Raw genomic sequence first — 144179 nt, 5'->3', positions numbered from 1 at the left:
AATAACGTTGAGAATAGCCACGTAAGTCATTTAAAGATTCAGTCATCAAGTTCTGTCCTATGACTTGGTGCTTCAATATTCTTACCATCACAGTGAAACCAAAAACAGATTTTGATTTGTAATTTGTTACCAGATAAACAGATTAACCTTATTCCCGAGAGACAGGTCACATCTTTCCAAGAGACACAGACCTTCACATTTGAGATTTCCACCTTTCCTCAGACATGCGTATCTTGACTTCTGACAAATACTTGGTGGTAAGTCAGCCAGGCTTTTCAGGAGAACAATTGGTCTCTTTGGAAGCTGGTAGGGAAAAGGGCTTGAGTGAGTACCATTAAATCAATTTATATATCCAAAAGCAATAAAGTTTATATATTCTAAAATAAAATAAAATAAAATTTTGATTTTCATACGCATTCTGTACTGGACTACATTTGATCAGCAGGTCAACAGTGAAGGTGCATCACCAAGATGAGTTGTGTAACATTTCACTTTGTGAAAAAGAACTACATTTAGACATCATTTCATTTTTTAATAAATTATTCAGTTGTAAATTTTTAAGTCAATTTGTTAATTTAGCAAAAAATAAGAAACAGACAAAGAAAATCATTCTTCTTTATGCTCTTGGTCAGTGTTTAATACACTAGAAACTGATATTCATTGCTGACCCTTTGGAACAGAAATTTCTCCCAAGTATTACATAATTCAATTATGGGCTTTGTTTAATGATTCAGAGAACAGTTTAGATCATTTTTCCAGTGAGCTCCTTAATGAAATAATCACTGTTCTCTTGTTAACAGGATTAAAAGATATGCAGTAACTGACATGAATTACAAGAGAATTAGTTGAAGAAATCACTTGAAGAGATCTAGTATGGAATAGGTAGAAATAATTTGAATGCCAAGATCTATTTCCTTATTATTTTCAGGGAGAAGGGGCTTCTGAAACTACTGATGGTGAACTGAAGGACTGTCAAGATTACCCTGCCAAACTGTTTATAAATTAGTTCAAAGGGATGAGAGGTGGCTATCTACAGGAAATTTGCCAAATCAAGTAACCCTTCAGATATACTAATGTACCAAAAACCAGTTCCAAACAGCTTTCAAGTGTGTGAAATGTTTCGTCATTGCCTGGTCAGTAATAATGCTTATTAGAGAACCAGGGCAGCTATGGGAGGGAGTGCTTTTGCACAGATGTATTAATTATTCACTGGCAAATACATTGAGACATCAACAACTTTTTGCTGAATGCTACTAATCAAGGACTATTTCTGGAGTTAGAACAGACATTCTGGTAAGCCATTTCCACTTTGTGAACCGTAAGAAAAGCACAAAATTTCTCAAAGTAGTTAGCCTTAATTTCATTGGTCATGGCAAGAATGAATGAATTCAATAGGTAAGCAGAAACGATCAAATAACTGCTTTTCTGTGTTTGAAGGCTGGCAAAGAAAACAAAACAATGTAGAGTGCTTAGAGAAGAAAATGTTCTTGTTCATTAAAAAAACCCAAGATTTTACAAAGATATCACAAAGCTAAGTTTCATTTTGAGAGAAAATTTAATTCCAAATGTTTGTAGTATGAATCTAAGAAAGAAAAACTAGGTTTAAGGAGAATAATTAACCTTTTCTCTGATAGCTTAACAATTAAAATAATTCCCATATCTGTTAGGAATTTGGTTCCATTTATTAAGAAGTTGTAAATCTACCTCACCCTGTTTCTTTATAAATGACTGATAAGCCAAGATGTAAACACTCAATCTCTCCCAGATTTTCTTCATTTCATATTAAAACATGAAATAATAATTCACAATAATGACAGAGTGGAAATCTGTTTTCCTATTTCCTATGGTGAGTAATCTAATTATTATGCTGGGAAGTCTTTTTTTTTCTCTGGTTCAATAAATATGTAGATGACTTGCACAAAGAAATACATCTACGAAAGAGCATAGCTTTAATTAGGATACTTAAAGAAGATGACTACAACATTCTTCCAAGTGTAAATTGTCCATTCTGTACATACAACATTATTTAAATGCTTTTTGTTTGAGAAGTGTTTGGGATCCAAATCTCCCACTTTCTGAAAACGTCCTCTGACTACATATTACTATTTAAAAGACAGCTTAAACCCAATAAGAAAATAAAATGAACCTCAACCAAGCTGAATATAGAAGAAAGATTTGAAGAAATATTAACGAAGGTGAAAATAACCAAAATGAAACCAGTGAGATATAGGAAACCATTCAATTAACCACATATTCAGCAGTCAGACCAAAATAACAAATAAAAACCTTTTAAAATTAAAAACTCTATTTAAAAATTCTTTTTTTGAATAATGCTGAGACATGATGCATTTTTTTTCCTTTAGAAGTTCTTTTTCTTTCTTTTGCAAATAAAAGCACTATCAAAGAGTGTTAAAGTTTTCTTATTTATGTGCAAGCTCCCTCCCAACCTCTCTTTTATTTCCACTGATGTGAAATGGCAAAACTGGGACCATTATTGTACAGTAATTTCATCCATGATTTTACCAAAGGAACAAGCAAAAGAAATGTTTCCATCTGATCAGAACACTAGGGATTAAGAAGGTATAAAAAGAGAGGAAAAAATAATACAGCCTGAAAAATAAAACAGGCTGAATAAGTTTAATCAGAAGATCCTAAAGGATTGTGCCAGTTCTGCTCCTGTTCAAAATTGACACTGGTGTAAATCCGAAGCTGACATGTATGGAGTAATAACGACTGGGAGAAAATAGAGAGCAAATGCTCTTCTAATTTCATTCTAATTTATGTATTGTTACGTGAGTCAACTGGATTTCAAAGAAATTAGGCAGTGATAGAGATTTTAGAGAAGTAGCAACTCATCTGAATGACAACAGTTTTCCAGAACAATGAGAAAAACCAAGACTCAGCTGTTTGAAAGTGGCAGAAAATATCTGCAAGAAAAAACTGCTATGTTGAACACAGTTAGGAGACTGACGCTCTGCAACTGAAAAAGACTCTTCTTAAATGGATAAGACATATAGGAGATCTCTTTCCTTTGCTGGTAATGGGCACAGACAGCGATGCAGCGTCAGAGCTTCCCCTTCCCCATGCTAGTGACAGTAGTGACGCTACCGATGAAGATGAGATTTCTTTGGATGCACACATTATCCAAAAAACAAATAGGAAGGGACAGCAGCAATGAGTTTTTTTAATAACTGTAGGAACGCTAAGGAGGTTGTCAGGGAAAACAGAGAGCCACAGGGAGACAGGCTGCATTGTGAAGGCTGAAGTTGATGTCATGAATTCCTGGAGTCAAGGGCAAAACCTCTCCTGGCATCTGCAGAGCCAGGAGCTCACCCTCGGCGTGCAAAGCACAAAGGGGTGAGCTGTGCTCACATCGAGCTGACTGCAGAGCCCAGCCAGGCAAGTACAGCTGCTCGTAACAAAAGCTGTTCTCCTGAGATATTTTGATTTCTGAGAGGCGCAGACATTTGCCCCAGTCCTGTTTCCTTAAAAACAGTGAATGCAAAACTTTATACAGGAAGCAACTCATTTCCACATCAGAAAGAATTCCATCAAGAAATCATTACTCCGCTAAACCTTACATAATCACTTAAAAGTAAATCTTCTTATTCTCTACTAATAGCAGGGTAAACGAAACATAAAATGACCATGAAAAAGAACTTTCTGAGCTCGATATGACAGCATGCTAATTTGTGACAGCAGTTACTTCTCCCTAAGTTGAAAGATTTAAAATGAATTTCAGAGCACAGCAGAAGTATGTCAGTCCTAATATGTCAAGGGAGTTACTTTGGAAAACCTCCCTATATACCCAGAGATTGATATGAGTGAGGGTATTCCTATGTTCTATTACAAGTAATGTATCTGTAGCCGGCCTTTGTCAGAATGCACATATTAATCATCCAATTTTACTGAGTAACAGGAGTAACATTGCCACTGGAAAAAAAGACTTGCAAGATGGCTTTTAGGAACACCAGCAATCCAGAGAAGAATTAGCCAGGATGAAAATTTAAGTCCCAGTTTTCAAAAGCTTCTTCCACCTCTACTCATTTTCCTTTGTTGAAAAGTGACAGTGATTGATGTCTTCTCCCACCCAAAGTATGCCGTGGTTATTGCTCCTTATGGTTAGAATTAAGCTAACAGCCTAGCTCAAACACTCACCCATCTAGATGAAGTATTTATTAGCCATGAATCCCTCTGTTCTTACACCACCTCAAAGTTCTTGTGTACGTCACTGAGAAAAACAAAGGGAAGGACTTTGGCGTTCAGTCAGAGGACTCCAGCACCAAACCCTCTAATAAGGCAGGCAGGCATGGAACGACTCTGAGGGAACAGATGTTTAAACCATATAAAGCTGAAAAAGAAAATAAAGAGCAGCTGAATTACAAAGTAGGGAAGGACACAATGTTTGTCTATGGTTAAACTACTGTAAACTTTGAAATCTGTATTATGGAATCCATTAAAAAAACCATAAATTTGCTTTTAAAGTAATAGTCATAAGATTTTTACTTCGACATTATATATGGTATAATGAGAAGGTATGTTACTAGAATCCCACAAAGTAAATAGATGGATTTCATTAAAATTGTCCTGATAAAGAGTAAAATTGAAGAAAAAAGGAAATAACAATTTTTATTTCATGCCAATTTATTTTCATAGAGTGATTTGTACTGCAAAAAACAAGGAAGAAGAAAAGATGGGGAAAGCTTTTCCCTTTCTTCCATAGCTTAAGTAGAGTTTTTAAATGGCATTTGAAGTGCGGAAATGACCTACTTCCAATTGCTTCTATATTAAGAATCTGGCCACATATTCAATACTTGCCTGAAGAATCAAAGCAACATACAAACTCAGATCAGGATTGATTTGTCAACACATTGGTTAAATAGTAGATTTATTGCTGAGCATGTGCTGTAAAACTGAGTACTTGAAACTCTGCCCCAGTAGGGTCCTTCAGGGACATACCTCCTGGCTCACTCCCTCCTGTTCTCCCTTCCTTTCTCCATTCTGATGGCTGTAAGAGGAAAGCAAAAATCACAGGCAGATTATGGCTTTGTGCCCCTCTTTAAGGTCATCCCCATGCTAGAAAGGGGCTACTATCAAGGTCTGCTCAAAGTAGAACCAGGACTGCTGTGGGTATTGTGCTTTCACAGGATACTCATTCCCCACTGAACTACAGGAGCCCCAGAAGCTTACCCACCCACTGCCCCAGATCTGCTACTGCTAGAGCAGTTTCTCACAAGATGAAGACTGTTATGACCAGAGCAAAAAGGTTGCACTATTTTATGGATTCCATTTCAAAAGAAACATAGAACTGTAGAATGGTTTGTATTGGATGAGTCCTTACGTATAATCTCCATCCCTCCTGCCATGGGCAGGGACGCTTCTCACTGGACTGTCCAGAGCTTCATCTGGCATGGCCTTGAATACCTCCATAAATAGTGCCTCCACAGCTTCCCTGGGCGATAACAGATGAAGATTTCTCAGAAATGAGCCTTTTCCCATCACTGGGAAAACAACGCTGCACCAGTGCCAGTCCAGGGCTTGCATTAGGAAGGCTGGTCTCCTTACCCCTCTTTCCCGAAAACACTATGTGGTGTTTGTGGATGGTTTATCCATCTTATATTACAAGGCAGAAGATATGTCACCCAGGAGCAGACACTCCATGCAGAGTGCAAATGGGAAATGAACAAACCATTCAGCTTGCATATGATTTTCCCACTGTGTAGAAAACACAAGTAGGAAACAGGCCCTCATAAACTAAGACTACTAATTTTAGTCTTGTGTTGTAGTTATGGACATGATAAAGTCTGTAGCTACAGTACATATAGAGGGTTCTGCCCCCAATTCCATCTCTCCAGTTTCCATCTCAAATGGCCCACTAGATCTGAGATAACACTTATCTGCATCTTAAGCATTGTTTCTCTCCTGCTGCTGTTGAGTTCCCTAAGCACACTAGTGCTTTCCCTCTTCCAGCTTACACCCACCACAACTGAAGGTGAGAAGCCAGAGCTGGGTGCAGATTTCCAGGTGAGTGCTCAGCCAGCCTTGGGTTAGAGGTGCTAAGGCTTCACAAAAAACACCTCTTCTATTTTGTTTTAGACCATACTTTCATTTTTCAGTGGCAGATCTTAGAAATAGCTCTTTAGTCTACTTTCATAATTTGAATTATCTTCCATTTTCTTGTTGCCTAGAGATGCACTTCCGGTTTATTATTCCTACATCTGAGCCTTTGCATTTCGTTTTAATATATATGACTACATCAAAGACCTGGAGACACTTGTCCACCTTTGTAGAACAGTGTTCCAATTCTTGAGCATATTAATAATATTTTCCAAATCTGGGTCATCTGTTCATTTCTTGATAGCCTCTGATGCGTTGTTCTGAGACCCACAGCCCAATGCAAGGTGAAGTCTGCAAACAAATCAAATCTCACTAAACACCTGCAAAAAGAAATATTTTTGCAGCTTTTCATCATGAAACATTGCCCAGTGGTGCACATGCACTTTTCAGATGTGTGCTTGTGTGCACAGAATATGAACATTAAAAGTGTGTCCTTTAACACTGCCCAATCATGTTGGCAATTTCACACTCTCAACTCTTAAGCTAGTGGTCTAAGAAGCTGAATTTTCTTTGGGATGGAATGTTCTCAGACAGAATGTAAATTCAAATTACAGAGCAACTTTGATGTTCCCATTTCATGTTCTAATTCTAATGGTCTAACTGTTGATGTTGATTTACTAGGAATAGAATAATCATAGCAAGAAAAGAAGACCCATGAAGTCCTTTTCATGCCATTATTTTTAAATCGGCAGGCCTTCTGATCACCACTGCCTAACAGTGACACCTTCTGGAAAAAGCTAGGAGTGAAGAAGGTAACTGCTCAGCAGATAGTGTGCAGGACGGGGCATGAGATAGCTTTGGAGCACTTGTTTTGGTCAGGATTTGGATGTCAAAACACCTGTGCAGAGCACTATCATGGCCACCCTATGGTTTCAACTCTTCTCATGGCTCATGGCTTCACAGCTTTTGGCTTATGGCTTTAGAATTCTTTAAGAAGAAGAATCTACCAGAATAAATTCTCCTGCCTATATTCATTTTACTCCATAAGGGAATACTCAAATATAGGATGGCAGCATCACATCTAAGCAGTTGCTTAGAGTCTCACAGAGGTCAAAGTGAACAAATAAATGGAAATAGAAATACTCTATGCTGAAGTATTCTTTGCATTCAAATCCTCTTGGAATATTTCTGTAATTTGAAAGGGGACATGTTAATGCTGGAAGCTTAAGCTTAATTCTTTAAAACAGAATAGTAATTTAAGTGTATGGACTTCCAGATTGGGTAAATAGGCAAAATGGCAAAAACAATCCTCAAAGTCTCTTAGAGGAGCAAAGCAGAAGACATAAAAATACATTTTCCTTTTCTAGACTGTAGTTCAGCTGCTGACAATCCACTGCTGTGACACAGCTCCCACTCCCAGTTTCATCCGATGCTCCCTTGGTGTTAACTCAGAAGAAAGCTTCACTTTAGGCCTCCCGCAATAAACTATTGCAAGAGTGGCTGTGCTGTCTCTACCTAAACTTACAGACAAAACTTACAAGCAAGAAGGGCTTTGAGATTGGTTGCTATTCAAGCAAATAAAAGTTTTGCAAGTAAGGTCTGATATCCCAGGATAGTAACATTCTGTTTGTTAGCAGCACTGCTCTGAAGATTGCTTTGGTGAGAAAAGTGTAGAAACAAAAATTACATTACAAAAGTTACATTACAAAAAGCTGAAATCTCACTGAAAGCTGAGTCCTAGGCCTCCCCACCCTTACATCCCTCCCCCAAAGACTGAAACACAGTGATTTTTCACATTCTCAGAAGTGACATCACAAATAGGAACTCCAAAATGTCTCAACATCCTTACCAATGTTGTCACTGGTGACACCAGTGCCATGAGTTTCTGTGCATTTGCATAACAGTACTAGCTATAAATTTCCAGGTTACTCGTTATTGTACATAAGCATTAAATCAGCACAGACATACTGATTTAAAACAGATGAAGAACAGACCTTTAGTTTGGACACAAGATCATTTAGGAGAGGAAACTATTATATGGAAAATAGCCATTACAACTATCAGAACAGAACATTAGTCAAGTGAGCTCAGCTATATTCGTGGCATATGGATCTTATGCCTAAATCCAGCAAGCTGGCTGACATTCACACAGTCCAGAGCACAACATGCTGAGTGTTGAACCTCTGAGAAATGTGGCCTACATGTACATCATGGAGACATCCTCCATTTCTGAACTCCATAGTCATTCAGGCTGCACAGTTGGCCTGTCTGGTGTTACCCAACATAGAGCCAGTACATGGCTAAAACTTTCGGTTTCAAGAGACTGAAAATCAACCCAATGCTATCCGTAACAGAGACTTGAACCTTCAAGAGTCTGCCCAACTCCCATCATCCTCTGTGTACTGGTAGTTCACGTCTCTCATTCCATCTGAAAGAGGACCCTAGGGGTCCCCCAGATAAACACTGCTTACATTGCAAAACAGGACTCTGGGAAACTCTACTTTGCAGATTCACTTTCCAGAAGACAAGAAGAGAAAAATCTGCAAAGCAATAAAAAAAATCACATATAATCAGTGTTGATGACAAGGTCTAAAAATCATGAAATCTCCCGTCTTCATTTTCAAGCATAGATCTCCTTTAGCTAGGTCTTACAGTCTCATCTGAAGATGAGGTGTTCAGATGACAGATCAGAAAATGCGGGGTCCAAAATACTGGGTGGTGTAGGATTTGGAGTAAAGCAAAGAGCAGGCAATGCAGATTTTATTTCTTTGTGAATTCAACATCTGACTTCAATGCACTTAAATCTGTGCTATGTTGTAGCTGCCCACTGTGTGGGAGGTCACAGGGTTGGATTTAATACATGTTCTATGGAGAATGTGTGATGGAAGAAGCCACATTATGTACTGACGGTAATTCATGAGAGCAAAAAGGGAAAGAGGGAAAACTAACAGAAATGAACTGATACCAGGGAAGAGACAAGCACAGTGATTTAAATGAAGGGGTTTAGGGCTAGAATTCAAGCAGATGACTATCAGATTTTCTTCTTCAGGGTTATCAGATTTATCACAATGAGCTCAGACCAGTTTCGAAAGCTTGCTATAGCTGCCCTTACTGAGGCTCTGGAAATGTTACCTTAGTAGAAGTGCTGGAGAAACCGGAATAAAACATTTTTGTAAAGAACAGCTGAAAACAGTGACTATAAGATCCTTGAGATCAGCTGAATACTAAACGAAAAATAATCAAGATACATGGGTATTCTCTACTGTATATAGTTATCTCTCATATAAGACACATAGCTATATACCTCTCATATACCTCTCATAAAAGATATATAGTGTATAGTTGCCTCTCATAAAAGATTTAAATCCAAGTTTCTTTTCAGTTCAGGAAATAATCTTCAGAAAGGACTCTTTTACTGTAATGGCAATCCATATTAATTTACTACAGCAATAACAGGAGTCAGTTTGCCAGTTGGTGTTTTGCTTTTACTATAAAGCTTGAAATGGAAACTGTGGCCTGATGAAAACTGTGAAATTCCAGTAAATGGGATTAGTCATCCTTTTGTGTGCCCTAGTTCCAGATATCAAATAACAAGCAGTGACACCCTCAGCTACCAAGTGGAAGCAAACATACTTCAAAAAGGAATAAAAAGCCACAGACAGGATGAGTAACATTTGACATTTTCATCTCCGGAATTTCTGTAAATGTCTCTTTCCCAGAGGATAAATATATTCAAAGATATTTAGTCCATTGTGGTATTACTCTTTGATAAAGCACTGTGAAATCCAGAGGGGGGACATTAATGAGAGCATTTTAATATTTAACTTTTTGCAGCCTGTGATGATTTAAGCATTTGAAATCAAGATTAGTATAGCTGATGACAAAATTGCATGAGTTCCAATCTAGCAGCTTCTTTAAGGTTTTAGAGAGCTAACAATTTCTTGAGTCTTTTAATTTTACACCCAGGAGAAGAGTTCCATTGAATAAGATCCTATTGATCGTACAAATATGTATGCCTGTTTGGATAGAATATGAAATGCATCAGACTTTAGAAAAGATTATTATTTCTTCTTTAGAGCCCAGCGAAAACCTTAAATATCTGCATTCTGCACACCTTGATCACACAGTATATTAAACCAAACCAGTGCTTGGGCAGTCCAAAGCAAGGAACAGATTTAAAAAGGCTGCGTAAGTAAGTAAGCAAGAATAATGGTCAGTTGCTATCTAGAAAAGCACCCAACTTTCACCAGACTTCAGCACACTGAAGGGAGCTTGAGCAGATTACCAACACAAACGCGTTGCCAAGAACTTTCGTATAACAGGGTTTCATTATTCCAATCCACAGACAAATTACATGACAATAATGTCACATTTTAAAAATTTAATTGCAAATTTCACCGTTTCGCTAAAAAATGAAATCAACTGTAGCAATCTTTGTGAGCACTTAGTCCTTTTGTTATTCTAACTTCATGCCGTGGATCAGAAGCAAAAAATCTCGATGTAATACTCACTGGCATCAGTTAAATCCAGATGAGAAATACTGGTAACTCCACAGTGCTGGAAACACACAAAATCCTTTCCATGCTCAAAGAAAATCATGCTCCACAGCAATCCTGCACCTGATGAATGGGGATCTGCCTCTGGAAACTCAGCCCTGGGTGCCTTTCCCTGTTTTTAATTCTGCAAATGACAGGTTACAGCAGCAGAGCATTAATACTAAAACCTCAAGCATGTTCCTACTTCCAAATATGAGTATTTGGAGATAGCCATAGTAAAGACACCTCAAGTGGACACTCTGGCTCCGCATCAGCTGGACTGGGGGATCATGCCAGGTGTTTCACTCAGCCACATTTGCATATGCAGAGAGAGCAATTCCAACAGGTCTTATAGGAAACTGCCAACAACCTCTGGAGTTCAGCATCTGTCATTGTCCTCCAAAAACAAAATCCCTTAGGTTTTGTTTTCATCTCAGCAAACTAGGCTGTGAAAGAAGATGTAGAAAAAAAATATACCTGGATAGGGAATCATCTGCCTGAGCCTAAAAAATGATTAGAATTAAAATTTCCACTTTACCTGCTACTTCCTTGCTGTCTCGAGTTGTCTCTTAAAGACTATTAGCACATAATAAAACAGGCAAACCATGACTTTGCTTTTCCATTATATGCCTTAGTAAAGGGCTGCCATGGATCTGAACTCTGCACAGCTGACTTTGACCATGAACAGATGCACTGACTGTACCACGACCGATAGCAGTGTCATGAAACAAGGAGATCGCTATCCTTACTACTAATGTCTGTCCAAACAGAAGCTTTTGCCTCAAACCCAGTCCCCACTGTGCTGAGCAGAAGGCAAGTACACACGGACAAAGAAGAAACAGAGCAGAGTGGATCAGAAAAGCCAGAAGATTGGCACCACCATAGCCACCTTATTTGTCATGCTTTATGACTGAAAGTTTGGAGCTAGTCCCCAGAACAAGCTAAAGAGAAGGATATAACCAAAGAGAGATGCTTTGTCAATGATCATTCCTCTAAGCCAAATCCACCTCTCTCCTCTCAGAAAGGCACCCTGCCTTCACCACAGGCATAGCCACCAGCTGCACCACATTCTATCAGGAAGGATGAAATTTTACCTTGCTTTTTAATAAGAAGAGGAGAATCCATACCATCTAACCAAATGTTCTATAGATTTTGAGTTGAAATGCATGATATTTTAGTTTAGTTTTAACAAGTTTACAACATACCCTTGAACTCTCCAATGCAGTAATAAATGAACATGGAAAACTAAGGCACCTTTCCAGAGAGTCTTCCTTTCCAGGCTCACAGCACATGCAGTGGGAGAGCAGAGGCAGCACACACATGTGTACATAGCCCAGTGAACTCAAGTGGGGCTGCAGAAGAGCTGGCAGCAGTGCCAGCAGAAAATCCCACACCCTCTTACCACCCTTCTATGCTACAGCTGTCTGCCAACTGCTCTGCCTCTGTGGAGAAGAGCAGGAACAGGGAAATTTTATAATTGAACAGCACATAGCTTTGGTGCAAATAGAGAGAAATACAGGGAGAAAGAAAATATATTAGATATATATTGCCCTTCCTACTGTTTTTAAGGAAATAAAATAATTGCAAGAAAATGACCAAATATAAGGTCTCTGTAGCAGTTGAAAGACAGCAGAACAGTGTGGAAGATGCCATTTGCTAGCTAAAATAAGGATTGCAGTCTAACTCTTCTACAAATATCCAAAAGCCTCCCTTTGAATTCTACAAAATTTAAATGCACAAAACCCAGAAACTTTGGTATTTAAAGAAAGTAAAGACATACAAAGAAATGACTCAGAAAACCTGAATCAGGGCACAATTAGCTAACCAGGCAAGACTCATTAATACAGCTCTATGCCCACAGCATCTGCTGATGAGCTGTATCATCCCTTAAACTAAAATAAGAGGCACACCGGAAGTATGTCTCCTGGAAAAGAGTTTCTAATAAAGCCACACTGGCATGAGCAGCACAGATCACACAGTCTAACACAGAGCAGACCTACCAGAGAATAAAACCTATTATCAGAGCTTCGTGTTCCCTAGGCTGCATGCTAAAAGAAGCCAGTAGGTACAGTGTAGAAGAGAGAACCCTGAGCAGCATGTTGCCACTTTTCTAAACATACTGATATGGGAGACTGAAAATCATATGCTGATGATTTCCCCATTAGAATAGCACATAGCACTATTTGCAGACTAAGTTACTACTCAGCATGTGCGTTATGTCCCTAATTTGGCCCTTAATAGGAACATATTGATACACACTCCACCAGATGGAATACATTAGACATTAACTATAAAAGTTGTTTTTGTTTTTAGAAGTCTGTGTAACTTTGCACACACACACACACACAAATCCCACAGACTGTATATTAATCATGTTTACTGATCTCTGGAGTGTATTAGCACACTTTGAAGTTAGCCTACTGTGCCAAGCCTCTGTCAGTTGAAGGCATAAATTTCCATCTTTGCTCCTTGTGTAACTTTTTCTGTCTTCCCCCCACACCCCCAAATGGAGCAAGGTTAGATTGGAACTAGATGTGGTTTTCATATTGGCCTGCAAGAGCTTGCTAAGATGTGTGAGTGGGTGACTTCACTTTGAAGGTACGTGTTCTACTACCCAAGCCATCTTTTCCACTCAGTTAACATCTCAAACAAGCATCTTTTTTTAATCTTTCTGCAACAGAATGAAAATTTTTCAAAAGTACAACTCCACCCACCAGTACATCATTAGATAACCAAGTTTTGAACATATGGCTGCTAGTTACCTTTACAACACAGTGATTACAAATAAAGCATCTGAGATATTCCCCCACATTTTGAAGTGTAGTGAAAACACACCTTTAACTGAATGACTATTTTGTGTCTGAACACAAAGAGTAAATGTTCCATTCAGATGAAAACAACTGAGAGAACTGAGCAGAATCAGTCATATAGCATTTCCTTCCTTAAGACACAATGCCATCTAGCAGTAGAAAAGGAGCTACTGTTCAGCCCTCAGCTGGTGTAGGCATCCACAGTCATGGCACTGGCACAACAGTGGTATCAGCAAGCCATAGTTCCTTGTATCTCTCTGCAAATCCTGGTAGAGTGGGTATAAATCCTGGGAGTCTGTCTGAGAATTATTATGGCTGCCATGCATCAAAGGGCCTCCTGGAGACCAAGGCATAGACACAGATTGATAAAAGATGCTCAGGAAAGTCAGTCTAAATTACAATTTCTTCTCCTGTTAATCGTATCTTCAACAGAGCTACAAGTAAATGCAGTACTACAAAAGTATAAGCATGTTCATTCACTCTGAAAAGAGCCACAGAATGCATACAAACAAGAGACAGACATAGACCTCAACTGTAGCTAGCAAATAAGTCAAAGAAAAGGAAGCAAATTGGATTTTCCTCTCTATAAGGGCCGTGATGGGAAGCTGCTGAAACACTTCTTTCTTCAACTGTTTGTAGCCAAGGAATGCGTAACAGGCGAGAAGGACTGCACAGGAGTGGTATTACGGCAAGAATGTGACACAAAAAACTGCATCCAACCCCTGGAAAGTATAATCTACTCATCTGAACCTGAAAAGTTTTTGGCTTGGTTAATTAATCAGCAAGCAAAAAGCCTCTGACTGCACAGCCAAACAAATACAATGTTTCTGAGTGTGTGATTCCATTCTGAAACCTGTGCCAGCTCTCAAAAAGATAACAAGTTTGAAAGGCATCTCTCTTTCTCTTCTTGGAGCTCTCTGTTCTGTGATGTACTTGGAAGTTGGTGGGTGCCAAAATTTGACCCCAACTCAGGATCCTTACCATTTTCTTAATTGCTTTTCTTCTACCAGATACCTGAGTACAAGAGATTTCAGAAAATTTGTTAAAGTCTGAAGAATAATGCTGCATTAATTTTGAAATTCTGAATAAAGCTTAAATTTTCTACCCCAGTCTCTTCAAATGTCTACCTACTATAGGGAACTTGCTTTAGCAGACGGGTTGGACTCAATGATCCCTAGAGGTCCCTACAAACCCCCACGGTTCTGAGATCTCTCTAAACACAGACATTGACAGGAAAAAGCTATGTGAAGAGAAATCTTATAAATCATATTAATATGCCTGACTGGTCAGTGTTGCTTCATGAAAGATCTTCCTGTTGAAAGAAATGCACAGTATTCACAAGGAAATATTATTAGGGTGACTACAAGGCACCTGAGCTGTAAATTCCCACTTTGGAGTTTTCTATCAGAAGTATAACTTGGCAGCAGAATAATTTAGTGCATTAAATGGAAGATGCTTGAACAAATAACCACCAGCACACTTACTGCTGCACCAAAATGAGATCTCTCTCCCTATTCTCAACATGTCTGGAGTACACAAGTTCTCTCCCTCACAATGCAGTGTGAATAATGGTAAAATATCAGACTCTTTTGAAGGCTTTAGAATTTGTTTCCATTCTGAATGGATTAGATATCAAGGCTGTGACACAATTCACAGTCAGTTTTCTGATGAATATGAAATGCCTGCTCTCCTGGGCTGGGAAAGAATGTTACTTAAAGGGTCCATTAGTCACCAACACTTTTTTCCCTTTAAATTGTGCAAGTTTTTGACCGTAGGGGTCAACAATAGACTGTGCATCTGTTGCTGGTTGGTCTTCCTGAGGACTCACATCTAAACACTTGGGCTGACGTTTCCCTAATTGCATTTCCTCTTTTTAACAATTTACCATGGTCCCATTCAAGAAGGGGCTCACTCAAACTGGAAATGCTTTTTAAGGAACCCAGAGACAAATCCTGTTCCATTATTTCTGGCTGGGACAGACCTGCTAAGCAGAGCAGTCATAGTGGGACTTGCTTTAGGGTAGCTGCTTTAGCAGGGGGTTGGACTCGATGATCGATGGGTCCCTAATGGTCCTTTTCAAGCCCTAGAATTCTGTGATTCTATGATCTTCGTATCCCCATAAAACTAACCAAGGAGATCCATTCAGTGCAAAAGAAAAAATGATAATATACAACTAAATCAGAGCCATTCTATAACTGGCCTAGTGGACATTCGCTGAGCTGTGCCACCACTTCTCTGTTTCCTCTTGACTATGGGCAAGAACATACGATTGCTTATGAACAAGGGTATACAGAGAGGAACGACAAAAATTCCTACCAAAATCAACAGAACTGCAAGAAAGCAATAGAAAAAAAAAAACTTACTGAATCACTCACAGAGAATAAAACAACAACCAAAAAATCTCTCTCCTCGCTAAAGACCAATAAATACATCAGAGCAGGAAGCAAACAGTGTGATGCAGGATTATTGATGGTAAGTGTTCTTGTTTCCAGCAGCTATTTTGATCTTAAATGCATGTTTCAGATGGCTTAAATAGTAAAAAAAAAAAAAAAAAAAAAAAAGGAAAAAAGATTTTAAAAAACCTCTGCCAAATACAAACAAGCAATCGTTTTTCCTTGCTTTTTCTTCCATGTTACTTAAGTCATTCTGTTGTGTTTGTGTATTTCAAAGTAACTATCTTCAAGAATCAAATGCATTCACCCAGGCTGTGAAGTGCAAGAAAGGCAAAACACTGAATACTCTGTGTATTCCTTCTGCCTGTAAGACTTAATGTTTTGCAGTGGCTGCAGTGCACAGCTCTGCAAAGTAATAGCACCAGGCTGTAATGGAGAAACTCAGTTTCTGTTTAACCCACCAGCTGAGCATGCCATTGATAGTCAAGACAGTGCCTGAAGTTGACTATTTTAAAACCAATCCCTCTAGAAACAGAACATCCCTATAGATCACCAAGGGGATGGTGGATTCAACATATGGGTTTACATTTCAAATCAAATCCGAATTTTAAAACTTCCTTTTCCTCGATAAAAGCAAGCAAACAAACAAATCCGGCTTTCTTTGATTTCCTGTTGTCATATCCTTAAGCCCTAGGAGTGAAATTGCCATTCAGGACCAGCCTTACATACCCGCGCTGTTCCGGGACACATCAGAGAGTACTCGGCATCTTACACCAGGTGGCACTGTTAGTCCGTCCTCCATTTGCTAATGAAATCAAAGCCCATCGGCAGTGACGCCTTGTCTGTCTGAAAAGCCACGTTACGTTTCTAAGCCTTCTTTATGAGATCTTCTAGATTTTAACTTGCTGTGTGTGAGTAAAAGACACAAAACGCAGCATCTATTTTATATTTATAGTGACTTGAATTGTGATAGAACGACATTAAAGCTCTAGCAAGGCAGGGAGAAACAACTGATCTGCATTGGAAGATTGACTTCAAAGAATTATACCTTAGTCGAGTGTCCTGCGAAGAGAATATTGAGTGGGGGTGGGAAAGGGGGAGGAGGAGTAGGGAGAGAGAAGAGAGATAAAAATGAGGGGGAAAAAAAAAAAAATGAAAGAATGAAAAAGGGAAGAAAAAAAAAGATAAAAAGGAAAAAGTAAGAAAAGGAAAAAAGGAGAAAGGAAGAAAAAGAAATGAGAAGGAAAGAAGGAAAGAAGGAAAGAAAGAGGGAGAAAGGAAAAGAAAAACAAAAGAGGAAGGAAATTAGAAAAAAAAAAAAAAAAAGAAACAACATCTGAGCCAATAAAAAAATTTAAAATTTTATCCACTTTTGATTAACTTCATTTGTGCTGTGGATAATGGGCTGTAATGATGATAGATGATATTTACTTTATTTCTAGCCATTTAGTTATCGATTACTAGAACTTAAAGGAATAGATGAAGTAACAGGTTTCCTAATCTTCATCAAGAAAACAGTGTGAAAATCAAGATACCTGAAACTTAGAGCCAGCTTTCTACTGAGAACTGTAAACCAGTGCACAGGCAGGATAGCTATATCAGCCAAAGTGTTTGCCATGAAGGAGTGTAGTAAAACCTGAACGTGTGGTAAAGCATTCTGAAATCCAGCTATGGCCTCCCGTGTTGCTTGGTTTGGTACTCAACAATTTGCAAGGTTGATTTGGCAAAGGAAGGCAGAAAGAAAAAGCAGATTTTGCTAGATGACAAAGAAAAACAGCAACTCATTTTCAGACTCTGCTGCATGCCCACAATGTTTTTTGAATACTCTTGGTAAATTACTTTTCCTTGCAATCTCCACAGCTTGTCCCTGGGCCACAGGGATGTTGGGTGCAGCCAGGAGATGACATGGTCTGTCCTCAGCACCAGACTTTTATGAAGGAAAAACTGAATAGGAGCCAAAATAAGAAATAGCTGTGGTGCTTCTCACTACAAACATATCCAGTGGCTGCTCCTACCACCTGGGAGAGCTGTACATGACTCCTGAGAGTAAAGCAGGCCTGACACATGTCCCATATACAGAGAAGAGGTACACAAGCACTTAGAAATGCTTGCAAAGGCCACAATTCCTATCCAATTTGAGTGCCACACAAATAAAAGGTCCATTCACATATATATCCAAGACTTCCTAGAGGACATCCTCCATCTTTGCTTAAACCATGCACCGGGTTTCCAAGTGACCAAGAAGTTTTTGGAGGCACTTACCAGTTACTTCTGAAAATCTGGATCTCAGGTGATGAAATAGGAGTTGGGATAAATCTGTCTCTAACAAGGCGTCTGAGTTTTAAATACTAGAGATGAAAAACTCTGTTGACTCATCCCTTATTCCTTCTAGTGGTTTCAAGCATCATTTTTTATTGAGTCAGATATTAAGACTTACAGGAACGGGTGCTTTTAAAAGCATTTATGTGAGCAGCTTTTTTTTCTTCTTCCAGTTTGTCACTTGCTCGCATATCAGAAATTTAGAAAAAGACACAAAGCACCACTGTGCTCACAAGCAGCTCTCTGAATAGTCCCTCTGCAGATGTAACTCAGCAGGAAAGCTAAGCTGCTTGGATGTGTTAATTAGTTGGCAGCTTACCTCAAATTTTCAGCAGCAATGTTTAGTTCTATAGGGCTGTTTCCAGGCATACACTTTCACTTTGTTTTTTTCACCAGGCAAATCCTGTAAACAGGAGAACAAACCTTAAGTTTAATAGGAGTTAATGCATTACTTCACAAGCTCTTCATGGTTGAGTCTAAAGTCTTCCCTTCAGTGATGTAATTGAGACAGCTGCAAAAAGCCAGTAATGACCTCGGTTAAATGAATCAGTCGGTTCAGTAGAGCTCCCTGTAGATAAATAATGACAGATATATCTACCCATCAGCTATTTTACCCAACTTTGGGAAGGAAATGCTGCATATGAGCCTCATCCTCCTGTGGCTGTGCATGACCAGCTGTACTGAAGTGACCAAGAGTGAGGTTAACCCTGCAATCAAAATCCTACAGCCACAGAGCAGCTGAGTGCCACTGACATACAGCCATGAGGAAACATGGACAGCATCCGGCATGACACTCAGCTCCATAAATGTGAAAACAACTTTCTGCTATGTTTCTTTTTGTTTTAGTGGCTCATTACATTACCTCTGCCAAATGCATGCATGAATAGTGAGATGGAGACTTTTAATTTATATTTTCTGCTTGTCTTTTTATATAAATAAAACTATCCACAATAAACAGTTGTCTCAAGTGGTTCTAAGCATGGTCTCTTTCAAAGAAGGGTATTTAAGTGCTATTTTATATCTTTGCTGATTTGGTTTAAACACATTTTAGAGTACCATGCTTGATCTCCAGAGCACTGACTGTACCTCCAGCAAGTACATTATGGAGCACCTCCCCTGTTTGGTATGCTGCAGAAAGTTATCAACATTATTTAAAACATTAGACAAAACCAGAATCATCCATGAGCACAGGATGTGTCTGGTTTCCAAAAGATTGGGGTTTTCTTCTTTTCTCTTTCATCAAGCAGCAAGTAATTATCACTTGTGATATTATTTCCACCTCTACTTTCTGGACTTCAGTAAGAAAATACCCACAAACAAATTTGTTTCTTGAGTAGTTTTACCTCTGCAGTCTTTCCCAAATGCAGGGTAGTATCATAAGAGGGCTTCAGTCAGTTGTATGTAGATTACAACTCATTTAATCTGAAATGCTGTATACCACAGTCATTTATACTCATTTGTACAAATACTAAATAAATGCATAAGGTAAAAATAGAATACAACACCATTAACACATTCAGAGTTCAGCGAAGGTAAATGAGCATAGACAGTTTTGTTTGGATGTTACAGTATTGAGACATTTCTCATTCGCACTGGCTAAGTGATATCCTTAGATGAATGAATGCCTGCACTTCCTTTACACTTGAAAAAAGGGTCATTGATACAACTTCACCCTTTCTGAGCAACTCTGCATGATGATATCACAAAAACACCATTCCCTGTCCCATTCAAACTCCAGAAGAAAAACATGCGAGGTGACAGTAAATGTGCCCAATCAAGACAACATGTCAGGAAGATAAATTTGTGGGGTGTTTTCATGCACACTGTGCAAAAAATGCAAAGAGCCTGACCAATTACAGGCAATACAAAAAGTCAAGAAGCAGCACAAATGCAATTTGGAAAGTGGGGAAGGGTCTGGACACTGCCACCTGTGCTCGTGGTGAAGGTGCTCATCAAGGAGTGCCCTCCACCTGCAGGATCCCAGTCAAGGAATATTTGAAAGTATTCTCTTCATTATGATTCTATGATAAAGCCTATTTACAACAGATCTGTAGCCTCACTTACTCCCACTGGTACATACGTGCCTTTAAAATGAAGTATCTGTGGTGAGAAAGAAACTTGGCAGTTCTTGTTCCACTGCAGAAATACTTGACTAGCTGGCCACTGACATGATTCAGTTCTGATGGTGATGCTGCTGATTTTTAATGAAGTCACCTTAGATTATGTGTGATTCTGTGATTTAGAGCTGAATATGACTTCGACTGCATCAACTGTAAATCTATACCTTTGATATCAAGATATTATCACATGCTTGAAACAGTCTTTGCTGGATACGTTTCCAGCCACGATCAGGAATTAATTAGGAATTCTGAAAACAAAGTGTTACCAGAAATCATCCACATTGCTCACCACTGGACCGGCCAAGAGTTAGTCTAATGAAATTAAACATGAATCATTGGTCTTTTCCTATCTCACACTCAAAGCACTACTTCTATTGTTATTATTACCAATTTTAAGAAGCCAAAGAAAGTTTTAAACTAGATCTTTAAAGCAGTTTAAGTTTGTCTTTAAAAGATTACGTCTAAATGTTCCTGGTATTGTGGGATTTTCAAGGGAACACTGAGCTGACACTGATACTGAGCATCCAAGCACTGCACACAAAGGTCTGCCCATGACACCCTCCCGGAGTGTCGGGCTTCAGCACAGCGAGGGCACTCAGTCACGCAGTCAGCTAGCACTCACTGCAAAGGCAGACATCAATACTGGCTGCCAAATACTCAGATCTACTAATGACATCCCAATCGCAACGTATCTCGTCCACCCAGCTGCATTTCAGGGCCCGCCAGGCGGTGGCAATCTTGTCTCGCATTTGTGCCGTTTTCACCGGACTCCTGCAGCTGGCTCGCAGCCCATGAACCCGCAGGATGAATAAAGAACCACAAAAACAAGTAGATTTTAAACTGGCAGCTACAGGCTTATTAGGGGCACAGAATCAAAAGAAAAGAAAAAAAAAAAACCCTCCTCATCTCTAAAGACAAAGATATTATAAAGTTCAGCCTTTTGACTGGAAACTATTATTAAAATCATTCTTAGTAGGTAGAATTATTTTGCAACTGTTACTTCTAGTCACTTCTCAGGACTGAAAAGCTGATAGACCCATTTTCACAGGCTGGGTGTTTTAAACACGTGTAATGAAAAGTCTTTGTTTCTTTACCAAAGGTTGAATTTGCCTACCTCTACAAGTGAGTACAAAGGAGCTTTGTATGGGAATGACTACATACATTTTACTTCCTGGAAGATCCTAGGGTAGTACAAGAATAATAGGTATCCGAGCACACATGAAGTTGGTTAGATAGGTGTTTGGAAAAAGAGCACTGCACAAAGCAGAGTGGTCCCAGTTTGCAGTCTCATGATTGAAGACAAAGAGCTGTCTTGTGTGAGGTCTTATCCCACATGCACTGCCCTGAGGAACCTCAGCAAGGTAAATGGAACATTTACCATAGCAAAGCCTGTGATCCCTGCTGCACTGGCAGTAACACCTCTTGAAAACCTCTTGGAAAAAAAACTCCCTTTTGCAATCTGCATAGGAAAACAAAATCAGTCTCTGTAAATGTCTAATCGAGGAGCAATAGGTAATTCAAGATTTTACAGATTTAGACCATTTATATTAGATCATCTACAAACAGCATCAGAAGTGGGGGTTTCTCAGGGTACTCAGCAACATGCTCACAACCAGGGCTGCTCAGGGCTGTCCCTCAGATACAGCTAAGCCAGGCCTCAGTAGCTGCATTCCTGTCCTCACAGAGACAGCAAAGTGAGCTGTTTCCCCCAAGATCCAACAGTGCTTTGTGACAGAAGCTTTGTCATCATCTTATACATTTTTTCAGAGTCCCTCTTGATACTGTAAGTAGTCAAATTCTAAAAGAAATAAGAACATACTGAAGTAAGCTAAAATTATCCTTGGTTCTTTGAAGCATCAACTACTCAAGTCACACTGTGGCTGCTGAATCAAAGAAGTTTTCAGTGCCTGGTTCTGGAAATACTGTGTTAATTGTTCATGCTAGTGTCTACTAGAGTATCAGTCTCCTTGTTCTCTATGAGGGGCAGTGAGCAGTGATACAGCACAGTAACTGTAATGGATGGAAAGCAAGAATGAAGCTAAAAATGCTGTGTGCCAAAGCGCAGCCATCATTATGTTGCACACAGGCATTCAGCTAGCTTAATGAAGAGAGAGTGAAGGCCCTGAGAACAAAGGGTGTGGAAACCTTCAGTCCCCTGCAGACATGTAGCAGCAGCAATCACACATCTCCATATAAGTCCAAAATAAATCACTGAGATAAGAGAATTCTCTCCAAGAGAATGAAAAATACAAGTACATCTGGACAAAAAAAAAAAAAAAAAGAAAAAAAAGAAAAAAAAGAAAAAAAAAAGTTGAATGTGTGTTTTGGATGCTTTGTAGGAAAAATATCTGCAAGAGTCTGTCTTGTCTTTAAGCACTGAACGCTGAGACCCAGGACATTTCCTGAGCATTAATAACTACCGAGGAGAGTTAATGGCCCAGAGAAAAGCTGAGGGTCATTAAAACCAGTCAGTCATCAGCTTGTCAGGAAATGCCCTCTGCTGAGGTTTGATATGGTTGCTCCTCTCTTACAGTAAACACAATATGTTCTTTATAGCCAGAAAGCTCTGCAGACATACCTTTGCGAAGGGAAATGTTTGGGTGCACTATCGCTGTGCAAAAAACAAACAAACAAACAAAAATTCTTCCCTTGCATTTAGATTACATCACCTAGACAGTTAAAGCAAATAAGGTAACATTTTCTTTAGGACCATTCAACTGACAGGGTACCTGATGAGCTACTGAGGGTCAAGGCCAATAACAAGTGCAGTGTGTTGACATGGGTCAGAAGCTGTGCTGCTCTTGGCTGTTGGAAAAGCACCACGTCATGGGCAATAGGGGAAAGGAGCGTGAAAACTTTCTTGCAGGTTTCTGCACATCCCTGGCAACAAACACATCCTAACTGACATTACAGAGTAGTTTAAAGCCCAACCATGGAACACTTCTAAACCTGAGAATGGTTTTTCATTTTTGTACTTCTGCTCAGGGCACTTCCTGCAGCAGACCCAACCCAATCTGGCCTGTGAAAAGTAGCAAGAAGGAGGAGTAAAAGCCTGACAAAGAACATATAGTGGCAGTGTACGTTTCATGTAAAGTTTTGTGAAAATGTCACTTCTTGGTGATACTCTTGTAAGTCTAGGGCATGGAGAAGAAGAAGAGCATCACTGTGAAGTAAGCCAAATACACCAAAGTAAGCAGCCGTACAAATATTTACCAAAAGATATTTCATCTATAAAATGAGATGTGCGTGATAAGTCATACACACATATATTAAGACATTTCACATGCTTATTGTTCTGGAACATGTAGTATGTGTGTTTCTGATATGAAAAATAGTATTATTTTATCATATTCCAAAGGTTTCAGATTATGCAAGTTTTGTCTGGAAAGCCCTGGACCTCTATCCAGTAAATGCTAAGTATCCATTAGTTGAAGTATTACTTATATATAAGGTCGTTTACATAAAATATTAAGTTATTAATAAGTGCACTTGAGGTTATTAATAGCATTTTTATCAAATGAGAACAGGTTTCTGCCTGAAGAGACCTCAAAAATACCAATTACCTGAACTCCCTGGTTTTGCAATAAGCTCTAGGATAAATGCAGTGATGTAATGGATGTCTGGACATTTCATTTGCCTGACAGTTTGACTTTACAAAGGCAGGTACAAGTCAATCAGCAACCACAGTCATACCTTTCTTACCTCTCTTATACTCTGTAGTACTGCTTCCAGAGCTGGTATATAAAAGCAATGTCAAGATGGTTCTGAAAAAGCAGCTCTTCCAGGGAAACTCACATGTTGAGTTCTTCTAATTTAGGATGGCCAGCCATGAACATTTGAGAAGGCAAAGTTCCTTTTAACATGCAGAAGATTTGGTAATCATAGAATCGTTAACGTTGGAGAAGACCAGTAAGATCAAGTAGTTGTCACCACCATGCCCACTAACCTATGTCCCAAAGTTCCACATCTAGCTTTGGCAGGGGACCTTTAACAAAGATTGCTTGAACAGGAACTATCAGCTGTAGCCATCAGAAGACCTTAAACATGGATTGTATCTCTTAGGCATGCAGGAAGATCCATCCAGGAGGGCACTGACAGTCAAGGCAAGGCAACAGCCCCAGCACCACAGACATGGGTCTCCAGGCTGCCATCAGGCTAAGCAGTGGGCAACAGCTGCCCAGGACTGCCCCAGCCACTCAATTCAACAGAGACCTGGGATAACTTTGCTGCTCCAAGCAGCTCTGCTGCATTGACTTCCAATGCACTGGGGTGGGCAGCAGAATTGCATGTGAGTGATTTAAGAAACACAAGGCAGGAGTTGTTCATCTCAGCAGGAAAAAAAAAATCATATAGACACCACAGTGTCTGTGTATTAGGAACATTCTGTAACAGAGAGGCAATTCTTTCACAAGTCTCATTTCATTGATTTATTTGGGTAAATTATTCAGAACTGAAAGAATAAATGTCTATTTTCTTCTGTACAGAATCTTGCTGCACTTTCAGCCGTGAAACTTCCTTGCTTCTCTTGACTGAAGGAGTTTGGCTTCTCTCAAGAGAAACATTATACTGAATTTCTCTTCCTCTGCTTCTCGCACAGGAAGGGGATGCCCTGCTCCTCATGACAAACTGTGTTTGGAGTTACCCATCATCAATTTTCAAGATGCGATGGGGGTGAAATACTAAGGACAGCAACTTCTTTTATTGAAGGGAAGAGAAAAGGCATATTATTAAGTGGTTCTACTTTTCAATCAAATGTCTTCATCTTCGGGCTATTTTTTTCTCTTATTTTGTTTTTATACTTAGTAAAATCGAAGTTCATTGGAGGCATGATCTCTCTCAACAGTGCTAATTAAGCAAATAAATTTCCCCAGTGTTTAGCTTCCTTCCAATCTGTTTTAGCGTGACAATATCAGTATCCTTTACAAGACAAAACTGAAGAGTAATGCAGCTGCTTTCACAGATGAATCCTCCCATGTTAGAGTTCTACCAACATTGACTTCTTGTCACCAATACGCCGGCAAGTGCAATAACTATTTATTGCAGCAGTCTGGCGATACCTTTTAGAAGGGACGGGGTTTGATGAAAGGACTGAAATGAACACAAAGGTGAGGCAAGGAAGAAGGAAGGCTGCCAGCAGTTCCAATATTTGCTCCAATTTTCATGCAAACATTACATCTTCTGAGTTAGCTGGGAATCTTTCAAGACAGAGCCCTATCATGAAAATGTTTTTGACTAGAATAGTGGAAATTAGAACAAAATATAAATAAATATAGGCAAACAAATAAATTATAAACCTAATAGTTCTACTGTGACAAACCTGCAAGACTAGGAAATAGGACGAGGAGTATATGGCGATGTGAAATCAGAACTGAGAAGGTTCTGACTTCACTATCATGATGTTGTCAAATATCAAATACTTCACTATGCATGAAGCAGATGTCAGCACAAGAGCCTTGTCAGGTGGCAGAGGGATGTGTTGCACTGAGGTGCAAGAAAGCAGCCCTAGGGCTCTTACCAGTAGCAGCCAACCTTTACCAACACCCCAGACCCTGCTGGGAGAAAAGAAGAACCAAGAGGAGTACTAGGAAGTAGAGCTGGGAGAAATCCTTGAAAAAGTCTCCTGCAAATCAAAATGCGCATGTGGTTCTTTTTAATAAAAGAATAATCTGGCAAAGGTGGCCTTGCAGACTTTGTTCTGCCATCATTTTTCCTGCCACAATTAATGTTTCTACAGGTTTGGGAGACTATAAAACGAAGCACTGCAAAAGCAGCTACAATATGAGAGTAGAAGAATGATAATGGCCTAAGTTAAAAATATGATCTTTGTGACAGCACTCTGAAGAGATAAGATTGCATTTGTCAAAGCCAGCGGGAAAAGCAAGCCACAATAAACTCTATGATGATAGCCTTGATGTGAACTAAGGTTCAAACTCGGAGCAGTAACTGGCTGTGACAGGACTGACTTTTCTAAAAATTCCTCTTTAGTCATCATGTGAAAGCAGAGACCAACTACAAATCAAAATCTGAAGACTAAATGTCTGTTTCTCTTCAAATATCAGACCCCCATACACAAAGTACATGTAGTGCGAGAAAAATATTTTAATACATACAGGCTCTCTAGCACAGCAGGAATCAAGAAACAGCACAGATGGAATCAAGAAACAGATAAAGAAAAACAAGAGTGAACAACTCACTGCACATAAATAGGACATTGAGTCATTACTATTGCCAACAAGGCAATTGTTTCGGGGTGAAAAGGGGGTTTCTAGAGCTTGCCTTTCCTACAGCCACTATGACCTGGAAGGACTGACAGTTCAGTCACAGGTTCCAGCTGAGAATTTGCATTTCCCATCCACAGGATCCTGAACCTGATGCCATCAGCAACCAACAGAGTACCCTGCCCAGACTTCCTTCTGAATTTAATGTTTTTCAAGGAAAATGTTTTCCCATGAACTCATGCACACAAAAATAAATGAACAAATAAAATCTCCTCCTTTCAAGATCCATTTTCAGAAATGTGTTTTTAATCTGATTTACTACTCAGACAACTGCTAATATTCAGTCTCTGAATCATTTTACAGAGAAAGGTAAACGATAATTTAATAAAGGGAATATACTACTGTATAGAATAGTGAACTAGCAATAGTGATGCTGATCAGTGAGCTTGTAGGATGGAAAGTCTCTGAGCTAACAGGTTTCTGTGGTACTAAGAGCTGATAATTTAGATAAGCTTCTGTAGAACAAATTACAGCCTATTTCACAATACGTACCACCACATATCAAATCTGTCACTTTTAGAAATTCACAGATCTGACAGAAGAAATGAAACATTTGTTCAGGGAGAACTGAGCTGGGCAATTTTCTTCTTTCTTGACCTGGAACGCCTAAATCCTCTCTGAGGGAGCACTAGAGATAACACTTGCTTCTGTATCTTGCAAATTCATCATCTTCCCGTCTGCCTGTTAACTGTGCCAGACAGCCATGCATCTTATTTTTGAAGATAGCTCTTACAGGGAGAAAGGATTAAGCTATCACAGCCTGAAGCCCAAGAAATTAAATTTGCTACTTCTCTGGACGTCACTTGGGGACTGCCTTAAACTTTTCTGGGGCACAGGGGTGGGGAAGTTGGATTTCTGCAAAGCCAGTGCTTTTTCTGTGCCTGCACACGGGAGGGAAAGAGAATGAAGCACTGGCATGTGATGTGCTCACAGGGTGCCAGACACCCTGCCCTGCTGCAAATACCATTAGAAACAATTTGCTCAAAAAACTAACATAAATCAACATCAGCATTGTAATTATTGTGAAGCTGCTGAATGGGCCACTCTGTTACCAAAGTCTGTTTTAATCTCTAAACAACATAGTTAGGATGGGAAAGACTTTTTAAAGGAATTTGAAATACGCATACCCCATTTCAGGTCCTGAGAATCAAATTACCAGCCCATAAGGGAGATGAGGCAGCAAGAGTACTGAGATCCACCCGTCTCCAGGCCTGGCAATTTGCTCAGCTTGGTCCTCAGCCCTGCTAAGCCCTGCTAACAGCAGCTGGAACGTATGTGGCACGGCCCCAGACAGCTGGGAGGAGGAAAGGCCAGCCACAAATTAAATTAGGAGGTGTAATATGCTGTGAGAAGAAAAACAAATTGAGATTGTGAAAACAGGTGCCAAGTGACATGTACTCAGTACTCAGTCACACTTTCCTTTCTCTATATGTGATTAGCAGCTAAGCTGAATTAGGATAGATTTCATGCTTCTGTGACCTTCCAGAATCCCCATATAGAAAAAGAAAAACACCTGTAGCTAGAGGTTTTTTTTTGTTTTTTTTTTTTTTCAAGAGGGTAAAAGTGTCCAAATACTACTGAGCTGATAAATTAAGGGTAAAATCTGCCAACTGTCCTTCCCTAAGGAGTCATTACTAAATCTTTGCGTAAGGTGAAAAGTCAAAGGCTTGAGATAAAAAAGATAAATGACATATATCAAACTTCAGATGGAATGGAAGGTTGGCAAATATTTAGAAGTAGAACCTAATAGTCCAAGTATAGTGGGGATAAAATCCCTCAGCATTGTGTTCACACAGGACCTCTGAAAAGCCAATGGACTTACAGGCAAACCACCATTCCCTACTGGCCTGGTTCAGGTGACAAGGAAGTCCCCAGCATGGCAAACCCTCCTGAGACAGCAATGCTATAGAGATGTACCTGGTCCACTTGCTACAGTTGGGACAAACTCCTTGCATACCTCAGCCACAACAATTTCAGAAAAGTCCCCTTTGAAACAAAGGCATCTACAGGTCTGGTAGGTAGGGTTTGTGACCAAAGAGTAACTTGCAAAGCAGAAATTCTCCTCATTCCCCAAACCACTAGAATTGTCAGAAAAAAAATGCTGTCATTGCTGCTTTCCATCAGCAACGTAAAGATACACCACCCAGGTATCACTCTTGGCTATCACCCCCACAACCTCAAACATGCAGTGTTGCATAGATCCCAGTTGCCTCAGGTAACAATTCCTCAAGCTACTCCTTCCACTCCTTTTGAAGCTTTTACATGATAACATGAATTTTTGTGACTCTGAAATGCACAAGTGTTGCAATAACATCTTTGCCTCTACACTCCCCATGGCTGACCACATGATGGCAAGCACGTACAATAAGACCACTGGATATAAATGTCAGAGGCCTTAGAAATAGTTCACATTCTCTGGCCTTCAATTTCATGATCATTATCATAATAAAATGTTTTTTGCTTATTCCCTGCACACCTGCTGCATGTCAATTTCCCATTACTGCAGCTACACCACCACATGCACTGCTCAGACTGACACAATCACCTTCCTTACACCAAACAGATCCTCAGCACTGCTGGCCCATCACATCAATAGAAAATGAAGTACAAAAAGTACTTTGTAAAGAGAGAGGAATGTAGCCCAGGGATGTGGCTCAGGGTTAGATTAGACGAGAACACAGTTCTGGAACTCACTGTCATTGAGTTTTGGGTCAAAACTCCTAAATATTTCTGAGGTATTTGTTTTCATCTCTTACCGCCAACTCTTCTTGTGAAACATCAGCAGCAAAACCAAGCCAATAGATTTGCTCTTTGAATTTTGAAGTCATAATTTTCTGCAGGGAGTGGAGAGGACAGATGGGAGCGTGTAAATACAGGATTATGGCCCTGCTTCTTTGTTATACTCTCCCCAGCTTTCTTAAACTGGAGGGGAGGAAAAGGGAGGAATGCATTTGGATATTCAGTTCCTCTCTCAGTTCTTCCTCACTGCTCTCAGTACTTCACTGCCTGTCCCTGGGTACCTTATCACACATATCTCATCAAAAAAAGCCCCTATACCTGCAGTACACAATCTCCTCCAAAATAAATTTGCTTTTGGCAATAGTATTCTTCTATTGTGCTTGTACGAAACTAACTCAAAAGGTTAAATATAAGCCATATATCTGAAAAAGAGCACATTCTAGTCATACCTTAGAATCACAGTATGACATGATTTGAAGGGACCTTCAAAGACCATCTATCTCCAACCCCCTGCCTTGGGCAGCGTTGCCACTCACTAGGATCAGGCTGCCCAGGGCCCCCATCTAACCAGGCCTTGAACGCATCCAGGGATGGGGCATCCACAGCTTCTCTAGGCAATTTTTTTGTTGTTGTTTTGTTTTAATAAGAAGCTATACTTAAGAATAAGTTGAAAATACCAAGTAATTATGCTTGCAATATTTCAATCTTAGGTCTTGTGAATTAAGATGACCTAAAAGTTGCAGCAGACTATTAAAATTAAGCAATGGAATTTATCTTGCATATACAACTGTTGGTAGCAAAACTGATTATTTTGAATTAAATTATTCCAGGCCAAGAATTTCCCACAGCCACCTAACATTTTGCTCACACCTTCCAAGAGACACAAACTCTCCGTCTTTACAGCCAACCCAATGATGTTGGAGAAATGGATAGATCCATGACACCACTTAAACATAAAGGTGTTTGCACAGTCCATTTTTCAGGAGTAACTTACTGATATTTGTCTGAGTCTCTGAAAACTCAGTGTCATTGAAAAAAACCATCTCATTTATGCCACTTTTTTCACAATTAAAATCCAGTAATTTAAATTAGCATAGAAAACCAAAATTGTGAGAGTAAGATATGAAGCTGACCTGTTATTTATTTTTTGAAGACTTTCAAGCAATATGTTGTATGAAGTCTTTAAAAACAAGACAGAAAATGTTGTCTTTCATAAACTTGAACTTCACTTTCAAACTGAAAAATAAGAAACCTGTAGCTTGCTAACATGAGGTTAGTGCACGTTTTGTGCAAAGAATGCTTTGCACCTACTCAAGTACTGGTTAAAGGAACAACAACAAAGTCTCCTTCAAATTTCTGGCTCTTTTATATATGTTGGATATATCTTTTATATATATTGGATCACTCACACAATATTCTGCATATTCTCAATGAACAGGTGTTCTCAATTCCCATAGTTTTACCAGAAGCTCTTACTTAAGATTCCAGTAGTAGTTGCTATTCGAAAATTCTGTACCTCTTAACTCAGAACAAGCACATTTCTAGACCAAGCTGAGAAACATATAGAATAGAAAGACTCAAAAGACTACTTGGAATTTGCTTTTAAATTGCTAAGACAGTCTATTTTAAGAAAGCTATATTCCTTACTCCCAATAAATAGCTCTTGATTGCTAATAAACATATTCTAGTTCTGTACTTAAAACCTAATCTCAGAATTAACTTAGGTGTACCAGTTCAATTATGAAATGTCAATTAAAAATTCCAGTTAGCCCTTTCCAACTAGATGTCAAACAATTTAACTGACACATGCACATTTTCTGTATCTCAACCCCAACATGCCATAGTAATCCAAAGAACTACAGCATGGGAAAGTTATTTGAGATCCACAGTAGTAGAAGCGCATAAGCATAGATGTTTCAAATTGTTCATGAAAAGAAAACTTTCTTTTAAAATCCTTCACTAAAACAAACTTATTTCATCCAATAGATAGAACATGAAATTTTAGTTAAATCAAATGTAGAATGATGCTGATTACTGAACATCAGAAGAACGTCAGTAACCCTCATACATCCACTAAACATCAAAAAGTTTGAACCAGATAATGCAGTTGACTGTTAAATAGACAGTTAAGTCACAGGCACATACGAACATCATTTAACAAATGACAGATACTTATAAGAATTCGTTAGAGAGAAATTATAACAGAGTGAATTTCCTGCCATAAAATTATTCTAGGATAACAGCTTCAACAAAAATGTCTTTGGAGAGAGTAATGAAATTTCTGATGTGTCTACATCCTGTAGCAGAAGTGTGCAAGTTGGTGAGAACAGTAAACACATTACGCCTAGGTCAAAAAACTAACATCTCTGTAACTCAGGACATCTTTTTGATGAATGTGAAACAGCTGGAATAAATATATCAAGGGTAATAATTGTGCTCCCATGGTAGATCCAGCTGCTGCAAAATGAACTCAGGAAAAAAGTGAAGTAAAAAAAAAAACAACAACAATAAAAAGAGGCATACACTATATATAGTTTCTGCATATATCTTTTCAGAGTATAGAACAGTGACAACACTGATTGAAAATCACTGTAGCAATGTCATTTGTTAAAAGCAAACCTAGTTCACAAAGCACTTAAAAATCAAGCAGTGATTTTCTCTGTTTTTAAAGTTGCACTTAACACCAACCATCATCCTCAGCAATTTTTTTTTCAGACACAGAAACATTCATACCTGCTAGTGAGAAAGTTATTTTAAAAATAAATGTTACAGACTCATAATAATCCTGTTAATACTTTATTAGTGTATTTTTTTTTAATTTTTAATTTTTTACCTTTCTATTGGACAGAACATAAATGCAAACTTCAAAAAAAAAAAAAAAAAGGAAAAAAAAAATTCAGAGTCCTCTGCCATCCAGTAGAAGTGACCCTGGCAGTCTGTTTCACGTTCATTCTTTGTTACGGAAACGAAAGGATGGGGAAGGGAAGGAAAAAGCATCAACAGAACAATTAGGCACACAGCTGACACTTACTGTACAATGATATGCACAAGTAATCCATAACAGCTATATTCATGAGATGAGCTCTTTAGATTTTCCCCTTGTAATGTATGAGCTATGCTCCCACGAGCAAGGACCATTAAGAACAAGGGAATTAACGGCGGAGTAACAAATAAGACTTTTAAAACAAGTCCTTAAATAAACTAATCCAATAACAGAATGCAAAATTGTTCAGCTGAAAAGACATTTTTAACCTAGACTTTAAAATGTTAAAAATTCATTTATTTTACAGTTACTCAAATACACATGCATTAAATGAAAATATTGCACAAAATTAAAATTTAGATTGTGGATTTCATATATTTTTATTTTGGTACACATTCTGTAGCACTTAAAATTTACTGTTTAGTTCTAGCAAACACCAGCAGCACAAGCTTGAGGAGGAACCAAATGAAAAACTCAATTGCTCATTTTCACTTAAAAATAATTAAGGCTAAAATAAGTGCATTTGTTGACAATGGCACAATCTTCAATGGCCAGTCACAGCACCCAAAGGCCAGAAGATACACTTAAGTGCTGTATGTTAACATTCAGTTTTGGAGACTTCATAGGACAACAGGCTGCATGGTTGATAGGGCAGGTATTTTGAATTGACAAAAGGAAAACCATTGTAAAGATAGGTACAAACTTTTAAACCAAAAGTATTAATTTCTGATCAATCTTGCCAGCCAACAGGCACAACTGAATTAGGGAGCCACATTCTGTAGCTAAATACAGAAGACAAAACTTTAGTATATATATACATATGCACACCCATAAGTGTGTAAGTATATATATATATATATATGTAATAAATTCCAATAAGTAAAATGACTAATGAACATGGTGTATTATGTTCAGTTCACATTCCTAGAGATATTATTTTTATTTATTTATTTTTTACAGAAATGTACCAGATAATTAAGAAAATCCCAATTTGCACACAATCACCATTCTCTTGAATTTTTTCATGGTACCTGCAGATAGATAAGAGGTTCCACAGATTTGACAAAACAGCATTTAAACTTCCCATTTTCATACTGCAAAACAAATTCAGCGATTTAAAAAGACATAAATTAGGTTTGGTAGTATCAATGATGTAACTACTATATCACCAAGAACAATTGCTGAACGATCTTTCATCAGCTGGATGTCAGGTATGCTAGAGTGTAGACTGACATCAGAGGAAGATAAAGGCATGTAAACAATAGTAGCTGGCTATGCTGACTACTCCACACAGGAACTCAACAATTTTGTTAAATTCAACAGCACTTAATCACACTTCCACAAAATCTGCAGAGAAGAAGGGGGAAGGGTTGTTACATATTTTCCAACTTGTCTTCTTGGTAATTATAAAAGAAAGGGATTTAACTTACAGTATTTAATTCTGCAATAAGGGGAAAAAAAAACAAGTGCACTTGAGCCCATGCATACTGTATGAAAACATTAACAGTACAATATGGTCATCGTTAAATAGTATGATAAAAGGCTACATTGCGTGAGTAGAGTCCATAAGAAAAATGATTTATATAGATGCGTCAGTCAAATTAACTAGGTCTTTTGAGAGCCTTCTATCTTCTCTGAGAACACTTTAATAAAAGGTCTGTGTTCCTCTCCCACATAGAAGGATTTGTTCCCATTTAAACACAAATTGCTGTAAGGATCCTTATTCAACAGTTGTATCATATCCCGTGTTAAGCGTTCTGAAGAAATATGGACTCTGCAAAACTGCTTTCTATTCACTCAGATAGTAGTGCTCATAAACAGTAGGGGACTATGAAAAAGAAAAGACAAACTGAGGTATGCTGTGGCCTGAAAGTATTATTTGTTATTTTATTCTTAATTGGACATAAATTATTTGATAGAACTAAACAGATGGATGTGGGGCCTTGATGTCAAATTTCTATTAAAATTTTACACTATGCAAAAAATAAAAAAATTATTTAAAAAAATATTGTAATTTTATCTCCTTTTTATTTTCATATATACACTAAGATGCGTTCAGGAATTCCCAAATGTTTGCATATGACTAATGAAATATTTTTATCTGTAAGGAACCAACTAATTCTAACTTTTTTTTTTTTGCCATGAACCTTACACATTCAAAGGTAAGGGAATCTTTCAATTAGGTAGGACACAATCTTTTGCACCCTAAAAAGCTTCAGATTTTAGTGGGGAATAGTGTGAGAATTGTTTCTTAGTGCAGTTTCCTCATCTCCTAATACGATGTCTGTTCTCTTTGAAACATGTACCCCCTTCCTTCTGCAACTATGATCTTGACATATGTTCAAATACACCAATTGAACGTAAATATGATGCCCCTTCTTCACTGAAGTTACATGCAAAATGTATGCCAGGTGCCATAAGAGCAGAAGATAGCCCTTAGAGCTACAGAATAATCAGAACAAAGGTTTTATTTCCACTGCATCTTTACTAAAACCCCCAACAGATCTAATGTTAGTTTATTTTTCAAAACATAAAAGGTGAAGTTTGTGTGGCATAAAAATCACATTTCCTCAACTTTACTTTAATAAATATACTTTTATGATGGGGGTATTAACTATTTCTCCCCTCCTCTATAAATCTGCTGTTCCAGAGATTGCTTTTCCTGTTAGCTCAGCCTTTACAGGAATGTTAAATAAGCCCTATAGAGCCTCAACAGACATAATGTAGAAAAATTCCACCTGATTCTCACACATTGCACTATCTCCCAGTGCCAAAACGTTCTTTTCCTCCACCGTATCATTCTTTTCCTTCACCGTTACGCTTCACTCAGTCTGGCACTTTTCATTGCTGGCAAACATCGCCTCAGGAACGGAAGGAATCAGCATTCTTATATAGTGGGCCAGTTTTCTTCTCAATGTTGCATGAAGACGCACCAAATCATTTAAGACACACGAACCCTTCTGGTAGTGGTTGAATTACAAGTGAAGATGAGAAGATCCACAGGTCTTACAGATGCATTAATAATCTACTATGTGACACTAAAAGACTGGTGCAGAATTAACAGCATGTGAGTTTGAAGCCCCAGAGAATCTGCCCAAGTAATAAGTCCTGGACAAACATACACCAGCTTAATAGGTTTAAAGTGTCACCTTTTCTGCAAGGAAGGCGCTTGAGTAGAATGTAGTCTCTGTTTATACCTCTGCATCTGCTTTGACCGTGAATGCAGTTTGTTGAAGAGCTCATGGAACTTATTTTGTGGAAACAAGGTTTCTAGAAATCTCTCCAGAAAGACATATACCATTCTCTTATTCAGTTGAGTATGCTGGAACATCTCAAAGACCCGAAGAATACCTTTTCGTGTCGTCTCAGCACCTATGATGTGCTTCAATTCATCTACAAAAATGAAAAGTACATGGAAGGTTAAATTTCATTCTATATCTCAGTTAATAATACATTGAATATTAAGTATGTCAAGCAATTTGTCCAGACTTCCTTTCAGCACCTTAAGGATCATCTGTTTCCAACCCTCCGCCATGAACAGGATTGCCCCTCACTTGACAAGGCTGCACAGGGCTGCATCTAAACTAGCCTCAAACTCCTTCAGGGACAGGGCATCCACAGCTTTTCTGGGCAGCCTGTGCTAGCACCATGACATCCTCTGAGAAAATAATTCTCTCCCTACGTCTACGTCTTCCTAACCCTCCTTTTTCTTGAATTTTAAACTGTTTTCCATTGCCATATCACCTTCACACCATATACAAAGTCGATTTGTTTAAAAGCTCTTTTTAAATACTCGAAGGCCACAATGAGGTCCTTCCAGAGCAGCCTCTTCTTCCGGGCTGAACAAGTCCAGCTCCTCACTCCTCTGGACTCACTCCAACAGCTCCATATCTTTCTTGTGCAAAGGAGCCCCAGATCTGAATGCAATACTCCAGGTGGGGCCTCATGCTGTACTGGAATATATGAATTTCACGTACTCAACTTAAATCCTCTAGTGAAACTAAATACAGGATTGGTTCTAAAAACTAAAGTTGCAAAGGTCACCACACGAAAAAATTTTCAGTGCTTTAATAATTAAAACCATTTTATTTGAATACAGTTCAAAAGTCAGCATTTCTTTTCATTTTTTTCAACAAATCAACATTAACTCCAGCACCAACATACAGTAAGGATTATTTAGCTTCAATCTCAAATCCCCTTACCTGGCATTATCTCTAGCAATTTGGTCTTCCCTGCTACTCTTGTTCTCATTCTAATAGCTTTGTCTCTCCGTGGAACAGTCTCTGCTAAAATGCCATTGGGCCAAAAGGCATCTCTGTAACAAAAGCAAATCTGTCAAAATACATTAAAATTTTAATCAAATGGAAGGTTATATTTAATCTCTCCAAATTTTCTCATAAGATAAATACATGCAAGCAACTTGTACAGAAGCTAACACATACTTTAATTATTAGAAAAGGGAAAAGAAAGGGAAAAGTGGAATATTCAGAAGAAAGATCTACGATGCGCTAGATCTATTCACAGTTGCTTCATGCTACTTAGAATGGAATCCGTTGAAAGAAAAATGTAAGAATATATTACACAGCAAAACCATTCAAATATCACATATCGCATCAGTCTTTACTGTCACTGACAGACTTTGATCTAATTGTTTCAGTGGATCTTTGACAGAGGTAGAACTATTTATAAGATAGAGGTGAGATGAAGACACTTTAGTCTATTGAAATGCCCCACGCAAAACACAAATCTCAGTGTGAAAAGCTGTTTTTCATCAGTGTATGACACATTTGTTTTCTGATTAAGACACGTATGTTCTAAACTCATTTTATTAAAGAATAATAGAGTATCTCTAAAGTATAATCCTTTGGCTAATAGGTTATTCTACTTTATATCTTTTCCTCCATGCAAATAAAAAACAAAAGTTGTGAGGGGGTGTTTTATTCGACAAATACTTCCGAAGTCATTGAGATTTTTAAAAAACAGAATGATGAAACAGATTTTTCTAAAAAGGGTCTGACAATTTCAAACTCAGAATTCTGTACAATTGTTTGACCTTGTATAGAACATGTACTGGCACGGAGCTAGGATTTTTAATAATAACTGTTTGCTTTTTAAGATTGGATGCACACATGCCTTCATCAAGGTAAACAAGACACTTCATCCAGTAACATGATGAATTCCAAATACCACAGCTCTTCAGGACCAGTTAAAAAAGTACATGTTAATGAAGAGGAGAAAATTCCAAAATAGTTTTCTTTATGTGACAGATACTTTCTCTCACTTAACACAACTAAAAAGCTGGGCCTGGTCAAACTGGACTCCTGTACTTTAAAAATTTCCTCACACAGAAAGAAGAGGAAGGATGTATATGTATTAGACATCGATTGACAGGTACTCTGCATTTAACATATATCATGAAAGACATACCTGAAGCGTTTCACAGCATCTGCTACTTGTTCAGGAGATGTCATCCAGTCAACATGATCAACTATTTTCCTAAAATCAAAGCAACAAGACTCTTATTTTATTATTTCAACGAAGGAAAGGAAAAATAAGTAAACCATTTTAAAGAGTATTGTTGTGCAAAGTGCAACTTCAGTTCTTCTCCAACGCTATTAAGTAGGTTCTATAAAATGGCACATTATGAAAACAAAGACTGATTCTCAAGACAAAAATTTGAAGTCCCTTATTGCTCTCTGAGTACTGCTGAAGCTAAAGCATTTTTCCACTTCAGTAAACATATGATGACCAAGCAGGTAGGAAAGATGACATTACATCTCCTTCCAACATGATATAAATGTTGTGCTTGCACAGCTCTCCTATTCATGAAGCACTGTTCAAATTCCGTTTATGTAAGCCAAGAACCTACTTAAAACTTATTGCACTTATTTGTGAGGTTACCTGGTAATCTTGAACATAATACTGACTAATCAAAGTTGACATTATGATGACTTCAAGATAATTCTTGTCTGGCCACTAGGAATAATTTCAAAAGAACCCATGCTATTCCTATTATAAAGAAGCATCACTACTGATACCACAAGAACCACCTATATTTGAAATACTGATGATGAAAACATTATAAGTATACACATGAAGGTTAAAAAGTACAGTGAGGAAATTTCTGGAAGAGTAATGGCAAGCTACTTCTCACCTGGCAGAAATAAAGTTCCTGATCCACAGCACTATGCTAATTTGACAATTAAGGAACCAATTATAATTACAATTCACCTAATTTGATAGTGCTCATGTATCATTTGTAACACTACAGAGATGAAACCAGAAATTGGGCAGAAAAAAATAGTATTAACAGCAAAAAACAGAATGTAAAACATAAGTTAAAAAGCATATACAAAGCCAGTATTAAGTTACATTCATAAAAGCATGAACACTTCTGGCTCTGGGAAAGCAGTTCTCTGACAGTGTACATTTACATCAAATTTGCACTTGGTTTCTCTTCATTCTCTTTAAAGGGGAAAGCATGTATCAATTTAGCAGTGTCAGAAGGGATTTCTAGTCAGTCTCCATAATTTCACTCACACAACAACTCTATATAAGAAAAGCAGTACCTATTAATTGTGTCACCATATGTTGCTCTAATAAGCTGTTGAAGAAGATTCTTTATATTTCTTCTTAACCATTGATTTCTTTCCTTTAAATCAAAGACTTCATCCATTAGGAGGAGCATTACTCGAAGAGGAATATTGTCATCCACCTGATCAAGTAGTAAAGATAGAATCAGTAAACATATTTCAGTTCACAACAGGCACAATTCACAGGCCAAATGCTTCTGTATAAACACAACAGGGTCAGAACTCTTTGATCTATTATTTGTTATAATATGAAATCTTCCATAAATCTATACATGACCAACAACAGCATAAAAATTGAAAAATAAGGATAAAATAATCTTACACTTTTTTTTTTTTTTTAAACATTAAAAAAAAGGAATTGTTACTGTACTCAAGTGAAACAAACTTAATAAAAGTATGCATGAACCGGAGAGAACTTGTCCCTTTGCTTTTTCTTAGTAGACAAATTCAGAATCACTGAAAAGTATTAAATTTGAGGCAGAGTTTACTAAATTCTAGTAAGAGTATTCACTTTTTATCTTTTTTTTAATCCCCTATAGACATAACATCAGCTTCTCATGGCCTTCTTTTTGGTATATGTCAAAATTTAAGCCAATACATTGTTAAACTATTGCATAAAAGATGGAGTTATTTGGAGTTACAGTTGTATTACACAAGAGAACACAGTTATTTACCACAAATGCAACAAATGCATTTTTTGACTGAGTTGTTGCTTAAATATTAAATTCATTATTAATACTTCATAGAACAGCAAGCTAAAATTATCTTAGAAGCTAACAGAAATTGCAGCTTCTATACAATTTACAGAAGATCAATGAAATTTTTGCAAAGAAGCTGTTCATATATTTGGACTATATAATTTAGTATTGCCTGTGCAAAAATATCAGCCTCAAGAGTGATGGAAGGTATATGTTTGTAATTACAAATTTACAGATACAGTCTGATAGAACGAGAAACAATGAAGGAAAAGGAAAACCCAGAGGGGTTCAAGTTTGTTATCTGAGTAAAAAATACATCTACCAAGACATCGCTGCAATTATGCACAAGAAGACAAACAGGAATGCTTTGATGTGTTCTAAAACCTAAAATGTGAAAGGCAAAACAGGTGCAGACTTATGACCGTGGTAAACTGCATATAATCACTGATAATCTCACGGCATTTCTGTCCTACTTAAGCATGAAAGTTGTTTCTTTCTTTTTGTTGTTTTTTTTTGTTTGTTTTATTTCCATGTACATGATCAATGTTTCAACTAAAACAACATCAAAATACCATACATCATGACATCATACATTTCAACTTCACTGTCAAGTTTCTTAATATTACTACTTCATTTATTTTTGGTATCCACACAGTGAAAGTTTATTACTCAGGACTATATGAACTTTTTTTCTTTGTCTAAAAGAAATGTGCTAAACACTACTTATGATCCATTAGATGAAGGCCTCCTGAAATGTTCTCAGAAATCAGTTGTAACTGAAATTATGCTGACAGTCTGGTATCACATTTTCTTTGAATAGAAAGAAATAGAAGATAGAAAAAAAAAAAAAACTTCAATCAAATCGTAAAAAAGTAAATATCCCAAACACCAAAATATTATCATGTGAACTTTAATGCACTACCTGGCCATCTTCGTACTAAAGTTAATTTTAGAAGGAAACATCATTTTTTTAAAAGAAATTTAAGCGCCTTAAACACCTGCTTCTAAGTGCCTCGTTTATTTATCAGTGTCAGACTCACACTGTCATCAATTGTTGCTGCAACACGGCAATGGTCAGGATCTGAATAGGTTTTCTGGATCAAAGGAGGCACCTGCAATTCAAGGAAAGTTAAGCTTTATGAAGGACAATACTGTAGAACTCCAATAAATTAGATTCATTTTCATACCCAAGATGATTATGAAAACAGAAACTAAACATTTGGTCAAAAGTCAGTTGCATACTACAGAAGAATTTCATATTCCAGCAAATCAAGTCTTGTATGATCACGTACATTTTCTCAAGTGCCCAGTGCTTTAGCTGAAAAACCATGATACTTCTTAAGTTATTTTCCCTTTATCTCAACTTTCACTTTGTAAGTCTTCCTAGCGAATGTAACTGCATATATTTTGCTAGTCACACACCAGAGAAGCTGCCAGCAAAGAGAAAGTCCAGAGGCAGTAATTCTCACCCAAGAATGTAAAAATTACATAAAAATCACACTCCTTACAACAACAACAACAACAACAACAACCAAACCCAAACCATAGATTTATTATTCCCTTTTACGTTTAGTTCATCTGGGTTACTGTTCTACATCTACTATAAACAACTGTTTTGTTAGTATAAAATGGAATGGTCTCTGGCCAAAGGACTTTACATTAAGACACAGAAGTAGAAAAGCAAGGGAAAGGAAGATAAGGCAGGCACACCAGGAAGATTTCTAGTATATAGGAAGATAGCATGCCTCGCTATGACTCTATACCTTTAAGGTGTTGTATTTTAGGAATACATCAGATGAGAAAAGATAATGGTAGTACATGGCATTAAAGACAGAATTCAACAAGGAATAAGCAGAGAAGACATTATCTCCCTGGTAAGTTTCAATACATGCACTCTTTGTCCAACGAATGCAGTGACTGCAGGAAGCTAACTTTATGACAATGGAAGGTAAAATCGATTACATCTCCACATTGTTCTCAAGTGGCTGCAGTGAATTGAAGATGGATCCCTGCGTAAATTCCATTTTCTAATGTGTTACATAACATCAAAGAGAACTCCACATTTGCAGTATAACGGCTGCTGAACTTCTAAAGAAGGGTACAGAAATAAAACCAGACTGCTCTCCTATCCAAGGACCTAACTCTTCATTATAATACATAAATTAAAATGACTTGACCGTCTCCTATTAATTGACCAGTACATATTGACTACCAAACTTTTTCTTACCTTGAAAAATGATTGCTTTATGTCTTGTCCCAGTCTCTCTGACATTTTACCCATGTTGTCTGACATTTTAGTCATTCCCTCTGCGAGGCTGTCAGGGAGAGACTTGACTGCATTTGATACATTTCTCATAGAGTTACGCAGTGGGTTTACAAATGTGTCCATCTAAAGGGGAAGATGTTGAACCAGAATTGTATGATCTATGGGGACACTAGTAAATTAATGTACTATGAGAAGTATATCATGCTATTCTGTGTGAACAATTACAAGAAGGACGACTGTAATTGCTTAAGCTCATTACATACTGCAGCAAAAAGTTTTAATTTCGTTTTCATTTATTTCTCAGTCCTTACATCCCTGCTGCAAGTCTTCACATCTTTCAATTGATCTTCCTGAGTCGTTTCCACTTAACTATTCTTTAGCTTTTCTTTCCTTGTATTTGCTTTCCTTTTCTTGTCCATTTAATGCCATTTCTTTGCTCTGAGACTCCTGCTTCCAAAAGCTTCCTGCTTCCCTTCTGCTTTCAGCTGACCATCTTTGAAACATGGCTTTCACATATATCTTATATTCAGCCCAGAGGTACGAACACTAATGTGATGCTCAAAAGATTGTGGGAGATTTCTAAGTTAAAGCAAATCTTACTCAGTCATCACATAAATAATGATAAACTTACAAGAAGTGTTTTACTATGCTCTGGTGTTAAGTACTTTAGAAATAAAGAAGCTTGAGCTTACAGTTTTAGATGCTTTTTATATGAAAAAGTCAATAGAAACTTAGAAATACTTATATTTGTAAAGCAGGCGCTCACACACTGGTCAACTGAACAAAGAATCATTTCTCTGAAGAGAGTTCTGGTGGCTTAATAAAATAAATGCACAGTTCAGAGCTCTGAATTTGATCATTGGCACTGCTTACAACTAAAACACACAGCAGCTGCTTTTGAAGGGAAACGTATTTCATTTTTTGAGTTGAAAGATGGACAGTATGTAACAGCAGCAAATACAGAGTAAAGAATTGAAAAAAGATATAAGAAATGAGTAAAAAAAAAAATCAGAGATGTCTCTCACAAAGTAATTTGCAACAAGCACAGTTTAAAAATATTCTTAGTGCATTCCATGGTTCTATATTCCCTCAGATTCTTTGTATTGTTTTGAAAGCATGGCTAAATGTATGAAATATTGTATATATGAAATATTATTATCCATCACATTAAACTGAATATCACATATTCAAACATACTATATACAAAATAGCTGCTTAATATCAGAACAATATCTTTGTTTAATGCAGCCTTCACACTAACAAATGCTCTACTAAAGTTTCATTGATGTTGTAAATAATTCTTACCTTCCGTGCAAAATCCCCCTTGCCTTTGCTGTAGGCCTTATTTTCCAAGAAGTCGTACACATAATGGGCTAGAGCTGGAGAAGCTTTCATCATTTCAGGATTTAACAGGAGCTGAGTAAAATATTTTTTGAAAGAAACTTTTAAAGTAATTTTGAAAAGGGCCATGCAGTTTAGTGAAAGTCAGCATGCTTTGCAATGTATTTTTTCATGTATCCTCTAAATTTTATTCCAACCTAACACTATTCTAAAGATGGAAACAATCTGCAATTCTATAATTCTTAACCAGTTCATTAACTATAGTATCTCACAGAAAAATACATTAAATACATTTTCATTATTGTTAAAACACCTGTCAAGTCAGTCATCATACTTTGGTGCTACGTGACAGGGAAGTCCCTGTGAAATAAAACACAGTTCTCATCTGAATGGGGAAGCTGTGCTGTTGTGGTATTCAGCAGAGTGGGTGCCACGCCAATCCTTACGCAACAGCACGGGAGAAAGTAACTACAAAAATGAGTGTAATGGAAGAAATGATTAAAGAAAGTTTAGTGGCATAGTGCTCCAAACAAACAAACAAACAAACAAATAAAGCAACGATTGGAATCTCACCAGCTCAAAGAAGCAAGAGCAGAAATGGCAGAGAATAAAACTAAACAGCACGGAAAAGGTGAAATAACTAGATAATATAATGTTTAAAGTTCTGGCATATTATTTGGATGGATTCTGTTTGCAATTTGAGTAACAATCTCAGAAAATGAGCACTCGCACTTCCCACATTAACATCTGGACGTACTGATGACAGACCTATGCCATTTCTATTTACTCACATTATTCAAAATTAAACTTGGCACTTAACTTCTGCTGGGACACTCACAACATGTTGTTTTGTTCTTTTCATAAAGTATCAACGAAAACTACAGGCAAATTTTCCACACTGGGAAAAAAAAATAAAATCAAACAGAAGACATAACAGCTTACCTGCAAATATGCATTTAAATCTTTTTTCCTCTTCTCCAAGAATTCTCTGTCCATATTGTTAAATGTCTTTTTGCCAGGAAGTTTCAGTATGTTTGCCAGATTTTCAAACTAGGAAAAAAAGATTTTTTGCTCTGTGTTCAATGGAGGTTCAACTCACCAAGTAACCTCAGAAATGACAGATGTCATTATATTGCCTTCTCATGTACCATATCAGACCTGACAATTTCTGCATCAAGCTCAGAAATCAGATACCCTGGAGAAGCCAAAAGGTAGGCTATAAAGAACGAGTGCATGCCAACTCCCAGGAGATAGTCAAGGGCAAAATTTAAATTCAGAACACATCAAGCAATACTGAGTTTTGGAATACAGATTTATATTAGTATACTCTGCAAATGCAAATTATTCATGTCCTCACATCTGCTCAAAAAGCTTAGGTACAAGATTTATCATTATTATTTAAGCAGAAGTCAGTAGGGTTATGACTATACATCAAGAGAACTTGCACATCTTTCTAAAACTTCTTCCCTTTCTTCTCATACTTCCTACAAACTTATTAAAGAAGAAATTAAATTTTTAATCACTACAGTATATGGCAGCGCCCTGTTTATACAGGTTATCACGATGACAGGCGCCAGCTGACTTCTCCCACTGTTCCAGTTTCACACCAAGAACAGCTGTTTCAGTGAAACAGTATAGAAAGATGAGGCTCTAACATATCAGAATGTTGAACAATTTTGCTACAGTTCACAACAGTGAACTGTCGTGAACTTGAAGTGAACTTGAAGTATCAAGATTATTCATAGACAGAATCCAGAAACTTTTCTAAATCTTAAATAATTTTTTAAGGCATAAAGACAGTATTTAGTATTGGTCTCTAAAAGGTTGTATACTTTCCTCATTAGAGAAGATCATAAAATTACAGATTTAATGAGGGTTTTGTTCCATTTCAGTTCTTGCATGTGGATTTTTTGTGAAGACATCATTAACCTTGGAAGGACACAAAGGTTGTATAATGTATATGGCCTACAGAAATCATCATACGTAACACATCTTACCCATGTTACATATCTCATTCACTTGCAAAGTGCCAAGGAAAGAATTGAACAAAATGTGGTCTATTTTTTATTTAGATAACTGCATCAAAACAGAAGCATGTAAGCAAAGAACAGTTTCTATTTTATAGATATAAAAAGCAACACAATACTTTGAATAATATTACTCTACTAGCAGAAGAAACTGGATGTAAATCAATTCAGCACTTTTCTTTAAAGTTCATATAGTTACTGGAACACACCAAATCCTTACCCCTCCCTAATAATTTTAAATAGAAGATTCAAACTTTTACCTGTAAGATAAGGTGTGATGTCAATAAGAACATCAGACATGAACACAAAAAAGGTTTCAGTGTACCAGTGATATTCTCATGCCTGTAAACTCAGCAGGAATGTTAATTTTACTTCCAAAATAAAACAACGTTGTTGGGCATTTGAGAAATCTAATTCTTGATTACTGAGGTGATGCAGTAAAATCTGACTTGTTTACTCTCTTAAGGCCACTACTGTTACGACCACTGACTTTTTGATGTCAGGAGATTGTACAATTTACTTCAGTGAATTACAAGTGTCCCACTCATTTTCTCTCTTTTGTTTTAGGAGGTTTAAGAATCTGAGCATACAAGTATAGCAATAAAAGTGCAGTCTAGCAGTACATATCCTGTTATTACAGGAATTACACAGACATCATGTACTGAACAGTTGCACCTGTAAGCAGCTCAATACAAATTATTACATTAAAGGAGGAAAAGTACACATTAATGCAAAATACAGTGCTATTACTCCACATCTTAACCCACTTTGAGAAAGCCAATGTGCCACATCATCTCACAGAAAAAAAAAAAAAAAGAAAAAGGAAAAAAACCACCCTCTTTCATAGAGTTCTAAAAAGACTTCAATGGAATGAATTACCTGCTCAGTGATCCTCATGTGAAAGTCATGGAAGTCACTGTAGCGCCGATATGTCTTCCATGTTTCCTCGCTGTTTGCATTTCTCCGATGGACTGTGATAGCATACAGCGCGTACGTCTTGCCATGGTCATTACACACTCCTGCCACAGCATATGGGTCATAGTCAGCATATACTAGTAGTTTAAAAACAAAAATAAAAAAAGGAACAAACAGAAAGAAGGAAGACGAGAGGACACAAACGTGAAGTGAAGAAATGTCTGAAATGACAGACTTGAGAAACTAAAATGGACATGCAAGCAGAAGAGTAAGTCATCCGTTTATCCAAAACACTAGAAGTGTTTGAACATAAATTTAATTCACAGAGATTAAGTAGCCTTAAGGATAGGCAAGTTTACTCACATGCAAAACATAAAAAAAATAAAAATAAAAATAAATTAAAAAAAAAGGAAAGGTTCCAACTTTAATGACCAGAGAATAGATCTTTTAAAAAATAAATTCAAGCTAAGGAATTCAAGATAGAGGTGAAAAACAACTGTGAAACCAGAAGAAATTCCAGTCTCCAAAGTACCTTCTAGTCGTATTTTAGAAAGTTTACAAATACAACAGAAAGCATAACATCATAAGCATCATTTCTTTCTTTACCATTAGCAGTTACTGGCTACAAGATAAAAAACAACCCCCACAGTATTTCTCAGTCGAGAGAAATTAGATACACATAGACACACAAATGCATGTATTCTGTACGTGTGCACAGGTATACATAATTCTATGTATGTATACACACATTTTATGGAGATGCCAATTCATAAATGGAAAGAACACAGATGGCTATCTTGAAAAGAAATTTTTAAATTTTCTTCTGCATTTTTTCCATCCCTATAAGAAAAATGTTTCAAAAACTCCCATCTAAACCACAGAACATCGTAAAACCAGCACTGTATACACTGCATATGTTTATACTCTTAACATGCTCTAAACTCCAAATACTGAGCCAACAGCTCTTAGCTAGATGAAAATACTTAAGTTCTATGAATTTCTTAATGTGTTCCTGCTCCATGAAATACAAATACACTTCTCTGCCAAATCATCAGCTCTAACCTCTTGGTATTTCATAAGAACAAGGCTGATATCTAAGCTGCAAAGCGAGCTCAAGGACAAGGGCTAACAAGGTAAGAATTCCCCACTAGTAAAACAGTGGGAATGGAGCATCACCAATCTTCTTCAGCGTCAATCCTTTAGAAGAATGACGAGTGCTGAATCCAAGAGTAAAGAGACAGCAAACCACTGCCCCATGGGTGTGCACAAAACGTATCCTCTAAACTCACACTGACCACTCTGCCACTGTACCACAACCCATGGTCCTCTAGTAGGACCACTGCCAGCCAGGAGCAATAGAAAAAGAAAGAAGCAGCTCCCACCATGCTTTACATTGTATCTTATTATAACAAACACTTATTTTGCAACACAAAGGAAGCTGAATTCTTAACTTTTACAGAAAAGACTTTGTAACCCCTTCCAGCACAGTAAAGGGCAATAGACAGCTCAGGAAAGAAGCCTGCACACAGATGCACCATGTGCATGCTGCCTGCAGCACCCAGAAGGCAGCGAGACTTCTACATCTTGCTCCAATACAAGGTAAAGTAAAAAAATAACAGTGCTATAAACAGCAAGATTTGTATTTCATTTTAGGTACATATATAGTCTCGAGCTACAGCAACTACAGCTGTATGAAGTTTCATTACGAGGACTTCACTGGGAGTACAAATTCAATGTTTTATGATATTAAAAAAAAAAAAAAAAAAAAAAAAAAAAAGGATTAGGAATTCATGGGCCTGTCATATTAAAAACAAACAAACAAACAAAAAACCCAAAACAACAACAACAACAAAAAAAACACTCAAAAGTTGGGAAAAAAAGTAAGCAGTTGTTGTAACAGATTAACTTACCAGTATCTGAGATATATGCATGGAGTTGAACTGTTTCATCAGAAGGGACATTTGAAAGGTCATCTAAGGACTGCAGGGGGAGAGAACGGGCAGAAGGAAGAAATGAGCAATAGGGAATAAAATCATGGACATGTCTCATTTGCAAGTTGCTTTTTGATTAATCTAGTTCATTTTCAAGTTCTAGTTTGCTATACTATTAAGATAACTTAATGCACAAAATTATGTTCTTATTACCTGGTTACTAGAGTAATTCCCCCCAAAACATACAGTTTCACATACTTTTGTGACCACGCAAATGTATTTCTTTCCCTGTACCACTTTCATTTGATATTTCAACGTAATAGAATTACAGCCACAAATAGTCTTTCACTGAGCATTTGAAAAAGAACAGCAGTACAGCTATGGAGATACAGTTGTGGTGTAACTGAGGTTTTACTTACTATTACTTAAATCTTTATACTGCTTGTTTCTTTCAACTGATTGCCAACTAGGCAAAGATATAGCACAGTAAAAGTTGAATAATTTATCCACTCTATGTAAAAAACTGTGAGCAATTTTCTCAGACACGTTCTCCCTTATAAAATATGAACACATGAATCCTTAGGCTAATTCTATCTCCCTGTTCAGTAATAATTTGGGATCAAAAGAAGCTTAATAGATGTTTGAAAGATGCTTTGATGTGATTCTTTTTTTTTTTTTTCTTTTTTAAATTATTTATGCCAAAGACAGAGCTACTGAAACAGAATTTATAGGCTTTTGGATCCTAGCTAATTTAGGCAACTCCAATACTTCACATACTATGCAATCCTGACATCAAACTACTGTTGTATTTTTTTTTTAAAGCATCATTACTTATTTTTACCAGTCCCTAAATCACCTACCTGACTTTGTCCTTTTTTCTTATATCTGCACAGAGTTCAAACTAATATATATTAATGACATTCAGAAGATAACTCAGGTATTTCTGCTGCTATTTAAGGTCTTGGATATGTATTACCTTTGTAACTTCCTCTATTTTACTCAGTGCAAAAGAAATACAGGAAGTTCAGATCATGGAACAAGTTAGATGACATCTGCAAGAGCCTAAATATTCCACAGTTGTTTTATACTGCAAAAATGCACCCTACTGTTTAGTGTAGTAGATGAAGGTGTTAAATTAGAGACAGGAATTGAGAAGACAAGGATAACTTTTCCTTAAAAGTTTCAAATAATTTTAAAAGAAAATAACACAAGTTAATTAAACTTTAGCAAAACTATCATGCCACAACCTAATCTTTCTTAATGCACTGTCATCAACTAAAAGTACAGAAATTCCATGACCTTTAAAGTAACCTTACCAAGATCTATTTTACTTCAAGCAACAAACTAGCACAAGGGAGCAATATTATTTGTACAGAAATGTACTCTTGCCATGGAATTCAGCCAGGAAAAACTAATCTACCAGTACTCAAACACCTGTAAAAGCACTGAAAGTCCCAAACAACCCTGAAGAATAAGGAATATAGAAAGTAAAATTTCTTCTGCCTAAGGGTTTTATTAAATATTTCTGTTTAATTAAACATTCTGTATAAATGTTTTTCATTCTTCATGAAAATAATATATGTTGAATTCTTATTAATTAATATGCAACAATGCTTAATAAAAGCTTTAAGATTTTCTAGCTTAGCTAGGAAAAGTCACATGAAAGTAAGTAGCGCTAAATATCCACCAGATGCTCTGTAACAAAGAGAAACCCCTACCCAAGTGCAATTCTGATACATCAGGTTATGTTTACAAGAATACTTGCGATATTTGAAAGGTCTCTTTAAAGAAATGCCAATTACAATAATCTCCTATAACACTTTATCAGCATTGCATGCAAATCGAAAAATATAACAAACCCCTATGTTTTACTTCTGTATCTAACAGGATTTTGTGCAAGTTCCACCTGCTGAACCCTCTCATCATATTTCAAAATGTAAACAAGATGAAAACAATAGAAATCACAACAACAACAACAAAAAACCAACATGGACGCTTGTTAACATTTACTGTAAAAGTATTCTTTTAACGAGTAAATTCTACTCCTCCGCATGCTGAGCATGTTCTAATGCACTGGAACTCAGACAGAGGTGTGGAATCCTCCAAGAAGGAATTACAAAGGGCTGTGAGTCACATAAGCCAGGAAGGCACACGCTGATTGCAAACTTTTCTAAAACTAGACACCCACAATACCCTCCAACAAACTTCTGAGTCTTCTTATCTTGTTCAGTTAGATATAATTTGAAGAAAACAAGTTAGAGGGAGGGGAGAAAATGCATCGAAATTGTTCTTACTTTTTACTTTTTGCAAATTTGTGATTGTAGCCATTCTATGATTCCATGATTCCGTATATGTTTCTAAATCAAGTTCTAAAAAACCCCACTGCGTTAAAATCAAATGCTTTGTTCTGCAGCTTGAGATTTTAGTTTCAAAGCATTTCACCTATTATTACTCAAACTTAGAATTTATGTCTATTTTGACATAAGGAACAGGTATAAAGATTTATGTTTTTCATAAATTAACTGCAGTGCACTAATACGCTTTTCATGAGAAACTATGCAAGCAATTCATTCGACTCAGGCAAAGAACAAAAAAAGAGCTTTATCTTACAGACTAATTGAGCCTTAATGCATCTTTCAGTAAGTTTCAGCCTAACAGACTTTTTCAGAAATTAAACTGCAATGAATTAACCCCTCTAAGATGTACATAATTGAAACTAATTTACAATACTCTCTACTGTTGCGGAGAGAGGAAAAAAGAGCACTTACCAGATTTATGCTACTAGTAGGAGACCCATTAAAAGATTCTGGCATCAGTGAGGATTGGGAAAAGAAAAAAAAAGTTAGATTTCCTCCAATGTAGGGCCACACAGAAGAAATAGCAGTCCTTGTAAGTTTTTGTAGTTTCATTTCTGTGAAAAACTGTTATCATGGTATTGAGAAACATTTGTACACAATGCATAAATACTTCCAGTTCCAAAATAGCATCTAAATGAAAATGTATGGAAGTTTCCACAGCGGTAAATACAAAATAAATACTCCAAAGAATGTGTTTTTATTTTAAGCTCATACCACATGAAATTGCTTCACTAATGAGTCAATTTAATAGTTGAATAATTTCCAATAGATTTGAGATAAAGTTAAGGAGAATTATTCAGTTGCAAACTTCCTCTGGGATGCACTGTGTTAGAAATCAGATTTAAATATTATTAAGTATTTAAACATGTAAATATTTAATACATATATATCTAATTAGAATATACTTATCATATATCTATGTGTTCATTCTGTATTAGAGTATAAATACCATATAAGTATGTATTCATATTGAATATTAAAGTGTTCTAATTCAGCAGATTTTTAAATAAAAAAATACTGTAATCTCATCTCAATCAATAGAACTGTAAGCAGCTAACCCTTTGACCCAAAAGCATCCATAAGAAAAGATGCTAAGACTTGAGAGTAATTAAAGAAACAGAACAAAAAAGGACAAGATAGAACAGTTACCTAACTCTCACATCATATGCAAACAATTTAAATTAAGATAAGTTCAGTATACAATTTCCTCAAAAAGAATTCATTTTTATGGCCCATCTAATACGTCTAACAATAAAAACAGATACGATACTACTTCAGATGACAAAGCAACATTTAAGAAAATTCAGTACAATGAGGATACAACAACACAAGAAAAAGTACAGAGAAAAAAACCTCTTCCCCCTCCACAATAATGTGGATAGAAAGGAAAGCAACATTAACATTCTCAAAGCGAAATAAAGCTAGTATTCCTGTCATTCTCACACTAGCACAACAAAAAATAGCTACTCAAAAGTAGCTTGAGTTGTCAGCGGTGCACTTTAGCTTACTAGCAACAACCAAATGCTGGTAAACACCAAATGCTATCAGGAAATTACAAAATACCAGAAGGCATCCCTACAGCATGAAGTCTGCTTAATATCCGAAATACTTAAACAAATAAATGTTCATGCTCCCTGATGCCTCGCTTTCATCTTTATTCAATCTAAGATTAAATTAAATTATTATGTCATTCAATTTACATAACTTCTAGTGGTAGGACTACATCCAACATGCTAATGGCTTTGTTACATTTACAAATTCAAATATGTTAATTAAAGAATGAAATCCTAAAATGTGTTTGACCCCAAATAAATATCCTCAGGATTCCCTTGGATTTGTTAAAGAATTTACAAGGCCATAATAAAATAAAATGAGAAAGAAATTAAGCGAAGAAATTAAATGTTATAAAATGAAAATGCACGAATATTATTTAGACCAACTTTTGTGAATATAACTAATAATACAAAGGATAAAACCACTAAACAAAGAACAGGCAAAAGAACAAGTAGATCAGATTAGCTTGGGAGCACAAAAAAAGGGAGGTAGAAGTGTTATTAGGTAGCCTGTACTGTCGTGTAAGATCTGCAGATATGGGAGGCAGTTAAGTGGGAAGAACGAAGCTGATTATCTTAAGATTCTTCAGGCATTAACAAAATACATCACTAGAGGCTAGTAAAAAACACAGCTCTCTTTCCATCTTCAATTGCTCTTAATCTAAGTATTCACATAAAATTGTAAGGAAGTGAAAGACTTCAATGTTTTCAATGAATTCCCATGTTTTCATTTTTCAGAAAGCTTAAAAAAACCGTATCTATGTACTTTTGTTTTCTATTATGTGAATAACAAGGGTATGTATTACATCCTACATGAAGCTAATAAAATTACTACAGAAAAACCTTTCTGCATCTCCAAACAATTTACAGGAAAACAGAAACAGAGAACACTAAATTTGAATTTTTAATTGATTTGAAGGCAGAAAAAAAAAAAAAAGAATATTTCCAGAAAATCTCCCAAGCAAGTAAAGAGCTCACCTCCCTCACCATCATCTGATCCTCGGAAACTGGGATCCTTCAGCATATCTAGCTCAGCTAACATGCGGACATACAATACGTTCTGTTTGAACGAAGGGTAGAATCTTTCATCTCGCAGCATCAATTCATACACCTTATTGAAGTAAAAATGCCAACATCAGAAATATTAATGTTATGATTTTTTCACTAGACAAGCTTTCATAAACTCTATTTGAACAACACATTTCACCATACTGTATGACTGTCAGAGTTGCTTTTAAAACTCTACTGTAAGCCTGAGAAATTTCAATTTATGCTTACTCTTAACAAAAAAGTTAAGAGAATTAATTTTGTTAGCAGCATATCACAGAATTAACAGAAACTCTTTCACTTACTAATGATGTATGTACATATAGGAAGAAAATTAGTGAATTAACTGTGAACGCTTTCTTCCTTTCCTCTTAACCATCCCAGCAGCACTCTAAATATATTTAGTCTTCATCAATTTCATGAGAGGTTATTACTCTGTCTTAAACTCTAAGCATAAACTTGAAAACACCTACAGGAAGAGGTGCAAGAGAGAAAGGAAAGGGAGGAAGACTCCACATACTATTTTCTTGAAGATTTTCAATTCAGCCAGAACGGTACCATCTTACATCACGTAGAATTAATCACATCATCTCAAAAATTTGTCCACGTAGCCTGAACAATTGACATATCACTTCCCTGTTATACTAACATACTCCTCGGTACCATCACACCCAAACCACCATCTACTCATCCATGTACACAAATTTTATCATGAAGGTAACTAGTAATTTAAGTAGATATGGGTTTTTAAAAAGAAGAACACACAATGTATGACATTTTAATCCCCTACAAAATTTCCTTAGGAGAGCAAGATTTTCATTCATTGTTTTTTAATCAGTACTCACTAGCAATCCACTTGTATATACACACAGACAAATATTCACATATATTTTTATGTATTGTGAAAGAATCTGTACAAGTACTATCACCTGGAAAGAATGGTCCCCAAAAATTTGTGCCCTTCTGAGGAAGTCAATTTCTTTCATAACACGAGAATTTTATGCTCTCTTTAAAAAGAATGCAAGGCCCTTGTAACCTACTTAGAGCAATGCAGGTTTTATAACATGCTTTTATTGGTCTTAAACGCAGTCCTCACATACAACAGAGTGGTTCCAAACTCTGCAGCTCATATCATTAATTTTTAGTACAAATGAGAACATTTAGTGACTGAAAACACAGAACTCTCTGCCACGGTTCTATGTTTTTCGGTGTTTTTTTGTTTGTTTGTTTGTTTTTTGGGTTTCAGTATTCCACATCAAAACATCACGTAGTATACGGGGCATTAAAGTGTTAACGCCCCAGTCCCAGCTACCTATCCCTGTCCATTACAGCAGTCACGGGATCTGGCCCTTCGGGGTGGGGGGGGGCGCTCTCTTGCTGCCTGGCAGTGGGTGTTGGAGGGTGCTTTCCTAGCCGTTCCAAGCTTTTCAGGTTTGACTCAGTCCTGGGAACTCTTCTCTCATCTTGTCTGATTTATTAATCTCAATTTCAATTAAATTGTATTATATTGTGTTATCTTGGCAAGGTAGAATAAGATTTTTACAGAAAAGGAAATTATAGAAAAGGAAAATAGTAAAACAGGTTTTAGGTTTCCATACTTGATTTTCTTCCTCCTCTGGCTGCAGTGAAGTTTAATACCCCGTTGCCATAAAAATGCCAATGAAATACAGCAAGAACAAAGTATACCTTTCTTTGAATGTCATCGAAGATTTCAGGTGTTGGATCCTCATGGTTCAGCGTTTCTGCCAGTTTTGCTACCAAGTTGTCATCAATATTAACTCTTGGAGATGCCTGTCACAGAGATCTAAATCAACTTTTGCAGCATAAGAATAAAAAACTTCTATTTTCACAAATAAAATCTAATACAATTCTGCAAGTATCTGAGCAAAATATATAGATAGCTTTGTGATGAGTATTTCTAGATCTAAATCTGCCTAGGACAGAAAAAAGGGAAAAAAAAAAAATCTATGATGAAATTCAGAGTATTAAAGCTCAGAAATTTCAGAATACCAGAAAGCACCTCAAAACACAATTTAAGCACATTAATATGAAGCAATACACCATCCAGAAAATTACTCAGACTCAAGCATAGTTTTATTTATGAATAGAAAGACTCAGATTCAGAAATAAAGAAAAACCCACTTAAAAAAAAAAAAAAAAAGGGAAAAAAAAAAAAAAAAACAACCATCAAAAACCTAACAGCTTGTCAGTTCTACTAATTTCTGTAGGCTATCAGGAGCTGTAAGCACAGTAGCTTCTTACACTGACAGTATTACAACCACCAGAAAAGACAGCCATCAGATTCTAAGTCCTCCCTTGATATGAGGTATTTCAAAATGCTGCCAGTTAAACATTTTTTTTTTTTTTATATAGGCCTAAGCTCACATAATTTCCCATTTTCAGCAGCAGACACAGGAACCAGCACTAAAGCAGACCCAACACAGCTGCTCAACTGATCTACTTAGCACAGCTGACAGGCTGAGTTGGTTGGCTTCGGAATAGCTCTGGGATTACACGCCTCCTGTGTAAACTGGTGAGTGTTCAGTCAGCAGAGCAAGATCTGGATAGTCTAAAGAAACCCTGCCGATATGCTTCTCAGGTGAAAATACAAAATGAAAGAAACAATGCAGAAACACTGCAACAGATTTGAGGGAAAATTTCTTGAGGGAAGCTTTTCAGTAAGCTGAAAGGTGATTTTTACGCATACGCAAATTCAGAACAAAGGTGCTTCGTTCACAAGTCTGAAAACAGGGGTCAAGATTGCCAGAAAATCACCAATTTTTTTTTGTTTACTTGCGATTTCTCTTTCAATCAAAATTAATACATGACCTGCAAATTTTCATATGGAATGTACAGAGTTGCAATCAGAAATTCAACTTAAAGATTGGAGCATGTCACTCTACTGGACTTACATAAACCCTGTCTTAACAGAGAGAAATACCTTCGCTTCACAATTAAACCTTATTCATGTCATGGCTTTTTGGCAGCATGCACTTTTGTGAGCAACATTTTTCAAGGATGAAGCACACAATGAGTAAAATTTCATAAAAAAATCTCAGAAGAAACCCATGAGAACTCATTAAGAATTGCAACTGCTTCCATCCATCTAGAGTGACGCACCGGTTTCACAATAAATGGGGTCAAACATGGGCTGTTTGATAATTTTATGCTTTTGTTGTCCTCTTTTTCATGTTTTTATAAAAATAAACAACAAAAAAGTTTTGCTACTTAAATACTATAACTGCAGTTTATCTTTTATGAGGTCTGCTCCAAAAGCAATGCCTCCTATTTCATTATGTCAGCCCAAAATGTCAGATGTGGATGTTGGTGGTATGACAGTGAAGACTGAACCTTCCCACCAATATTCCATGACATTTTGTTTGCGTATGACAAATGGCAGCAAAGGGGCAGTCTGACGGAATGGAATCTGACACAGATATGCATATGAAGCAAAGGTAAGCTACTGAATTCCTCCAAGCAGAAATAGTGGCATCCATTGACATTCACTGACACTTTCTGAATGTTTACGGAGACCGAACTGTGGATATGAGTGCAGTGATTCAGTGAGTGGTACATCTCAGCAACTATGTGGATACAGAAGCTGCAGAACGTGGGTTAATTCTGCTGATGTAAATTTTTGCAAGCATGGCATTCAGGCTCTTATTCATGGCTGGTGAAAATGCACAGCTAACAGTAGTGACCATGTTAGAAAAACAGCGTTTTGTAGATGAGAATTTGCTCTAGCAGGTAGCATTACTACGCTCTCTGTATGGGCTGTAGTTTGCATAGAAATAAACAGGAGGCATTACTTTCAGAGCATCCTACATATACATGGCCTAAGACAATTCCTGTTCACTCAGTGCAGCCCAGGCAAGCTGAAATGTTGGGCACTCATGCACTGCAGGAAGTAATTCCTTATCATATCTTAATATTTTCTCCAGTTTTTCTACATACTATTATAGAAAGAAAGCATCGGAAGGTCACATTTTCAATGCTTTTGGTAGGATAGTCAAAGAAACTGAAGAAATTTTCTTACCTTTCGACATAAGGAGAGAAGACACGTAGGTAGTACCCTAATGTTAGCCTGTAAACAACTTGTGCTGTATCAAATCAACTTCATATTACTGTAGTCATAACTACCAGACAACCATCTATAAAAACAGTACATTTCAAACAATTCAGAAGTACATTATTCCTACCTTTTCTGATAAATATTGCTCATAAACTCCAACTGCAGCTGCTCTTAATAGACCCTTGGTCTGATTAGTCTGATGTTTTCCATCTCTTTGCCGGCTTTGAAGTACCTCCAGCTGTTGCTGTGCTGTAACCCTGTATCCTTCCACTGTCATCCAGAAAAACAGATGTGCTTGGCCACCAGTCTGCTGCATGTAATCTACAAAAAACAAACAGAAAATATCAAGCAAACAAGCACAGTTATTTCATTTTAAAATAAGAATTCTCTAAAATGTTAGCTAAAATTTGAACTCCAGAACATGTTACATATCTGGAACAATTATCCAGGGTGAAAAAAATAAAGAGGGCTATATATGCATTGGTATAATCAGTAAACAAAACTGACAGTAAAGAACTAGGCTGCTAATCTTAAAATGCACATGTAAAAACTGAATCAATCATTACTGTGTGGAAGCAACAGAGTTGTATAGCACGATACAAGCAGAGAGGAAGTTGAAACTGGGATTCTAATGAATCACATGCATGTACTGCATTAAAAAAAGTATCAAAAACAACAACATAACAAAAAAAAAATTGATACTCTTAGTGATGATCATCAGGAGCATTATTTATTTACAGAACAGCAACAAGCAACAGAAAATGATAAATATGAATTACTCAAGATCTAATCTACCAAATTCTTGATTATATAGTAAACCTAAAACAATACATAGATTCCTGTTGTATTTTAAGTTCTCGGAGAACCTTCAGAAGATCCATATTACTTGAAAGATCAATCTAACATCTATAGCCATTAGCTCCATTAGCTTCAGTGAGGCCAGCAAAAGACAAACAGTAATGATTAAGTTTCAGAGTTACATCAATTACAAAATTCTAAGCAATTCTTTTCTAAACAAACAAATTTCTTTGGTGACATACAAAGAAAGAATGCATCTTATAGAGAGATCAGCACTGAAACAAAATTAATACAGGTATTCAGAAGTGCTGAGCATGGTGTTCTGAAAAGATAATTTCATTTGCAAAAAAAAGGTTCTGGTCACCTCTGGCAAGGACATATTTAACTCTCAGTAAATACTTATATTTAGGTACAATTATACAGTGCTGTGAGTCAGCATATTGCTTCTAAATAGAAACAGAAGATAAACTGATACTTACCCATAAAAAACTGTAGTGCAACATTGTCTACCAGGATATGGTCCAGAGGGACTGTGCAAAGTTTTCCAAAGTTTGCTGCCAGTTTCACAGTATCTATTTCCTATAAGACATAGTTCAATGTTCATTTTTCTTAAATTTTTTAAGAATTTCCCCTTTCCATAAAGTAGGCATCATAATTAAAAATAATAATTTAAAAAAAAAAAAACACAAAGAAAACATATTATAGACAATAAACCTGCTTTTCTATGGATAATTATTTTTACAGTCACTAATAAGACCAAGATAATAAGGTCATTTTCTAATAAATATTTGGTTTCAACTATTTACTACTATACGAAGAGTTGCTTTTAGCTCCGTCATTCACGTCATGCTATATAAGTCAAAATAACACCAAATCTCTCTTAACTGCTTACAATAGGATGAAAATAAAGTAATTTCAGAGTTCTATGGGGTGCAGATCATTACAACTTAAATTTATGTCTGCTCAACTGTATTCTGTTAAAATGAATTAATTGGTATTACTGCAGTGCTTCAGGATCCAGCCACAGAATTTTTTTAACATTTTAACAGTCAGTATGCACAAGGTTACATTATTACAGAGACACACTGAAGTCCAATTAAGAGAGTCATAAAACAAAGTAAACATACTAACTCTGTATAAATATAAATCAAAACATACAAGTCAACAGAATAATGTTAAGTTCCCAAATTTAACATCCAGTCTGCTTCAGGTTTTTTATGAACTAAAGCAGCAAAATATCTGACAAAATACAATACATGGAGTGTCCATAAGGCACATAAAATAATCAAGTGGTGCCTTAATAAGACTAGGAGAATTTCACCATAGACTAAACTTAAAATGCCAAAGGTATGTATTGGAGCAGCAAAAATAAACAAAAACCTGATCTGAATCCAGGTGCATAAATGCAAAGATGTAAATATTACCTACACATCATTTCAGTTTATCCTTTATACTGAACCTACAGGTTGAGGTGTAACAACCTATCTAAACTACCAAAGACAGATTTTAATACTCTCCAATCATGTAAATTAGAGACTAAGTTGAATTTTATGTATTCCTATAATTGCACACTTCAAATTTGTTTCAAAAAGCAAGAATTAAGAAGTTAGACTAAACTATTAAGCTTTTCACTTCACTCTCTCAGAATGAAAAATCTTTCTAAAATACTTACTTTTCCTGACTGCAACCTCTGAATTCTTGAATCACATACTTTAATAACATATAATAAACTGTTTATTTGATTTTTTATAGTGTTGATATCTGAAAGTAAGGGGAAAAAAAAGAGGATTAAGTAATGCAGATGAGCAAATAAACTCTTGTCCTGAAATACGAGACATACTTTAAGAACACGTCAAACAAAGAAGGGAAATATTACATAGCAAACTCGTCAGATTTGCAGAGGTTTACAGTTTAAATACTTCACTGATAGAAATCAATGAGAAGAATTTCTCTCTGCTTTCAGACTGTTAGCTGACTTCTCATTAACATCTAAAGCATTACTGAAATTCAGAACCGGCTGCCAGGTAAGTTTCAAATCACTGGAAGTATACATATCTAATCAATTTTCTGAACTAAAAAGAGAAGAAAAACAAACAAACAAAGAACACTCCCCTGTCCTCCCCCCCCCCCAAAAAAACAAAAATGAAAACAAAACCAGGCAAAACAAAAAGCACAGGTCCTAGGTAAGACACACACAAAGAAAATACAGATGGTTAAAGTGATTTGCTTTTAAGCACAGAAGATCATCCAAGTTTCAGCACTTTACTTTTTATTTTTGTTAAGAAGAAAATGTTTTTATACTAAGTTATATCAGTTTACATTTCCTGAATTTTTGGAATGTTCTCCAGTGACCATGCTGGTAACCACGTTTCATATTTTGTAGAATAGCACAGTACTAACCATCTCCTGCTGTATCTAGAGATCGAAGATATTGCAGTTCTTCGCTTGCTTTATCTTTGACTGCTTCCAACTCTCCTATATTATCACTTAATTTAATAATATTCATAAAGGCCTCATAGTTACAGTTGGAATCACGAATCTGAAACAAAATTTTACAGCATGAACAATATAAAACAGATAAAAGCAAGACCTGAATCATTATGAATTACTTCGATGCAAAATAGCATTTTGAAAACATTTTGATACTTCTAGGTCTTCTTTTAATGCTAAAATTTTATACTGTGAGGGAAGCATAAAATTTTCAGAAATCCAAATGATAAATGAAACTGGTCATCTTAAGTCATCCATATGTTATAAAATCATAGAATGGCCTGGGTTGAAAAGGATCGCAATGATCATCTTGTTTCAACCGCCCTACTATGTGCCAGGGTCGTCAACCACTAGACCAGCCTGCCCAGAGCCACATCCAGCCTGGCCCTGAATGCCTCCACAGTTGAGGCATCCACAATCTCCTCTCCCTGCTGGCCACCCCTTTTCTAATGCACCCCAGAACACAGCTGGCCTTCCGGGCTGCAAGTGCACACCGCTGGCTCATGTCCAGCTTCTATTTGTACTTTCTATTTCTGTGGGCCAATGGTAACATTCCACCTCACTGCCTTGTCTGTCAAACATATCAACCCGTCTCTAAGCTTGAGCCAGCACTGCCTGATGATTCCTTCCTGTACTACATACATCTACATATTCCCAAACTAATGGTGTCTTAAGATTCAGAATTAAGAAAAGAAATGAAGCATTCTGTAACATATCCATGACCTAGTGTAATAAGAACTAGGAAATGCCTGAAGTAACATTACCTGCAAAAATCTAATTCTTGAGACTTCTGTAAGACCTACTGAGCTGTTTCAACATATACTATTATCCCAAGGCTTGCTGTCCTAATATTGTTATAAGATGAATGCAGTCTGCTATAAAGATATTAAGGAATTTATCCAAGTAAGGGAAGCCTGCTGCATTGTTGAGATCATTGGAAACTGCATTATGAATGCAGCATGGGATCTCAGGAATGTTGGCAGCTTTACAGCATATGCATGCAGGTGCAGACAGCTGAGTCCTATAAAGCTGTCTTTATATCCAAAGCAAGGGTGGAGAGAAAGCCACATCACTCATGTCTATCATAAAAACTCACTATCACATGGAAACATAGCAGTTGGTCTGCACAGCCAAAGCACACTGGCATGAGCTGCACAGAAAAGAGACTACAAAGCATGCATACCTTTAACCATAGTTAATTTTAAAATATATTTCTTAGAAGTTGTAATCAGCTGTTCAGGTTCCTTCCAGCCCAAGCTATTGTATTGTACTATAAGCTTTTTTTTCCCATGTAACAGTACAAGAAATAGTTCAATTCTAAACATTTTATTAAAAAATGAATTTTATGGCAAAAAGACAAGCTTTGATTAACTTCTAATTTTAAAACAAAACGATTCAATATAAAACAATTAGTAACAGCCTACCATACATCAAGAAACACAGTATTGAACTTCTCATTCAAAAGAATCAATTTTTTTCTCTTTGAATCTGATTTTATATCAAAGATTCCCATTAAAAAAAAGAAATCAAAATTTGCCCTATCTTCTTTTAACCTTAATTTCTACAAGAGCTTTCATTTGTAAGACTTGTATTAAATTTTTGAAAGCATTTATATTATATACTATATATACCATATATATACCATATATATATACTATAATATATTATATATTATATATATTATATAACTGTTATATGTTAGCCTTATTTTCCCCCCGAATCTTTACTTCTTCATCTCAAAGAAATTATGAAATTAACAATTGGGACATCATCATAACAGAAAGCTTTATAAAAGCCTCAGAATTCTATCTTTGGATGCAGTCGGGGCAGTGCTCAGTAAATAAAGAGGCCAAGTTACTAAAAGCAGCAGATGCGTAGGAGGAAAAGGGAAACAAAAATTGAAATACTTAGTACGCAGAAGCAGCAATAATTTTTCATACTGAAGTTCCTTTAGAAAAGCCTTGCAAACCTTGCAAACTTTTACATAAAATGGAGATTAAAGGAAACAAAATATTATGTACACCTGAAGCAATTTCACACATTAAAAAAAAAAAATCCAAGGTTTTCAGCATAGTCCTGGAACATGCACTCCAAGATTAAAATGTACGATTGACAGTAGAGAAAACTCGGAGAAGACGAAAATAGATGTGACTCATGGCCCACAAGGAAAAAGCAATAAACTTAAGTTTTAACTTGGACTATCAGACAATAACATTAATTAAAATGAAAATGTTCCATGTATGCTTTTTGTACATACTATTACTTTATGGAGGGTTTTTTTGCAGGTTACTCTTGCATTAGAGAGACATCAAAGTAAAGATTTTGTTTCTTCCCACTTGGTTAAATTATTAAGGATCACCACAAATACCCTTAAAACAAATCCTGAGATTTCTAAGCAGAAGCAAATGCACACACACACAAAACCACTTTATTACCTGTCAATCTGCAGGTCTCTTAAGCTTTAGAGTATACTTATTAAAAAAGAGTTAAGAAAAAAATAACTTTCAAGGTTACCACCATACTTCCTGAACAGCCAGCCAATTTTTGCCAAAGAACCACAACACAGGGTACAGGTAATAAAGACAGCATATACACACTTGTGTAAACATATACACACATGCCAGCCAAAGTTATTAATGCCAATATTACCATTGGTTAACTTTTCTTCTCAATACATTTTGCCATGAAAACAAGGGAACACAAGAGAAGGCATATAAAAACAAAATGATTATAAATCTTACCATCCATATGACATACTGATTAATATAATCAGGATCACTGAGTTGGTTTATTAATGGAAGAAGAATTCCTCGGGAGAGGATTTCCTAAAAAAATAAGATACATCATTTTCAAGTAGTTATTCATAAAATAAGTGTGATAATTTCAGTAACACTGCATACATGTTAAAGAAAACATGTAATAGTTATCATTCAGCAGACTCCAGCACACTACCTTTCGAATTAACATCAGAAGATATTGATGTATCACAGAAAACAATATTCATTTCATCACACTTTCCTAATATTGCTAGAGGTTAAAAAAAAAAGCCCTTGAGCATTTCATAAAAACCAAATTATTCTATTAAATACTTTTAAGGATTGTATTTCATTTTAAATAATTCAATGCAAAGTTAAATTGATTTTCTAAAACAGAATTAAAGAAAAAAGATCGTTCTAAAAATTTATGAGGTATTAAACCACAGAATTAGGATGACTTTCAGAGTCAGCATTTACCCTGACAAAGTATCGCATGATCTTGTTCTGGAAGTCTCCAGGAGGTAGCAATATATACAGTAAGACCTCACACAGATCCCTTAGGAATCCTATGGAGAGAGAACAAAATGAAAAGAACCCTCAGCACAGTTTTCTATTATTTTGTTTCTCATTTTGTCTGATATCATAAAAACCAACAGATAAATCCTTAAAATAAAATTAAAACATAGAGTAATATATATTCTTACAGTTTTAAGCACCATAGTAACGGCTTTCAGAATGAATATAAGCAGCACTGACACATAATCCCACTGAGTTAACTACAGTTCCAAAGCCAAAGTCCTAAGAAAGCCAAATTCAAAAAAATCAAACAAGTAGCTCTAATTTATTTTCTTTAATATATAACGTTTTTCCTCCTACATACTTTCCTCAAACAGTGATTTCTTTTATTAAATGAAGACTATTCAATAGTGGTAAGGATAATAGATATAAATATAAAAAATAAATAAAAACAATTATCATCTGCAAAGCTGCTCCCTCTGTGCTAGAAAGCATTTCTATTTTTTTTTTTTTTCCCCAATGAAAAGAGAAATAGAGACATACATACACTTTCATAATATTAATAAGTATGAATTAGAAGAAATATATATGTGTTGTAGATAATCATGCTTTGAAATTCACAGGCTAAGGTTTCAGTATATATTTTAAAATCAATTGGTAGCATTTTAATTTAGTCTGCTAAACTACAATAGCTTCAGAAGAATATTGAGAGACCTTCTTCATCTTTGGGAGAAGTGCAGACTAGGTCACGACAGACTTCTTTTTCCATTTCAACTTCAACCTCAAAGAATGTATCTACAAGTTCCTCAGCTTGGTCTATACAAAAGAAAATAAAAGCAAATATACTTTTCTGTAAAGATCAGAAACTTGAGAGCAAATATGAATTATAAAGTTAACTATATTTCACACGTAAAACACTTGCTAACTCAAGACTCAAAAAATGCTTCAGTCATTATATTACCTTTCATCTGATCACCTTTCTCTGCTATTCTTTGCTGAGCTTTTCTGAAAACTCGAAGATGAGTGCCGAAGTCATCAACAAGTTTTGTAGTGAAGTAAGGCTGCCAGTCTGTTTCCTTTGACCTATCAAAGTGACCCATGAAAATTAATTAGCTTATCCTGAATATAAAGAGCATTTATAAATTTCTACTTCTCATTCCTCCCTGCCAAGTCAGTGATAGCAGAGTGAAGAAATAAAAAAGCCTCCTCATCTCCTGTTCACTGAAACCAAAGAAAACATTGTAAAATATTGTTCTTATATCTATAAATTAATATTTTTGCTTGAATTACTTTCAAGTGAACACCGATACCTAGAGTAGTGTTCTGATTCGCAATACCTTAAAATATCTGCCAAAAAACCCTAATGCAAACCATCTACAAGTATCTACAACTTAAAACTAAAATACTGCTCAGGGTTGGTTGTTTTTTTTTTGTTGTTGTTGTTGTTTGTTTGTTTTTTTCTTCCCTTTCCTTCTTTCTCACATTTCTCACATCCATGAACCTCACATCCCTGAATCTCTTGGTAGGATGTAAGGGAGCCAACTCTCCTGCAATATAAGGGCAGAGCAAGTCCAAGATCATCTCAGGAGATTGAATGTGTACAAATCTATGGGTAGACAGATGACATGCATCCCAGGGACCTAAGGGAGCTGGCTGACAGGGTTGCCAAGCTGCTCGTCATCATGTTTGAAAAGCCATGGCTGTCAGAAGACCCCAGGAAAATGGGAAACATTACATCAGAAGAAGGAGGACCTAGGGAACTACAGGCCAGTGAGCCACAAATCTGTGTCTGGGAAGATCATGGAACAGATCCTCCCAGAAGACATGCTAAGGCACATGAAGATTGATGTGATCCATGGTGATCCATGTCAGCCAGCGCAGCTTCACCAAGAGAAGGTCATGTCTGACCAAAGCGGTGGCCTTCTATGATGGAGTAATAGCATTAGTGGACAAAGGGAAGGCAACTGATGTCACCTACCAGACTTCTAGGCTTCTCACATGGTCCTCCACTACATCCTTATCTCTAAATTGGAGAGATATGGTCCTGAAGAGTGGGCTACTTGGTGAATAAAGAATTGGGTAGAAGGTCACAGCCAGAGGGTTACAGTCAATGGCTCCATAACCAGCCAGAGGTCAGTGAGAAACAGTGTCCCCTAGGAGTCTGTCTTGGGACTGGTGCTCTATAACATCTTCACCAATGACACAAATGATGGGATTGAGTGCACTCTCAAGTAAGTCTGTTGATGACACCAAGCTGAGTGACACAGTTGATACAGCATAAGAAAGGGATGCCATCCAGAAGGACCTTGATAAACTCAAAAGATGGGCCCACGTGAAGCTTCAACAAGGCAAAGTACAAGGTTTTGCACTTAAGTCAGGGTAATCCCAGATACGTATACAGACTTGGAGAAGAACTCCTTGAGAGTAGCCCTGCTGAGAACAACGTAGAGGTCCTGGCAGATAAAAAACTTAGCACAAGCCAGCAGCATGCGCTTGCAGTGCAGAGGGCCAATGGTATCCTGAGCTGCATCAGAAGAAGGGTGGCCAGCAGGGTAAGCAAGGTGATTGTTCCTCTCTGCTCTACCCTTCTGAAGCCCAACCTGCAGTACTGCATTCAGGTCTGGGGCCCTCAAGATAGAAAAAATGTCAAACATTTGCAGAGTGTCCAGAGGAGAGTCATGAAGATGATCAGAGGGCTGGAGCACATCTCCTATGAAGACAGGATGAAGGAGCTGGAGTTATTCAGTCTGGAGAAGAGAAAGTGGCAGGAAAACCTCATTATAACCTTCCAGTATTTAAAGGGAGGTTATAAACAGGAGAGAAATCAACTGTAGGTAATGACAGGACAAGGGGAAATGGCTTTAAACTATAGGATGGAAGATTCAGATTAAATGTCAGGGAATTTTTTCACTGACAAGGTGGTAAGGTGCTGGAGGGGTCTCAAAGGGAAGTTAATCAAAACCATTGATAATCCAGCTCCATCATCCGTACAATCAAGTCATGCAAAACCACTAGGTGGCAGCTTCGCAGCACTGTTTTGAAAGGGGGGGGGGGGGGGAAGGTCTGCTGCACTCATTCTCTCCAGAAATTCATAGTGTATATGAAATTAAAGTTTATGGAACTAATCTAAGACTGCTATGGCTGTAACTGACTGCAGTTGTTATAAATACACTAGATCATTTTCTCCTGATAATAATAAATTGCTGCAGCCCTAGGAAAACGATAGGAATTGTACAGGAAAAAGAAAATTGTACAGGAGTAAATGCTATTTTTGAAGAAATGCAATAGTATAGGAGAAAAAATTAAGGTAGTTACAAGCTGACATGCTTTGACACAAAGTCAAAGCTCAATATCGCCCAATGAAGTAACTTCATCCAATAGACAAAATCATTGAAGTTGAGTAGTCAAATCCATTTCATATGTAAGAACAGGATTGTTTCCCTTAAGGTACTGCTTATTTAGCCTAGTTTTCACTATTTTCAAACCTGTTTCCTACAGTTTCCATTATTTCATGATCAATGTGATCTTATTATCATGAACTTTTCCTAGTATTAAACCTAGCTCTCCATCTTGCCAGAATAGTGCTCTGACCTGCATTTTCAATAGAGGTCAACAAAGCCTTAAAAATTGCTGAGAATTTTCTTATACTTAGGTGACCCACAACCTTTACTAAAGAGAAAACAGATAATTACTGCAGTGAGAGAAATGCTTGAAATCATTACTTAATAAAGTAGTATTGAAATTTACATGGACATGGATAAAGGTGGCTTCAGCCATACTAAAGATAAACAGTTTCATACTCGTTCACTCCCTGATTTTCTGCTTCTTGATTACAAACAGAAAAACAAGGGACAACTAATAAACCATCAGTTTTCATAAATTAAGTAATAAGCAAGTATCTTTAAGACAAAATTACATCTGTAAAAAGAAAAGATACATCACATTACAACCCTTTTGAAATTACTCATTGTTTATACATACTGAACAGAAAGACCCAATTTTAAGACTTATCTAAGCTGATACAAGTATTTTAAATTAAGGTTTTCAGACCGACTCATCTTGGGAACAGCCCTGCTGTTTATGCGAAACCGACTTCCATGCAAGAAAATGAGGATTCATACTGCTCAGAGTCTTAAGTTACAGAAAAATAGCTGTTCAGTAATTTTAGGCATTAATCAAAATCTGGAAAAGACTGTGGCAACAAGCATCACTTCCTCTCATTGCTTACGGGATCAGCAAGGCTGTACTTCTTCCAGATTATGATCTTAAAATATGTTAATGTTCTTTCTGTATAATATAGTGAACTCAGCCAACAGATAAACTAATTTATTAAATTATTAAAATAATTTGTTAAAAATAATTTCACACAGATATTTGTCCAATTGCTTGATAAAATAATCTTACCTGGCAGAAAACTGAACAAGTGCGTACTGAAGAGCTTGCCTGATTTCCAGGAGAAACGATTCATCATCACTTAGTGTGTAATACCAGTACTGCACATAGTCTCTCAGGGAAAACTGGATCACCTGAAATTGGAAAGGGAAAAAGAAAAATGAAATAATGAAAAAAACAGGGCAAAAAATATGTGCCTGATAAGGCAATATCAATCTGCTTAAAAGGTTCATTAATTAACTTATCTACCATTATAAAACCGTGAGTGAAAAAATAAATGCTGAAAACTCTCTTGTTGATTCACATACATTCCCACTGCTACGCTGAAAAATTGCAATATATAAAAAACAGTCAAAAAATATTGCCCAATATCCTGGCCCATCCCTGATTTTTTTTCTGCTTGCCAGTCTCAAATTCTATTTGCCTCACAACTATTTCAATATTACAGACTCAATACTTGGAAAAACAAATTAAATAGTACTGGTTAGAATTTACCTGTTGCAAAGGCTCATCAATTATATTTGCACCTGTCAATCTTCTGTCAATCTTAATAGGTCTGGCTTCACGTTTCATTTCTTCTATGCACTTGAAAGAGATCAGAAAATTTACTTTTGTAGTTTCCAGTAGACCTGGTTTTCAACTATAGCTATTTGTGATATTTGTACATTTTTTCCAGCAGCAACTCCATGTAATTTTTTTCTTACATTTATGTCTTATGTACTATATAGAATAATATGGGTATATAGTAAATAACACTGAAGAATTGATCTACATTATTTCTTGTTTACTGTAAAAAAAGCAAGTTCACTAAAATAACAGATAAGAAGGAAATAAAACTCAAACAGCAGTGAAAGGGTGGGAGAGAACAGCAGCACAAGATAGTTTGTGGGTAAGACTCCATTTCCATACTTGAAATATACAAAACTTTCCTATAGCCTCATGCAGGTGATAGTTTAGGTTCCCCTACACACTTCCTTTATCTTTCTCTGATTATTATGTGCTGATAGAGAAATTACTCTTTTGTACCATCACTACTCGACAGACAACCCTTTAAAAAGTAACTGATGAGGTTGGTCAGTTGAGAAAAATGGCTTATATGCATTAAAAATCCACCCTCACACCAGAAGTACAAAAACTGCAAGGATTACACACAAAAAAATTACATCATTTATAAAACAACTAAAGCATAGATACATATAGAGATCAAAGAAGGAACATTAAAACGTTTCATACACATAAGTTTAAAAAGACAGAACACTTTTTCTAAGTCTGCTCTTCAAATAAATAAACAAATGAGATATAAGCAAAACTTCATAACCAACATAACCATTGAAGGCTATATAGCACCAAGAACTTTAGTCCCCTAAAATGAAGTTTCATTAAATAGAACAGAAAGTAGAAACATTAATTTGCCTACTCCTTTTCAAAAAGCGACAATAAAGCCTTAAACTTTTCATTTAGACCAATGAATTTACACTCAGGTTAGAATATACTTGAGTTTTTTGTTTCTAAGATACATCTGAGACTTAAGAGAAAAGTTGACTTTCCAACTGAGCTATGAATGAGTCACAAAAAAACTGCAATTAGAAAACGTACTGCTGAATCTCAATGCACATTTCTTTAAATGTGCTACTGATAATAAAGTTGAAACCCCCTCATCACAAACATCATAATGATTGACTATCTAATGGCTGAAGGATGTCTCAGGTGAAACGTATGGGAGATTAATCATCATAAGATAACTAGCAATCTTCAGGTTCATGCATTTTTTCTATTCTGAGGAGTTCAAACCAATTAGGGCAAGATATACCTGTCAATACACATAGGTTCATAAACTAGGAATTTACAGTAATTCCATATCTGAGTTAGCTATTACGAACCTGTTCTAAACAGACGCATATTTATGCAATTAGGAAGCCTGAATTTAGAACTTCTAACCAAGATGATCTGCCTGTTAAAATTTCAGAAACAAAGTTGGAAAGGGGATCATGTTGCTCCTCCACATTCATATATGCATTTCCATTATTTTTCCTTGGCCCTAAGTCAAAAGATAAGTCATTTGACATTATGAAGCTAGGAACAATACTTGAAAGAAACTTCCCATAACTGCTGTATTTGTTTGTATTTCTAGAAGGAAAAATCTTGCATTGTACTTTCATAAATACTTTTGCAGTTGACTGAAAACAAAAAGGCAGGATCATTTATTCTCGGAAAATTGGTACATTTATAATTTTTAGACTAAAATTAAGTAACTTAGAACTCACAGTTTTAGAGCTATAAAATCTGATCTACAAATTAAGGACAGTAAAGTCTCCTTACCTTAGGGATACCAACTGATGTACAAGGAAGAAATGAATGTTCACACTGCTCAAGGTACTTTTCTGAGTTGCTTTTTCCAAATAAAAGAGTAACCACAAAACCCCTAAAATTGAAAAAGAAACACCAAATAGAACAACAGTCTTTTTTCTCTCCCCACTAGAAAACATCACACAGAAAGTTATGAAATACCAGTATATAGCGACTTTCACCTGTTATCATTGGGCGAGGCTCTTCCAATGCATCTTGTTACACAAAATAACCAACACAATACTAAACAAAAAGTTTCCCAGTCTTATCATAAAAGCACAGAATGGCTTAGGTTGGAAAGGCCCTCAAAGATCATTTAGTTCCAAACCCCAGCCATGGGCAAGTTTGCCACCCACTAGATCAGGCTGCCCAGCTCCCCATCAAACCTGGCCTTGAACTCTTCCAGGGATGGGGCATCTACAGCTTCTCTGGGCAACCTGTTCCAGAACCTTACAAGAACCACAAAAGCACCGGGAAGAAACTGATATATCAAATGTAGAAAGAATAAGAACATACATTAAACTGAAATGATAAAAAAAATCAAGTAGTCTCACCAAGGCACGTAGGAACAGAGAGACAAGAAAAAAAGACTACAGGAAAAAATAATTTGAACATAATGGTTTGGGGTTTTGGTTTTGTTTAATTAAGTCAATATATAAACTCTAAAGACAAGCATACTCCTGGACCACTTATTTTTTTTAAATTTTATGTTAGAAATTCATTATCTTTTCACCCTCACAACTTCACAATAATATTTAAATCATGACTTAAGCAGGACAACAGCTATTTTTATTTTTTTTGTTGTTGTTGTTTGTGATATAATGAATGCACAAGAGAAAATAACTATTACAATAAATTCAATTTTGCTGCAACAGGAATAATTTACAGCTTATAACACCAGGGTGCAAAAACATAAAGCCTGTTTTAATAAGGAACAGTTGAAAACATAAAGACTGTGCCAATTATAGCACAACTGAAGTAAGCAGCCTTTGAAAAGTTAAGCATAAAGAACACTGAGAAGTTACTGCTGCTCAAGACTAGCCTTGGGATGGCTGAACACGCATAGCTTTTTAACTATTCAATTTAAAGGCCAGCAGATGAACACTTGTGACCGTACGATCTCACAAACCTGTCCCAGCCTAGAAATGTCCTGAAATAACATTATTTTAGCATAGATTTTTCCTGTTATACAGCATTCTTCATGTATGATTAGAATATAATTTCTAACCAACATATCTAAAGCAGACAAAAATAAAACATTTAAAGGTTTTAACCCATAAACTGGGAACCATTCTTCATGAGCTCTTTAGTGGTTAGTAATTCAGAAGTAGGGAGTTGTCATTTATACTCTAATATGTTAAGGCCAAAAAAAAAGCTACACAAAATTATTATGGGTAACTTCATAACGAAGAATATTCCTCTTGACACTCTGATTTCCTTATGGCCTAGAGCACCCTCTTTATCTGCCAATCACAAACACTCTTTACATATGAATGAAAGACAATAAATAAAAAAAAATTAGGAGTTCTAATTGCTTTTCTGCTCTAGATGCTCCCAGATAGCTTTCAAATCATAACACTGACAGCACTATTATCATTTCAATTCAGTTCAAGGACAAAAACTTGCTTAGAAACCTTCCCAGTATTTGTTTCATTATGCTAAAAATGGTAAATTTTTTTCACTCATCATTTAGACTTACTTCATTTGTTACGTATCAATTTTCTACTAGAAATTTCCATCAACTTTTAAAGAAAAAGCCTTGAAAGTAACAAGCTATACATTATGAATCTTTTTTCTCTCAAACATTTTGACATGTTTCAAGTGTCAAAAACTACACTCATTCAGAAATACTCATATGCTACCAATGTAGTTGAAATGCATGTCCATCATCCTATATACATTTCCATTTTTAAGCTAGATAAGCTAAGAACTTCTGCCTCCAGAGCAGAAATTAATACATTTTCTTCTTCAGCTTAAAAATCTTGAGTATATTAGAGAAGTATACATAGCCTCACTATTTAGTATAGCTGTTAGCTAATCAGAAGCTTCCAGCGCAAATGCTAATCCAATTAATCAAGAGGATATAAAATTCAGTAAATGCAAAATCATTTGTCTTCTAGAAATTATTGGAATGAGACCATAGTTCCCAGTTTGAAGTTCTTCCAAAGATATTGTAAGATCAGCTTCTCACAAGGACAGATTAACACTAGAACAATGGTGAAAGACAGAAAAATGAAGGCAACAGATTTATCATTTTCCCACCAAGTGTGAAAAGTAACAACCTCAGCGGAATGCTCTGTGGAAGTCAAAATGCAGCTTCACCATCATTTCCAATCTGGCCAGGAATTGAACTAACCAGTGTAGGCAGGCAACACATACACATGCATATGATTAAGCATCGATAATAACGCTTTTTTAACAGAGCAAATTGCTTTATATGTCAGTGATTGCGGGTCTAAGAAATTTTAGTTCTGGCAACATCAGCTACTGGCAGAACCGCAAATAACGTTGTTCTCATTTCACTACTTTGAGATTCAATGACAGAAGGAGAAAGAGTAAGGTAAAGAAACACACATGATACAAAGAGAGGACAGGTAAAAGACAGGCTGAGGACTAAGGTGAATGGAATTGCAACAATACTTGAAGCAGAGGCAAAAAAAAAAAAAATGTTGTAAAGCTCAATGCCTTGTAATCATCTTGGCTGTAAAGGTTAAAGAAACAATCTCTCCTCTTGTTTGGTGGAAAGAGCTAAGTGAATTTCCTAAGTGATCAGTTTTCAAATCCCAAATTGAAGAAAAAGTTATTAGAAAACATGCAAAGAACAAAACTTATTATTTTCGAAATGAGTCCTGATTAAAAAAAAAGAATAAAATTAAACAAAGACAATTTTTGTTTTAAATCTTTTATTCATATGCAGAAACAGTTTCATTCATGCAAATAACAATAACACACTACAAGCTAGCTGTGCTTGTAGGAAGAAATGCATATTTAAGAATATATAAAAAATAGCTAAATACCACAAAACTGAAGTAAAATGGTAGAAAAACATTATGTTGATACAGCTATAGCATCAGCATTTTTCTTCACAACTCACTGGCATACACTACAAAAATTCAAGTTGATATTCAGGATGCAGTCAACTATAATTCAACATTTTCTCCTGTTTGAACTGCAAAATGGGACAGAAGCAGACTGCCAGCTAGTTGAAATCCCAAACCATTGATATAAACCATCATTTATGAACAAGTGCAATAAAGCTAAAAAACTGCATGCCAAATTGTTTAACAATTCAAAATTTTAGCATAACAAAACAGATTCAGATTTGTTACTCTGCTCCAAATAAGGGCAATGTAATTGTTAAAAAAGCTTTTACAAATGAATCAAAATTAAATTATTATTTTCAGAACTTATGAAACTGATGTTATATTATTTCTAATCAAGGTAAGAAAAACAGGAGCAAGCATTTTTCATAGCCTCATAGGAATTAATTCAAAAAGGAAAAGCATGCAGGAAAATTTTGGAAATAAAGCCATTTGAACGACTCAGAACTAATGTATGCTGTATGCTGGCTTTAACTTAAGTATTACACATCTGATAAGATTAACAGAGTAATAAAGGGCCAGATCAGAGACTTAGCCAAGAAGATGTGCATATTAAACTAATGACTGTATTGGAACAACGAAGACCTCATATCTGTCCAAATAAGTAAACACATAATAGGAAAATGGATACAGATTCTGCTTTAACTGAATTTAACACTGCCAGAAGATGATTTTAGATCTGGGATGGTAAATGTTCATTGACTAGCTACAACAGTAAATCAAAGTACACTGATGTTCTACAGTCAGCAAAATATGCCAATCGTATATGTATCAAAATTCAGTAAGACAATGTATGGGAACTGCTGAGTCATGGCCTGAACCTCTGATTGATCACCTGAGGTGAGCACTGAGTCAGCCATGGAAGCACAGGTGAAGGCAATTCTCCTGTGCTGCTGGAAGGGGTGGAGCCTGGCTGCACCTCTCCCAGACCCATTTAAGAGCTGACTGCCAGTAGGGAAGGATCTCTTCTGGAGATCTACTCTGCTGCCATTTTGTAAGTGAGCCCAGGATATGGGTAAGCTTTCTATCTATTCTCTTTTTGTTATCTGCTTTGTCAAATTCTCTTTGTTTATTTTGTAATTATAATGTCTTAATGTTCATTGAACATACAGATAAACTAATTTTTGAGTAAATGCCTTTAACTAACTCACCAATCCAGTAAACTGATAACTCTGAATTCTCATAGATAGGATTTTATGTTTTACATTGTTTAAACCCAAATAGCATCTCCAGTTCTAGCAACTTAACTCTATTGTACTTTTCAGTAGGGCATACATACTTTACTGTACCCAATAAGAAAGTCAGAACAGTATTTCAGAGAGGAAAAAAAATCAGACAAATTTCCTCACTAGAAATACAGCAGGTGTGGGAGAACCAAGAAATGTTACTATTCTGCAGAACATTTGGATGATTAAGAGGAAGGAAGATTATCCTACCAATGCTTTTAGGCCTGGCATCAAAAAATAAAGATTATAAGGCAGACATTACAATGTACAGTGTAATAATTTTTACTTCTATTAGCATTGTATTACATCCTTCCTGTCTACAAAACTAAATGTCTACAGATTCTGAACTGATGTGCTTGTTCAAGGTGTACCAAGACAACATTTCCATACATACAGAAAAACACCAGTTTGCTTCCCTCATGAATGAAGCATCTTACATAGGAAAATGAGCTAGCGAGAAGGAAGGAAGATGTAATTTCTTAATAAGTACCTGGGATAAGAACCAACACAGTAATAGAAAGTCACGAACTGAAGATAACATTGGTGTAATGTGAATATTTGTCTACTAGTAGCTATTAAAAATACTTAGATCTGTTTACTAAAAATCAGTCATCTTTTTCCTCTTGGCAAAGATAGTATAAGCACCATTTAAATAAATATATATACATGTAAATCCTAATTTTAATAAACTTGAGATCTCAAGAAAAAATAACTTGGTCATATTGAAGTTGCTTAAACACACACAATTACACAGAAGTCATTTCAGATTTTCAGAGCAAATTGCTGTCAGGCATGTTAAAATTCTACCTCCACTATATACGAACAGTATGTAGCATACTTACCCACCCACAAAGCAGAGGATATAAAACGCAAAGTAAAATATAGCAAAGGGTCCAAAAGTTATTAGGAAAAGCACAACACCAAGACTTCCCCATCCCCATATGGAAAGACTGGTCTGCAAACAAGAACACATAGGAAAAGAGTCATTAATACATGTACAGCTTGAAAACCTCCAAAGCAATATTTATAATTACTCAAAATCTTGATACATTTTAACTAGGCAGGAAATCGATGTATTCTTGATGAAATAGAAACTTTTTACAATAAAAAAAGCATTTTGCTATCAATTTACACTGTGAGCTAGCAGTTCACCTTAGCCAATGTTAGAGTATTTTTCTTTTAAATACTGTTTCCCATTTCTCAATACAGATGCAACTATCACCTTTATCACCTAGACCCATTTAAGAGCTGACTGCCAGTGGGAAAAGATCTCTTCTGGAGATCCCTCCGTTGGAGTTTTACAATGAGCCTAGGACACAGGTAAGCATTCTATCTATTCTCTTTTGGTGTAATAATTACTTACCAAAACTTTCTGGTATATTTCATAATTATAACATCTGTAAGTTCATTGATTATACAGATAGGAAGGAAGAAAAATGCTGTCTTGAAAGTACTTCGTATGGCTGAAGTCAAGTGTGAGAGCAGCTGTGGGTTTAGTGGATTTTAGGACTGGTGTGTCACATAACTCACCCATAAAACAGCCTGAAGGGAATGTAGGTTACTGTGCTGTTACATATTGCAATGCAAGAATCTTAACACAGAAATATGTACACACATACATAGGTGTTTGTGTGTGTATGCATGCACACGTAACAAAAAAGCAATACAGTGACAACCTGACTGCACTGTCACAGTTTTGGACTTTCACAATGCTGCAATGCAGCCAACAAAGATTATGTAATGTTAATTCACTCTATTCCATAGTTCAGTAAGGAAGGTGCATTTCAGCCAAATCCCAAAAGTGTGAAACTGAAGCTGATGAGAATTTTTAGGCCACGAAAACTGTTCCAGCCCTAAGGTTCTCAACTTTTCTATTTTTTTGTCTAATTTACACCTTTCCTACCACTGATCAAATGACACCCTGAAAGAAACACAGACAACTCAATGTTAACAAGTAACACTAAGAAAGTATTTAAATAAACTTGTCTTGCAATTTGACATCCAGAAAACAAGCAAAGATCTAGCACCATACTTGCAGGGAGTTCTTTTTTAGTTTTTGATGTGAGAGATGAGGGGCATCTGCCTACATTTCTTATTTCTCTGAAGGGAAATTTCAGCTCTTTCTCTGAGGCACAGGACTCAGAAAAAACTACATAATGACAAAAAAAAAAAAAGGTTTAAGAATCCTACGAACAATGAAAAGTAATTTAATTCAGCTACATACAATAGGAAAGTGACAGGAGCTCTCATAGTCTAACACACAAAGATGAGTCCTCAAATTCATGCCCTCAGAAATGTACACATTTTGAAACCTCTACAGAGTACTAAACAACAACAAGATGTGCACATAGAACATAACTTTTAATCATGATCTTATCATACCAAAATATCAGTACATTTAATAGCGCAATTTGAAAAAAGTTGAAGTTCTAAATATGGGGTAAGGACTCTAAATGACTTAACAAAACTTAATTAACAAGATAGTGGGATGCATATTCAGAGATGGGTGAATGCATAATTAACAAAGAAAGTTCCATAACAGATAGAACAGTGACCTTTTGTCCTATACTCTAGCTCTGCAATTTAGCATATGGCTACAGAGATTCAAATCTCATTTGGTATTTTAATAGGATTTCTTAAAACTCAGACAACTCAGCACACTGCAGTAAGTACAACAGATACTGGCCCAATTCTTACACGCTTTTAGTTTATAATCTAAGGATTTTGAGAGAGAAACTCAAAAGGATGGAATGATCAGAACAGTTCAATTCAGGCTGACTGTAAATAAGGCTCCCTGCAACTTCATGCTTCTTAAAATTTCCAGCAGTACAACTCCTGGGCAAAATTGAAAACTAAGTCTCCTTTGCCATATCAGAAAAAAAAAGTCCAACTACTACTTAAATATTTCTGTGCAGCTACTGCCAATTAGTACTTTCTAAGAAGGAATATGGAACTAGTAGGAGTATTAAAAAAAAAAATCAAACCTCTAAAATCCTCTAAATTCAAACTTCTTTACAAATAAGCTGTATTTTAAAGACTAACAAATTTACTGACATTTTGTCTAGTCTTACTGAATTTAATTGTAGGGAGAATATTTCTCACTCCTAGGAGAAAGTGTAAGCTTGTAGAGATGGCATAACAGCATTTAAGTAGCAGCTGCCCAAACCTTTTAAAAGACAAACTTCTAAACTGAACTGTCAAAGTATTGGTTACTGAATTTCAAGCAACTATGGTCAGCGACTCAGCACTATAGTACTAATACAGGCCTTAATCCTGTAGGATGCACACATGTATACAATGCATGCACACAGATGAAGGCTCTGCATTCCAGACAAGCAATGGTTCCACCTTATTAGTTTTACCCACATTTGCTTACTTTCACTTCAGATGCCATATGTTTACCTTGCCATCACTACATCTCATTTTTGAAGCCTCAAGACCTACAAATACACTGCAGGAGTCTTTCTTTGTAAGGCCATACACATGAAGGGCTAAGGCAGCACCACATAAGATTCAGTAGCCTTTTTTCCATGATATAGAATTGATTTAGCAACGTATTAACTGCAGAATAGGGCTGTCTGTAAACTGAAACAGCACAGTGAAAAGCCTCATCAATCACTAGGGGTGATTAGGTGCTGGTGACAGAATTAATGAGATATCACCTCTTAATGATACCTACTTTTTTAGTAGGTGCATGGGAACTGTTGGGTCATGGCCTGAACCACTGATTGATCACTTGAGGCAAGAACTCAGCCGGCCATGGGAGCACAGGTGAAGGCAATTCAGCTGTGCAACTGGAAGGGGTGGAGCCTGGCTGCACCTCTCCTAGACCTTTAAGGTATAAGGTTTAAGGGCTGACTGCCCTTCCTGAAAGGAAGGATCTCTTTCTGGACATTGTTCCTTTTGGAGTTTTCTACTGCAAGCCTAGGACAGGTGAGCATTTCATTTTTGACTGTCTCTTTCCACCATGATAATCATTCTAACTAAACCTGTAAAATGCCATCCTAACTGCGCCATTCTAACGGCACGTTTGTTAATTGTACAGTAGGCTGTTTCAGGTTTCCCACTGTAGGTTGTTTTTCCTCTTCACAACACACAGGCACTAAAAGAAACACATTAAAAATCTGCTTTCTTACATTCTTCTGCTCTGCTTTTCTTTGTCTTTTGCTATCTACTAATTAGCACCACATTCTGATGGTTCTTGTTGCACGTTGCTGTTGGCTGACACAGCAGAGCTGACCGATTCATCACCATTCACACAAGATCCCGAGTAAATCCACAGAATTCGCCACCTTGAACCTGTGTGCAGTTTATTGCCTAGACAGACATGTGGTATTATAGCTTACTGCTCATGAATTAGCAAGATTATTTTGCAGGCAAGTAAGCAGGAGCATGGCAAGGATTTAATGTAGCAGCTGTAACAGCAATGAGCCACTCCCATAACTAACTGCCTTTCTGAAGCAGTTTCAGTAGGCTTCTCCTTCACATAATCCAGCAGACAAGCTGTCAGAGCTTTGTCTCTAACCCATCTTTAAGCAAAACCTTCAGCCCTGATACTGCTTTCACTGCAAACATGCAGTGAGGAAAGTACAGCTGTGCTATGCTTGGACTCAAAACTGGTGCTGCCAATTCTTGTTTGAAACAGCAACTGACAGATAGAGAAGTGTTTCTCCTTTCGTGCAAGAACAGCCCCAGGTGTTCCCCTGACAGCTGCTCTTTTCTCCCAGCTCTCTTCTTGCCCCCCCAAACAGCTACACTCCTATCCCCACAGGTCCAGGCACCCCTGCCCTCTCACTCCTGCTGGAACCCAAGCACCTCATTCTTTATGCTTGGCCTTGCAGACCCAGAATAACTGTAGTTGTGCTGTGAAGTCTGGGGACAGGGCAGAGGGAAAGAAAGAACAGCAGGATAGAAAGGGTGGACTCAGAAATAATCTATTTCTGCATCTTAAGCTTCAGCAGAGAACTCTGAAGTCTTACAGCTGTGGCGTTCAAAGAGCTGCTTTGGATGCTGTCCCACTGCTGCTGACCACCCTTTGTGACTGCTTTCACACTGAAGTTTTGCCACGTAATACTGTGGACTATAAAGAAAATAGCACTTCCTCACTCATGGTTCTTTTACTGTGTATATCCAACTGCATTTGTCTGGTAGCAATGTTTAAATGGCAGCAGCTGTTATGTCCCTAGCCAGACATTGATAAGCAAACTAGTCTTTGCTCTTTGGGCACTTTTAACATTTATTTTTTTCTCTTCATTTTCTTAATATGATGTTTAGCTAAATGTATTCAATGTCATCTGTGGGCTCACATTAAAAATTTGCTGAGAGTAGATGTCAAGTTTAATTTTCTGTTAATTCTACACATCTGCGCTTTCACTTCAATTTTAAGTGTAAATGGAATGTGTTCACGTACAGACCTTTCTATAATTAAGGCAAGTGTCACTTTTCTCAAGTGATTAAAAACATTATTTTAGCATTCAAATTACCGTGCCCTCACTAGCATGACAAGTAGGATGGGAAAGCAGTATCAACTGGAGTACCAATCTCATATTTAAAAAGTACAAATTAAACCACTGATATCATGGTAGTTACAGTCTTACTACATGCTAAATCTAAACAATCCAAGTGAAAGACAGGGTACAGGGAGTTATGAAAAAACTTCTCCTATCACTTAATGTCTTCTATCTCCTTCCACCTTATCTTTTTGTCCTTTGCCCACCTCAGCCCAATAGATAAAGGGGTAGATAAAGCAATACTCAACAATCCATTCCTCTCAGACTATGTAAAAAAAAAAAAAACCAAAACTCTTTTGCCTGCTGTAGTACTTACAAGAAAACTCTTGGAAAAGGCTTAAAGAGAAGGACTTTCATGTAGTCTGTTTTGCTTTTAATTGTTTTAAGTTCAATAAGTTTTTCTTTCCCAAAATAAGCCTAAAATATTAGAGGATATAAACAAATCACCTTGTAAATACAGAATATTATGCAATGTTCTCAAAAGTTAGGCCCATTAAGTTTCTTCTGGATAAGTGCAGAATTCTTGCTGATTCTTCCTGGTCACACAGCTGGAAATTCTTCTTCTCTGCTAACTATGGTCCCATTTGTTCCCTCAGCTCAAGATATGCTTTGTGTGCCAAAAGGTTTAATTGGTTAACAGTTGGATGAATCTAACAGCCATCACGCCTAACCCTACTTAGCTGAGATTTTCCTGCTGCTTCTCTCTCTCTTTGAGATAGAAGAATTTTGGGTAATGCTTTCCCCTACTCTGCCCCATTATACAAGCTGGTCTAATCAACTGCCTCAGAATGGGTGGTAAGTATTGGTTTATACGTTTATACTCTAAAGTCACAATTACTGCCCTGCCTCTTCACTTAACTTATGAAGTTCACTTTTAAAAGTACAAACATTTAAATGTAAATATATGTTGGCACTTTCTTAAAATACATAGTACAGTAAAATTTAATTAGACCGTAATTAAAAAGTTTAAAAGCTATTCTGTATGTCATTGCAATTTCAGTTTATCAGCAACAAAATCCACTGCCTTACTGCACAATATTACCCTGAAAAATGGCAAAATTATGCACTATATGTACTATTATGTGCTATATTTTGATGTATTTTATGCACTGAAGTCGATGAAGAAAAATAAGTATTTTGATTAACTTTCATTCTTTCTGTCACAAGCAAAAGAATTTTCAATGGCAAGTTTTCTTTTCAAGTGAAAAAACACAGTCAAACAGCCTGGATTGAAAGGTCAGGTTCTACTGTTTCTTTTTCTCTCACCTGTTCCGTCAGTATTCCTAAAAACAAAGTGAAATCTGGATTACAATTTATTTATTTGAAAGGAGCCAACCTTTATTCTTCTAACACTTATTCTCAACACTAAACAGATATTTTATTTAACATCAGAATTAACTGCAATGGCTAGGAAGTCATATTTCACAACCAGATCTTGAAAGTGGAATAGATACTTATCTAAGTAGGAAAAACAAGAGGCCAACTTCACAGACAAATATTTTCTGATTGCATCTTGCATTGAAACCCCAATTCTAAACTGTATTCTAACTAAAAGAACTGGGAATCATGCTCATGTTTAAAGGAGGCACTTCAGCATGCCGGATGCTGATGGGAAACAGAAGCTGTTAGCCCACTTTCAGCTATCTCCTTAAATCTAATAAGAAGTGACATTCTCAAACTCATTTTTAACTTCCTGTAAAAAATGTATAAATTCTTACTGACTCTACTGACTCATATCTTAGTTTAGCCAAGCAGATAGAAAACAGGGACAAAGAAGAGCAGACAAACAGAAGTCTGTTCTTGACAGGATCATCTGATCCTTGACAGGATCATCTTAGTTGACCTAAAGTAAGAAAAAGTAATCTGTCTAATTCAAGCTTGAACTCAAGCCAATGAGATAATCTACACTGTTCTGTGTTCAGTTTCTGGACTAACAAATTGCATCTATTCCACACATTGCTAGCACAAAACTCTGGGGAAGGAAGAGTAGGAGGAAGCCCCAGACTCTATCAAGTAAAGAAAAGTGTTGTCCCAAGTGGCTAAAAACAGTAAACTGACACATCAAGAAACCATCTTACTGTACATCTCAGTTCTGATTACTGATCAAGCAGCTTATACTTTTTTACTTTTTTGCTTTCTTGTCCAATACTGGAGCAAGGAATTATTAGAAAGTTCCCTTTTGTTTGCCGAAGAAATCTGATCCTATTTAATGAATTCAAAGAATCATCAACTTTGCTTTGAGTGCAATTTCTACCACTCGTGATTCTCAATGTATATCTTGACAGAAATTTGTTATGTTAGTCTCATTCCAACGGAGAGCAAGTAGGCTGTGTCTTGCTGTTTAAACTACTGTGTATATATATTCTTCATATATGTAAATACTGAATGTGTATATAGGAACAAGCACAATCCAGTTCTTTCTGTTTACTGTAGAACAGTACAGTTATTAGTACCCTGGGTATAAAATTAATCACTGCAGTTTTTTGTTTATCTGGCAATATTATTCTATATCTGTGCTATTAGCAGCATAATCGTGACAGTGCACCAAAATAGATGCATGTACAGCACTTACTTTGAGATGAAGCAGTTTTGGACACAGTGTAGTACTGTACTGTTGTATTTGATGTGTTTTTTTTTAATTGTTATTTTATTTTAAAATTACATAATGCAATCTAACATTCCAAAATAAGCAACAATCCTTATATAGATGAGAAAGTTACTTTAAAATATTAAATTAGTAACATAACTTTACAGTATTTTATCTCAGGATTGGCTAAATATAACGAGATACGCTAACGGCCTTATTAGGTCAGGTTAAGGATGTGATGGAACACAAGTTAAGAAGATAATTCACATTATCTACTCTAATTGCCAGAAGGATTCTTCCAGAAATAGATACAATGAGACCAAGAATTAATTTCTATATTGTCCCCAGCGGGCAGAGCTGCTACCACTACCATCACTCACATCACATCTTTGTGGAACTTGTTTGCTTAAAGGAAATCATATGGTTAAAAGACCCACCACCACTCCAAAAAAAGAGAAGACTAAGATGTGAACCATAAACAGTAATGTATGGTTCAGATTGGAAAAACTCTGAGCTGGAGCTGTAATGCCAAATTGTACTTGACTACAGGAAGTCAGAAATGCCAAAGCTCGACTGAAAGCCAACACAGATGATTTCTCAAATTATACTGGCAGCAAACAGGCACCTTCAAGAACAGTCTGGGCCAGGAAGGAAGATACAGGCCAGTCAGACTCATCTCAGTCTCTGGCTAAACTGCAAATAACCAGCACAGATTTAGCAAGGACAGATTGTACTTGACCAGCCCCACTGCTTTCTATGATGAGGTTAGAGATGCTGAGGACAAGAGTGCCTCACATGCTGTGTATATCTTCTCTTTTGGCGAGGCCTTTGACAGAATACCCCCATAGTCTTCTTATCACCAAACCAATCAGCTGCAGGCTAGTTAATAGACTTGGTGAAAAAAACTGACTAGATTTTGGGACACAAAGATGTCATCAGTGGTGCTACATCCAGCACCAGTAACTAGACAGGCAATCAGCACATAGGCAGGGACCTTCAGAGTTCAATACAAGGACCAGTGCTGTTAAATGTCTGTACCTACAACCTGGGTTGCAAGTTCTTGTGCAATACCAAATGGAGGTAAGTGCACAACAAATTGGATGACAGGGCTGCTGTTCAGAGGGACAAGCTAGAGAAATCATCTGACAAAACCTCTCAACATTCAACATAAACTGTTTCTCAAAGATGTACTAATTTCCAACTTTTTTTTTTTTTTTGAAGCTTTTACACTAGGATGGTAATTAGCTTAAACTGCAATATTAAACTGATGTAGAAAGAGGAACTTCAAATATACAGTGTCCAGAAACAAAATAACAAACAGCTGCAACTGCAGCGCATTTTTAAATAGCAGCTGAAATCCACTGACCAATAGAACCCTCCCCTAAAGATTTACTGTTACAACACTCCTTCCTTCTTAAGCTTAAACTTACTGCAGTTCTTTAAATGCCCCAAATTTTCTTGCCCAGTTACAAAAGAGAAACAGATACAAACACTGCAATTTACCAATAGTCTCTGAGATTACATCTGATCTCTTACAAGACCGAACTTCATATGAAGGACACTTACTGGATGAAGACAAAATAGCTGTGTAAAGTGATGCTTTACAGAACATATTACAAAGCCAGAGCAATTGTCCAAAATTCCAATTCCTTACAACTGTTTTTCTGGACAAGATATAATTCAGCTGCATAAAGAGAAACAAAATTAGACCTGTGTGTCCAAATCACTCAATTCTTCAACATCAAAAGAAGACTGCAATTTCATTAAGCATCAATTGATACTTAATTCTTTGCAGAATGGACAGTGCCTGACCAAATGGGGGGGAAGCAGCATTTCTCGGGTAAGGCAAAAATGTCCCTATTTCAGAGGGGAGGAGAAAAGAGCCTTTGAGTATTATTGACTTTTTTTTCCTGTGGGATTTACGTAATGGAAATACTGATTTGAAATATTCCCAATCTTTCTTCCCAATGTGTTTAACATCCTCTTTTCCAATCCTTTTTCAGTCCTTATGGCTTGTCTGCTTTACCTTCTTAATTCCAAGTGGCACTTGATTCACCAACCCTTTTGGTAAACCATGGTCACACTGATCATCTCTTTCCCAACATTCTGTGCACTTTTTGCTTCTTCCTGAATGTCATCATTGGCAAAACCATTTTGCTCACTGCCTTCAAAATGTTGAAGCCTCACAAGGTTTATCTAAGTGATGTGTTATGATTTGCTATGCTAGCAGGCTGCAGTGTGTAGCTCAGAAACAAATCTATGTGCAAGTAGACAAATGCCTCCTACGATTTCTTCCAATTTCTTTTGCCCCATGCCTCTGTCCACTTGGCCTCCATATACACAAACAGCCTGTTATGCACCTGATGAGTTTTTTAGCCTCAATCTTATGCTGCTTTCTCACACACAGTGGGTCAGAGTCTCTGTGCCAGCTACATCCTGGATGGCTCCCTGGTGCACATACAGCAGTACTGGAGAGGACAGCAAGTAACAATATCTGCAAATAACACATACAGAGGGACAATTCTGTGAACTTGCTAGAATGTTTCATTCTCAAATAAGCATCAGGGCATGGAATATATCCAACAGATGAAAAGGAGTTATTGGAGTATTCAGCTCTCAGTGCAAGTTTACAGAATGCACCTACAAACCTCAGCCACTGTCACTTGTTCAACATCAAGAACAAGAAAATAGTAAGCAAAGTGGATCAGGAAGTAACCGTTTTAGATGTACAGAAGCACAGAAGGAAAAGGGATGATCTCCACTTACAAAAAAAAACAGGAATTCTTTAGGGATTCAGTTTTAGTTTAAATCTAAATACAAGTAAATGCAGGCAGGCCCTGGGCACTTCCACTGGATTATGCAGCCACTGACAGGAACTTCTGTGTTCCTGCCTCATCCCTCTCCAGAAGATCTCACTCCTCATGGGGCTGCTGCTCAGCTGCCAGACCCCAAACAAGGAGCAGCGTCACGCCAGTTGAAGCGAGGGGAGCGGAGCAGTCCCTTGAGCAGCAGCCTAAACCAGATCTAGGCAACACTAATGGGAAATGACACTCAGTATCTTACATTTCTTTAGGTGTGCAGCGCATCTAGAGAAAAATATATGGCTTACTCAGTAACACCTGCAAGAACACAAAGATAAATACCTGAGGTAGAAAAACAAAGAAGAAACATATGTCAGTGACAAGTAATAAACAAATGAAGTGCCACGCAGCAAGATGGAAGCCTTCATATGAAAAAAAGACCAACTCATATTGTTCCATGCAAGAGCAGTGTGGTTACTTTGATCCCTGGAAAACACAGTTAAGGGTGAATCTTGAAAAGCCATGAGAAAAATTAAGGAGAGCGCAAGCCAATGTTAACATGTTGAGATTATTAAAACAAAACAATTTCAAATAGAAAACAAAAGAAAAGAGAACATCAGTAAAATAAAGCAAAATTAAAAGAAACAGTGACTGGCCAGAGCAAACCAACATTAATTGAAGAATTCAATAAAGGAAAATACCCAGTAAAGTAAAAGAAGCACTTGGGGACATTTATTTAAACTAACTTTGCCTTTGGTCTCTATTTCTAACTCATAATCTTCTGAAGAATTCTGTAAGAAGCTGTAGTAGGACAACTGCCAACTGAAGACAGAAGAGCAATGCTATCCAAAGTCCAAGCTTTAAAAATAGTGTAAAGGAACACACACAATTTTGAAATAAATTTTATTCATGCAGGTGAAATTAACATAAGCAAGAAACACAGAAGGGGTAATGCATTGTATATTGTCACAAAACAGGGCACTACTCAATACCTGTATTAAATAGTTACCGTGAGTGTACAACTACTAAACTCAGTTTAGAAAAATGAATCTTGATTGTGAAAGGGAAATTTCTAACGGGAGTGAAAGTTTAAAATAAAGCCTTATTCTTCCAGCAGTGAAGCCTTGTAAAGAAATACCTTCTTATCAAAACAATCAAACTCACATTCACACACACATCTCAAAACATTTATTTTCCCCAATAATCTTAAAGAGAAGAAGTAAATGAACCATAATGTAACTCCATTTCGGTTGTTCTGCATGCATCATCGGATTAGATTTGTAATTGAGGTGTTGAATCACAAGATAGAATATCACCATATTAATAGCCTACATTTTACAGAAGATGAGGACATTTCATTTTCAGTGATCAGAAATACAAACTGGAATATACAAAACACTATACAGAGCACCCTTCTTCAAGTTATGTGAAGAGGTTAGGCGCCACAAGCAGATTTCAATATTAAAATCTAAGCTATGTTCCAGTGACAAACATACAAACGTATGCTGGAAAAAATGTTCTGCACGGTATTTGGGGAAAAAACTGCACACAAAATACAGGTGCAGTTGCAGGTAGATGAGGAATACATATCTGCTTGAAGAACTATTTCAGTATTATTGATCATAACATTTTCAAGACATCACAAAAATCATTATATAATGTCTTTTTCTGAAGCATATGTAACATTATATTACAACATGGAGCAAAACCCTGAAAATAGACAAAGTTAAGGGTTATTTTAATAGAACAGAAAGAAGAGGTGTCAGCTTCTCCAGGAAGAAAAGATCCAGCACTAACCACAGACATTGCTCCTCAGCCTGCAGCTGCAGTTCTTAGAATAGCAACGAGCAAGGTTTCATCACACCCTGAAGTCAAAGATCATTTTTATGAACAGCAAAGCTTCAAAACAATCAGTCTTTTTACAGCTATACAAGACAGATACTTATTTCCTCAGCCCCATCTGCCACCAGATTTTTAACTCATCCTCACAGTCTGGAATGTCTGTTTCTAACTATAGGATGACCAGGAATATCAGGCACGTTCTTTCCAAGCTTTCAGTACTGATTAAGAGCTATGACAGACAGTATCCCAAATCCGAAGCACTGTTTCATCATCAGTTAGCTGTAAGAAGAAATCCAGTCAACTTCTAGAGTATTTTCTACTTTACTCCAGTCTGACAGTGTCAACAGGAAAAGTGGAAGTGCAGAACATCCTACAAGATATGTGGCAATGCAAACTTCCTGCTCGAGTCCAGTTGCTTGTATTGCTGGAGACAGCCTAAAACATACCACCTTATAAGGCACAAGTGCGGAGTAGAATTAATTCTTAGGATTGCAAACATTCATGGAAGAATAGAAATAAGTGATCTTAAAATGGCAATATTTATGGAATACTAATACTAATAGCACTGTGACACAAGCAGATTCAGATGAAACAGAATTCAGATCACCCCGTTCCTCCCAGAAACATGGGATAAAAGCAAGAAAGGCAGAGGAACGGGCAGCATGATAAATCACACTGTAGAAAGAGTACAACTGCATTTCAGCAGCTCATTCTCTACTAAGTCCCAATTCGTGAACTTTCTTAGAAAGAAAATGCATTTAGTTCATCTTCTGACCCAAAGCTCTATCAGCAATACTAAACTAAATATTTTTGACATCAATGATCCCAAAAACGGGTACCTGCTAACTTTTACTAGGCTGCATTACCTCTCACTCGAATAAGTACGTATTCCTCCCATCCATGAAACAAAATTAAGTTCTTGCTATTTAATAGTTCCATATACCAAAAATTCTTCCAGTCACATCAAGCTGCAGTGCGTGTACCATCCATGCTATCTAGTGTAGGTGAGACTTCAATAGAAAGTGAGCAAGCAGAGGAAGGTTTCTCTGACTCTGATAGCTTTCTAACAACCCGGTGAGGTTCAAATCAGTCTTAACAAATCTCATGTACACTGTGTGAGAAAATGCACACAACTGCAAGACTCAGCATGTTTGAAACCATTTTATCAGTGTCCCTTAAACTAATGTATTATTGAAATAACCACTAAGGTCAAATTCCATATTCTGCTGTAGGAAGTCCCTGCATTTTCAGAAAATCCCCCTTGAACAAAATCAGTCAAAAAATTCATCAGGCATTTAAAATGTTTATTGTATGCCAAACAAATTCACAGATAAAGTTGGTTCATAGTGTTTTCTCTGCAATACATCTCCTTCAACAAATCAATCAACACCAAAGTCATCAGAAATCTACATTCTTTCTCCAAGGGTTTTATAGCTATTTCTGCTTTTGAACAAGAATAAAATGCTTGACAGGTATTTCCAAACTCCAAGAGGATAGAATTTGACATATATCCAAAATAAATGACAGCAATAGAGGAAGTCCCTAGCTGAACATACCCACCACCTACACTTACATTAGAAGCAAATGCATATAAATGCTCATAAATATGATCATAATTACACTGTCATCATTTTAAGGTGAAACTACTGAACTTATGTAAACAAGGTTAGAGTGTTCCTGTCAAACATTCCCATATGTTTACATAATGAAATAATGTCTCATTCCTCCAATTCAGAAATCAAAAACATTATTTATGGAATAATAATTTTTAAGAGAGAACAAGCAATTAAGTCCAAGATCATGATGTCTTGCGCTTCCTGAAGTTTCTCATGTAACTGGAAGTGCCAATTACAATTGATTTTTCTATTATTTCAGCCTTGATGCTTTCGGCCAAGTGACAGTGAGAAGTGTTAATGGGACTTCAAAATATTAACTCTCAAGTGTTACCAATAACTTATACACTACACTGCCAGTTTCTCACTTCTAATAATAGCTATTCTCCTAATGTAAGTTCAAATGAAAACATGCTTTGTCATCTTTGTTAGGGCGGAGATAAAGGAACAAACACATTTAAACCAGAGTTGATTCCCCGAGAGCGCTACCAACATATGAGCTCTTCCAGCTATCTAGCAGACAAGCTGTTACTATTTTTACTGAACTAAGGAAATTTACACTTTTCCTTTACCACACTGTTTTGGGGAATTGTACAGACTGACATTTTAGAACTGCTGCACAACTCTGTATTCAACCTAAGCAGTTTGTGGCCACCTAAATAAGAACAGTTCTGAGAATTTAAACATTATCATCCCCTAATAGTTAACAAAACATTTAAAAACAAATATTAGGAACACGTAGCAGCCATTCTTTTTATAATGTTAGCTTTCCCAACTTTACCATTCCTGAACTAATTTTATCTGAGGCCCCACAGAATTCAGTTATCAAAATAGTTGTCATAACAACAATTAGGGACTGGGAAGATTTCATTTACAGAACAAAAAGAAAGAGGAAGACAGGATTTTTACCTCCCAAAGGTTTGCAACTGATCCTCCAGATAGATATTGTGTCACAAACCACAGGCACTCCAACACAAAAGTTTCACAGAAGGACAGAAAACTAATTTAATTCTGTGTCCTGGTTAATTGTCTGCACACTTCAAATTGCCCCTGCTAGCAAATCATAGTTCAGCTACAAAAGCATTAGAGCAGCCTTCCACAGCTATTTATCAGAGAACAACAAAGTAACAATGTTTTAGTACAGTTCACTGCATGCTTCCTCTTTCAGGGCTGGAGGAACATATACATTACAGTATGCTACTGTTTCAATAAGGCTAATTCATTATTATTCTGGAGTAAATCAAAACAAGCTGCTGGGTCAATCTTTATTGTTGTAAGTCAGACTAATTTGCTGTTTTCCTTGAAAACATTTCTCAGGGCTTAGCAGCTATCAAAGTTCAACAAGAGTAAGTTTGCTCTAGAGCTTTTATGTATAAAATACAGTTTAACTGAAAGAAAATGTACTACTTGCTGCTGGTGAGTTATCCGTCAGGCTGCAGTAACAAGAAATACCACCATCTCAGAGTTCATTTTGAAGGGCTTATTTTCAGTTGTAGACAAGGAAGGAAAAACTAAGTTTTCATACTCGGTCAAATTTCAAAAGCTCCTCAACTGTCACTAGACAGTGACTACAACACAGTACTCGCTTGCTAAGAATTAAACTAAATGCTGACAAACTCAGAAGGATGTAATTGCCAGTTTAATAAGTAGTTGGAGAAGGAAAATGCTCCTCATTTTTTTTTCTAAAGCTTATACTGAGGCAATACTGACTGCCACTTGGTAGCAAGTTTCTATTTTTAATTTTAATACATCTTGTGAACTAAGTATCATTGAAATCCAATTTAATGTTTTTCCCAGTCTGAATTTAAGGTAACATTAACCAGCACCAGTCAGTATTGTTGAACACCAGCTGCCATGCTGTGGTGAGAGCAGGACAGCTGTCACTGCACAGAAGTCAAGATTGGTGAAGACAGCTGTGAAGATACAAGAGTTGGACGAGGGCAACTCGTGTCCATCCTGACTTCAAAGAAAACTGAGTGCTGAAGTTGGAAGTCACATGGAAACAAGATTCAGCGGGTCTTGAAAAGCAAAGAAGACATCTGATGAACAAACAAGAAGGAAACAAGTGAAAAGTCACAAGGGTCAACACTCCAGCCAACTGGAGAAGCAGCCACTGCAGAAGCACTCTGAACGCCACAGAAAGAATGTATTTAATATGACTGCAGAATTGAGTTCCAGTGGCCAAGATGAAAAACAGCGGAGGAGTGGTCTTCAGGTAGGTAAATAAATATATTTGTCTAGCACTCAGCAGTGTGATCTCTGATGCAACTGAAATAAGATGTACATAAGGGGAAAAAAATGAAAACAAAAATAAAAAATAAAACCCAGTACTTTTTCTGGACAGGAACTGCGATCTTCCCCTGAAATTACTGATTATATCCTAGTTGTATCAGAACTGGACTGAATCTGCTGGAGTCTGCATATGTTGAAACAGTCCAAGGATGTAGGAAATTGATTCTGAGAAACTACATTACATTTTTACTGTGTGATAAGAGTACACGTAGAACCAGATTCTGCCTCTTCTTCAGGCTCAACAACGCAGACTTAATATTTTTTTTCCTAAATATTTACTTTATAAAACTGTCATTGACCGCAGGATTTTCTTCCCAAGTTCCTAGTGAAGAAATGAAAAAGTGGAAAAGAAATGAGCCTGGTCACTTTAAGCAGCAAAGTCCACAAATTAGGTTTTCTGATATTTTACTGCGTATTGCTTTTAAATAACTAGATAGAGAGAGGAAAAAATAAAAATAAAAAAGACTTAATGGCTGTCCAGTGTTCCTCCTTCCTGAAGTTAGCAGCTTAGTGTCTCTATTTTCAGAGATACTGCATTCAGATATTCAAATTTATCTGGCCTCAAATCACACACAGTTCTCACAATTGTGTTACCTGACAGCCAACCATATACTCCACCTAATTTCTCACTGATAAAGTGATTCAAAAAAAAAAAAAAAAAAATTTTAAGAATTCACAGAATACCGTATATGCATTAGTAGGCTTAAAGCAATCTGCACTTTCCTGCAAAGTGTGAAACAGTTTGAAGGCATGTACACAATTTTCACAAGATGATTTTGCTTCCAAGTCACAATTGGAACAGCCAAAAAAAAGCATGATGAGAATGATTCCTTCCAGTTCATACGTCAGAAGGTTTTTCTTGTTCATTTTTAAATTGCCAACACTGCTGTTGCCACTGCACAGCTGTCTGGTTGTTTAAAGAACTCCTCCCCACAACTGTCGTTCTGGCCAATCAAAGCCTGCAACTTTGCTGGACACCCCAAAATTTTAAAACTTTGTCTTCTGGGCAGATACCAGGCATGGAATGCTTCATCTCAAAGCATCACATTTACAATGAGTTTATGGAAGCTAGAAGGACACCAGAATCTAGTCTTCCAAATAGACACCAAAGTTATTTACCACTGGTTATTATGTGCATAAGCTCAAGCTTTTATCTCTTAAAGTCAATGGCTGAAATATCATCCGTGCTGCTATACCAGTGCCATTTGTCAAGGCACACACAGACATCACCAAACAGAACCAACAGTCGAATGAGGCAATGACCCAGAACATTCTATGCTACCCTTAAAATAATCTAAATTAGCACTGCTAATGCATGACTCCTATCAACACTTCAAGCAGATCATTAATGCTGACCACTCAATAAACATCCTGTGTGCAAAAATAAGTCCTGTATTTTTACATGTTTAACTCATTCAGCAAATTTTATCCTCCTGGGGGAATCTCAGAGCTCAGCACACTGCAGAATAACTAGTCTAATGCTCTGAAACTCTGATGCAAATTAGAAGTGTCAGTATACCTTTTTAGTTGTCATTGAGGAAAGCAAGGCTGAATTTCTCAAGTGCCAAAATGCAAGTCTTCATCCCTTAAGACTCTTAGGGCTTAAGAGAATTCAACTTTGGACAAATAACCTTCAGTGCTGGATAAAATGATAAACTGAAAACACGTAATGCAGGTAACGTAATCACCATGTCTGCGAAGTGTCTGTATGCCAGGCACCTTGTTGACACATTAAAAATAGAAAATCAATCAGTCTGTGTAGACAAAACTAAGTACAGGGGAAAGTCCCATCTACCGCAGCTGACACCACACAAGCTTCCCCCGACCACTTTCCAACAGTCAGCCTCTCTCAATCCACACCGACCCTCAGACACACATTTGACTCATGCCCTCGGGTCAGTCCCACTGTTTTAGGGCTGACCCCCTCAGGGACATGCAACTCACTTCTATAAATGCCTATGCCCAGCAGAGGCAAAACTGCTTGGCTTAAGCCCTTTAAGAAGAAAGAAAACACTAAGCAAAGCCACTGACGACGGGGAGATCAGAAGGGCTTCGAAGCGCTTTGCCCCACGCTCTCTCGGCCGGGGGCTGAAGCAGGAACCGGCAGCCGGGCACACCCCCATTGCGAGGCCTAGGCAGGCCTCTCGCCCAGGTATCTCGCCGAACTGCCGCCCGCCGCGGAGGAGCGGCCCCGCCGCCTCGTACTGGGAGGGCCCGCCCCGACCCGGCCTCTTGGTGCCGCCGCGCGGAGTGAGCACGGAGAGCCGGGTGCACTGCAAGAGCGCTCCCCTCCCGCCCTGCCTCGCCCTGGAGGCTCCGGGTCGGAGGAGGCGCAGGGCGATAACGGGGGCCCCGCGCTGCCCCTTGCACGGCTGCGGGGCGTGCTGCCTGCTACCGACGCAGCTCGGAGGCCCCGGCTGAGGGCAGACCCTCCTCCTGCAGGGCTCCGGCGCAGGTCCTCTCGCCCGGCCGGGCGACGCGCCCCTCCCACCCCTCCGCAGCCCACCGGCCTCAGCAGCATTCTTACCTCTGCTAACATTATTACCCCGCTGCGGCGTCTCCGCGGCTCTAACCCCGCAGCATGGTGAAGCCCGGCGGCGGCGCGGAAAACTCCCCCTACTCGGCGGGGAGGGGAGGGGAGGCGAGGCGAGCTCCGCCGGTCCCCGGCCACCTCCCTCAGCGGCTGCCCACCGCCCCCAGCCCCGCAGCCGCCCTGGCAGCTCGGTCCGGACGGGCCGCCATCTTGGGAGAGCTACGTGCGCCGCCGCCGCCGCTCCCCGCCCGCCCATTGGGGCCGCGGGCTCCGGGGCCGCCCCTACCGGGGCCGGATCCATCCTCTCCCCGCCCCGGCACGGCCCTTTGCTACTCTTGGTGCTGCGCTGCCTACCTGAGCTGGGGCGGTCATGACCGCCTTCGGACTTCTGCCAAGGCCCGGCCCTGATGAATTCGGGCCGGGAGGGCTCGGGTGCCAAAGCCGGGCCTTGGTTACAGCGGCCTGAACTTCTGTGCGTGCCGAAGGGAGAAGTTGAAGGCCGCAGAACTTGAGGCGTTGTTTTCCAAGGCAGCTTTTTGCTTCGTCTCTGCCGAGGCACGGCTTTTGTTTTTGTTTTTGTTTTTGTTTTTTCTTTTTCTTCCACTGAGCTCGATACAGCAGTTTTGCGTATGTTCATTTAAGTATTTTCTTACATTTTTGACTAAGTTTTGACTAAGCAGCATGCCCGATGCACCAATAAGATGTACAGCATCTTTTCCTGCTCAGGCTGTTTAGAAAGAGACATCTGAATGTTTACTACCTATGTTCTTGTTAAGACACAAATTGTGGAACACACCTCAGAAGCTGAGCCCGGGTAGCACTGGCCCATCCCTCTCTTGTGCCAGCACTCTCCATAAGCCCTGTGTTTGAAAGCATTTGCGGATTTCTGTGTGAAGTTTGTTTCTTCTCCTTTAAACATTGTTCTTTTGGTGTTCTTGTTTGCTTAACTAGGCTTCAGAGTTACTAAGTTAACCTTAGGCACCTTACTTTGATAGGACTAGAACCAAGATACATTTCTTTCCTGCTCTGCCAATACCAGAAAACGCAAAGGAAAAAATAATGTTTAACACTGAAGATGAAATAAATGCAAAAATACTACTATGATGTGGAAAAAAAACCAGCAACTTTATATTCTCACCAAAATGCTCTTTTGCTTCTTGCAAAGCTGCAAGAAGAGGGAGGGAGGATGCTCTTGTGGCTGCAGGGCTTTGTAGAAGTTCTCTAATTTCCCTGGGGATTTTTAAATACTTGGCAGTTCAAGGTTGCCCACTTCTTACTTTTATTCATGAGAATTACCAAGTTTCAGTTTTACTCATGCGACTGTTTTTTCCCTGTCGGAGACTCAGCTGTTAGTCATGTGAACTGCACTTTCCAAAAAAAGTAGACTCTTGATATTCGCAGTGGTTTATCTGCTTTTTCTAAAAAAAATAAAATGAAATTATGAAAAATATCTTGTTTTTAAAGTATCTTGTGAGCTATGTATTTTTGAAATACTTTTGTACATTTGAATGCTTGCTCTTAGCATTACTATTTTCTTCAAGTGTATTGCCAAAAGAAAATCCAAATTTCACAGAACACTATTTTCAACAATAAGATTAACAATAACAGAACAATGCAGTGGCCTGCATGTAGTATTTACCATCTTAACTTACCGTCTTGGTAAATTGAAAGTTGTTCGGAAACATTGATGAATGGGAACTGTGAAATGCCTGCCATATTGTTTTGGACCCCTAACATTTATTTATACACAGAAATAAAGCCTGCTATGGATGCTTGTTTGGAAAGCACACTATGGTTCCCTATGCATGGCTTTCGTCACACTGTAATTCAGCCAAAAGACACTGTATGCTTAGCTAGAGGAAACCCTGAAGGAATCCATAATATAGCTCAGTAAATCATCAGTTGTGTAATTATGCAAAAACACATACCTAGGCATGAGTAGAATCAAAATATTTTAAACATCTACCATTTGCCATGTCACTTAGTCTTCAATGCACTCTCTGGACAAGGAACAGTGGTAATATAAATTACCCAGTTTATAATATGAAAGAAGTAAGCAGGATGTGGAAGTCTCATGATTTTCATGAATTTAAATAAATGATAACTTTTCTGTAGTTGAACTAAGATGATGGTATAGCTAAAAAAAGTGTCAGTTGGCACAGAATTTCTTTACCTTGTGGTTTCAAGCACACTGGGTGAGGTATTCAAAAGGAGCATAATCCCCTTCTAAAACTTAAAACTGCAAAACTGGGTGTATCCCAAGTGTGATAGATGCAAGAAGAGAATATTTTACAAACCTCACGAAAATTTTGTTGTTACAGGAAGCACCTGCCTATCTTATCTTACTGGAATGAACCTATTAATAGTGGCACTGAAAACTGTTGACTGTTTTCACAGTTGTTAACATAACCTCAGTATTGTTGCAAAATAGTTATGAATGGTGTAATACATTATTTTAATTTTAGGTGAGTACCATTTTACTTGAAAAGTGAAAGGTGGTGTAATTCTAACAGCAGGAATAAAGCTATGAAAAAAGGACAGAACCATGCAAATTAGACTCAAGGCAGAAGAGAAAACAGCATCATAAAGGAGAATTGACATGTGATGGCAGCTTGGAAAGAGTTAAAATGGACTTCTTGATGTGACAGTCTGCTGGGAGCAGCACAAAGGAGCAAGGGAAAAGAAATTCTCCATTGCTGAGGAATTAACAGTTACATTGTCTATTCCCATTCCTGGAATAAACTGGAAAAATGTAAGTACAAATTCTTTTCCTTCTTGGGAGGAGGATGTATTTCTAAATTAGTGTGAGTAGGTCTGGAAACAAGGCTTTAGTGGTGATTGACAGGATTACCAGTAGTACTTGGTAGGGCAGGAACATTTGAACATCTTCTGTTTTCCTGAGACTATCTTCAAGTGACAATAATGCTATTAAACCTGATGAGTCATCCATATGGAGCCATGTTCCCTATGTTTTATTCTTCTGCATTCTTTACAGATACATCATGGGATTGACCTTGTAATGAAATTGCCTACCTATCAGAAGCTTTGTAGCCACATTAGCACTGTGCTTATTCAGGCAGAGCACTGTGCTCATTATTTTTATTGTCGCTTCCACAAACTTGCACACACTCTGCAAAAAAATTGTGTTACAGCAAGTATATATATCTTTAATCAAATACAGACCTGGCAGAAAGCTTTTGCAACTAGTCATTCCTTAAAGTACTTGGAGATATTTATTTTTTTTCTCATAGAGCTATAAGTGCTAAATTCAAGGAAGGAGTCAGAGACAGTAGCACCGTAAGGCAGATGACTACAAGTAAGACAGCTCCTACCTGTTACCAAATTTCTTGGTGTTCTTTACAATGATTACAGTTTTCACTGACTATAAACAAGGTTATTTGTCTTACCAGTCTGGCTCTACATTTTGAAATCCTGCTGCAAAGACTGGAAACTGCATGCATATCTACTGAAACTATGAGTGAATGCAGTATTATGAACAAAAATAGATTAGGAGGAGATTGGGATAACACTGCCAGGCTCACCAGCTAGAAGTTTATAAAAATTTTTGTAAAGTGCAACAGTGAGTACTCTATGTTGCAAGGCAGTCTCAGAGACAAAAATATTGTGAGGGGGTGGATGCAACACACACAGAAGAAGGGGCACAGGCAAGATTTAGCAGAAAAAGAGCAACTCTGCTGACTAGCAAAGAAACACAGAAGAACACAGATTATTTTCTAGTACTGAAAGGAGGGCAGTCCCAAACCTAAATAACTATCAGCTCACTGTCTAATGAAAAATGAAATCAATGACCTAATTGGCATTAAGATACCCTCTGAAAAAAGGAGCAACCTGCATTTGAAGGGCAAAGAATAGGTCCTCTTGGCTTATATCAGAAGACAAATGAAGACTAAGGAAGAAAGAAACAACAGCCAGCAATGGGGGAGGAACAGACTGAATGAACAGAGCAATTTTGCTTTCCAAGCAGGTCCTTTAGAATAGTTACAAGACTGTATCCAAGTTCATCAGCAAGTCTAATGTTTCACGTCTTTTGCTAAAGTCTGTAATAGGTCTTTATAGCATAGTTTCTGTATGCTATAAATTAGTTTTCATTGTCCACAATCAACTGATGTAAACCAAAATTTAGCTTCTGTTCTCTTGTTGTTTAAGCTGCTCTTAGTTTAGCCTGGCAGTGTGGCTGGAGTTTCTTAGGGTTTTTTATTGGTTTGGGATTGTTTTCTTGAGGGGTAAGAAGGTGAAAGAGATCTGAGGAATGTATAGTCATTAAATGCTTCAAGTGTTCAGCTGCATTGTTTAAAAGCAATTCTGTATCTTTGTGTTTGAATTCTATTGCATTTCAAGTAGGATCAGATGACCTCAAAAGTCTAGGTGACAGCATAATTGAAAGGGGAACTTGGTGTCTTTTATGCCTAACATTTGAATGTTCTGTTATTTTAGGACATTGCCTATTCTATACTCTTTGATGTGAGCTGCCAGAAGGTTTGGTTCTGGTCAGAATCACAGTTTAACATTTAGTTAAAGGTCTCATTCACTTCCTAATTTCTCAGCATTTGCTTAGGTATAGCACAGACAGAAAATGCAAGGGTCAACCTATACAATATTATTTGAATACTGATCATTAGACAGACAATTACTAAAAAAGTATTACGTCCAATTCCTGCTTCATCCTTTGCAGTACGGATGCAATATCTACCTATTGTTCAGGTTCTCAGAATTGTTTATGGGAGCCTGAAATTTCTTTTAAGATTTTTACTAGTCTATCATTCTCCACTGTAGGGAACTTTCTGCGATTCAAAAAGCTGTCTCCAGCTGGATCAGACACTGTTTGCCTTAGCTGTTTAATCCTAATTGGCTAAGCAATTGTTTGAATAAAGTATAGTTCTTAATACAAAAGAAACAGTCTCAAATTATACTGGTGTCTCTTTCAGAAGTCTATACTGAAATGACTAGTGTCATCTCAGAATTGTAATATAGAAGTTAGTCATCAGCTTCTTAGCTTCTGGCCATTGATGTTCTGTGGCAATAACACACACAAATAAATGGTTTCCGATGCTGTTTGCACACTGCTGCTATGGAGAGAAGGAAGAAACAGCTCTTTTTAGAAAAGCCACCTTAATTCATAAAATTCTTTTGGAAGCAACCTGTCCATATCTCTGTCTGAATGATACACTAATTCAAGTATAAAACTGGTAACTGAATACTGATTCTGCAATATGGTAAACAATCCCATTCCTTCATTTTAGTGGGTCAGAAGTCATGAGAGCATATGTCCATGTGTTGAAGATATTTCTGTTGCTCTTTGAAGGATTTGCTGTTACCCCTGTTTGACCTATGTCAGCAACTACTTATTGTGAAAGAGTTTATTAAATGGCTTCTCTTTTGACGTTTGAACTCCTGAATGTGTCTGACAGGTAAATCAGTTTAAATGAAGGGCCCACAGGTCTGAAAAGTAGCTACTCTTGTTATCTTCTTGAGCATACAATATGGACATTTTCAGAACATACTGCAAACAGAATTTGTATACACGAGTTTTAGCTTTTTTTCCAGTGCTGAAGACTCAGTTTACGTTTCTGTCAGAAGAATTTGTATGCAGCATTATATTATGTTTATCTTTCCAGGCATTTATGTTCATGTCACGATCAGTTGGAGTTTGGGCCTGAATTTTCAGGTAATGTACTGCTTTAAACATGATTAAAGTGGTACTGATTCTGTGATAAAATGTTATAGGGATATTGAACTTTGCCAATAGTTCAAGGCCAAGATGAAGATATTCAGCAGAATGGAAAATACAAAATGAGTTATATCTAATACACTTAGATGGAAACTACCCACTTAATAACATGACAACTATTGAATGAAAACCAAATAGGAAGCAAAACAATTCACTATGCAGTACAAAAATCAGCTCTGTTTACTTAATGTTTTTGTGCTGCAAAATTGGGATTGACCGATCTCCTTTGCATAAAACTAGATGAAGATCATCCTGATAATTCTGAGGAATCTGACTGTGTGCAGTTCACAGATGATGTGAGAGGTTCTTTAATTAGGAAATGTATTTAAAAACCAAGGGCTGGGGGGATAAATATTCTTGTAATTCAACGCAGTATCTAAGGGACAGTGAAGGGAATTAGAAGAGATCTTAGAACCTTTTCCTTTTCTTAGTGTGATGCTTTACTTTGATTCCTAAATGCCAAATCCATAATCAACTACTTTTCTAAAATAGATAATCTGCTTCTGGGGGGCATAGGGATAAAACGAGAAGAAGAATGGGCTAGCTATGTATAAATAAATATTTTGGTTGTTGTATTACAATCCTAGGTGTTCAGAGCCATTAGCCAGGCTGTAAGAATCTTGACAGTGGAAATGAAAGTTGTTCACTTTTTTTGTGTTTCCTGAACATTTAGGAAGCAAAGTCATACTTTTTGGCTTTTCGTTGCAATCATGAAGACTACAAATTCTTTTTAAAAGGTATTTCTACATATATTTTATAACATGGCTCCTCAAACTCAGAGAAAGAAGCTAAATATTTTAAGTTTTGAGTAAATTGTAGGACATGGCAAAACCTGTGAAGAATCGCCTGAGCTTATCATATTTTCTTTCCATCACTGCTGTTTGTATCTTCTCTACACACAGAGAAGTTTATTAGTGCTGTGCATGCTCTCATAGCTGGTGCTCTCACTGCTCACACCCTTGAGGCTGCTTTGTACATTGGCTTCATTCTTCAAGTCATTTGTTTTGCTGCCTACTTATAACAGTTATAACAAAGACATGCAGAAAATAATACAAAATGTAGACATTTAATTCAGGAAATCCAAACTCCTGAAATGAAGCACTGCTGTTAATACATTAGAAAGAGGACAAAGCTAAGGAGTACAGCAGGCATAACTTATTTGAATGATAGCATTTCTTTCTGTTTTGTTAAATTCATACCCAGAATATTCTCTTCTATATAATTCATACCACAGGTATGTTGCTGCTCCCCTGAAGGAGGGTTGGTTCTACATCAATTTCAAATTGTTTTTCATGCAGCACAATAACTACCAGGTCCTTCCTTCACTGGAAAAACCTGTTCCGTGGGCACTCCTGTTCCTCATAGTTACATGCAGAGTCAGAGAGGCCATGAAGAATCTTTTGCTGGCCATGGTTTGTATATAAAATGTGTCCTTGGTGACAGTTTGGATACCTTGAACTATTTCTAGAATTTGTTTGGTTTAGAAAACAAGGTTGTTTTTTTTTTTTTTTAAATCATTACTCCTGGGAAAAAAAAAAAAAATCCTTCTGATTATACTCCCTCTATAAGTTGGAAGACTTTCTGCAAGATCACTGCAAGCCATTCAGGATTAAATCAAGGCTTATTATACTGTTATCTTCAATACTTACTCAAATGTTGCAAATACTCCCTTTTAACACAGGAGCATCTCATCTATCAAACTGAGCCACTTAGGGAAGTGAGGTGGAGCCCAGGTCTCTTTCTGTGGGTTCTTCTTTCACTTTATTATGGGGAATAATTACCACTTGTCCATCCTCATAATTTTCCCGACAGTTTCCCTACAGACGAACACCCACTGTCTATGATGAAAGAATTGGAACAGCTTATCCCACTGCCACTGACGTGAGAACTTCAGCAATACACCTAAGGTCACGGAGTTAAGGGCATAATCTGAGCTTTTGCAGTGGCTTACGCACGTGAGTATTAATCCTTGCAGCAAAGGCATATCCTAAAGTAGGAGAGTGAAATTCTCCGTATAAAATCTCAAAATTTCCTGATAATTTCCATCCTCTCTTGAAATAGATCCTCTTGAAATGTTAGCTTGAAAAAAAAAAAAAATTATAAGCCTAAAATGCATGTTTCCTCATTCTCTTCCTCCTTGACTTCAGTTGGTTGTGCAAAGGCTATCACATTTTTTTTCAGGCTGTGCTATGCATACAGTACTTGAGGCCTATTTATGCCTCATATTACAAACAGTACAGATGCTGCTGTCAGATTATATTGTTGTGTGAAACCTACCATAGGATCACACAGGTTTTATTTTAAAACACTGAATATAAACATCACTTGATCCAGACTACTCTGGAGTCAAAGTTGAGATTGCAAAGTTACAGAAGGAGCTAAATTCATGCAAGCAGCTGTGTACAGAAGTCTGCAATGCAGTTTTGAATTGAGTTTCAGAACTGCCTAGTCATCATAAGAGATTTTGGATTGATGCAGATTGATTAACAGCATTCTACAATCCACTTTTGCTAGATTCCCATGAGGATCACAATTTCATTTTCTGAGAGATCAAATAGCTGCTAGAAAAAGCTTGTCTTACCCCAAGCTCACCAGTGCTTTGGAGGTGAAAAGGAAGAAAAACACAGAAGAAAATATATTCTGTCCTACTCTGATATGTAACTGCTGGCATTAACACTGTTCCTCTCCTCTCCTCTCCTCTCCTCTCCTCTCCTCTCCTCTCCTCTCCTCTCCTCTCCTCTCCTCTTCTTATTAAATTGGAAACTTTCCAGCGAATATCAGTATTAGTTGCATCAAGTGTTTCCCCATACAAAAAGCTACTAAGAACTGATTTAATATCTTTATTTCCAGACTTAAAACCCAAACAGCAGCAGGTTCTCTAATTTAAGCTCCAAATTATCTGACAACAATGACAAAAAGCAAGTCTGGAACAGAAAATTTCCAAATACATAACAGAAATCAACTGCACTTCGTTTATTTGTTTGCTTGTTTTGGGACTTCTTTGAGCACTCCTATAGACACAATTAGGAAAAAAAAAAAATGTAACTGGAAAGAAATAAGAGTACTTTAGAATAATATTGCAATTTCATGATTTTAAGACTTCTAAAATTACAGTCTGTCTGTGTCCAGCTATTGTAAACAAGTTTCTATCCTGCAGTCTCCTTGAACTCACCACCCGTTTGCTTTCTGCTCTCCTAGTATTGTTTTCACCTAGTTGTTTTGTTTGTTTGTTTGACTTTTACTTCTCACCCCTCAATAATTTCTTCCCTTAAGTTTCAAACTTCTCTATTTCTAGTCCTTACTTTTCTTGCTGCTAACATGCTTCCCTCATATACCCAGTGCAGCAATATTCTGCATTGCTTCCACAATTCATTCCTACCACTGAGCATGAACACAGGCTCATGTTTCCTACTTTTCTCCTGAGGAGGGAACCATCTCGGGTCCATCTTACAGATCTCCTTCACACAAAAGAACTTCTCTCTACTAGAGAAAAGGCTCTCTGGGATAAGGCTGACCCTAACTATGCAAAGCACTTCTGGATCTTAGATATTTTGCTAATGGAGGGAGGAAATGTCATCTCTGCATCTTTAACCTCTATAGTTTTTTTGATAGTTTAAAATAGCCTTAACTAGACATACCAAATAAATGTTATACTTCATTTTTACAGCAGGTCCTTAGATTTGTTTTCTTTTCGTACCTAGTCATCAAACACAGAGTCATGTGTTCAAGATGTGTGATGATAAAAGATTCTGCTTTAGGCCAGCAAGTTTTCTTCCTTCCTCTTGACACAGAATTGCTTACGCATGTGAATCCTAACGCCTTAGAAAACCAGGGAAGGACAGAAGACACATTTTTGTTCTGTGATACAGAAACCCCATAATTCAAAATCCTCTCTTTGCTACTCTTCAAATGTTTTGTATCAGTTAACCTTGTTGCTGGAATAACTTGTACAATTACTTTACACATAGAACTAAAGCAAATATGCTTAGTTGCCTGTAGGGTTTTAACAAAAACATGTTCATCTGTCTTCTGACACTTCCCTATCAACTGGCTTTGGATAACTCTAGTTCCAGCAGTGCTCTATAAGCAGATTGTGATTTGTAAGGACAAATCATTGGTAGTCTTTTCAGAAGTCTGGAGATCTCCCGAATGCAGAAGTTTTCTTTATCACATTTTGTACCAAAACAAACTATAAAGAGATGGAGTTCTGTTCTCACAAAATATTTATTTCTGTGATAATAAAGAAATATGTTTTTCTTCTCTTTCCTTACACCTCTTAAGAGGTGTGAGCAGAATTGCATTTATTCATAGGGATGCACATAGCGAGTACTGGGTTAGTTACACAGAACATGTCATATTTTGTAAACTCCTTAAATCTTTACATTTGTTACAAAAATAATGTTCAGTGAGTAAATTACAATTAATTGAAATGAGTCTGGAATGAACTGAATTGCTGCACTGGAGCTTCAGAAAGCAAATTTACATCTGCTTCCACTGAACATTTTCTTTTATTTTTTCCTTTTGTACTTAGAATTCTCATCATGTATGTTAAGTACACAGGTGTTGATTAACAGATTGCAAGAGAGACATGGAAAACATCTTTATAAACATACAGAACAAAACAGTTTGAGTGGCAATTTATGGTTTGTTTTCCAATTAGGAATGACATTTAATTTTCAGAGTGGAACTGTTTTTAAGGTAACATTTTGTTGGTGTGTATGCCTACTACTGTGACTACCAACTGTAATTTTCAGGATTTTAGGCACTGTGTTGACTACCTGCTCACAGCTTTAATATATAAGCCTGTACTTACTGTGATGAATGACACAAGCCCCAAATTAGTCATGGTTCCAGTTTTTATGTACTCACAGGTTATTGAGGAAGATGTAGGTTTCAGTTTTCCACCGACTTCACTAGTATTTGAGGTAGATCAAATTTTTTAAACTGCTCCAGCTGTGTGAAATATCTCACAGAAATAAAACTACATCTGTGTTGTTAACATCTTGCAAATCAGAGGCCTGCAGCAATGGCTACATGCTTAAGTTAACCTGGGACAAATTGACGCTGTCTTCCCATTTGGCCAATTGCTCACTGCCATCATCTTCCTTGTGCTGGCAAGAGCACTGAGGCTTCCAAGAGGGTGCAGTCAGGCGAGTCTGAGATTGCAGGCCACCCTCTTGACAGCAGCAAGCATTTTGTCACATACAGCTGGAAGTATAATCATGTCTAATCATGACCTGATTCTACAAAACTGTCAGTTCAAGCTTTGCATCTTGAAAGACTGCACATTTTAATCATGTTATAAGATACTAAGTACAGAACACGAGGCATATGGAGAAAAGTATCTACTTTCGCTTAAGTATGATACAGCTGACAGTAGTACTGAAGGTAAACAGTGATGGGGGAATTAGTATGTTGTGGTTGTACTTTTTATGCGATATCAAAAGCAGGTGTGCCACAAAGTAAAGGGTAAAGGACAGAGAAGAAGATGGTTTCCTGTTTTGTTTTCCAAAAGCTATTGAATTTGACATACTTGAATGTTTTTACAGTGCTTTAGGTAAGCTTATGGTTTCGTGAGTTATGCTCTGTGTTTTAGGGCTGGAGCTTTGAACTTTGGCATGTTGTATCATATTAGTGCTTATTACAGACCACTGTGATGTTATTTGACAAATAAGTAATTTTTATGCTTGGACTTGCATACAATCAAAGTTTATTGCTAGGACTGCAAAAATAATCTTTTTTCCTGTAGAAGCTTAATGCTATAGTTAAACTTTGTTTTTCATAAGCTGTAGGGAAATTTTCCAAATGAAATAAATAGTCAGCTGATCTTTTTATACCTGCTGTTGAATAACAAGCAGATTACTAGTGAACTTTGTTTTAAACTGTATTTTTAACTTGATTCTTATGTGATATCAAAGTTGTGTGTACGGGTGCACGTATATGTGTGTGGGTACGCATGCATGTTTATCTTTCTGTTTTCCATTAATAACTTTCAGCCCTTAGGCTAATTCCAACCAAATTAACCTAGGAATAGAGTTCTAAAAATAAATATGTTCCTACAAGGCTTGGAAAATAGCCAAGTAAAAGAAGGAAATCTCGTCAGTGTCCTGATTATAGGAAAGGTTGTATTGTAAGTGCACATATTGACACTGGAGAGTCTGCCTACAGAGCAGCCTGCATAAAAGTCTGAGATGTGGGAAAAAAGGCAGTTTCTTGGTCAACGCCTAAACTGTATGGTGCATGTTTGACACACTCAACATTCACGGCTGTCTGGTTTTATGTCTTCTTTCTTTGCCATTCCCAGGAGTATTTCCAAATCCTCCATTCAGATGCTACTCTTCATGCTGAAGACAAATGGCTCTGGAATACTCAGCTTCATGAAACTGCTTATTAAAGAGTGTTATAGGATACTTTGTGCCTGCAGCCAGACTGTGTAGCTGTTTATCACTTGCAAACAGTAGGGCCAGAAGGGAAAGCCTGCTGCAGAAATTTTTATCTTGCCCTGCTACCCTGTCTTCCCTCCTTTGCAGTCCCTCTAGGTTTGTAGAAATGCTCTGTAATCAGACAGCTAGCCAAACTAATCTCAAGAAAAAATTGCAAATGCTTTGCTCTCCATTTTCAAAGGTGAAGTCACAGATCAATCTACCTGGGCAAGCTAAGTGCTTCACTGGAGTGCATGGCTTACATGAACTTGAAGTGCATGAAACTCTACAGGATGTGTTCCACTTGATATTTTACAACTTTTTTTCTCATTAGTTTGATGCTCCAATGCAAAATATTATGTGGCATTATAAAAGTTTATCCTGTCTTGTGAGTCTCACGGGTCACACTTTGGTCAAAGTTCTTAAATGTACTTATTCTTATGTGATCTTGATTGTCTTTAAAAAAGGACACAAGCTCTGTAATTTTGTGACTGGCAATAAAACTTTGAATATCTGACCCAGTAACCAAGAAGCAAAACAAAATAAAGGAAAATGCAACAGTAATCTCAAACTGTAGACCACTCTCATGATTTCAATGCATGATTTTTAAGGTCGTTGTACTGTCCCTGCATAGCAATAGTATATCTTGACAAAGAAGGCAAAAGGGGCCACTCAGAATCTGCACAGGAATGACACCACTACAGTCTTGTTTTCTTTTCTGTTTGTTTTCAGTTGGCTATGAAAGGTACTCTCCTTTTGGCATACACTATATACCTCCATGATAAAAATGTATCGTAAGTTGCAATGTGGTCTTTTCTAGTTATCATGTATGCAAACATATTCAGAATGTGTGACGAAGAACCAACATATTCTTCTCTATTAAGATACTTAGTATAGAAACTGGGAGATTGTCTTACTGTATTTCTTATTTTAATTGACAGATATTTGGTTTCTAGAAGATTTTCCAGGTCCTACAGGGCTCAGAAAACATCAGATATTTACATGCTTATGCCTTTTAAATTAATTATGGAGGATGTTTTGGTAAATAATCGCCATCCCTGTATCAAAATTTCACTTTAAAGGTAAATAGCAGTCAAAAATAAGTAGGTCATTTTGGCCTCTTTTGTCATTTGCCTATATAAGAATTTTAATTATTTTTAATGTATATTTTCTAGGATACTGATATTTCTAAACTAGTTTACTGCAGAAACTCATACAAAAGACCATTAATATATAAGTCAGAGTTCAGTTCAAAACCTCAAGTTTCCTTGAATATGTTCCAAAGTGTGATCATAAAGACGTAAAAACTTCAGTGTTATAACTGAATATGCATCTACTTAAATCCATGGCTAAAATTCACTATGGCAAAAAGAGGCTTTATTGAAGATACAGCTTCTTGCTATTTCACTAAACGTATGAGATTTCAAAATAAAGCATTGTAGGGCCTGTCCATAAAACTAAACTTAATGTTCTTCATGTCTTTTGTTTTATTTTTGTCTTTGAAAGTACCATTAGTAATGTCCCTCTTCTCTGGGTGTCATTTTTTTCCACTAAACTTGAGGACATACACTGACTGTGAAGCCTCAGTGCCTTTTCTGCAGTTGTTGTTACTAGATTGCAAGCTACGGGAAGGGGAACAGAACAATGTCACAACCCTCATTTTCTGAGGAAAGGACATGCACAAAAAATGAGCCAAAATCAAGTTTAAAAAATTCGAATTTCCTTTTGATTTTCTTCTGCATTTTCTCATGCAACTTTGTGAGAAAGCACAAGTAATTCTGTGCATCTTTTATTTAAAGCCCTTAGTGTGTATTCAGCATAGTGTGTAGCTCACAAAGTCATACTGGACTACTTACATGATTCTGAATTAGTATGAAAGTAGGAGACCAACAAATGCAGAAGAAGAACAAGCTTCTGAATCAGTATTTCCAACGTGAAGTCAGATCATATTCCCCAGATAAGTATTCAGGGATGACCCTTTATGTATAGCTGCAAAGCTGTAATACAATAGGCTCTCCATTTCCACGGTAATGCAGTCCTTAGATTTTGAGTGTGGGGTGTCAGCAATGAGCATTTCAATTGTGAAGTTTATTCTACATGCCTCTGTCAATCCAATTATAATTATGTTTATTCATGAAAATCTGTAGCAGTTTCTACATTAGTGCAGAAATACCTTAAGATTTGTCATTTTGCCAACTTTATAACAATCCATCTGAATTTCCTTTCTTAATCACGTTGTCTTCTTTCACTTCCCCATATGAACCTAGTAGACCTAACTGATACTTTTTATCTTCCAGAGTAGGGATGGCTCTACATTCATGCTTAGCTTAAAAACTGACTAAAAATTAAAAATAAAATTCTGCAGAAGCTAGTAACAGATGCTTACCTTTACAACATAATTTAAAATTCAGAAAGTGTAGCTATTACAGTTGCTATCAAACAGACAAAAATAACAAAATAGAACTATCATTATAAACTTTAGGACAAAATGTTTTTAAGAGGATTGTTTCGTACAAGGTCTGTTTGGCTGAACATTGCATTCTCTGCTGCAAGGCAGATAATACCTTACAGGGAAGAAGTGACACAATATTTGCCTGGCTAGTCTTACGAATGTTTACAAATAAATATCTACATTCAATTGTCTTTTTAGGATTGTTTTCTTCCCGAGAAGATATCAAGGGACTTTTGGTTCTTTAATCCTATCAGTTGCCTTTCAAGGCAACATTTTTGAGTTACTTTTTTCAGCAAGATAACTGTAATTCTTTAACCAGGGCAGTTCTCCTGGCAAATGCAGACATACTCCATATCTAGGCCTTGAGTGCAATAAGGGGCTGTAATTGCCAGGAGAGGTCTCACCTGGAACCTTTACCTACATAGCTGCTACTGGTCCAGGCCCTCCATTCAAGTTCTAGCTCAGGCCATTAAATCTCTTTGCCTGAGTTATGTTGCAAGTGCACTTGTTTTCAGTTCTATTTGTTGAGATGTTTTATTTTTTTTCCTCCCATTTTTGCTCTGCCTGCCTTGTAGTGAATTGGTTGGACCATGCCTTGTGGGTGAAGTACTGCTTGTGCTGTGCTCATCCTCAGCTACTTGGCTCATTGAATAGCCCTGCTATCACTGCTTCTTAACTTTTTATGGCTCAGTCTGCTGACTGTAACTTCCTGGCTTGCATTTTTTCTTTCTTAGAATACAAAGTCCATCTATAAAAGGAAAAGGTGTTAAACTTTCCTCTTAGGTTTCATTATACCACTTAAAAATAGGAAGAAGGGGCATGCTTCCAATTTGGGAAGAGCATTGTGAGTTTTCTGCTTATCTAAGAAGTTGCTGATACACATAGAAATCTCAGTAGACTTAGCCAGTAACTTTTCTTTCCTTACTTAGTAACGATTACTCATATATTTATTTCAGTATCAGTTTAATATGCTGTTTCTTTTTTCAAGCCTATTACTATATATTGAACAAACTGGAAAGTATTTTGCAGTGGAGTGATTGCATAATGTACAACTTCTGTATGCCAGAAACAACAAGTGTTCATTTTGGCTTGCTGACTTCATTAAGTGTGTATAACACTAAAAGAAAAATGCGGCATAATGTTGTTCTATCTCTTACTTGAAATTTAACTCCTTTACCATTAACTGTATAGATGCAGAGTTATGCCAAAATCAACAGTTCTCTCTGCATGCTACCAACCCATTTCTCTTGAAGTTCTCTTGCTTGACACTTCAGATTAGAGCTAATAAAACCATTTCTCTCTGTAGAAGTGTGTGACAAATCTATTGCATGATCTAAATTACCACAGCAGCTGTGGGGAGAAGGAAGCAATGTGAGTGAAGCAAGCAAGACCATGGCTTGCTGGAAAAATCAAGGGTATTGGATGATTCCTTGTGTTTTAAAATGTCTTGGGTGTTTTGTCACCCACTGACGGATGAAGTTGGTTTTATACTGGGGCTATGATTGGTAGTACTGATATTTTTATGTTCTGCAAGAAGTGCTGGAGAACACAGTGTAAACTTTTATTGTGGAATGCGCTAGAACATAAGATGAATTTACCACTTTGGGAAAGCAAATGAAATTGCTGAGCCTAATTTACTTGGAGGGTGGTGGGGCACTGGTGCAGGCTGTGCAGGCTGCCCAGATAAGCTGTAGATACCCCACCTATGTAAGAGTTCGAGGTCAGGTTGGATGGAGCCCTGGGCAGCTTGATCTGGAGGGTAGAAACCCTGCCCACAGCAGAGGAGTTGGAACTAGATGGTCTTTAAGGTCCCCTCCAATCTAAGACAATCTGTGATTCTATGAATCATTGATGAGACAGAGAGTGGAGCTCTACTTCCATAGAAGGGCTCTGTAGATGTCAAAGATGTCACAGATGGATCACTCTAGTGTGAAACTTAAAGGTTAAAAGACCTGGAAAAGGACTTTTAAGACCTGAGAGGAATGCTTTCCTGGGGAACAGCTGAGAACTGCAGCTGAATGTCCAAGAATGATAATTTAAAAGGTGTTTTACACATCCGCTCTCCAGGGAATGGTGTAACTCCATGTAATAGTCTTTTAACTGTTTGCTTTGTGTACAGCAATTCTGAACCTGTGAAATGCCAGGCAAGGGCTGGGAAACATGATTGCTCTGTTTCTAAGAAAACTATCTTAATTACTGCTAAACACTGTCCTCAATGGCTTGGTTCCATTCTCCAACCCAGACAGGCCCATGGCCCTTGCTAGCACTACTGGGTGCTGTGCATCAGCAGGACTGCCGCCCTGGAGCAAGCTGCCCAGCCTTCCCTCTGCCTCCTGGGTCTCTTTACTCCACGCCTCTCCTCCCCCAGGCCAGGGCAGCTCAGGAGTACTGTATTGACCTGGTAAAGTCAGGAATACTTTACTCATTGGTGCCTGAAGAAAAAAAGCTTGACTTTGCTTATTAAGTTACATATAAGAACTTCTGTCCTTAAGCAAGGATTCTGTCCAAGCTAATACTAAATTCTATCTGTCTTTGAAACATGCACTGAAAGTGTTAGAATTTCTGAAGGTTTCAAAGGAATGTGTGGCTATATATATATTCAGATTTTGTTTCCTTCATTGTAGTCTTTGTCTTTGAGCCATTCAGCGACACCTGAAATAAGAGCAGGTTATTAACTGCTGCTTAGAGTTTAGCTCTGCAATTAGACTTCCAAATTGCAATAAATGAATTTCTGATGCCAAAGACATAGTCAGTGAACAAACATTTCTGTTCAGTGCAGCGTTGTCTCAAATGTCACATGCATGATATCATTCTTCCTAAATGAAGTTGGCAAAGTGTATACCTTGTGGATCAACTCAGCTTCCAACTTTGACAGCTGTCAAACTTAAGATAATGGTAGTTTTGTCGGTATTTTTTATTTTATTTCCCTTTTATTCCTTAGATATGACTTGCAAGAAATGTTTAATGCCATTTTGTCCATATCTGATAGCTAAATACACAGCAAAGCACGGATTGTATTTGGCAAGAAAAGGCAGGGATATTTCACCATTTCTTTTCCCAAATGGGACTCAATTTCAAAATTTCACAGACTGAGAAGGTCATAGGTTTTGTTTCCCCACATTTGGAACTGAGTCATTAGAATTTGCAAGACATTTTACATCTTGAAAGTGCTCAGGTTGCTTATTGATCAAAGTCTGCCTAGGCTACTGGTAGAATTGGAACCCAACTTCTGCTAGTTTTTTGTTGTTTTGTTTTAAACAAAGATTACCAGAGAAAAAAACGATAGGGATTCAGTTGTCTGAAGAAAAAATATGCTTTTCTACTGTCCTTTTGAGTACTTTGATAGCTGTCTGTCACTGGAGTTAAGTATAGAAGTGTACAAGTACTTGAAGAAACACACCTGCTAATACTGCAGATGAAAGTAATTCTGCAGTTGAGATCTTAATGCAGATCAGCTTTGAGGGAAGAAACATGCATTTGTGGATAGTCCAGGTGTTCAATCTAGTTGTCCTAGGAATCTGGAGCCTTCAGGACTGATTGCTGTGGTGTAACTGAGTAAGGCATGAGCTTGAACCCCATGTAGACTATCTACAAAGATAATCGTACTTCTAACACGAATCATGTATTCATAAGCTTTCAGAAAATATTACATGCAGCGTTCCTTTCATATAATACTGATCTATGATAGAATTCTGAATATATACAGGGTATACTCAGAAGGAAGAATAGGATCCTTTAATCAACCAGAGACAAGGAATATTCCTTCTAATAATACCTAAAAATACTACTGATACTAAAAATTATACTAATGATACTGAAAATACTATTGATAATGAAGCCCAGGAAACATTCCCAGTGTGAGAAAGATTATCTGCTGGCATGTGTCCGCATCTGTTCACTGTTACCAGGTTAACACAAAACTAAAAGGACTGAAAGGAAAGGAAGGCATATGAGGAAGGCAGGAAAAGCTTAAAGGCAGAGTAGGCTTAAGGTAGGGAAGCCATTTACTTTTACTGTGTAACTACAGCTTGATAAACAATACTTATTTGATGTAAACTGACCTGCACAGTTTTCCTGTACAACGGGAACTCAATACTTCAGCTGTGAAAGTAGATACAACTTTTTTAACATCTGATGACTTGTAGTGAACTCTGTATACTTTTTTTTTTTTACTGCTTTAATGTTGATGATGTCAATTCTTCACAAGCCACGACCATGGATTTAGCAACAGTAAAAGCATGTTTTCTGCAAGGGCTTACACAGTGCTGGTGACAGACATAATGCTGCATAACAGCTTTATAATGGGAACTAACATGATTATAACAGTCAGATGCTGTATGAAATAGTTTATAGGTGGCATTAAGTTCTACTGTAAGCTATTACAGAGGAGAGAGACAGTATTTCCAAATATAGTGGCTGCATAGTGGATACGCACAAATGAGCCTACTTTAAAGTAGTGAGTATCTATCCAACTACATAAAAAAAGAACTCCCTTTGGTTTAAATTTTGCTGTTGGAAGGAAGAATATAATTCTGGCCAGGATTATAGGTGTTAAGGAGAGTAGTACAAACAGCCAAAAAAGCTTAGCACGCTTCAGGAGAAGCTGGAGGAAAAAAAAGTATTTGAGAAAGGGATAATATTATCCAGTCTGTGTAGCTTATACCTACTGGAAATTTAGAGCAAGGCTGTTGGATGGTTCTGCAGTACTAACACGAAAGCTTCTGAATGAATGTTTTGTATTTTTTCTTTGAAAAAAATCAATGTCTTATATAGCAGTACAATAGACATTCTTTAATATGAGGAAAATGTTTTCACTAACATAAATGATTCTTGAACATCAACTTGCATGGTGACTAGAAGGCCAAATTCAGTAAGTCTGAATATAAATTTTATCCCTAAAAGATAAATTAACAAAAAAAAAAGGAATTCTTACTGAAGCTAATAAAATATTGATAATTTCTGTTCCAGTCAGATAGGATAAAATTGCATGCCTGCACACTTTCACAAGAGCACTTGCTCAACTTGATATTTTTGAGATCCAAAGACAATCATGGAGGATATTCAAGAAAGTAAAACTTCATACAGAGAAATGATATTATGTTGCTCTGAAAGTAATACCTTCCATTTATTTCCATGGAGACTACAACAGATATAAAGAGCACCGTAATGCTATTTGATAGAGCAAATTCTCAGCTACAGAACACTGTGGTTTTTTTTGTTTTTTGTTTTTTGTTTTTTTCCATAGGCAGCAACATTAACTATGAATTTTCAACAGGAATGAACAACTGCATGCATGCCGTGCTCTGCACCAGCAGAGGTGACCCACTGTTTCACAGCTGCTATGACAGTATCATTGCTAGGAAAATGTTGCCCATGCAGTCTATCTTTCATTGGCCCAAATACATGTAAGTCATAAAGTGCCAAATCTGTATCTGGAATATACAATGGATTTGGTAGGAAAGTCCAACTAAGACTGGCAACATGCTTCTCAGTCTTCAAATTGGCATGGAGTCTGGCATTATCATATAGCAATGGAAAGGTTGTCTTCTTCTCTGTCCTGATTCTGGAAATTTGAGCCATCAGCTTAGTTAGTCAGTGTTGTGATGCACAGGTCAGAGTTGATGGTTTGTCTGGGTTCCAGGAAATCTAGAAATATTACTCTTTTCCTATATCCAAAAGACAGTGTTCATCCCTTTACCCATTGAAGGCTTGTGTCTTGAATGTTCTCTTTGTTGGAGAACTCACATGTCACCACTTCATGGACTGCTTTTGAATCCAACTCATAGTGGTGACATCACATGTCATCACCAGTAATTATTTGATCCAGGAAACTGTCATCTTCAGCCTTGTATTAATTCAATAATTTCTGACATACATGCTGACATGTTTTTTTCAGTTCCTGTGTGTGATCATTCATGGGACCTGTGTAAACTTTGTGATATTCCAATGTTGCTACCATAATTTACAACACAGTGAAGCTGATGTTCAGCTGTATAAGCAGTTTCCTGTTTGGAATCCACAGATTTGCACGGATGAGCCAATCAAGAAGCTCTCCTTTTTTGGTTGTGACTGCTGTGCACGGCCATTTAGAATACGGCCTACACTAGAGGAACCATCCCACCAGTATCCCATTACATTTTGTTCCTGTGCAACAGATGGCAGTAGAGGGGCAGTCTGCAGAATAGCATCTGACATGGAAGTGCAGATGAAACGAAGGTGTGCCATTGTATGCATTCATAAAGAAAAAGTGACATCCACTGACATTCATCAATGCTTGCTGAATGTTTATGGGGACCAAACAGTGGATGTGAGCACAATAAGCTGGCAGGTAGTGTGTTTCAGCAGTAGTGGCAGTGACACAAAAGAAAAGCCAGTGGGACATCAGAGGGATGGTTCAATCACTACCACCACACCACCAACATCCACTTCTAATGTCATGGAGCAACACAATAAAATAGGAGGCGTTACTTTGGAGCACTACTTCTAGCTAACGAACAAATTGCTGTTGAGGGAAGAAATAATGATTTCTTGTTTGTTCTGGATTTCTCTTATTCCTAGTGCCTCTCTCCACTGCAAACCAGTCAGAAAAATCAGCATAGTGGAAAGATGAGACAGGAATGGATAGCAAAAGGGACAACAGGAAAGAAATGCTCACCCATCCCCAAGGAACTGGGCTCAGAGAGAAAAACTCCATAAGGGAGGGATCTCCAAGTAGAGATGCTTCCCTAGTGGCTGTCAGCCCTTAAATGGGGTCTAGGAGAGGTGCAGCCAGGCTCCACCCCTTCTGGTCACACAGCTGAATTGTCTTCACCTGTGCTCCCAGGGCTGACTTGGTTCTTTCCCCAGGTGATCCATCAGTGGTTCAGGCTGTAACTCAACGGTTCTCATACAGTATGTAATAACCCTGTCTTACATTAAAGGAGGTAGGCAGTGGTGTAAGGGGAGTTTTTCTTAGTTCTTTCTTGCTTTCTGTCTCAGACTTGTACACTTCTATGATGTACTTGTATCTCCAACAAGGAGTTAATTTTTTCGTATAAATTATGTGTAAAGTGCTATAGAAAGTCATGTTTGGAGAATCTAGGGACCTGTGGGATTCAGTAGCCTATGTTGTTTGTACAGTGACCGTGTACAAAACTAACTGCTGTCCTCAACTCTCACAATGGCTCTATGTAGAGATCAGGATAATGTAGTTTTTCAGCTTATGTTACTTAATACAACAGTTCGGTTCATATACATCAAAATTCAAGTCAGTATGTGGGGGGCAATAGGCATTATAAAATATCTACTAGATAACATGAACCAGCTAATGCAATTGTAGAAGCTTATTATATGTGCATATGCAGTCCCAATCGACTGAAATTCTGTCAAGAAATAAAAAATAGTTCCTTATTTTTATTATACTCGTTCATTCTATTTATCTCCGTTAATATTCAGTATATTCCTGTCAAATGGGGTGAGAATAACATGCTAATAATGATCTCCAGTTCCTTACTGATTTTAAATTGATTGATATCTGTCAAGAAATCATGTGCATCATCACATCCCGCTTGTAATCTGTGACATATCTCTACCTATTTTGTCAGCGTTCAAACACTGTACTGACAGGTGCTGTTTAGGTCCTGAATATTGAAATACTAAAGCTTTCTATAAATATCACCAACATTAACATCAAAGTTTTAACTCTAGGTGGCAGTTTATTCCATCTTTTTTTCTTTTAAAGTAGGCTTAGCAGCAGCATATTAATTATCAAGCTTTTCTAAATGCAACATTATAAATATTGAAAGAAAAAGCAAGTCAGACTATGGTAACAGCTATTCTAATTTTTATGTATACTTTCCTAGAACCAGATCATTGAGTGTCTGAGTTTTAGAGGGTATGACTCACAAATTTTAGCTTCCAACTGATTGCGATTATCACTGAATCTGAGATAATTGAGAATGGCCTGATCCTGATCCTAAAAACTTTCTGAAGCTTCTTTTACCAAATGTGGCATCAAACCAGTTGGTAGCTACTTAATAATTTGTCTCCTATATTCTTATTGTTGCCATATCAAGTACTTGATGTTGGTTGCTGCTCCTGAGCAGCTCACAGCTGTTTCTGCAGCCTTATGCTGAGACTTTTGCTGTTGCAATGCAACCCTTTTGCCTTCTGCAAGACATTTGCACCAGCACTGTGCATTCACAGCAAGCTAACTTTTTCTATTTGCACTTGCTGAACTGTGTAAAACTACTTCTTTAAGGATATGACCTCCCCAGCATCTTTCAAAATCAATCAGATACAAGAATTAAATAGGGGTAAAAGAAGAACCAACAAGCAGTGGTGTAATAATGCTGTGTTTGTCCCGTGTGCAGTTAAACCAGTGTAGTTCTCCAGGAACAGATCAGATCTCTGATCAGATCCATTTTATCGCAGCTTGACACCCATATTATGTGGAAAAGTAGATAACTGTTAGAGTATGTAGGAGTGATTCAAAAAGAAAGCACTCTGAAAAGTTATTGGCAAATTCCTCAGTCACTAGAATTGAAAAAGATAATAGGTTTTCAGCACAATTTTGGATGTTTCAATTTTGCTCTTTGCCTTTTGACTGTGAAGGGCGATTGTGAGCATTCATCATTTAACAGGCAGAGTCTTCAGGGTATTCCCGGTAAGAAATGCTAATACTCCGATGTAGTAGATGAAAGCTATACTCAGTTTTTTTTCTGGAGCTTGAGTTTACTGCAGATATTACTGCTTGAAGTTAGATTTTTAAGGAGTTAATCAATTGAGGCTGCACAGTTGAATTAAATCATTGAAGGCCTGTACAAAGCTAAGAATATTCTATACTGAGTTCCACAGCCTTTAACATAGCTTGGTATGCTTAAATTCAGTCTCAGAGGCTTGCCACCAATCTGGTTTTGTAGAAGCACTGGTGGGCTGATGATTTTAGAGAGGACATTTTCATGTTAAGAGGAGAATCATGACACCATAATGTTGAGGTTGGAAGGGAAGAGCTCTGGGATATTCTAGTCCCAGCTGCTCTGCTTTGAGCAGGAGGTAGGAGTCAGACTGGGTTATTCAAATCTCTGCCAAGAGGTTCATTTTGTAGGACGATGACTGTTGCATTACAGATGCAAAGAAAGCCAAGGGAGAGGAAGGCACATCCTTCACATTGGCAGGAAGTTATTTTTGGAACTGACAAAATACCTTGTAATTGCTAGAGTCAGTGGGCACTATTGGGTGTTACTTACAAGGAAAAAATGCTACCCTTATTAACAGGCATATACCTCAACAGAATTCTGATGTCTCATGTGATGCACCTTGTCACTCGAGGCATAAACATTTGACAGGTAGCAAGAACTAGGACCACTGTTTGAACCGTATTTTTTTCAGTTGGAAAATCTAAAATGTAAAGCTGAGAATTTCACTACAGACCTCCTTTGTAAAACGATGCACATTGGAGAAGTTCAATAGGAGAAATACGGACAGGTAAGAAGGTACACAGGAAAGGCATAATCTGTCAGAAACAAATCTCCAGCAGTTACAGTGGATGGACTAGGCTATGATCTGTCTGCTAAGCAAGATGAATGAAGACATGAACTAACATAAAACGTAAGCAAAGTGGACACAAAGTGTTTTGTAGCACAACTAAGATCATCTCAGATGGTCTGATATTCTCTTCTAGACAGAAAATGGAGAAAGAAAGAAAAAGTCAGTGAGTGCTTTAGACCTTCTTTGCTACTGAGGGAGGGAGCTGTATACAGCATGGTGTGTTGTCAAACAATAAGTATTTGGTAAGAGGAAAATGTATATATCAGCTTGGAAAATTCTTTTGTGTGTGGTTGTAGATTATCAAACATTACTTTCACAGAAATTACATATACACAGGCAAAATCTCATTACGGTTCACCAAAGGGAACAATCTAAATACCTGAGGGAAAAAGAAGAAATAAATAGTACAGAGCTTAGAAAGACAAGAAATTGAGCTAAAAGAAAACATTCAATGTTAGGTTGAGGAGCATACTTAAAAAGGAGAGACTAGAGAAGGAGTTAAATATACAAAGAAGGAAACTGTATGTGCTTTTTTTTTTTATGTTGCCTTTTGTTGATTCGGTAACAAGAAAACCCATCCTGCTGCTATCAGTGACAGTGAAAAAAGTTCAGTGGCACCAGCTGTGTCCGGATCAGGCTCACTAACTGCAGCACCTGTAAGTGAGGTGGTAACAGATGTGTGTGCTCCAGCTAATCCATGTGCAGGGTGTACCATATGCTAGCTGTTTGGTTTAGAGTTAATTGGAAAATGTCCCCAGGTTAGACTTAAATGTCATTGTTGTGTTAACTATTCTCCTTGTGCAATGTTTCCCACCTGCTGGAGTGTTTTTACTTGTTGATGCTAAAGATCTCAGTTGATGTTTCCTATGAGCCTGGATGAGTGTGGATAATTTTAGGTGTTTGATTACTAGGACTCTGTATCATATCTGAATACTCAGACTATTATACGAAGATAAGCAGAGCTCTGTTGCATGACTGGCAAAACACCAGCACCACTTCACTTGTAGGCAGACTAGCAAAAAGTTTTTTAATCTGACGGTATCTAATTTAAAGAAAAAGTATTTACATAAAATGTGGAATGTCAACATTTTCAGGCAGACTTCTCTGAACATCAAGATGTACATGATAGTTCCTAAGTTGGAAAGGACTTCTATATTCTGTATTTATAGAAATGAAGCATTTCAACTGACACTGTAGTGCCACAAAAAATTTGAGAGACACTTGCCTCACACTTCCCACAAATTATAGGCTACTTGTGGGACTTGTTCAGACTTGGTTCACTTTGAATGATGTTTAATATTACTAAAAACAGCAAAATATTTGAAAGTCAAATGCTGCTTTCAGAAGTGATAAAACATTTAAGAGTTAGCTGAGAGCCCAAAAAACTGTGTCACAGTCCCCATTGCAATTGCATCTATTTCTCTTATACAACATGGTTTTTGCTCGTACATAATGGAAATACTAAGTCATGTCTTGAACCAGTGATTGAGCACCTGGTGGGAAGGCAGGGCCAACCCAGAGCCCAGCAATGCACCTGAGTGACTGGAAGGGGTGAAGCCAGGATCCATCCCTTCCCAGACTTCATTTAAGGGTTGGTAGTGGAGGCAAGGGTATCTCTTTGGAGATCCTTTTGCACCTGAGGTCTTCTAAGGGTAAGTACTTCTCTCACTTTATCTAAGAAACTCTGTGGATAACCATTACAAACCTTATATCTCAGGCATGTAATCTAAGTGCTTTAAATAAGGACATTCTCTAATGACTTTGTACAGTAACGTATGCTTTCATTTTAATGAATGCTCCTTTTGAAAAGGCCTAGTAGAGCTGTACTTAACCTAAATGAACTAGTGGAGCACTCACAGCAGAAAGGACCTAAAATCTTACCTAATCTTTGGTGTTTCTGTAACTATCAGCTATATATCTGCCTTCGCTAAATTCTGTACAATTGGGATTTGATGCCTGCATTCTGGTAGATCTGTGGAATACGCTTTATTATCCCAAAAGTTTCCTATGGAATTCAGTCCATTACAGAATATTCTTATTAGCTAATCGCTCTGAAAGTTCTTTCCCCTACAGCAGGTTGGTACATGTCTTACTATCTAGAGTGAAACTGTAGACCACGATGTGGTAAGCTTTACTGATACAAAAGTAACTGAGATCCATGTGATACATTGCCCTGCAGGAGATAACATTGTGCAGACGCACCTGAAGAGTGAGCAAACTGTGTCAGTACTTAAGTTCTTTAGAATGCAAGTAAATGAAATGTTTCTCAAAGAAGACAGTTAAAGGAAAAGACATCCTCCACAAGATGAGGTCCTTCCAAAAACTCATCGTAACAAGCTCTGCTTTCCTGCCTTTTTCTTCACTTAATACAATTAAAATCAAGGCAGGCTGTACAATCTGCTTTTGCCATTAATGCTTTATGTGCTATCCATTTTTTCTCTTCCAAATCCTATTATTTTCATTATAACCAACTAAACTGTCTGACATTAAGAATGTTAAGCTCAATCACAGAGGCTCTTGCATTGGTGTCATTACAAAATGGGAGGCATCTCAGGGTTGGTAAGTTCAGTTTCAGTGCTTTTTGAAGACCTTCATATGGTATATAACACTTCTGAGTTCACTGACCTCTATGGTTTTGTTCTTTTATTTCTGTCTTGAAAATACCCAAATCCTGAACTCACAGGCTTTTGGCTCAGGAGGGATTCATTACTAAGACTTCTTCCATCTCTTATCCTCAATTCAGTTATCTCCCTTAGATAAATGCCCTCTCACACAGGTATATGCATTGTCATCTCATCTTTTTCCTCCAGAAGATATGCTCTAAGAAAGACTATGGGCCAATTCAGACCACTGAATGCAAGTTCGAAGTGCTGTCTCTTCAGTTTTGACAGGCATGTGACTACATAATAATGTCCTTTAAACTTTCTGCTCGTGTCAGAAAGCATGAATGCAAAGTGGTTTATCATAGGCTAGATTTCTGTGCACTATGAAGACAATAGGGGACCCAAAATTATGTTAGTTTGATGCAGTCTCACTTTAAAGCACCCCAGTTGCAGTTTATAACCATTCTAAGCATTAACATTAATGACAACATTTTTGTTTTTCTATCACTATTGTGATTCATCAAAGCAGTGCAAAACTCTACTGGTTCAACAACTTAAGATGCAGTACATTCGCTAACATATGAAAATCAGGGTGAATTTTGTTTTCAGAGTAGGCACGAATCTCCATAGAAAAGTTATTATTTTTTTAATAACTACCTTGTTACTTTAAATACTCTGTTTTTCCTCTATCGTGCATTTCCCCCCACATGTCGTTATGTTAACACAGGATGTCCTTAACTTCACACTGCTATATAAGCACATGCTAGGAGTATGCCATTGATACTCAGAAATAGACGGTATGTAAAGTTAGCTCAGGTCTCTCATCTTCTTATTCTGTACTTACCTTTTCCTGTACTGCAGGATTCCTCCCAAGGTACACATCCTCAAATAGATTTCCAGATGTACTAACAAAAAACTTCATTTTTTGAGCAGATTCATTCTCCATGTTTCTGATGGAAATTTAGAAAAACAAATAATTAAAACAGCATTTCTTCTGGAACATGTACTGAAGTTGATAACCTGACGCAACTTTATCTGCTGAAACTTCAGTATGGAAAGACTATTGTTCAAGACCAGATTGGATGGGGCCCTGGGCAACCTGGTCTAGTATGAGTTCTGAAGGTCAGTGGCCCTTCCTGCGGCAGGGGGGGATGGAGATCAGTGATCTTTGGGGTCCTTTCCAACCCATGTCATTTTGTAATTCTGTGACTGTGCAATGAAACAGTTATCTTCCACTCAGCTCACTGCTGTTAGTGTAGGATATCCATTGCGTGGACTCCTCTGCTCTATATTATGGAGATAAGGAACTGCAGTAGAACTAATCTGCATACTAGATAAAAATATTTTATGTCAAAACCTCATGACAGTTTTGTGGATTTTGTGTGTGTGTGTGTGTGTGTGTGTTTTAAGCTACTATTTCTAATGAGAATTAGTTACTTACATTTAATAATTGTTGCAAACTTTGTATTTTCTTTAGCAGCTTAAGCTATTAAGGATCTTGGAACAATTTTGAAGAGACGAGAGTTTCTAATACATTAAAATCCAAGGAAATTATGGAGAAGTTTAATTCCAAAATATTTTCTGGAAAATAACTTGTTCTAAACGTTAGAGACGTCAGCTCTTCTAATAACGATGGACTTGGGCATTTCCAAACTCTTGTTATGAATACAGAAAATAAAGAGAGAAGTAATGTGATTTATCAGGGAAACATCAGCTTTAAGTATAAATAAAATAAAATAAAAATTAAAAAAAACAAAACAAAAAAAAAAAAACTTGATTGAATGTATAGTTGCTATTCTTACACAAAAACAGATTCCCAATAGAGAAAATCGGACTGTGAATTTGGTTAAAGAATATGTCACAAGTAGCATTAATTGAGGAAAAAAAAAAAAACTGCTGTAAAGCAAGTATTAGTTATTGAAATATTTTTATTCTGTTTCAAAAGCAATTCTTTTTTTCTTCTGGGAACTTCTTGATGATCATCAGCATTCGAACATTTTTGTGCTCAGTAGTAGCTGGTAATTTTTAGGCCTTTCTAACAATTTCAGCCTTAAAACACACTTGCAAAGATTTACAGGGAAATCATTCTGTTGAAATAAGCAAACATTATAGCAGAGCACCTGGTAGTATTATGAAGAGGAATAGATGCATCCTGGGGAAATAATATAATCAATCTATCAGAGTAGGAATGTTGTGCCAGTTCTCCTTCAGCCTCTGCTGTTGTTAATTGATTTCAATGTGATATTTGGCTTTTCATAGCAGTGTGAATCTGCTAACTCCTTCCTTTCATAGTGTATATCTCTTAGCTCTTCTCCCAAAGTAGTGTTACCTAAACTTCGTGTATTTTTGTACTTCTCTCACCCAAGCACCGTATTTTCACTTTCACTATTGTATTCCTTCCCCCCCCCCCCCCCCCTTTTTTTTTTTTTTTCTAGACTTGCTCAGTAATTTGTCAACGTCTGTGAATTATGACTTTCCCCTTCAGACTCCTTCTAAGTCTGTCTTTTCCTCAGGTATAATAGCTCTCAATATAACTCTATTCAAACATCAAAGCTGCACAAAACATTGACTAGAACAAAAGACAGGAATCTTTACATTTACATCTCTTTTGCCAGGGAAAAATACATCTTTAGGTATATTGCCCAGTTTGCACCAGTTTATGGCAGTTCCACCTGGGCCAGGCTTCCCCTGTTTCCATATAAAATTATACTGAGCAGTGTGTAGTTATACTGAGCAGTAACTTTGTTACTTCAAGATTTAGGAACCTGGTTTCCTTTCCCATTAAAGCAGTGATGCCTATTATAAAGGAAAACAGATTGGTTTGATGTCAGTTGTTTATAAAATCTTCAGTTATAGACAATTTTGTGGGGATTTTTGTTCTGGATTTTTGTGTGGTTTTAAAAGTACAGTTCTGGATCTAGAGTTTACTCTTCCACTTTATTTCATAATTATTCTGAGCAGTGAGGTTAAATTAAGTTCTAGAGTTTATCAGCCTTTTCCATTATTATTTTTTAAACGTAGATATCATGTACACTTTTTCCAGTCTCCCAGGAAGTATGCTATTTTTCATGCATTTCTAAATATACATGTTTAATTCTGCAGTTATGTTGATCAGGTCTTTATGTATTTGATGATGAAGTTCATCAGATTGAGCTAATCTGAATTTTTTTGCATTAAAGTATCAGTTCTCTTCATTCTTTGAAATAGAAATGTACTGCTCTGCTGGTGGTATTAATGTCTAGGCCTCTATCAGTTACTTGTTTTAGTAAAAACATTTAATTAAAAAAGGCTTTAAGCACTTTCAACTTCTCACCATAATAATACTGTGGTGTTTGCTCATCGTCTTATTGCTGCTTATAAAATTAGTTCTTGTAACCTTTGCTTTCTTTTTTTATTTGTCTATATTTTATGTTCCTAGTGTCTGCCTTGTGTATCCATGCACTTTAATATTAGGTAATTACAAAGAAACCTGATTTCCACTTTCTCCCTTTGTTACACAGTATACCCCTGAGATTTTTTAATTTATCAAAGAATTCATGATTTTGACTACTATGCTTTCTTCCTTCATCGTATTTCCTCTGCTTTGGGGTAACGTGTATGTGTGGTTATATTTGGGTTTAATATAATTTATCTGAGGAAGAATTTGTTTTAATTTTTTTCTTTTTTCCTTAGATGCTTACCTATATTTAATCTTCAGTCTGATCTTTCTTTCTTTCTTTACATTTCCTTAGGTCACTACGATTTTATCAGCCACACCTCTGTGTATATGGGGAGATATGCATTGTTGTTTGTTTCCATTCTTCACTTCTAGGGAATAAGAACTCATCAATTTCATCTTTTCCATCCAATTTAACAAGGACTTAAATCTTAGTATTCTTATTAGTCCTAATGACACTTGGAAGAATTTTCCTTCAACTGTCTTCTCCATTTCCTGTATTAAAAAACCATTGAAACATATTCCCATAACTTGCTAGGAATTCTATGTTTTGCAGTATCCCTCCCCCGGTGCAGCTTGTAAATATGACACTACCCTAAATTAACCTCTCAAATGCATAGTTCTTTTCCTGAAAATATGAATAACATCTTACCTGTATTACAGCTATGGTTATAATTCTGAGAAGATGCTTGCGTACTAAGGTCCTCCATAAACGTTATACAAAAATGTCTGAAAACTTTCTGTCCATTGGTTCAGGTTTGCTTCATTCCAGCATGCAATTTGAGTTACTCCTCTGCAAAAGGCAGTGTTACACTTGTGTAGAAAAAGCATCTCCAAGCAAACTGATTTCTTAGATAAAAAGCTTTCGCCACAAGAACTGAAATGCTGGCTTATTTTTCACTGCATCACTTATTCATGTGCATGAAACACAATCTGTACATAGATCCAATGGCTTGTGGAAAATGAGCATGGAATTATTGGACACTGGTGCTACACAAGTGTAGTGTTTGTTTCAGAACGTGCTTTACTTTAGGTAAACTTGCATATCCTGAGCTATCTTGTTCACAGAGCTGAACATAACAGAACAAGTCTTATGAGAAAACAACAATGAATGGCATCATTTAGGCAAATGGTTAATTTTGTCTTTGTTTTACTAAGTCACAATTCATTGTCCTTCTTGATGGTGCAAAACTAATTGGCTCTTATTGGAGTTACATTACTTCCAAAGGCAGATAAAATTAATGCAAAGTAAACATCACCATGATCAGAGACTGATTAAAGGGGAAACAGACTTGTGTAAAGTTGATGAAGAAACCCACTCTCAGAATCGTAAATTGGAAAGTTCCACAGATTATCAGATGCTGCTCTGGTTCATTATTTTGCATTCTTTGTTTTAACGTTCGGTCATCCTTAATATATCTTTCTGCAGTGATTAATATTAGTGATGAAGATGAACTATGGAAGAGCTGTGTTGTGTTGCATGACTAATTAGTCATCAGATTACATGTTTGCAGCATTTTAAAAATGTTTCTCTTCACAGAAATAATTCAAAGCATGTGAAGCTCCACATTGTGTGAGAAACACTATCGTATCTGACCCTGGAACTTCCAAAGGCAGGTGCTTTTCTCTTCCAAATAATTTAAAAATTGAACCACAATGTCTCCACCACCTTATTTTCTTACATTAAATCTCTTTAACGTTTGCAGAAAGCTCTGGTGAGAGTCTGGGAATTATGTTATTTCTTTCCTCAGAGAGTTCACACTTTAACAGATCTGTGTACCAGATTCCTTCTAAGAAATCTCAAATGTCTTTGGCAAGAGGAAATCACTGCGGAGTCTGACTGGATCAAGGAGAACAGGGCATGCTCACTGAGAGGTCAGGGTTGTCATTTGCCCTTATAATTTTGAAATGAAAATGCTTTAATCCTTTATCTTTGGAAGAGTAAAGAAATGCTAAATAAGCCTGTAATGTTTAATCAAAAGGTGCAGTTTTATGTGAAGCAGGTGAATATCTACAGAAAGATGAAGAGGGATTTCTATTTACAGGGGATTTTTTTTTTTTCTTTTAGGGATTCCACAGTCTCTCTGTTCAAGATGTTTGACTTCTAGTGAATATAATTCTTAACTAAACTGGATCAAGGCCTCCTATGTGGGAATTATTAAAACCTGCAAAGAATAGGGAAGTTCAGAAATCATTGGATGCTGAACTCTATGAAGATGTAGAAGACTCACATAAAAGAAAGAAATGCATTGTTCCCCATGTGTGCTTGTGTCTGAACAAGAATTATGTGGCTTAAAATGTAAGGAAGATGCCTCTGTGAAATGTGTGCCTACGTGAAGGACAGGGAGGAGGACCTCCTCTTCACAAATGTGCCTGGACAGTCTATCTCTTTCTGATCTAAATACAATGTGTTTGTGCTTTTGCAGAGGACACACTGATGATGACAGGCTTAATTAGTTGTATCTATAATTAATATTATCTATAATGTTTGATATGTGGAATATTAAATACCTGAAAGAGTTTTAAGTTTTTACCTGACTGAATCCAAAACATTATGAAAATGGGAACTGGGATTTTTCTATGTATTTTCGGTATGTTTCTGTGTTTCCTATAGAAACATGCTGAAGTCAAAAGTACAGCTAGAAGATGATATTCTTATATCTATGGTCAGCTCTGTTTTCTGTTTAATTTACATGTTTGTTGGTTTGTTTTTTTTTTTTTTTTAATTCATCCTTCAAAGCACAGTTTGAGTTTCAGTTTTTCAACTTAAAACAGTGTGCGATTATTTACATTGCTTTACCATCATCTCTTTCTCGCTTTATGTAACCCTGTGGGTGGATCGTGTTACAACTGGAAAACTAATTGTGTTCTGTCTTCATGAAGAGAAGGAATTAGCATGTAAATGGAGTGGTGGCAGTATAGAAGGAGCTAAGCTGTGGAGGTTATGCTTCGTAAACTGAGAACGCACAGAATTTGCTGAAAGTTTCCAGAAGCTCACCATGCAGTCACTATGCAGACAGACGGTGCTTTTGAGGTGTTTCTGATGGGTGTATGGAGATGGCCTCTTGTAGGCTGCAGTCACACATCTTACTGCACAGGCCCTCCTGCAAGGCATCAGAGTAAAGCTTCCACTAGACGAGTCCACGCTAGGTGGAGGGTTTAGTAAGCTGTCGATTAAGTGGGAGGTTGTGTAACCGTATTTAGAGGTTTCTGAGAGCAACACTAATGCAAGACTTCTCCCAGCACTGGCAAGATACAGATGATTTAACTTAAGAACATTGAGGTTTTTGAAACTCTGTTTTCAAGATCATGTCTTTGACTTCCTAAAATCCGGCACCTATTTTATGGAAAAGAATCTGTATTCTACTTCATTTTGTTGACAAATGGTATGAAAATGTTCACTTCCAAATTTATTAATTTTTATGTAAAGACCTGAACATGTGATAAAGACAAACTGTACTTCTGTGTCAATAACACTGTTTCAATGACATGTACGCTTCCACCTCAGAGATCAAGTCCAGAGAAGAATTAAACACAAATCTGTTGCCATGCATTTGTACAACTGACATCTTAGTCATTTTTGTATATAGGAATGAATAACTGCAGCTGTGTTCCCTACAGTAGAATTGGTAAACAGAAGGTAAAACTTCTGAAAATACCAGCTAGGTCATCCTATAATGAGGGACTGAATCTGGGGCAAACATACTTGAGGAATGTAGGGAGTTCAGATAGGCTTTTTCATGTTTAAATGTACTTTCTTCTTTGTTAATCTATTACTGGCTCATTCTAATGTACGTGTCTGAATCTGAAAATCTTATCAATGTCTCTTTTATATATATATGCTAATTCTTTTACTTTTCTGCCACGTCTTTGTGAGTGTTAGAGAGCAAGTCTTTCTATTTTCCTTTCCATCAAGGTCAGCTTTTCTCTTGCATGAAGAAGCTTTCTTGCAGGGCCATTTAGCTGAGGCTGCTGACAACTGTCAGAACGCTTTCCCATGGACCTCCTAGCAGACAGCTGTGTCAAGGCCTGGGTGCTGCTCTGATGGCCATTAGCCTGCTGCCACCATTTTGCTTAATGTTAGCATCTTTGTACCATAGCAACATACAGGAATGCTAAGCACATCTAACAACACGGTGGTGTTTTGCTACAAAGACAATTGGAGAATTCCTGACTCTTACATTTGAATGATCTTTATGAGCAAAGGCTGTTTCACAAAGCAGGTTTCCCACATCAGGTACATAAATATGTCCTAGTGTCAAACCAATTTCCAAATAAGTAAAATGACCTCTTTCTGCCTTAGAGTAAGTGACTATATCACCTGTTCTTCCATCACACAAGGAGAAACAAGTTCTGCAAGGTTGCAGTGATGGAGGCAGGTCAGCTGGTTATTTTTAGCTCCAGCTAGCACATTTAGCAAACTTTCTTTACCTGCAGCTGATTAGCATTCAGAGCCACACTACTCCATCCATTTAAACATAAAAACAGCTATTTTACTCTTATTCTTAAAACCAAATGCTTGCTGTTCGGTGTGAGGAAAAAGGTACACTCCAAAGAAATGCCATAAAGTGTTTCTGATCCAGAAAACTAAATGCAAATAGTGATTACTGAAGTCTCTTACAGTGGAATAAAAAGAACATAAACATCAGTATTGGAACACAGTTACCTTGTCACTGCGAAGGCTGTAGCCATTAAATCTTCCCTGGAGTAAGGAATGGAATTTTCCGTGTATTTTTTTGTAAGGCTTCTTTTGATGGAAGTTCCCATTACCAGTTCAAAAGCTTTTATTTAGGAGCTGTTAGGATATTATTTTAGGACAGGCAGAGTTTCTTTTAACAGTGCCCCTTGACCCGGCTCCAGAGTTTTACACACTGAAGACTTTCTCTTTCTCTGTACTCAGCTCACCAGACACAGATATCCCAGGAAAAATGCCAAAGTACCTGGAAGGGCTGGAAGTATGATTTAGGGTATTAACGGCATACTCCAGCAGAGCCACCTGAGAGTTGCTCTCAGAAAGAACCTCACAAGAAGTCCTCCTGCGGACTGTCATCTCCCAGATTTCTTTCCCATTACAGGGGAACTCAATGTCATTTTAAAACTGTTGTTTACCAGTAAAGAGCAGAAATATTCTTTCCTTCTCTTCTACAGAAGCCTGTTTAGAATACAGAAAATATTTTTTATCACTTCTCCTTGTATAAACTTATGGACAGTACTTATGATCATAAAATCTGAATTATTGAATCCTAAGATGAAAAGTGCTCTGTTGGTCCCTTTCTAGTTGCAGTAGGTGCTGAGCTTTTATCAGGGACTCTTTGCATCCTCTTAAGTTCTCAGTGTGCCATTTTCTATTCCCATCTTTTCTAAAGATTTCCTGAACTCTTCTGCCTCCTTCTGTTCGCTGCCCTGTAGAGAGCTCCCAACCCCCATTCCCAGAATTTCAACATTTCTGTATGTGTTCTAAGCTCCTCGTTCTCACTCCCATCCAAAGCTCTTTCGCTCCTCCTCTTAGGCTAGTGTTTCACTTTACCAGGTTCATTTTTTAGGTCATTCAGGATGATTAAAAACTGCATAGCACAGCTCAATAACCAGATAATGAACCCACTGTTCTTCTGGAAGGTGTTACTAGTTGGCAAATAACTGAAGCATTCTTCTGTCTCCAGTTACACACACCTGAAGCTGCTGGATATCTGAGCACATTGTCAGCATGTTCATTGGTCCTGTATTGCTGAAGTTTTCTCTTCCAGTTTCCACTGAGCACTTCAGCCACCTAAGGGAGGAATTCAGTTATGCTTCATTGTCTGCGACACAGGAACAAGAATGTGGAAAAAAATTTAATTAATAAGGAATATACAAGGACTGCTCGGGAAATAATGCCTCATGTTTTATAATATTGCACTATGATATTAGAGGCAGATGTTGGTGATATGACAATAGAGATTAAACCTTCCCACCAATACTCCTCTGCATGTTGTTGTTATGTGATAGATGGCAGCAGAGGGGCAGTCTGACAGCATGGCATCTGACGTGGGAGTGCATACGAAGCAAAGGTGTGTCATTGAATCCCTCCAGGCAGAAAAAATGGCACCCATTGACATTCATTGATGTTTGCTGAATTTTTATGGAGACCAAACTGCGGATATGTGCTCACTGAGGCAGTACGTAGAGGTGTGCTGTGGAGGCAATGACAGTGAGTCACCTCTGCTGGTACAGATTTTTATGAGAGCAGCATGCAGGCCCTTATTCAAAGCTGTTTAAAATGCACAATTAAAGGTAGTGACTATGGTGAAAAATGATGTTTTATAGCTAAGAATTTGCAGTTAAATTTATGTTATAGTTCTCTTTGTGTCTGTTGCATTTTCTCTGGAAATAATTAGGAGGCATACATTTTGGAGCAAACTACTTATAAACTGAGACAAGTGTGAAAACAAGAACAAAGCAGCAATTCTTTGTATTTTGGTTTCCTAGCACACTCCAATTCAAGCACCAGGGAGGAGGAAGGTTCCGTGTGTTTGCTGACCCCTCCAGCCAACAGAGACAGAGCTTGCCCTGAGCATCCGTACAGCCCCATCTCAGCACAGCACAGTCAAGCCTTGGGTATGCATTTCTAAGCACTGGCACACATGGCAAGGGGAGGCCAGGCATGCAAGTTTAGATCTAGGGTCTGGGGATATCCCTTTGTATGCTTTCTTGCTATAGTGTCACTGTGACACCAACTGCATGTGGAAAAAGTGCCAATTCTGGCATAAAAGCTCTCCAAAGCACAGCTTGCTGCTTACTACTTGTGAGCATTCCTGTGAATCAGATTTGATTGCTGGATTGTTTGTGGTAAATAAACACAGAAGTACCGTGAATGCTGCCAGAGAGATGAAAACAATGCTTCTGATGCAGTAGTGGTGACTTTTAATACTTAGTATTTCAAGAAAGCAATTAAGGTGAACTCTTTGGCCTGATGAGGTTTAGGATGCTCCTGAACCACCCAGGGAATGAGAAGTTCTGCTTTAGTTGCAATCTGAACTGTGGAGGCTGTTGAAGTCCAGAGGCATCTCATTTCCCTCATCCAAAGCTTCCCTTGCTCTTAGAGCAACAGCTCTTGTCTCCATCCTGCACCAATGTTTGCATGTGCGTTAGAAGGCCTATAGGCAGAGGATGAAGTCCACGTTGTTACACTTATTGAGAGTAACAAAATCGGCAAATACTGGGATATTTGCTCCTCATTTTCACCTTGGTTCCTGTTGTGATATTCAGAAGCATGTCTTTCAAAACCAGCTTGATGTTCAAGACTTTTCAATGGTGTCAATATCTTTGTAGATGTGCTCACAGAATTTCTGTTCGATTGCTGTTGGTTTCCACCTGCTAATCATTATTCTTTTAATCTGAAAAGTTTCAACTTCTGTCACTGGAAAATTAGTGACAAGCAAAAAGGAGTAACAAAACAAAACAAAAAAAAAAAAAAAGATCCTTAAATCTGACTTGCAACCTCTAATGAGAAAAGAAAAACAAATCTGTCATCTCATTCAGAAAGAAAAAAATGCTGTGTTTTTTTTTTTAAGCGAAATAAATGCTTTCCCTAAACATGATCGCAGTTGACAAAATGCTGGATGTTTAGGTAGCAATTATAGCTCTTTCAGAGTCTGTCAAATCTTGTCACAACACATGTTATAAACGAGGACAGATTTAGACATCCTTTATGACAGTTACGTGTAGGATGTGGATGGTTGGCAGTTAAATTTCAAATGCAAGGAAATTTTCCTTCCAATAGATCTTTGCTTGTTTATTAAGAGGGAGTTACCGTGCGCTGAATCTTGTATCTGCCATGTGCAGCTTTTCATCCTTACAGCTTTTGACATTTCACTTTAACTTTCCCCATGACAGCCATCTGAACATTGTTTTAGGTAAAAAGTAACCTTCAGTGCTCTAGAGATGCATGAAATTTTTAAAGCTCTTCACGTTTTCGTATTGAGATTGCAGATGGAAATGTGTCATATTATACATGGATGGATAGATAGTAAGAAAGCAAATAACGTAGATGGTAACAACAATGATTGAAGGGAGCAGCTTCATGATGTTCACAGAAAAAGGGATAATGCAGTAGCCCACATTCATCGTGATTCACATAAAATGTTGACGAAATATTAAGAATAATAAGGTGTATCACAAAGTACAATTCATGTGATGACAGTCTACAGATGTCATTAAAGCTAAGCCTGACATGGATTTTAAAGTGCTCCTGATGTTAACAGCATAAATTGCATGAGGAGAAGAGATAGAAATGAAGTCATGCTGCCATGGAGAAGAGTCCTGACACGGTCAGACAGAACTTTTTTGGAGAGTGTGCTGCAGCAGCCTAAATGTCACATTTCTGAGTGCAGCATAAGCATTTCTGACTGCACCAGCCTCACTCTGCTAACCAGTACAGACACTGACAAGCTTTGCATTCACCCTTTCTGCAGAGCTCAATAGAGGTGGGAAAGGGCTTGGCAGTATCTCCCAGATGGGCAGTGTACAGCATGTGCTACTCTGTATGCAGCTAGTGGAGAGAGGGAAGCTATATCTGCTGTAGCTCTCTCTCCAAATTCTAATAAGTCTTTCAAGCTCCTGGAAGAAACTGGTAAGAAGAAAAAAATCCGTTTGCCCATTTTGTAGTCCTCCCACACTTGAATACAGCAGGCTATAGACTAATTTTTATGAATGGTGGTGTATGAAAATCCAGAGAGTTATGTAATGCCAGCATTTCAACGAGAATGTAAAGAAGAGATCTATGATATCAGGACCTTGTGGCTCCTCTATTTAGCTATAGTAGCAGTTTAGTGCAGCAGAGTTATTCATGTGCATGCTGCTAGGCAGATACTTGAGCTTGCTGGACTGGGACCAAAGTGCTCGCTGTGTTGGAGGACTGAGCCCGTAAACTGGAACACTGTGGGCAGCTCTACCTTTTGCAGAACTGAAGTTTTTGTACTTTCTATTTTAGTAAGAGTGACAGTGTTATGTAACTAGCAGATACATGAACTTGTGATCATAAAATACTCAGAAATATTTGTGAAAGTCTGTCTTGAGTAAAACAGCCTAAGCCCTTGAATTCTGAATGGAGTAGCTCTCCTCTTTCTGTCTGGCTTCAGACCATTCACTTAGCGTTAATGACATGCATCCAAATAAAACTTGCTATTTCACAAATGTGAAAATAAATGTACTGTTTCTATCAGCATTCATTGCCTCATTTGGGAAACCAGCAGACTCACTTGGTTCATTTATACTCTATCCAAATAGTGTTTCAAGACAGGGACCAGGATCTTGCATCTCAGAGCTTTTCATAAACAGCTCTATATCTTCCCTTCTAATCGCTTGTACAATTAAAAAAAAAAAAAAAAAAAAAAAAAAAAAAAGACAAAAGATTATAAGATATGCAGCCTTAATTTACTCGGAGGTTGATAGAATACAACATAGCCACAATCTGTTATTTGCTCAGTTCCTAACGGATAAATTCTTATGTCTGTTCTTGATTTCAGAAATTGACTTAATTGTGTGTGAATAAATTTTACCCAACAGTCTCTCTCCTCAATCTCTTGACCACTGAAGACGTTCTGGTAATAAAACATTACAAAAAGTTTGCCTATTTGAGAAGTATTTTGGAGTATTTTGAACTTCAAGGAAGAGTCATATAAAAAAATTGGCGACTTTAGAAGACAGCCTTCAAATAATCAGTCTGTGATGGGAACGCATCATCTAGCTTTACAGCTTTATATAGTAACTCTGGTTGTGAGAAGCACACAGAAATTTAAAAGTACCCACAATTTCAGTCCTCTTTAGTATCATAAAACGAATCTTTAGGACTGTCACTTCTAATTGAAGGAAAAAAGATACTCTCCATAAGGAAAAAATAACATATTTTTGGGTAATGTTCACAGTGGAACTAATGACTGAATTTGAGAAAAATTAAAGTGCAATGACAAAACATTCATCTTTAAATAGAGGAACTCTAAGGTTTCTCAACGGCTCTCCTTCAGGTCAGATAGACCTTTTTTTAAACTCGCACAGTAATAGGTATACCCATACTCTACCTGCTTAAAATCTTGACCTCCAAATTCTCACCCCAAAAAAGAGCTCCAGGTTATAGATAATAATACTGCCTTTGAGGCTGTAATGATATCCTGTCACTATTTCTGCTGTTAGTGTCAAGATGGGGACAAAGTCCTCTTAGATTATGAAGGAATTTTTGCAAAGAGAAGCAGAAGTTTAATCCCTCTGCTTCATTCCCTGATGTCAGTTCTTAGTTAAGTGAAGGCATGGATATATGGAAGCCCTCTTATATCGCCAGGACACTGCCAGGATTTACTGCCCTTCTTCCCAGGACTCAATTCCCACCTCACTTGATCTGAAAATTGCCGTCCCTTGGGTAAAGGAATCTGAATGGTGAAACATCATCAGAATGGGAGATCACATCTCCAGCAATCACATCTACTTCCAGCAAAATCCACATGGGTTTCATTGCGAAACTAAGAGCAAAAGATGTCTGATCTAAACTTGCTGTATTTCAATGACATCAAGAGGAAAAATGTGTTGATGTAGATTTGTATACTTAATTCTATGCACCAACATTCTAACGGATTTGTTGTAATCAAGAGCAGTATCCAACACTGAAGGAATAGCTGTGCAATTCTTCACCGTTTAGCTACCCACCACTGAGATCTGAGGGATACTTTTATTTCAGCTACTCAGTCTCCCATTAAAAAAAGCTATTTGTAATTGGTGGTAAATGGAATCTTCTGCATCACTGCCCACAGAGTGGGCCCAAAAATAATTAGGGTGGTTGTAGATACTCATGCTTGTTATGCAATCAGATCTTGAAGAGTAGCTTGCTAGTTTTCTTCAGGCTCTGGATGAAAGTATAACAGCCATTCCTTATCTTCGCAGTGTTCTGGGATAGAGTTACATCTTAAACTTATCAAGATGCTAGGTCACCTTGGTGCGAGAAAGAGCAATAGAGAAAACACAGGAGAATGTATTTGGGAAGTTTGATTTTAGACAGAACAACAGGGAAAAACAAACAAACAAAGACACAAAACAACCACAAAAAAGCACAGCTTAATTGGAACTTATGGTTGTCAAAGTGATGACTATTTTTTCAGCCAGCAATTGTAAGCAGACCTGGTATATTCTGCTTAGTTTTTACGGAGGTTATTGTTGATGATTTTCTTTCCAATCAAGAAATCCCCACTTAATATAAAACCTCTCAGATGAGTTTAAGATTTTCTGAAGTTTTAGTTGGAATGACTGCTTAAGTTGCACAGTTGTATTCCTTGTCAACAAAACACACTTTTTTTTTTTCATTTAAACAACCTCACACAAATAGTTATGAGGGTAAATTGAGTTCTTTAACAGACAAATCTAATGTTACTTTTTAATCTTATTTCCAAAAAGACCTGATTATTCTCTAGTAACTACAGTGAATGAAGAGAAGATTTAGAGCTAAGATGATAGTTCCTCTGCCTTACATGCAAAGGACAGAAATATTGAAAGAACAGATTCTCTTTATTTTCTGCTTCTATAATTCTACTATTGTAATTCAGTGGAGAAGGAGGAGTTTGAGAGGTTATGCACAGGTGAACTTTATTATGTTCTTAAATTCCTTTTTTCCAGGAAGCAGATTGCAGTGATTTGAGATAAAATTTCTCATTTAATACAGACAAGCACCCCAGCTCTCAACTGTAACTTGGAATGTGCATGTGTTTAATATATAAATATAATACATACACATCTATACACAATAAACTTATGTTATGTGTATATGATATGTAACAGATCTTCAGGCATACGACAAATACTACAGATCTTGTAAGATCTACATCGCACAATTCAAAAACATTCCTTTTAATATAATCATTAGCAAAAAAGGAATAACAAAACCTGTGACTATTTCACCCCTACAGAACAGGTGGTATTCAGTGAGTAAGTACATTTTTCTCTTCAGGGTACAATACAGAGCATGAATTCTTCAAAATCAGGCATTCATGTAGTAGAGCAAAGATGTGTGACCCCTACGAAGGTATTCATCTATGCAAAATAACGGTGCAAAAAAAATGGTAGGCTGATAACAGTTAAACGTGGGCCTCTTGTCAGCAGCATTTCCTGAATTCCTTTAGCTGAGAAATAGTAACCGTGTAAAACAACAAAAAATAAAAGAATGATATAGAATAGAGGACACAGAAAATTAAAAGACACCCCTTTTCACTGAAATAATTTTGTCCACTCTCAGCTTTGTCAGGAGATCACATTCAAGTGTTAAAATCGAAAAACACTGAAATTCTAGAAAATGCCTCCATTTGATAGTCTTTATGTACATAACATGCTGCCATAATGGCAGCATGTGTAATGGCAGCATAATGGCAGGTGTATTTTTAATTGGATATTAATTTCAACAATCCAGATTTCACATTAGAGTAGATATGTCTCTCCTTTACAGTCTCCTTCTGTATGTGAGAAGTTTTATTTCTTGACCACTAGACTGATAATAATTCCCCTACAAGACTTCAAACAATAAAAAACCTCATAGGGAATGAACGAAAAACAGCAGACACCTTGGGTAGGCTTCATCTCATCTCATTTTAGGCACCTGCAACTGGATGAACAGTATTTCTCTTTATTGCCTTAAGAGGGAACCTAGGGTAATGCAGCCTCCTAAGTTGTGGAAAATCAGTTCCACTCCTTGTGTGAAAGAAAGCAGGCTGCTGATACAGATTGTTGGAGGATGCTGATACAGCATGGTAGAGCAAGAAACATTTTTTGATGTTTGTTGGGGAAAGAGAGCCTTGATGCTCTAGGCACTGAGACTCTGTGCCTCCTGTTGGGTTTCACATAAACTGGTGGTTCTTCACACCTGATGTGGCTGCAGGTCAACACGTTGCCTTCCTTGAGCGCACCTAGTACCTGCTGCGAGGTGCTGAGCAACCTCAAATTTCATTAAAGTCATTGGATATAGCCCTCAGCTAACTCATGCGATGAAGTTGCACTATTTATATGATGAGAACATATGCATGCTGTACTATTAGTGCTAATATTTTTGTCAGAACACTTTTTTGAAGTAAAATGTGAGAACATTTGTGGGCAGTAATCACAAAACAGGGTTGACAGCTCCTTCCTTCTCATACTCAGTCACAAACGTTTTTCCTTTCAACACATTATGAAATGTAAATGGAACTGGTCATTTTCAGAAACCAGTGTTATTTGGTTGATAATATGTGAATACCAAAAAGGAGCTGACAAGGTTATCACTAGATAGCAACTGATAACAGAAGGCTGCCTGCAGCTCTACCTTAAATTGAAAGGGTATCTACGCAGCTGGACAGCAATACCTGTGAGAGGAAACTACATACTGCACTTGCAAAATTTCATAAGAGATGAAGAACACTAAGACTCTCTCTTTCATCATCACCTGTCCAGCAGTGATTGGGCATTTTTATTTAACTAATAGCCTTCCATTCCAGAAGTTGTGATAATATAAAATACGTATTTTAATGTTAATATCAGATGCTATTACAAAACTATCCTGATTTCTGTCTCTGTGATTAGAGGTTCAGGTTGTATGTTAGGAAAATTTTCTTCTCAGAAAGAGTGGTGACGTATTGGAACAGGCTGCCCAGGGAGGTGGTGAAGTCACCATCTCAGGATTTGCTCAAGAACTATGGAGATGTGGGACATGGTTAGTGGGCATAGTGGGGATGGATTGACAGCTGGACTAGATGATCTTAGAGGTCATTTTAACATTAATGATTCTATGATTCTGTGATCTATGAGGAAACATGTAACAGTGAAGTCCTTCAAGGTGACTGCAACAATCAGCCAAGTCTATTGCACATTTCACCTTCTCCAGCTAGAAGAGCCAAGACCGCATCAACAAGAATCTCTCTTCACAGCTGATAACTGTGCGGGAAAAGCTCTCTTTCTATGAGCATCCTGATTCACATTGCTTTCATCCTGAGCTATAGGATCTCTGGAAGTATAAACAGTACTGATGTTTCAGAACAAAAGGCATGCAATCATAGGAAGGAATAATAATATCATCAAATTGTTTTGTTCTCCTCATCCAGAATGGCAAAAGACTTGCTCAGATATTCACGTTCAGATGTGTGATGTGCTTGATCATCACTGAATCACCGTTGTGCTCAGGCAGCCTGAACAAAGCTTGACACAGGCTTACGGTAGTAACTCCTGCCTGTTCTCCATCACAACTCTGTGTCATCACTATAGAGCGTGGGATAATATAAAAATAATGATTAAGCAAAAAGCTGAAACAAATTCTACCTAATGAATCATTATAGTAAGAAAGGTCTGTATAATTTCAGGCTCACTCTTTCCTTCAGTATTATCTATTAAATCTGCTAATGCAGTTAATTGTAGTAAGCTCATGACAAGAACAGATGCAATTGTCCACCGAAAGAAGCATGACCTGGTCAGGTTTAATGTCAGTGTGTTCCTCAGAGTTTCTCTTCTCAGCTTAAATACAGCTTGTGTTCTGAAAGAGCAGCTCAGTTAGGAACTAAAGAAATTCATGTACAACAACATTTCTCTTCTAACAATGCTTATGAATTGTCAGATGAGACATACCAAGTGCAAAGACCAGATTTTTAAAAATTTTTTTTTTTTTTTAAAGTATTAAGTACTTTTACAAAGACTGATACATACTGGAATTTTGTAAGCTAGATATATTTACGATCTGTGGGCAGCTCTTTATATAGTTATGATCTATCCTTGTTTGGATAAAATCCATTTTCTATTCAGGGTAAAGGACTAATTTAATGTCTCCTAGCTTAGTAATGGATGAAAGAATAGAAACCACCTTCCAAACTGTGAATCAACATTGCAAGGCTGAAATAGGTGATCGGACTCCAAAACTCAGTTTTGTAGAATGAGATGTGAATCCAGCAGCACTCCTTTGGTGGAAGGGTACATTGCATGCCAGGAAGAAGCAAGGACATTAGAAAGTCAAGAAGAGAAGAACATGGGGGTTATGCAGACAGGAAACAGAGTGACAGAAATTACTTCTTGGTGGGAATAAGGCTGAGGGTAAAGACAATGGCTGGATTCTGTCATCAGAGGACTTCAGAGAAGATCATTTCAGAATGAGGAAGAGGTGTGGTCAGGGTTAGAACATCCCATAAGTTATTTGCATCAAAATAATGGGATGTATATTTTCAACACAAAGTTTAGAAAATAGAGCATCTCAGCAGCAGAAAGAATGGAATAAAAAGGTCCGGACAAAAAGCATGCAAAATTGTAACAGAGTCAGAAAATGCTTAGGGTCAGAATAGTAGAGGGTTCAGGATCAAAAATGAAGAACAGCATTGAAAAGCAAAGAAAGGGTTCAGCACTGGTCAGTTTAATGATACCAGGAAATCTCTGAACAGATACCCAAGCCAAAACAGACACTTGGATCTTCTTTTTATACAAAAAGAGCTATGCAGTTCATCACATATTCAGGGGTCACTTAAAAACCTTTATTTAATGTGATTGAAAGAAGTGCTTTGGGGGCACAGCACTGTTCTGTGTAGGCAATGCAAGGGCTTGGCATTCTGAACAAATGGCTGGGTCCTGTCATTCATGTCATACTTACTGTGTTCAAGGAGACAAGATTTGTTTACATTCTCTGCATGCAAATAGGTCTGGATCAAAAAATACTGGACTCTGTCGTGTTTCTGAGAAACAACCCACACACTTCCAAATACTGGCTAACCACTGGCCCTAAAAAAAGGGGTAATAACATGTTTCATTTTAACCACCTTAATAAAACTATCAAATGTAGGTATGTGTATACATTCCTGAAAGTTCCCACACTGAAACAACTAATCACACATTCAATTCTCTCTATTGTGCAAGAAATACATTTTCATGAGACATTTAAGTATGCATAAAACTATTCTTTTCTATGTCAATACAAAAAAAATCTGTTATATTTAAAATGTTGGCACTGATGCTGGTTTGTTCAGATTGCACACTTCTGCAGCAGTTGAGTGGTTATTTACAAATCAAGTAAAACTCTCTGATCAGCCAAACCACTGTTCTTTTTCTGTAAACAAAATTGACAATTGCATCCAATCTGAAATGCATGCAATTTTCATCTTCCTGAGCCACTAAACAAAATACTTGCTAAAAGACAAACAGTCTTACTCAGAAGAAGACTTTTTAACTAGTTCTCAGTCAGACTAACAGACATCACCAATAAATTAGACTCTAGCAAAATTTCCTTTTTTTTTGATTGGAGAACAAAAGCAAATCTTAAAATCACGGAGAAACAAGCAATGTAATTCTTTTTGTAAAATACAAATAATTGCAAAAGCAGATACCTTTGTAAGCAAAATACCTGGACAAGCTTGAGAGCTGGGCAGTAAGAAACCAGATGAGGTTCAACAAAAGCAAGTGTAGAGTCTTGCACCCAGGGAGGAATAATTGCATGCACCAGTACAGGCTGGGGGATGACCTGCTGGAGAGGAGCTCTGCGGAGAGGGACCTGGGTGTCCTGGTGGACGACAGGTTGGCCATGAGCCAGCAGTGTGCCTTTGTGGCCAAGAGGACCAGTGGCATCCTGAGGTGCATTAAAAAGAGCGTGGCCAGCAGGTCGAGGGAGGTGATCCTCCCCCTCTACTCTGCCCTGGTGAGGCCTCATCTGGAGTACTGTGTCCAGTTCTGGGCTCCCCAGTACAAAAAAGACAGGGATCTCTTGGAAAGAGTCCAGTGGAGGGCCACAAAGATGGTGAAGGGCCTGGAGTATCTCTCCTATGAAGAAAGGCTGAGTGAACTGGGTCTGTTCAGCTTGAGAAAAGAAGACTGAGAGGGGACCTGATTCAGCTCTATAAATATCTGAGGTGTGGGGACCATAGTGGTGAGGCCAGTCTCTTTTCAGTGGTACGTGGAGACAGGACAAGGGGAAACAGACATAAGCTGGAGCATAGAAAGTTCCGCACAAATGTGCGCAAGAACTTCTTTACAGTGAGGGTGATGGAGCACTGGAACAGGCTGCCCAGGGGGGTTGTGAAGTCTCCTTCTCTGGAGGTGTTCAAGTCTTGTCTGGACACCTACCTGTGCAACCTGGTTTAGGGAACCTGCTTTGGCAGGGGGGTGGTCTCAATGATCTCTAGAGATCATCCCCTACAATTCTGTGGTTCTGTAAGCAATGACTACAGCTGCAAAGAATATATGGAGAACTGCACAATGGTTAGAAGTGACTGCAATTTTTATGTATGTGGTACATGGATGTTCTTTACAAAATGTGAGGCACCTGTTGATTTTCCTTTTTAGAAATCTAAATCCCTCAAAAAAAAAAAAAAAAAAAAAAAAAGTGACTGAAAAGATGTAGCTCAAAAAAGGGCCAGGTGAGAGGCAGCAGCTATTGATTTCTACAGAGGAGTGCAACATGACTTGAATTTCTCAGGACTTTAAGGATAAAAAGCAGAGCCACAAGTTCAATTTAAAACTGGATGTGAACTTAAAGAATAGACGTCAGCTAAGTTTTGGTGTGCTAATTCATCTTGCTCAAAAAGTAAGTGGCTGCCTCTTTGATCTACACACTGAATTTAAGAATCATCTCTTCAACGTTCATACTGTTAGTCTGCTCTGAATGTGACTAGAAGCACAGATGCGTAGCAAGATTGCACCAGGGAAGAATAACCAAATGCCTTGACCGTTGAAGAAAAGGTTCTACTGTCTGACAGTCAAGGAGTAGAAATACATGAAGTCTGACCATTTTGAGAAAGACCTGGTATACAATAGCAAAGAATGCATCAGATTTAGCTTTTGTTCTTTCCTCAACATATATTTTCATGGGCAAGCATTACTGCTTATTTAGATCCACATCAGCAAGCACTCATGCACTGGGAGTGCAGTTTGGTCTTGTTAAATGTTACAGATCTTTTTCTGTTCATTTATTAAAATCTGGGTTTTGCTTTCAGTGAAGTGACGAATTATGAATTGGATTGGAATAGCTGAATATTGTCTTAATTTTAGTGGTTGCAGAGTACAGAGTATCCCACACATTTCCTTGTGGTATTATGGAGAGGAAATTGTGTGGACAGAGCCTGTGATTTGTTCAGCGTGTTACTGCTTTTGTCAGCTCTCAACTTGTTTTAAGCACTCCTCCATTTGTGCTATACCTCAGTGGCTTTTTAATACCCAAGGTGGTTCCCAGTGATGTAAAGGAATTTCAGATAGACACTTTCCATACTACTAAAATGTGTCATTGTGAGAAATAATTTACTGAGAGGTACAAAATTTTGTATGCATTGGCTTTTCCATTGTTTACAATTTTTACAGTGCTTCTAAATGAATAAAAACTTGTTATTTTCCCCTTATGGGTCCTTCAGCCCTTTTCTGGTGAGGAAACAGCTGGAGAGAACATAAGATTGAATGTAAGAGGAAGCATGAAATTTTCATTATGGCCTTTCTCTCACTGTCCCTTATAAAAGTATTCTGATCTCATAAGGACCACAGGAAAGACATTTTTTCTGTTTCTGTGTGGTTTCCAAAACCCTCCTGTGGCCCTTCCAAAAATGACCTTACTCATCTTCTGTGTGACAAATATACAGGCTTTATTCCATCCAAACCTCAGTTACTGTAAATTGGAGTGTATATGATGGGCATCAGAGCTCTAATGGCTGGCAGACACCAGTTCACAATGTGCAGGGATGCTGCTACAAGCATGTTGCGAGTTTTCTTTTAGGGATGAAAATCTTTTAAGGGATTGAGCAGCTCACCTTGGGCTTTTACAAATTAAACTTATAAATTATAACGCAGGCCCGCCGCATTCTTTTCTGACCCCCATGACTTTCAGTAAATGTTTGCAATAACTCAGAAAGACAGTGATAAAACGGGGAACACTGTGTTTGGAAGAACAACTACACATATCCACTCCAGCAAATCAGCCAGGCATATAAATCATTTTCGGTCAGTAAGATTAGGAGTTGATAATGTAGGAATGGAATAGGAATGCTGAATCTAACAAAAGCAAGATAAAGTCTGCCTGATGATTACCATGCAACATTTCATTTTATTTTTTAGCTCAGAATGGAAATGAGTAGGGCAAGCATAGCAGTAACCAAAACTTGAAGGTGCCTCCAAGACACTCTCACTTCCGAGAGTAAGTTCATGAGTTTCCAAGGAAGCATTAGAAAAGTGACTACTCTTATAGAATATAATTACAGTACTGATGCTTCCTTTGAGTATACAGAGGACAAGAGAATGTAATGAGACAGAAAGTTGTATCAGATTGAGAAGCATCAATTTGTTACAGCATGGTGTGATTTCATTAGCCAGTTTGGACTTGGACCTGTCACATGGTACTACATGAGTTACATATAAACCTAACATTTGAAAACAGTATAGTGGAAAGTATAAGAACAGTCAAGACATAAAAAAATAGAAAGCACTGAGTAAAACACTGTGAAGTCTGGGCAACATTAAGCAGAAAATTAGCAAATACAAATTCTGAAGACCAATCCACAGCATGCTCACTAACCATGCCTGTCAGTGCCACACCTACCCTCTTCTTGAACATCTCCAGGGACAGTGACTCCACCACCTCCCAAGACAGCCCGCTCCAATACCTCCCTATCTTTTTGAGAAGATTTTTTTCTTAACATCTACAAACTGAAACAAACGCCTTTAAAACATTCCATGGACTTAAGTGCTTCAAACGCCCAATAAAATAGCATTAGGAAAAGGGAATTATGGAGGCTATCAAGCATTCCCAAAGGAGAAGTCTGACATGGGCTCAGAAAGATGAGGTCTTCTTGTTGAAGACCTTGAGAATGTTAAAACTAGCAAAAAGATGTGAATGTGGAACACTGCTAAATAGAGCTGCAGAAATTCACAATAACCTTGGGCTATGATGGCCCAAAGGAGCAAAACCCTGTAGTCTGTGGTTTCTCCCAGTGGGAAATGCCAGAGGCGCGGTGGTCGTAGTGGGTGACACCACCTAACGGTACTCCAGCACACCTTTCCTTATTGGAGAGACGACCCACAGGTGCACCTCCTCCTAGAGATGCTGAGATGTCACCATTGGAAAGTGCCACCGTGTGACACTCCCGCAACCAGCCCGGCAGCAGTCGGAACGGAAGCCCCGCGGGGGCCAGGTTCAGCCCTGCGACGGCTGGCACTGCCTTCTCAGGCC

At 37.4% G+C, this 144179-nt stretch overlaps 1 protein-coding gene and 2 long non-coding RNA genes across 7 annotated transcripts; 2 read left to right on the top strand and 1 right to left on the bottom strand.

The window, feature by feature from the left end:
- Positions 1–32034: 32034 nt before the first annotated feature.
- SNX13 (sorting nexin 13) lies at positions 32035–93946 on the bottom strand. 4 transcript variants are annotated; one of them, XM_042817640.1, is made up of 26 exons: positions 93832–93944; positions 75502–75614; positions 70306–70408; positions 68482–68571; positions 67999–68120; positions 64556–64677; positions 64309–64410; positions 63556–63644; positions 63064–63147; positions 60233–60371; positions 59505–59593; positions 58312–58411; positions 57162–57355; positions 54649–54753; positions 52894–53026; positions 50774–50811; positions 47985–48054; positions 46039–46178; positions 44075–44182; positions 43097–43207; positions 41753–41914; positions 40566–40637; positions 38804–38949; positions 37662–37730; positions 36437–36549; positions 32035–35627 (listed from the first exon to the last, which is right to left on the bottom strand). In XM_042817640.1, exons 1-26 carry the CDS (start codon positions 93841–93843, stop codon positions 35380–35382), a joined length of 2874 nt encoding a protein of 957 aa, XP_042673574.1. In that variant the 5' UTR covers positions 93844–93944; the 3' UTR covers positions 32035–35379. The 4 variants fall into 4 exon arrangements, with proteins under 4 accessions (XP_042673574.1, XP_042673575.1, XP_042673576.1 ...); XM_042817641.1 differs by having other exon boundaries at positions 52903–53026; XM_042817642.1 differs by lacking the exon at positions 41753–41914 and having other exon boundaries at positions 93832–93945.
- LOC122159788 lies at positions 74408–78468 on the top strand. The gene is made up of 3 exons (XR_006168628.1): positions 74408–74448; positions 75869–75979; positions 78347–78468. It is a non-coding gene; the product is annotated as an uncharacterized LOC122159788 (long non-coding RNA).
- Positions 93116–106550, top strand: LOC122159787. Of its 2 annotated transcripts, XR_006168626.1 has the most exons (6): positions 93116–93456; positions 96303–96589; positions 99474–99523; positions 100260–100323; positions 101399–101541; positions 105891–106550. It is a non-coding gene; the product is annotated as an uncharacterized LOC122159787 (long non-coding RNA). The 2 variants fall into 2 exon arrangements; XR_006168627.1 differs by lacking the exon at positions 100260–100323.
- The last annotated feature ends 37629 nt before the right edge of the window (positions 106551–144179 follow it).

This window comes from Centrocercus urophasianus, unplaced genomic scaffold, assembly GCF_019232065.1.
Source record: "Centrocercus urophasianus isolate 14NV4802_14NV808 unplaced genomic scaffold, USGS_Curo_1.0 seq_16, whole genome shotgun sequence".
Taxonomy (NCBI): domain Eukaryota; kingdom Metazoa; phylum Chordata; class Aves; order Galliformes; family Phasianidae; genus Centrocercus; species Centrocercus urophasianus.
Note: the sequence above shows the minus strand (reverse complement) of the source record. Positions and strands in the feature narration are given on the sequence as shown.

Bases quoted from the DNA above. Each gene is read 5' to 3' on its own strand.
- SNX13 (XM_042817640.1), bottom strand. The intron at 60,372-63,063 runs GTAAGATTTATA...ATTTTGTTTCAG, and splicing joins ATCAGTATGTCATATGGATG to ATTCGTGATTCCAACTGTAA. The intron at 59,594-60,232 runs GTTAGTACTGTG...CCTTACTTTCAG, and splicing joins TCTAGATACAGCAGGAGATG to ATATCAACACTATAAAAAAT.